At 34.7% G+C, this 116,948-nt stretch overlaps 4 protein-coding genes across 12 annotated transcripts; 3 read left to right on the plus strand and 1 right to left on the minus strand.

Moving 5' to 3' along the window:
• Positions 1–24,162: 24,162 nt before the first annotated feature.
• On the plus strand, positions 24,163–47,085 carry Apt1 (Acyl-protein thioesterase 1). 4 transcript variants are annotated; one of them, XM_073981391.1, is made up of 7 exons: positions 37,994–38,126; positions 38,428–38,703; positions 38,792–38,823; positions 41,354–41,741; positions 41,809–41,964; positions 42,030–42,047; positions 46,905–47,085. In XM_073981391.1, exons 2-7 carry the CDS (start codon positions 38,653–38,655, stop codon positions 46,977–46,979), a joined length of 720 nt encoding a protein of 239 aa, XP_073837492.1. In that variant the 5' UTR covers positions 37,994–38,126; positions 38,428–38,652; the 3' UTR covers positions 46,980–47,085. The 4 variants fall into 4 exon arrangements, with proteins under 4 accessions (XP_073837494.1, XP_073837495.1, XP_073837492.1 ...); XM_073981392.1 differs by lacking the exon at positions 46,905–47,085 and adding an exon at positions 46,466–46,504; XM_073981393.1 differs by lacking the exons at positions 37,994–38,126; positions 46,905–47,085 and adding an exon at positions 24,163–24,260 and having other exon boundaries at positions 42,030–42,874.
• Positions 47,086–55,280: 8,195 nt separating this feature from the next.
• On the plus strand, positions 55,281–100,536 carry LOC141401290 (ATP-binding cassette sub-family G member 1). Of its 3 annotated transcripts, XM_073981395.1 has the most exons (9): positions 55,319–55,808; positions 74,662–74,771; positions 75,100–75,246; positions 96,284–96,413; positions 96,493–97,037; positions 97,100–97,558; positions 97,626–97,742; positions 99,644–99,900; positions 99,961–100,536. In XM_073981395.1, exons 3-9 carry the CDS (start codon positions 75,165–75,167, stop codon positions 100,300–100,302), a joined length of 1,932 nt encoding a protein of 643 aa, XP_073837496.1. In that variant the 5' UTR covers positions 55,319–55,808; positions 74,662–74,771; positions 75,100–75,164; the 3' UTR covers positions 100,303–100,536. The 3 variants fall into 3 exon arrangements, with proteins under 3 accessions (XP_073837498.1, XP_073837496.1, XP_073837497.1); XM_073981396.1 differs by lacking the exon at positions 74,662–74,771 and having other exon boundaries at positions 55,319–55,695; XM_073981397.1 differs by lacking the exons at positions 74,662–74,771; positions 75,100–75,246 and having other exon boundaries at positions 55,281–55,808.
• An 891-nt stretch (positions 100,537–101,427) lies between these two features.
• Positions 101,428–103,593, minus strand: RIOK1 (RIO kinase 1). The gene is made up of 2 exons (XM_073980933.1): positions 103,363–103,593; positions 101,428–103,294 (listed from the first exon to the last, which is right to left on the minus strand). The coding sequence occupies exons 1-2, from the start codon at positions 103,417–103,419 to the stop codon at positions 101,570–101,572; spliced, it is 1,782 nt and encodes a 593-aa protein (XP_073837034.1). The 5' UTR covers positions 103,420–103,593; the 3' UTR covers positions 101,428–101,569.
• A 567-nt stretch (positions 103,594–104,160) lies between these two features.
• GlyRS (glycine--tRNA ligase) lies at positions 104,161–108,582 on the plus strand. Of its 4 annotated transcripts, XM_073987278.1 has the most exons (7): positions 104,263–104,369; positions 104,474–104,509; positions 104,565–104,744; positions 104,820–104,929; positions 105,024–105,356; positions 105,906–105,963; positions 106,059–108,582. In XM_073987278.1, exon 7 carries the CDS (start codon positions 106,365–106,367, stop codon positions 108,405–108,407), a length of 2,043 nt encoding a protein of 680 aa, XP_073843379.1. In that variant the 5' UTR covers positions 104,263–104,369; positions 104,474–104,509; positions 104,565–104,744; positions 104,820–104,929; positions 105,024–105,356; positions 105,906–105,963; positions 106,059–106,364; the 3' UTR covers positions 108,408–108,582. The 4 variants fall into 4 exon arrangements, with proteins under 4 accessions (XP_073843378.1, XP_073843379.1, XP_073843377.1 ...); XM_073987277.1 differs by having other exon boundaries at positions 104,161–104,369; positions 104,820–105,356; XM_073987276.1 differs by lacking the exon at positions 105,906–105,963.
• The last annotated feature ends 8,366 nt before the right edge of the window (positions 108,583–116,948 follow it).

Raw genomic sequence — 116,948 nt, forward strand, 5'->3', positions numbered from 1 at the left:
GTAAATTTTTAAAAATTTGAGAATGTGTGTGTGAATTTTATGGATTGAAGAAAATCAAAATAGTTTTGATTTTCAAAATGAAACCCAATCAATCCGATGAATATGGTTTATTTTGAAAATTTCCAAAAAGCAATTTTGGAAAACAAAACATTGTGTTTGTGAAGAAATAAAAAAAAATTAAGTTCATTCATTTTTTGGGGAAAATTTGAAGTTTTCCGTTGCAGATTGAATACTGATTGAATGCTTTGCCATACACTTATCAAACACACACGTACAGAAGGAGTTCATCGGCTTGGCAATCAAATTTGATAGTGTATGCTATGCTTAAAGGTTGGTTTAGGAAAGGATTTGAAATTGAGAAACTCTGCCGGCCAACTAAGTTCAAACTGAAATGATTCCGCAAATTACTGTGGAGTGTACTAAACAAATTCAAAGAACAGTGTGGCCACATTGACAATGTATACATAGCAGGGTGACTAAGAAAAAATATTAATAAAACATACAACATTTACACATTGGTTTCTTTTTCGAAGACGAATAATAGTGGAATTCTATAAGGCTGACTTCCGTATCGTCATTTGCTTTTTGTTGTTTAAACTTCGTCAAACTATTTCATACATTGTTCCTCGAAAATTCAACTAATTGTATCAGAAATAAAAATGATACATGTTTGCTTTTTACCTGCGTTGAAAAGGCGTATTTTTGATGTTTTGAAATACGTAGCTTCGAACGAATTGTTGTTAATTGCAACGGCGTTAAAGGCCAGCGTACATAAGCTGCCTTGCCTGATTGCCTTGCTTTCCTGCTTCATTTCTGACATAATAAAAATAAAAGACTAAAGGCCAGGTACTACCTAATTCAAATGAATTAGGTAGTACTTGGCCTTTAATCTTTTACATGAAACTGAGCGTAAAAAAAGCGGCGTATTTCATTCTGTTCACACCTTAAAGGTGAGAACACAACGAGGAATTCATGCTTATCCAAGCCTAAATTTCTGTAAAAGATTAAAGAAATCGAAGATCGCATTTGCATTAGGTAGTACATGGCCTTTATTCATTTACATGAAATTAAGCGTGAAGCAAGCAACAAAAGTCATTGTGTTTCTACCTTAAGGGGTAGTTTACACTATATGTAAATGTCATATGACATGAAATTTTCCATCATTATATAGTCGCTAATATGTGCAATATTGGTGATTTTCCTTACGCCATTTACTTTGTGCGTCCACACCAGCAAAATTGTAATTAAATTACGTCTCCACATTGCCTGCGTGGGTAGATATGGAATGTTTTTATTTCGTGTCATATGACGCGTACCCGACGATTGGAACCTGAGCATCCTATGTCCCGACCACAAGAAAGGAGATAAGACTGTATGCTCCAACTATAGGGGCATAAGTCTTCTCCCTATTGCCTATAAAATAGTGTCAGGGATATTGTGCGAACGACTAAAGCCAATGGTCAACGAAATAATTGGACCATACCAATGTGGCTTTAGACCTGGCAAGTCCACCATTGACCAGATATTTACCCTACGGCAAATCCTAGAGAAGATCCAAGAGATGCAGATCGACACATATCACCTTTTTGTCGATTATAAAGCAGCATTCGACAGTCCCCTCCGATCAAAGGTATTCCATGCAATGTCTGAATTTGGTATCCCCGCAAAGCTCATCCGGCTTTGTAAGATGACTTTAACTGATACTAGATCCTCAGTTAAAATTGGAAAGAACCTCTCCGAAGAATTTTGTACCAAAAGAGGTTTCAGACAAGGAGACAGCCTTTCGTGTGACCTATTCAACATTTTGCTGGAAAAGGTAATACGAGATGCTAATGTCAAAAGAAATGCCAGAATTTGCCACATGTTACTTGCTTATGCTGATGACATAGACATCATGGGACGATCAGTAAAGGAAGTATCTGATACCTTTAGGAAGGTCGAAGCAGAATCTGCGAAAGTGGGTCTGGCGGTAAACGGCGAAAAGACCAAATTGATGGTGTCGACGCACAAAGCGTTCATAGAACTCGGACCAACTGTGGAAGTTGGTACCTACAATTTTGAGGTAGTTAAAGACTTCGTCTACCTCGGCACTGCCATAAACACAACAAACAACATCAGTTGTGAAATAAGAAGAAGAATTGTATTGGCCAGCAGATGCTATTATGGTTTAAGTAAGCAATTTAAAAACAAAGCCACATCTCGTCAAACAAAAATAACACTATGCAAAACGCTGATACTATCCGTGCTAATGTATGGTTCCGAAGCATGCGTACATGCGCAAGCAGAGAAGGCAGTGCTTGGTGTGTTTGAGAGGAAAATACTTCGAAAGATCTACGGGCCGATTTGCGTTGACGGTGAATATCGACGTCGTATGAACCACGAGCTATATCAGCTACACAAAGACATGAATATAGTTAAACGTATCGAGATGCAACGATTGCGTTGGCTAGGCCATATCATCAGAATGAGCGATGATGAACCCGCTAAAAAGGCGTATGAATACATGCCACATGGCGGTGCACGTAGAATTGGCAGGCCAAAGAATAGATGGAGCAAACAAGTGGATGATGAGATGACAAGGCGCGGTATTCCAAAAAGCGAAGCGAAAAACAGAGAGGAATGGAGATCTTTTCTTAGTTCGGTCTATGGAACAAATGTTCTGTAATGGGCCAGCTAAGTAAGTAAGTAAGAAAGATATGTTCTGAAGAGTTGTGTATTACATTTCAGCGAATACTTCTTTGCTTTGGACATATGCTGCCAAATATATACAAATTACAGAATTTTTAGATACACAGTCTTACATAAGTATACGTACGCCCCATAAATCTCGGGTTTTAGAAAAAGTAATGATATTTATGAAATTCCAAGTACACAGGTTTATTTCGTCTCACTAATAAACAATATTTAATACATCAAAAGTATATTCCATAATATAAATAACGGTAAATTTTACAAAAACCAAAAAATGATACTTACAAAAGTATACATACGCCCCAAGGATATATGAGTATTATCGTACATTTTATGGAATTAGCAGAAAAATTTATACATTTTATTGCTTTGGCGAATGTGTCTGGATGTCCGAGATATATTTTAGAGAAATAAAAATAATTTTTGGGTGTTAAGTGCCGTTATTTAATGTCAAACTTCTTGTATAGCTCGTTAAAGCGGACCCTTGCTTATTTCTTTCCGTTTTAGGTATTTGAGTATACAAAAGCCACAATATTAGTGTCAGATTATAGATTTTGAGATCCTAGAAAGCTTTTTATTTGACCTAGTGCATAACACACCTTCCTGGGTGTCGATAAATTCTCATTTTTCCTGGGATATCTCAGGAAGTTAATAGATTCCTCAGAATTCTTGGCTCAAATTACATACAAAAGACCTTGAATTGTGTTTTAATATGGCGTTATATAATCCTTGGACACCAATTGAATCAGAAATGTACAATTATCCGATACTTTCCGACCCTATATTGACGGTAATGGTTATAATACGAAAATTACGTTGTTCACAGTGTAAATTTCATGCTTTTTGGTAGTGATTATATTTTGATGCTTTGGGAGCAGGTTTTTAACAGAATATTTCACATTTCTGATTCAATTGGTGTCCAAGGATTATGTAACACCATATTAAAACACAATTCAAGGTCTTCTGTATGTAATTTGAGCCAAGAATTCCGAGGAAACTATTAATTTCCTGAGATATCCTAGGAAAAATGTGAATTTATCGACACCCAGGAAGGTGTGTTATGCACAAGTTCAACTAAAAAGCTTTCTAGGATGTCAAAATCTATTATCTGACACTAATATTGTGGCTTTTGTATACTCAAATACCTAAAACGGAAAGAAATCAGCAAGGGTCCGCTTTAACGAGATATACAAGAAGTTTGGCATTAAATAACGGTACTTAACACCCAAAAATTATTTTTTTTTTTCTAAAATATATCTCGGACACCCAGACACATTCGCCAAAACAATAAAATGTATAAATTTTGCTGCTAATTCCATAAATTGTACGATAATACTCATATTTCCTTGGGGCGTATGTATACTTTTGTAAGTATCATTTTTTGGTTTTTGTAAAATTTACCGTTATTTATATTATGGAATATACTTTTGTTGTATTAAATATTGTTTATTAGTGAGACGAAATAAACCTGTGCACTTGGAATTTCATAAATATCATTACTTTTTCTAAAACCCGAGATTTATGGGGCGTACGTATACTTATGTAAGACTGTGTAGATTGTAAAATTTGAGGCAATAAATGAGGTTATTCGTGTTCTTTATTTTTCCAAATACTTTTTTCTTATTCCTATCTACATGTTTGCTGCGGGTGCCATGGAAAGATTCGCATTGCTTTCAAAGATATTGCCCCCAATTTGTGAATATTTAATATTTCACAACATCCTTCAATGCCGTCCACACGGAATTATGAAAAATGCACTCGGTTGGATACAATTTATAAGCAGTTGCTTTAGAGATCCCTACAAACAAAAACAGTTGGTTGATTCCTATCCAAACTAAAGTTGCGAACATTTTTGCGGTAATTCACGAGACGGAAATTTTAAATGGAGTAGAGTCCAGTTGGAGTCCATGTCGAAAGCTGAACTAGTGATTGGAAGGCAATATAAACAACCTTTAGGATGATGAAGCAAAATCAGATGCGCCTGGATTAAAGGGAAAACGGAGGTAGTTAACTCAAATGTGATTTGAGTTAATGGAAACTTTTTAATTGGTGTTTATATAATAAAGTCCTTCGTATTATTGTTCTACACAAATAATAAATCCATTTTATTTATTCTGGTATATTTCGCAGTGGCTTGCATATTTATTGAATCTTTTAGTACGTTTATATATAACCGGATTTAACAAACCCACTGGGTTTTAAATGTCAATTCCATTACATATACGTCAAACAAATCCTCATAAAGAAGGTTAACCCTGCAACAGGCTATAATATAAACATGGTTTTTGAACTGACTAAAAATCAATGATGCACAAAATAATATGTGTGACTGTAGTATTTGTGCCATGAATCGACGCTAGAGTACTGATTTGTTCATAGCTGCTAAAAATGCAATACGAAGAGGGCAATTAAATTCAATTCAAAACACTACATCAAAAGCTGTTGCTTTAGAGATCGAAAATGTAGTGCATCTTAGTTGTGTACTAAGGAAGCAAAATGGAGTGCATCTTAGCTGCGCGTTGCCTTGTAAAATTCATAAGTGAATTCATAGAAAATGATGTACTCCAAAAGCACTAGTACTGTACACTTGTAGTGATACAATTGTACACGTGTAGTGATTCAAACTTTTGCTGGGAATGTTTAGACAGGGCCATAAAATCCGAACCCTATCCAACAAAACAAAACCCAAAGACGGGTCTGTGTTTTCATAAAAACCGCTTTAGAAGTACCGGTCCACACTAGCGTGAATTCCATTAAAAAATTTCATGATATTAGGTGTTCTTAAATCGAATTCCCCACTAAAGCAATTTTATGATTTTACTCTACTATGGACGTCGATCTAGAGACGCATAATTATACCCTCAGCCTTTAGGCTAAAGAGGGTATTTACACTTTGATACGACCACAAATGTGCCTCATCGAAATAATGGTTTTAGACCCCAAGTATGTTTGAGTAGTATGAGTAGATCTAGCAATGTCCGTCCGTCTGTCTGGCAGGCTGGTGCGCACGATAACTCTCGAACGGATCAATCGATTCGGTTTAAATTTTGGGTATCGAAATATTTTGTCCAGATTCGATTTAAGTTCGAAGATGGGCCATATAGGTCCACTCCTTCAGGTACCTTCCCCACAAATATTCAAAAATTGTTGCAAAACTTGGGCGCACGATAACTCTTGTAGTGAATAACCGATTTGGTCCATACTTCGCACATCGTCTAATTTCTACCAAACTTAGATGAGGTTCCAGTATGGACCCAATAGGTCCACTCCTTCGGGTACCTCCCACACAAAATTTCGGAAAAGTTCAGTTTAGGACCTGGTCTCGAATCGCTTTGATTTTTTTCACGCAAGTTGTATTCTCTGTCCTCTATACGACGCTGTAAGTTTCATTAGGGGCAAGTCCATACTTCCTGAGAAAATAGCCTGAAAGTTACAAAAAACCCTATGACACCGTGCGTAGTGGTTGGAGCGCCAGATAACTCTCGAACGGATCTGCCGATTCGGTCCAAAATTTGGCTTTCGTAATACTTTGTCCAAACTTAGTTCAAGTTCAAAGATGGATTTTATTGGTCCACTCCTTCCGGTACCTCCCCCACAAAAGTTCGAAAATGTTCGGAAAATTTGTGCGTACGATAACTCTTGAATGGAGTAACCGATTTGGTCCATATTTTGCACATTATAAAATTTCTACCAGACTTAGATGAGGTTCCAATATGGACTCAATCGGTAAACTCCTTCGAGTACCTCCCACACAAAATTTCGGAAAAGTTCAGTTTAGGACCTGCTCTCGAATCGCCCTGGATTTTGTTGTTACATCTTGTATTCACTGTCCCCTATACGAAGGTACAAGTTTCGTCAGTGGCAACCATACTTCCTGAAAAAATAGCCTGAAAGTTGAAAAACAAACCCTATGACACCATGTTTATGGGTGGAAGAGCAAGATAATTCTCGAATGGAAATGCCGATTCCGGCCAAAATGTGGCTTTCGTAATATTGTTTCCAAACTTACTTTAAGTTCGTAGATAAGCCATATCGGTCGCTCCTTCAGGTACCAACCCCACAAATGTTCAAAAATACTCGGAAAAATTGTGCGCACGATAACTCTTGATGGGAGTGACCGATTTGGTCCATGCTTTACACATTAGCATAATATCTACTAGATATAGATCAGGTTCGAATATGGACTATATTTGTCCACTCCATACCGTACATCCTACACAAAATTTTGGATAAGTTCACTTTAAGACCAGCTATTGAATCACTTTGATTTTTGCTGAAGCAACTTACATTCGCTGCCTCAATTACGATGGTAAATGTTGTTTCAGGGGTAAGTCCATACTTCTTGAGAAAACAGCCCGAAGGGTGTAAAAACCCCCTATGTCGGTCCATTCCTTTAAGTATCTTTTCCGCAAAATTTTTGAACTATACGACCAACATTTTGAAACCCCCTAAATACATAAGTTTTTTTGTGAAAAAAGGGTTTTAATTTGCACAGGCTGAGGGTATATCTCTGTCGGCAAAGTCGACTGATACTTTTTTTACTTGTTTCATATCAAAATTTCAGTGAAATTACTGTAGTGTGGTCCGGGACGAAGTTGTTTGTCGATGGTCAGACTATCAAGGCTTCTTGAGACCGATTTCGTTAAAGTTTTTTTTTTCAAGTTTCGTTAGTGTCCACACACGTTAACATGAAATTTAAGATTTTTGCGTGTCCTCTTTATTTTACCATTCGTGTTTGTTGTGTTTCCCATACCAATAAAAACAAAACAAACATAAATAAACCAAAAAACAACACAAAATAATTAACATTAATAATTAAATTAATATTAATAGTTAAATTTTCACTATTTCATTAATTAAATGTTTTTATTAAATCTTCTTGAGAAAATAAAAATGAAACACAATGGAAGAAAAAATCTTGCAACGAATAACAAGAGGCAGCACAACAAACACAGAAAACCATGTACATGGGTTTCACTACTTCATACCCCTCGCCTATAAGCTTGTCGTCGCCATGTTGAAATCGTGCTAGTCTGACCATCGACTTTGCAAAAAATTACCTTGAAAATGTTTCACAGTGATAGTGATTATTGACCAAAAGACTTTGATTGCATTCAAGAATTCGATATAAATAAATATACATATGTCGTTGAAATTAAAATGCTTATATTTAGCTAAAATTTTAGGTAAGTTAACAACCAAAATAAGGTTGTTACAAAGTCCTACCTATAGTAAAAGTGTTTTTAACTTTTATTGATACTTTTCAATCAGAACTTTGCATTTTAATTTTTTCCAATTTTTATCGTTAACTCATTTTATAAAATATTAGAAAATCATCAGATCCAATAAGAATCTGATGTGTAAATGTTGTATGCTTTATTAATATTTTTCTTTGTCACCCTGTTTCGTGTGATTGGTTTATGTGGCGACTCTGTCATTTGAAAAGTTTTTTTTAGTACACCCCACAGTAATTTGTTTTTCTGGATTCATTCAGTTTAAACTTTTCAGTTGACATGCAGAGTTTCGATTTCTTTAGTATCCCTTCCTACCCATCGGTCCTGATCATGCCATCCGGAATTGATCATAAATATATAATTAAAGCTCTCATGGAAAAAAGAGAAAAAGATTTTTTACATTCTATTAAGGTATCATTGAGAAAGAAATCTGGATCGTATGTGATTTTAGCAGCTATACATATAACCGAGACAATGGAGGCGACAAACATCACCCTTGGAGACTTAAGATACGCACAAGTTAAAATGAATGTCGATATTAAGAAATTCCAAGCTTCACCAAAAAAGTCTGGTGCGCAAGAAGAATATAGACCAAATTTGGCAAATGTTGTTGTTGAGATTGTGAAGAATAAGAATAATAGCAAAGTCGATGGAGATGGTGGTGTGGGAGGTGTTTGTAGTACATATTTGGCTGTAGTTAAATGCAATAAAATAATTTTTGAGTTATACGAGCATACGCAATTGTCAGAGATTTTGTCCAATCAATGGTCTAAACAAGTCTTGGGGATGATGGAAAAAGCCCAATCCATAGATGACTTAAACCTGCAAAAACAGGCCTATATTTTGCGTTTTCTAGAACAAGCTCGTGATATTATGGACGAAATGGATTAGAGTGATGTTCAAATGCAGTTAACGTTACAAATTAAAGTATTGGAGATTACTTTTTTATGTTTAATACTATTTATTGGTTCTTATGTTTTGTTTGTTCGATATCCTTGAATTGTTCTTAGTATCTAAAAGAAAATAGCAAAAAATAATAAATAAATACAATTAAAATTAGAAAAGTGTTGATCATTCGAATTATTTGTCTCTTAGACTTCTTAGAGAAGAATCATTAGCCTTTTTTCATAGTTTTTCAGTAGGTCTTATTACAAAAGGGTAGGGTGCCACCGTGGTGCAATGGTATGCACGCCCGCCTTGCACTACCCCTCAGTAATGTTGGCGACATTTCCTGAGTATTTCAGCCTTGAAAAACTTATCTATAAGTGGTGTCTTAGGACACGCCGTTCGGACTCGGCGATAAACAGTAGGTCCCATATCATTGAGCTAAATATGAATCGGGGTGCACTCATTGATATGAGAGAAGTCTCCCTTGTCCCGTATGGGATGTTGTGGAAAACTGTTTGTTTTGTTTCTTACAAAAGATTGTGAGGTCTCCCTATAGACGATCATGATGTTTTCTTATAGAATAATTTGATGTCTTCTTGTTGAAGTCTCATTTTGAAAGATCATGAGGTCTTATAGAAGACCGTGATCACGGAACACTCTTAAAGTAAACCGATTCCGTGTCTACTTATAGAGAAGACCATGACCATGAAGTTTTCCAAAACCAGACCATGATGAAAACCATAACATCTTATATGTGAGGTAATCTGATGGAGAAAAGGGAGCATGTAATAGAAGGACAGGATATCTTCTTATAGGAGACCAATAGACGTTCATATAGAAGACCATAAGATGTTCTTGTAGAGGAATATGAGAGATTTTTTTGTAGTTCTTGGTATTGTCTTGTTGTAGAAAGCATGGTGCCTTCTTCTGCAAGGCAAAAAGGACTTTCTATAAAACACCATTAGGAGGTCTTATAGAAAACAACGGCGGCTTCTTTTAGGAGACTATGCAATTAAGTGAAGTCCTCTGCTAAAAGACCATAAGTTGAGCAAGAGATTTCTATGAGAAGACCATCTGATTTCTGTAAGAAAACCTCATGGTAATCTTTAGGAAGCTGACCTCATGGCCTTTTATAAAAAGAGCTCTTGGTGTCCAATGGTCTTCGTCATCAAGAAGAAGACCCTATGGTCTTCTATGTGAATACCTCATGGTATTTTATAAGAAGACCTCATGGTCATGACCTTCAATAAGACCTCACGGAGTTCCATAAAAATACTTCAAAGCCTACTTTAAGAAAATCTCGTGGTCCTCACGAAGAAGAAGAATTCATTGCCTTCTATGAGAAGATTTCATGATCTTCTCTAAACAGACTTTACGACCTTTCTTTTATAATACGAAGTCATGCACATCAATATGAAAACCTGATAGTCATCCAAAAGAAGAGCTCACAATCATCTGATTCAATTATCTTCATTGAAAAGAAATTTATCAGTACCAAAAGTCTCCGAATGAAGCAATCACTCTAATATTATAGTACGTTTACATTTACGAAATCGAGTGGATTTCATCTGTCAATTCCATTGCGTTCATTTGACATATATGGATTGGATTTCATTTGACATATATGCAATGGAATTTACATTTGAAATCGAGTGGATTTTGTAAATTTAAACATACTATTAGATGGATCCTTGCTTGAACCCATGATACAATAAGAAGGTAGCATTATCAGCCCAGCTGGTGGTAACATAATGTGTCAATTGCATTGAATTTATGTCAAATTTTGACATCTTATGTTACCAAAAACGGCAGTTGCTGCTACCTTCTTATTGTATCATGCTTGAACCTAACCCTGCGTTTACAAATGACAGGACAGTTGACTTCATGTATTGATTGTCAAAACCCCACAACTTGTCTGTGTGACGTAGGCGTCCAGACAACTGCAAAAACAGTTATAAAATTATGAATGAAAATCTTCGATTTCTTTTCGTTTTCCGTTCACATATTTTGTTTTTGTAGATATTCTTTTGTTTTCAGCACATTAGAATTATCGTCTTACTTCTTTTTCACAAAAATGTCAAAACTTTGTTAACCCGGCTGTCTGTGAAAAACTGATGGACAGATGGGAGACAACCGACAAATGTATGTATGTGTTAGTAAATCAGAGTTGTATTGGAAGACAAAATGTCTGGTGTAAACGCCTAGTAACCAAACTATCAAAAATCAACAAATCGAAGAAAAAATTAACGTGCAAAAGTTTACTTTATAAAATTCTTCTTTGTCACCCTGTTTCTTTTTACAATTCGCTAATGTGGCCACGCTATAATTTGAAAAAATATTTTTTAGTATTTTTAGTACACTCCACAATAATTTGCGTCTTTGCAAAATCATTTTCAATTACACCTTCGTGACTAGCAGATAGATATGGCAAGGGATCGGAGAGGATTCATAGAGATGGCAAGGAATCGGAGAGGAAATTCAGAGAGATGGCATGGAATCGGAGAGGATTCATAGAGATGGCAAGGAATCGGAGAGGAAATTCCAGCGTTCGAAATCTTACATTAAGGTACCGTCAATAACGTTTTGTAGCGTACCTAGCATGAAAAGTTACACTACGATAAGGTACCGTACATGTACACAAACTTTAAAAAAAATTTTAGCGTTTGTGTACATGTACCCAACGATAATCGTAGCGTACATGTTTGGTACGCAACCACCATTGTAAAGTAACAACCACGTACTCAACCGAAATGGTTGGGTACGTACATTATAAATGTTGCGTGTACATTAAAAAACCACGTAGCGTACATCATTTGGTCTGTTCCTTTACTTTTGAAAGTGGTAAAACCGGCAAAAGTAGCAAAAGTTGTAAACTGCCCCCATATGAATTGTATGGTGTCTGAAGTAAAGGAACGCTTTTCGTGTAAAAAGTGGTAAAACTTGAAGATTCTTGCACGTAAAGGAACAGAGCTATTATGTACCCTAAAAAAACAAATAGAGGTTGCGTACACCTGGGTGATGTTTATAAAGAGGTTGCGTACACCTAAGTGATGTTTATAAAGAAATATTAAATATGAATGGCATGAGGAAAAATACAACCATAAAAATAAGAGTGAATATCGTATAAATAAAATACAAAAGTATCTATATTTATATTTAACCAGTAAATATAAAAACATTTAATTATTTTATAAAAAATTAACGAATATATAAAAGATTAACATGTGAAAACATATGTAACAGATTATATAAAATGATAAAGAAAATAGAATTTAACAGGAGAAAGCTCAACTTTCATAATTGAAATCCCCATTGACTTTTACCATTAATTAATATATGTTCAATATTTGTTGCTGACATGCGGTTGCGCTGATCAGATAATATGTATTTCATAGGAGAAAATAAGCGTTCCACGCTTACTTGGGTTGACGGTATTGCCTGTACAATATTAGCAATCTCACTGATAATGGTTTTCTGAGAGTACCAAAATGCTATTATATTTTCGTTTAGTGGCAATCTTGATTGCCGATCATAAGTGTCAAAATCAGCTTCCAAATTGTGTAATTTAGATGAACTCGGAATTTCTGTGGTAGGATCTATCATTTGCAGATAATCGGAAAAAGATTTGGCTGCATGTGGTCTGCTCGGTGATGGAGTTTCCTCTAATATTGGGTGGCTTGTATTGTGTTCTGAAACATAAAATATGATTAATATACAGTTTGTCAAGTAATTGTTTTCGAAACAAGAAAACTAATATTTTTCTGTATCAATTTATGAAAAATGACTGATAATTGGGATTAAAATGTCGGGTTTTTTGCAAAAAATAGTTGGTAGACTTATTAAAGACAAGATAGGATGTATAAATAAAAAATTGACCCGCTTAGTCCAACAACAAATAACGAAAACCCATAACTACATATAATTCAAGCTGTCAAATAAATGTTTTCAAAATTTAATGGAGGCTCCAAAATAACCCATATTTTTGGTAAATTCTTGAAAATCATGACATTTTATGAATGTTATTCTTAAAAGGGGTTAGCTACTAACAAGTCTCAACAACATTAGGCATAAAATAAGCCCACTAGGAGGGCTACTATATGGACCAAGGGAGTACCAGGTCATATTACATGAAAATAGGGTCCTATAGGTCTTACACCGGGAATATCTGAAAACTAGAGCGTTTTATGAGTTTTTTTTTAATTCACCAGGATGGACTGCCATCAATTACAATAAATATTACCTTCAGAATAATTAGATCAGTGGTGTTGCCAGATCTACTAAAAGGTGACAGGTTATATAAACGGTAAACGGGGCTACATGGATCCAAAACCAGGGCCTAAAATTTGTTTATTTAAGTCAAATTGAATAAAGGGATAAGGGAATTCTCCAACATAAACCAAAATGCGACATAAAAGTACAAAAATCGCTTAGAAATGCATATATAAGATATTGTCAGTCTCTGCTGATTTTTAATAGACCTCCGATTTTAATTGTTTATAGCGAGTTCAGAGGAATTCTCCAAGTTTTTTTTGCTTCCATGCTAACACTGAAGCATTATTTACCCATCAACATAATTTTTCCCTTAAAAATGTATTACAGTAGTACTGCAGAGTACGCGAAATGTGTCCAATATGTCGAAGTATGCATTTCTGAAAATTGTCGAAACCTTTACCCCATACATTTCTAGCAATATTGGTCTCCTACTGCGATATTTCTGATTGTTTAGTGAAATGTCATTATCTTTTAATTAATTTTAAGTAAAAAAAATAAACTTCGGTGGCCTGTTCCGGGGCCCAGGTGGCCTCGTTCACTGTTTATATAAACTGGTACCTTTTTAGTCGATCTGTCAACCCTTCTGATCTAATTATCCTGTAGGTAATATTTATTGTATTTGATGGCAGTCCATCCTCTTGAACTAAAAAACTCATAAAACGTCTTAGTTTTCAGATATTCCCGGTTTAAGACCCATAGGACCCCGTTTACATGTAATATGACCTGGTACTCCCTTGGTCCATATGGTAACCCTCCTACTAGGCATATTTTATGCCTAATATTGTTGAGACTTGTTAGTAGTTAACCCCTTTTAAGAATAACATTCATAAAATGTCATGATTTTCAAGAATTTAACAAAAATATGGGTTATTTTGGAACCTCCATTAAATTTTGAAAACATTTATTTGACAGCTTGAATTATATGTAGTTATGGGTTTTCGTTATTTTTTGTTGGACTACGCGGGTCAATTTTTTATTTATACATCCTATCTTGTCTTTAATAAGTCTACCCACTATTTTTTGCAAAAAATCCGACATTTTTATCCCAATTATCTGTCATTTTTCATAAATTAATACAGAAAAATGTTAGTTTTCTTGGTTCGAAAACAATTACTTGACAAACTGTAAATAAATATGCATTGTTTTGGTTTACTTAAGCAAACTTACCTTCTGTTGAGATCATGCGTTTATATAACGATAGTATGTAGTTCTTCGCCTTTTGTTTTTGTTCGCACGTTAAGCATACTTCGATTCGTGGATCCAAGAACACAGCTGCGTTAAACAGTTCATTTGCTAAAAGTTTATCCTTTCTTATCTTCAAGGACTCCTTGAGAAGGTTTTCAATGTTGCTATCCGATAAAGCGTCAGTTTGAAATGTTATATCCATAACAATAATGTATAGTTCACTATAGCACAACTGTTCGCTTTGTAACTTAATGGTAGCATTGTAAATAGGTTTAAATAGTGCCAAGAATTCATTTACGAAAGACCATTTTTCAGATTCAAGAAATAAATCAGGATAATCCTTGCTTAATGTTTTTATAATATCCTTCATTTCCAGGATTCTTTCAATCATTTTATATGTTGAATTCCAACGTATTGCACAATCAATGATAGGTTTTTTGTAGAGTTCACTTCTTAGAAAATTTAAAATCATTTTACCACGAATCGTATCTTATCGACATTGTCTTTTATTGCCGACTGTTTCAGAACATCGTTTACACACAGTTGAAGAGTGTGAGCACCACAAAGAATGCTAGTAATTGTGTTAGATGAGATGTTAAAATCAATTGATTCAATAGCTATTCGGCAATCGATATAATCTTCACCCTCTTCGAAATCCACGGCATCATTATCTATCGACAATTGCATCAGGATTCGTACAGTTTTGGGCATATTTGATCCGTTGTCGGTTGTAATCGTTAAAATATTACGTAAATCAACATCATATTCCTTTAGAACATCCAATATAACTTTTTTTAAATATTGAAAAGTGTGACTTGATCTAAGTTCCTTTATAGCCAACGTTTTAACAACGATTTTACCATGTTTAATGTATTGAACAGCATACTTAAGTCCAGCCTTGTTGCGACATCCATCTTAAGGGAAAATAATATCCCTTTAAGATCGTTTGAGATTTCCGTTTTAATATTTTTTGAGAAACATATAAATCGTTCCAATACGTTATGTTCATTTACCGTTATCCCGAGTACACTTAAAACAGGTTCTATAAGAACTTTGAAGGCTTTATCTTCGTCCATATGTAAAGGACGTCCATTTTTTGTAAACAGTTCCACCAATGCTGTTTCAATGTTTTTTGGATTCACACTTTTTTAATAATACTTTAATGTCACTTTAGTTCGCATACAAATCGGGATGCACATTTTTTAAATGTCGCTATAAATTTGCGGAATGCCAATTTAAAACATTGTTGACGAAATTTTGTAAATTACACACTGTTTTATTTGATTCGTTTGTACTGAATATATCACGAAGAACAATATTTTTTGGTCTTGGCATTTTTATAATTATTTTCACTTAACATTTAAAAATGAATTACTCGTAAATAGCATTTGCGGGGTTCTTTTGCATATATAGTTTGTGGTTTATAATTTTTTAACTCATAATTTTTATGATGTCAAAAAGAAGGGACAGGTACTTTATGGTTTTGGTGTGCGAGAAATAATATTCTACCTAATTCTGACTTTCTAACTTATCAAAACCAAAATTCCGATAATTCTACCTGTAAACAAACTTTAAAAATATAGCAGACCCAAAGAACTGATGTTGCCTTCACAGCTAGGTACCAGTCCTTGGCTACCTCAACGGCAATTCATAATTAGGAAAAACACAAAAAAACAAAAAGTAATTCTTATTGTGGTGTTGTAGCATTTCTTTTTGTAAGATGATGTTGATACTGAAAACAATTTACTTGAAACTGTTCTTCGATGCTTTCTTGACATTGCTAAAATTTGAAAATGAACCACATGTTTTCACAATACAAATGATACGATTTTTAATAATAAAAAAACTCCATAAACTACAGCCCTATAGCAACCCTTTTGAAAAATGTCAAGATTTAAAATATTCGATGAGAGAGTTTTGTTTAGGCATTCCTAACTTCTTGCATACGTATTTATGACATTTAAATAATGACATTTTTAGTCCTAACTAATTGAAGATACATATTCATTTATATTTACTTGTATTTCATTTGTGTATATTCCACAAAAATTAAAGTTAATATTTTTAATACCTTATTAACCAAACAATTGTAAGTGTACCCTACCAACACTTTCTTTCTAAAGGTACATTATGATGTACTCTACGTGGTTTTTTAATGTACGCGCTGATGTACGCAACCTTTTCGGTTGGGTACGTGGTTGTTACATTACGATGGAGGTTGCGTACCAAACATGTGTGTTTGACGAACTTTTCGAATCTCGTTGGGTACACGTACACAAACACCAAAGTGGATTTTTAATGTTTGTGTAAGTGTACATAAACTTTATAATTTTTTTTTTAGTGTTTGTGTACATGTACGGTACCTTATGATAAGGTACTGTTTGTTTCCGAACACTGGGAAATTCAGAGAGATGGCATTGGAATCGGAGAGGAAATTCAGAGAGATGGCATGGAATCGGAGAGGCAATCAGCTCAATCAGCTGATATGTAGATATGTATGTAGATATGTTTATTTACATTCTTTTGCATTTACTGATTTACTGTTGTTGTTGTTTTAATAAATTTGTGTTTTCTTTTTAGGTTTTTAAAGCCATTTCTTTCTGTCGTTAGTTGGTCTTACAACAGAAGAATTGTATTGGATGTTCAAGAAAATGGATGATTGGAGAAGATGGACAGATGAATAATAATAATAATAATAATAATAATAATAATAATAATAATAATAATAATGACAATGATAATAATAATGACTGCGACGTTTAGCCCTTTTTTGCTTTCCAACATCAACATGTCTTCGCATGAAAATTTCCAAAAAATTCAAACACGATTGGAGGAAAATGGTAAAGAATTTGTAGAGTCTATGAAACAATCGATCGCTGCAAAAGGAGAAACATCCAACATCAATTTGTCTTCGCGACTCGGATATATTAAAAGTATGCAAAATGATATTAAAACAGATATAAAGGAATGTGGCAAAGATTTTGAAAAGTTTATAAAGCTGTTGAAAAGGAAACATTCCGGACCGCATGTATCTATGCTAGAAGAACAAATAAGTATGACGATGTTGTACATTCATACGAGTTTTAATCGGTTGAAATACACACAAATGCAAATGAATTTCAATATTGAGAAAATGGCATCCGAAAAGGACAATGATCAGCAGGAAAATGATTCAAAATCAGCAAATAAAGCCAACGACGACATGAAAGTAAGTAAAAATCAGGAGGAGAGTTCTAAGAAATCGGCTAACAATCCGAAAACAGAAGAAGCTGGCTACGTCAATAGTGACATTGAACGATATAAAAAGATGTTGGAGCTATCTGAGTCTATGACGAAAACTTTGTCAATTCAATGGTCGAAACAAGTCTTCGATATAGTACAAAAGGGACATAATATGGTTGGAGAATTGCACCATAAACAGCAAGTCCATATGCAGGATTTTTTACGAGGAGCAACTTATGTTTTGGAGACTGTCAGGATATTCTAATGTATTGATCGCCAAAGTTATTTATAACAAACTATTAATTGGATCAGTATTAATTGCGATTTTTTCTTTTGTTTTTATTCCTATTCTATAGAATTTATCTTTTGTTTAAAATAACTTTGAATTGTTATTCTTTATTTTATCTTTAAATGAAATTCTTGTTTAAATAAATGCTCTGTTCCAGGACCTGCAAGAAGCTACTATTTTTTACTACGATAACATTTTTCTCTTTATGTTATCGGAAAAAATAGTAAAAATTAGTAGATTCTTGCAGTTCTGGAACAAACCATATCATTGCTGGAAATCATAAAACTGTTGTTAAAGATGTCTTTCTATTTCTGAAACATTCATAGAAATCATTTTTCAAGAATTATCACACTTACATCTATAAAAAGAATTGCGTTTTATAAGAACGCACAATTCTTTCATATGATAAGATCATCTGGTTTCTGTAAGTACACCTCATGGTCTTCTATAAGAAGAGTACTTGGTGTTCTGTGACAAGAGAAGAAAACCTAATGGTATTTGATAGAAAGTTCTCATGGCCTTCTATGAGAAGATTTTATGATCTTCTATAAGAACATTTCACGACTTTTTATAATACGACCTCATGCATAGACCTCTAAAATAAGAGCTCATAATCATCTGAAAGAAGACGCCATGGCACTCAATGAAAATACAGACCTCATTATCTTCAACAAGAATGCCGCATTGTCTTCCATAAGAGGACATAATTATCTTCATTGTCTTAAACACGAAGGACTGGACTGACTTTAACAAGAGAACTTCCTAGTCTTTTATAATAATAATTCTTAAGGCCTGGGTACATAAGCTGCCTTGCCTGATTGCCTTGCTTTCCTGCTTCATTTCTTACATAACATAATATAAAAGAATAAAGAAGAGAAGGACAATCTAGTTCGAAATTGGCTCGGCCTTCTTTATTCTTTTATTTTATGTTATGTCAGAAATGAAGCAGGAAATCAAAGCAACCAGGCGAAGCTGCTTATGTACCCAGGCCTTTAGAAACTTATCGGATAAACCCATCCGGCATGAACACAATGGAATGAAGGTCTCCGAATGAAGCAGTTACTACATTATGTGGCTGTACATCCTTAAATCTGGGGGCCACCGTGGTGCAATCGTATGCACACCCGCCTTGCGCGCTGAAGCTCGTGGGTTCGATTACCCGGCAGGCAACATCAACAATTTTCAACGGTGGCGAAATTCCCCTCAGTAATGTTGGCGACATTTTCTGAGTATTTCAGCCATGTAAAACTTCTCTACAAGTTGTGTCGCAAAACACGCCGTTCGAACTCGGCGATAAACAGTAGGTCCCATATCATGGAGCTAATATGATTCGGGGTACACTCATTTATATGAGAGAAGTCTCCTTGTCCCTTCTGGGATGTATGTGGAACATTTATTATTATCCTTAAACCTAACATATGAATATGATGTGTGGTGTATTATTTATTAGTATTTATTTTTTTATGGCACCCTGTTTTCACAATTGTTTAATGTGGCCACGCTATCATTTGAAACAGATTTTTTGGTACACTCCAATAAATTGCAGCGTATTTGAAGAATCATTTTCATTTTTCGTGACTGGCAGGGATTCAACTTATCCAACTTGTTTTGGTTTCCAACATGACTTCCCAATATGAAAATTTTCAAAAAATTCAAACACGAATGGAGACAAATGGAAGATATTGTGAGGAGTTTATGAAGGATCTGACCGCTGTTCTGGGAGTTCAAACATCCAACATTAGCCTGTCTTCGAAACTTGAATATTTCCAAGATGAAATTCAAACACAAATGGTGAAATGTGAAAATGATTTTGAAGAATTTATAAAGCTGTTGAAAAAGAAAAATTCCGGACCGCAAGTATCTATGGTAGAAAAACGAATAATTAAAACGATGATGGCCATCAATATTATGTTTTGTCAGTTGAAATACACACAAATCGAAATTAATTTCAATATTGAGAAGATATCATCATCGTCATCAAATGACAAGCATCAGCAGAAGGAAAATGATGCGAAAGCTGCAAATAGGGCCGCCGACGACATGAAAGGAAAGAAAAATCATGAGGGAAATTCTAACAAATCGGCCAACAATCCTCCGAAACCAAAAGCGAAAATTGACAATAAACGCAATAAAAAGATTTTGGAGCTATCTGAAAATATGACGAAGACTTTGTCCATTCAATGGTCGAAACAAGTCTTTGATATAACACAAAAGGGACAAAGTGTTGTTGGAGGATTGGAAGGCCAACAACAACATGACTATATGCACCATTTTTTACAACAATCAGCTTATGTTTTGGAGGATGTCAGGATATTCTGATGTATTGTTAACCAAACTTTTATTTATTTTCTTTTGTTTTTACTTTTATTCTATTGAATTTACCTTTTGTTTAAAATACCTTGAATTGTTCTTGTTGTTTTTATCATTAAAAGAAATTCTCGTTTAAATAAACTTTGCTCGAAATCATAAAACTGCAGTATATGCCTACAGATATCTTTTCATTTCTAAAAAATAATATTTGGGCTTCCGTAAAGAAGTTATTTTTTGAGAATTAGCTATAAGAATGTCGTCTTATTAGAACACACAGTTATTTCCTATGATAAGATTTCTGTAAGAAAACCTTGTTCATTGTGTTCGACGAGAAGAGCTTATAGTGTTCTATAAGAAGACATCATAGTCTTCAATAAGAAGACCTCATTGTTTTCTATATGAGGACCTTATTGTCTTCTGTAAGGGGACTTACAAAAGTCTTACAAAAAGTTTACATTTATATACATATCTACTTTTACGAAATCCACTGTATTTCAACTGTCAATTCCATTGATTAAACGTCAAATGAAATCCAATGGTTTTCAGATGAGTTTTCATTTAACATATACGCAAAGGAATTGACAGTTGAAATCGAATGGATTTCGAAATGTAAACCAAGCATTAAACACGAGGTAAGAGAATTTAGAACTTCCTAGTCGTTTATAATACCTAGCAAAATTAATTAGAAGTAGTGCAATATAGATTAGTTCTTTCACGGCATGATTTGATGCAGTTCTAACGGAGTCGTAAAAAATGCACTCCATTCCCCACATTTTATGCGCATTCAGATGCGATCCAACGAATGACATCCATTTCTCACATTTTAACAGCATCGGGATGCAGTCCAAATTAAGTCATGAAAAAGGCACTGCGTTCGTTAAATGTTTGGTCTGTTCCAGAACTGCAAGAATCCAGAATAAATAAAAATACCCAGCAAAAAGTTTGCATCCGTGGATGCAGTTTAATCAGTACAAATGTACAGTGCATTTGCCGTTGGAGTACATCTTTTCCTATGAATTCACTAAGTCTGTGTTTAGACACACAAATTTCTCGGGAAAGTAAATTGAGTTTTTGGGAGAGAGCGGAGAGGAAAGAGCTCCTCAATGCTCTTTCCTACCCCCTATTGCCTAAAAACTGAATTTACTTTCCCGTGTGTGTAAACACGGACTTATGAATTTTACACACAATGAGCAGCTTACAACTTTTACCGGTCTTACCATTTTCAAAAGTAAAGGACAGACCAAAAATATCAAAAGGTCATCAAATTGGAAGAAAAAATATGTCACCCTGTCTTTACAAGTTGTCAATGTGGCCACTCTGTTCTTTGCATTTTTTAGTACACTCCACAATAATTTTCTGCGGAATCATTTCAGTTTGAACTTTTAAGTTGGTAGGAGTTTTCAATTTTGAATTTCAGTATCCTTTCCAAACCATTCATCATGGCTTCGGAACTTGAAAACTATAAAAAGAAAATTCAATCGCTTATAGATAAAAGCGAAAAAGATTTTCAAGATTTTATTAAAACCCTATTGAGGAAGAAATCTGGACCGTATGTTGTCATTGCTGGTATACATGTAACCGAGACGATGGTGTCCGCGAATCTTATCCTTGGAGACTTGAAATACGCACAAGCTAAAATAGATTTCGACATTAAGAAATTCGAGGCTTCTGCAGAAGAAGAAAACTCAGACCAGCAGCAAGAAGAAAATAATCCAAATGTGGCAAATGTTGTAAAGAAAGTCGTTGGCAAAAAAGGAAAGGCAAAGAATAAGAGAAATATCAAACCCGATGAAGATGGTGCTGTGGGAGGTGTTATTGATGTATCTTCGGCCGTAGTTAAACGCAACAGAATGATTTTAGAATTATATGAATATAGGAAATTATACGAGACTTTGTGCAATCAATGGTCGAAACAAGTCTTGGCCATGATGCAAAAGGCCCGTTGCATTGATGGCTTAAACCTGCACCAGCATCACTGTATCGTGCGTTTTCTAGAATATGCCCGTGACATTTTAGATGAAATGGATTAAAGAAGTGTTAAAAATGCAGTCAACGTTACAAATCAATGTGGGTTATCATGAATGAAATTTCCCCGTGAGTTTCGCCTTTACGCCGTTGCAACTTAAGGGAGAAAGTGAAAAAATTCACGGGGAATTGCCGTTCATGATAACCCCCTACGTATTGGAAAGCTGGTTGGACTTACTTGAATTACCATGTACTTGTTTTTAATACTATTTATTGTTTTTTAAGTTTCTTTACTTCGATATCCTTGAATTGTTCTTAATATTTAAAACAAAACTTGAATAATAAAAATACATTTGAAATGAGGAAACTGTTGATCATTAGAAAGTACTTTTAGGTTACGTCTTCTTAGAGAAGTTCAGAGTCGTTACACCTTCATAGTTGTCCAGTGGGGGACTTATTATTATAAAAGATCATAAGACCCTGATTTCTTCTTATAGTAGACCATGAGTTCTCGTTATAGAAGACCATGATGTCTTGTTATAGAAGAACATGAGGTCTTCTTAAAGAAGATGAGGTCCTCTTAAAGAAGACCATGAGGTCTTATAGAAGGCCATGGGTTCTTATAGAATCCTATGGGTATGTGGTCTTCTTATAGAATACCTACATCCTTTCTATCAGAACTTATAATTTCTAATTTAAAAGAACAACAATACTTGTTTAGAAAATCCAATCCCATGCGAACTATTTAAACAACAAACAAATGTTTAATTAATTTATTTTTCCATTTTCTTTGTTATTACACAACACAAAAGAACACATACAATAATAAACCTGCAAAGATTTCAAAGTATATTAGCCACTTTCTTTGGAGAAGAAACAAAACATCAAATTTCTCATGTTGCCTATATCGACAAATCTTCTAAAATAGACATACACAATTTTGAAAATTGATCCAAATTTTCTCTTTGTCTTAGATCAAAGGCGACAATGCTTTGACCACGTTTCATAAGTTCCACGACTTTCTTTTTCCATTGAACCAACAATAAGTTGAGTAATTCCGTCATATCGTACAACTCCACTATCATTTGTGATCGTTTAGTAGATGAGTCATCAGTATCTGCTGAGGATCCTCTTTTGGGATCATTGGAATTTTTCTTTTTAGCACCTTTCTCGTCTCCTTCACCCACTTTTTGATCATTTCCTGCTGCTGATTTCTTCTTATCGTTTTCTTTCCCCTCACCAGTTCCATTTGAAGACATTTGATCGATTTTAAATTTCAACTCCAGCTGAGTGTGCATTAAGTTTATTAGGAAAATATTTGTTGCCATCATTGTCTCAGCAAGTTGGATAATGGCGAGATTTATATACGCACCATCTTTATTAGTGAATAAAATTTTAAAAAACTCTTCAACTGCTTTATCAGTTTTCTCAATTTGAGTTTTGATTGTCTTTTTGTAATTTGCAAATTCAGACATTTTTTACGGAAACTTTTCTTGTCGATGTATTAATAGAATTAATAGAACGAAGTGACTGCTTCCAAAGAATTCGAGTTTAGTTAAAAAAATGGTGGGAAGCCCCCTGTAATATACGCCATTTGATGTCAATGAAAACAGGGTGACATTGTTATTGCAATGTATGCGTCACAATGTTTTACGCTATGCGTTGGTGTTTTTTTTTACTTCAGAGAAAGGTGCACACAATCAGTTTTGAATGACAGTTTTTATCGATGCCCGAGAACCAAAATGTTCGTGTGTATATTCCCATACCACTTTCCGGGCTCTTTTCTCTTTCCCAAAAAAGAAAGGTTTTGCTTACAAATTCTACTAATTTTTCGGTAAAATTCCCATTGTCACTAGTCATACGTTATCATCCAAAATGCCATCCTATTATTAATATAGAAAATTATTCTAAATGCTCCTTGACTGATAGTGAGGTTCCCCATTTTTATTAATTGATTTTTTTTGTGATTTTCCCCCCCAGAAGTAAACAAATTTTGCCAACAAACTCCTTTTTGACACTCGTCCTACGTTATCATGCAAGTTGCCGCCATACTACGTTATACGTCTTCCATTTAGAACGACGTCACGGTGTACACGATGTCAACACATACTAAAAAAAACTTTTTTCTCTCACAACACACAGCTGACAGCTGATGAGAATTGTAAAAAAAATCGGAAAATTTACAATTTTCAGCGAAAAAATAGGTAAAATAAAAGAAAACAATTAAGAAGTCATTCGAAACAAATAAAATATATTAAAATCCATTAATTCCCTGTGATAAATGTTATAAACTGTGTGAAAAGAAACCTAATTTCAACGGCACATGAATTAACATGCAAAAACACGGAACTCGAACTTTTTCAAGCATTAATAAAATACTCTCTCACCTGGCGGAAATCTGGAAAAATTACCACAGGTAGATCTTGTTGTCCTGATCACAAATATATAAACTTTTCCGGGGGGAAGTCCATACTTCCCGAGATATGGGCCCCTGAAGTTCCGAAAATTCCCTTGTTAAAGTAAGAAAAAAAATTTAAATTAAAAAAATGTTGTTTTCGTGCCCTAAATTGGCTCCTGTCTATAGGAGAAAGTCTTAAATCCCCCGCCGAAGGCCGGCTAATTAGAAAAAACTTACAATTTAAAAAAAATTTCAAATATCTTCCGTCAGCTGGCTGGTAGAGTCTTCAATTTGTTCCCTCTTTCATAAGCCAGTACAATAATAAGTACAAATAGATTCATATTTTTTTGCAAATTTCAAAATTTCATTGATGGTCTCTTTGACTGATGAATTATTCAAAATGAATAATTATTAAAATCACAGGTATTAACCATAATATTTATTCTATTTTAATTTTAGTTGTAACGTGTTGTGATTTGCAAACGCATCCCCCAAAATTAATTTTGTTCAGAGCAAACACGGAATAAGTAAATCGGAAAGTTAGTGCACCGTACCTGCATTCCTCGTTTTAAGATAACACAATCAACCAAGAAGAACAAAAAGCAATACTATCGCCAGTCCCCCCAAGCAACCTTTGTAATCTATTCCCATTTAAAAAACCAAGAAAAGATGTCTCTCGCACCCGTTATTATAGAGGCTACGGCCAAACACACGGCTACAGTAAGTTGTCACAGAATATTGAATTTTCCCATCAACCACGTTAACGTTAAATATTTTCCCCCTTTTTCTCATCTCATTCTAATTACAGTTGATATTTATGCATGGTCTAGGCGATACTGGGTATGTAGAGTGTTAATAATAGTTTTGTATTAAGGCCTGCGTACATAAGCTGCCTTGCCTGACTGCCTTGCTTTCCTGCTTCATTTTTGACATAATAAAAATAAAAGAATAAAGAAGGCCGAGAAAATTTCGAACTGGGTTGCCCTTTTCTTTTTTATTCTTTTATCAGAAGTAAGCAAGGTAAGCAGGCAAGGCAGCTTATGTACGCAGGCCTTTAATTCTTGGACATTTGTATATACATATATAGGTATATATATGTAAACTAATCTAATCAATTTATTTGTATGTCAAGTTATTAAGCGTGCGGATGTATGTCAGTTCATTGACTTTTGTTGTAAGCTACACTTTATGGGCAATCTAAAGGTGATGGTTTGTGGCTGTACGGGACTTCTATCATTTAAACACCCTCCTCTATAGAAGTAACCTAAAAATTGTCATATATTTACAGAAATCCACCTAAAGAGTTCTTCTATCTATAGCAGACCCCTCTAAAGGTTCTTCTAACAATAGAAGACCCCTCATAAGGGGTCCGATTTTTGTCGGTAACTTTAAAAATGAGAAAAATGTGTTAGAGGATCGCACTACAGAATACAATTAGAATTAGATGTGTAAGTCCCGGTCTACACTAGCGTGAATTACATTAAAAAATTTCATGAAATTCTGGAACAAATTTGGGTTATCTTTCCTTTACCGACCCACCTCAGAAAATTATGAAAAAATTACCACAGATAGTGCTTTTTATCCCTATTCCAACCATGTATTGCTTTTGTTGCGGAAATGTATACTTCCCAAGATATGGGTCTCCAAAGTTCCACAAAGGCCCTAGTCTAAAATTGTGGCAAACCACCGCAGAAAATTATTAAAAAATTACCACAAATAGTGATGTTGATACTGATTTCAACGATGTATTATTTTGTTGAAGGGTATGTATATAGGCCTTCAAAAATATTAAATTTAAAAGAAAATTTTGTTCTCGTTCCCGAGATTTGCACATGTCCGTAGGAGAAAGTCTTTAATCCCGGCCGAAGGTCGGCTATTTAGCGAAAAATATTTAATTTAAAAGAGAATTTTGTTCCCTTTCCCCCATATCTTGGGAAGTATACATTTCCCCAACAGCGTTGGAATCAGCAAAAAAGGCACTATCTGTGGTAATTATTTCATATTTTTCCGAATACTTTCGGTAAAGGAAAGATATGCCGCAAGTTTATGATTTTACTCTACTACTCTCTAGAGAAGCATAATTTCATGCAATTTTTTTCAATGAAATCACTCTAGTGTCGACCGGGACTAAATGATGTAAGATTTATTAAATTTTTTCTTTTTCACCCTGTTTTTAAAGTTTGTAAATGTGGCCACTCTGCAATTTGAAACATTTTTAGTACACTCCACAATAATTTGCGGCGGATTTGCAGATTCATTTTCAATTACACATTCGTGACTAGCAGGATTTCAATTACACTTTCGTGACTAGCTGAAGATCCAATTTAACCCTTTTTGAATTGCACCATCAACATGTCTTCACAACTTGAAAATTTCCAAGAAATTCAAAAACGAATGGAGGAAAATGGTAAAGAATATGAAGAGAGTGTGAAGCAATGGCTCACTGCTAGAGATGAGCCAGGATCCCACGCCTGGTCCGCATGGTCTTACCGACTTCAATTTTTAAGAGCACAGATTCCAACGGAAATGGAGAAATGTGAAACAGATTTTGAGGAGTTTATAAAGCTTTTACAAATGAAGAATTCCGGACCTGATGTATCTATGCTAATAAAAAGAATAATTGGAACGATGGATAGCATCCAATATTCGGTTCGTCTGTTGAAATTCTCACGAATCGAAATGAGTCTCAATATTGAGAAAATGGCTAACAATCAAGCAGCTGGAGCCGGCGTAGCCAATATTGATAATAAACACAATAATATTTTGGAGCAATATGATTATATGGCGAAAACTGTATCCATTCAATGTTCGCAACAAGTCTTTGATATAATACAAAAAGGACAAAGTGTTGTTGGAGGATTGGACCACCAACAGAAAGTCTATATGCAGGATTTTTTACAAGAAGCAACTGTTGAAGTTTTGGAGAAAGTCAGCATATTCTGATGTATTAACTACGATTTTGTCTTTTGTTTTTATTCCTATTCTATTAAATTTATCTTTTGTTTTTATTCCTATTCTATTGAATTTATCTTTTGTTTGAAACACCTTGAATTGCTCTTCTTTCTATTTTCTTTGAATGAAATTCTCTTTTAAATAAACATTGCTGGAAATAATAAAACTGTTGTTAAAGATGTATTTTCTTTTCTGAAACATTCATATTTAGGCTTCCATAAGATTTTTTTTTTTTTGAATAATTATTAGACTAAAATCTATAAGAAGAATGTCGTCTTATAAGAACAAAATTGTTTCCTATGATAAGATCATCTAGTTTTCTGTAAGAAAGCCTCATGATTTGCTATAAGAAGAGCACTTGTCGTTCTGTGACAAGATCTCATTTTCTTTGATATGAAACCCTAATGGATTTTGATAAGAAACCTTCTCCTTCTATGAGAAGATTTCATGAGCTTCTCAAAGAAAAATTCAACACCTTATATAAGTTGGTCTCATGCACATTAATATAAATACACAATTATCTGAAAGAAGACTCCATGGTCCTTAATGAAAATACATACCTCATTGTGTTCTATGAGAAGATATCATTATGTTCTATAAGAAAATTTCAAAATCTTCAATAAGAAGACCTCATTGTCTTCTATAAGAGGACCTGATTATCTTCTGTAAGGAGACTTCATTGTCTTGTTCCCCGTTTAGACTATGCTTGATTTAGCAAATCCAGTCGATTTAAGTTGTCATTTTCATACAATATATGTCAAATAAATCGAGATAATACACTTAATCATCGTATAAGTGCATAGCCTAAACCAAGTTTTAAACACCTCATGGTCTTTAATAAGGGAACTTCCTAGTCTTTTGTAATAATATGACCTATAGTGGGTGTCTCTAACGCATTTTTTACCGACAAAAATCGGTAAACTTAAAATGCTTTTAATTTTGGTAACTAACGAAATTTGTCGGTATATTAGCAACCAAACTGAAGTTCTCGCTAATTCTTACCCATGGCAACCAAAAAATGCGTTACAGAATCCCACTACAAGAGAAATTAGAAACTTATCGGATAAACCCATCCAGGATAAACACAATGGACCAAAAGTCTCCGACTGATGCAGTCACTATAATATTAGATGACTATGCATCCTTGAACCCAACTTCTCAGATCATCTCATAAAATATCAAAAGTTATTCAAATGGAAGAAACAATTAATAAAATTAATAAACAAATGTTAATTTGTTTGCTTTATTAATTTTTTTCTTTGTCACCCTGTTTTTATAAATTGCCAATGTGGCCACTCTGTCAGTTGAAAAGATTTTTTAGTACTTTTCAGTTGGTAGGTGTTTCAATTTCGTTGGCATAAGTTGAATATACGGACTGGATTCGGATCGATGATAAAAAAAAATTTCGTTAGCCGAGATTTGTTCCTGTCTATAGGAGAAAGTGGATTCCTATTTTCGATTTCAAACAAGGCAGACGTGTTTTCAGTCATATAAAATAAAATAAATTTTATTTTTTTGGAAATTGAAAAATAGAATTTCCTTTGGATTCTGATTTTTGAAATGGATTTGACCTCATTGGGCAAGCTCGCTTGCAATCCTTCGGAGAATATACCCCCAGATAAATCATGTACAATTACGAACTCTGATTCTAAAATCGGAAATCTCTCGCAAAACTCGAAGCATCTGGGACAAGAGAATTGGCTTCCAGCAGCTTCATCAAAAGTCAAAGAAGGGAATCTTAAAGCCGTGGTGACAAATGTTGAACAGTTGCCCCCATTGAAACCTATTGAAGATGATAATTCTATTGATATGGAAGAATGTGCTCCCTCAGACGATGAAGTTTTTCAACTTGTAGAAAGAAAACGGAAAATTGCTCATGGTTCAAAAAAAGCTAAGGTAGATATGTCTAATTTTCGTACAAACACGCCTATTAGTCTGGCCGCAACACCTGGTCAATCCCTATCGTCTTGCAACAGATTTGCTTTATTAAGGGATCTAGATGTGAAATCAGATAACGAATATCAGAAAAGAGTTCCTGTAAGGGAAGTTCCAGATGAAGATATTGTTCATGTTAAAAGAAAATCCTTTTGTCCTCCTATTTTTCTCTTTGGGGTTGATATGCAAAGCCTCATTAAAGATCTTAAAGCCAGGAATATTAAATTTAAACTTGTAAACAAAAGCAGACACAAGAGCAAGCTTTACTTAGAGGATGCCAAAATACACTCAGAACTTATGAGCTTATTACGCGAAAAAAAATTAGACTCTTATTCTTACACTCCCAAGGAGTTGAAGCGCCAATCTATTGTTCTTCGTGGTCTTTTACATAACACCGACGTTGACGACATCAAAGCATATCTAGATGCCCTAGTGCCCGATACTGTGTTCAATGTCACAAAATTTACTACTTCCTTCTCGAAGAAAAACAATTTTGATACAGGTCTTTTTCTGGTAACGCTACAATATAGTAAATCGACATCTGAATTGAAAGCAGTAAGATATGTATTGGACCAAAGAGCATTTTGGGAGATTCCTAAGAGAAACTCGGGAAATATTCAATGTTATAGATGCCAGCAATGGGGACATATGTCCCGTAACTGCAATAGAGAATCTGCTTGTGTGAAATGTGATAAAAGCCATGAACCAGGTCAATGCTCTTTCGTTCAAAGTGAGGGAAATCTACCTTTCTGTGTAAACTGTAAAATCCGCGGTCACCCATCTAGCTTTAGAGGATGTCCCGAATATTTAAAATATGTAGAGTTGAAAAAGAAAGCACGATCAGCCGCTACTGAGAGGAAAGAAAAAGCTAACAAAAATGTTTTTAACGCCATTTCATCGTTTTGTCTCCCTAATATATCGTACTCAGATGCCTCACGTGGTGAGCGGTCATCTTCCAACAAACCTAAAATTGTTGAAGAATTTTTAAAATTGGCCAAAGAACTTTGTCCACCAAAAGTAATTTCTCTTGAAGAAAAAATTGCCACATTTATGGGAAACTTAAAATCGCTTTCTAAGGAAGAGGCTGTGCAGCAGTGTATAAGCCTCTTACGTGAAGTTAACGACTTCTATGGTCCGTAATATTCTTAATCTAATCACTTTTAATGTTAGGTCATTAATTGATTGTGGCCGTAGGTACGAGCTTCTCAATATTGTAAACACTTACAATATTGACGTTGCTTTTATTCAAGAAACTCACTTGCGTTCAAGAAGTTCTGCTTTTGGTTTCGATAACTATAATTTTATTAGAGATGATAGTTCTCAGGGTGTTGCTATTTTAATTAGACAAAATTTTAAATGTAAAAAAGAAGTTATTGCAGGTTTCAGTTTGCCAAGTTTATTTATTTCTGTCGAGGTCTACATTAATGGTGTTTGTAGGAAAATTTTGTTAGGTTCAATTTACATTCCCTGTAATTCCGCTAATTCACTGGTGTTAAGCTCTCTTGTAAGTTTGGGCAATTTTTCCAGAGGGTATGATTTCACATTTATTGGTGGTGATTTTAATGCGAGGCATATTTCCTGGGGAGATTCAGTAAATAATTTGAACGGTAATAGTTTTTATGATTTTCTCCAACAGCATCCTTATTATTTTTCCAGAATTTCTTCATCTTGTCCCACTTTTCCGAACGGATCATCATTTTTAGATCACTTCCTTGTTTGTTCTTATGCCACGGATTTATCCACTCCCATTTGTTCAACATCGTGTTTACCCACCTTTTCAGACCATTTTCCTTTAAAATTGAATGTCGTACTTCCTAGTTTTGATATAGTTTTGCAACCTCCGTCAAGTTTTGTCAGTTATCGTAACTGCAATTGGGAAAATTTTAAGTATGATGTAACTGAAAATATTCTGAATCACTATCCAAATGCAGATACAAATTTGTCAAACAATGAGATCGATGAATATATTCATAAATTTGTTCGTACCGTTACTTCAGTTTCCGAAATTCATTCAGAAAAAGTCCTGACTGGAAAAAGAAAATTTATTGTTTCTGATAGAATAAAAAATTTGTACAGAATTAAGTATGCTTGGCAGAAACAACTTAAAAGAATTTACCAAACTTCTAGTAACAGACACAGTCCTGAATACAGTTTATTATCTAAACAAATTCAATTATTGGGAATTATTATTAAAAAACAGGTAGAACTTGAACAAATTTCGCATTTTAATGAAAAACTTAAAGGAATTAAACCGGGCCCGAAGGCGCACCGACAAGTTTTCAACATTACTGGTCATCGGAAAACCAAACCCATTGAAAAATTATCTGTCGATGGTACCAATATTTCTAATGATTCTGAGTGTCTTAACCAATTAAATTCGTATTTTTCGAATTTATATAACAATCCTTCTCCTAATTCTTCAGCAAATGAAGAATTAATAGGCAGTTATATTGCTAACGTCCCCCAACACAGTTTTTCATTTTCAAGTGATTCGGATGCAAGGAATCGGGGTAGATGTGAATTCCTTACAACAACAAAAGAAGTTGTAGACATTGTAGGCAATGTAAACAATAAGAAATCATCAGGGATCGATTCGCTTTCCAATTTTATCATTCGCAAACTTCCTATGAAAGCATTCGAATTTTTAGCAATAGTTTTCAATAATTGTATTTCCAATGGATATTTTCCTGATTCTTGGAAAATTTCGAAGATAATTCCTATAAAGAAAAAAACCAATAGTGATGATATTTCAAATTTAAGGCCAATATCTTTATTATCAAATTTAGGCAAACTATTCGAGGTAGTTCTTCGTGTCAAAATGGATATTGGAGTCAACCTGCCGTATGTACCAAATTCTCAGTTCGGTTTCAAAAAGGGACACTCTACTGTCGATGCTATGCTAAAATTTCACAACGACATTGTTTTAAATTTGAGGGAAAAGAAATGTACAGTTGCGGTGCTTCTTGATGTTGAAAAAGCTTTTGATCATGCAAGTCATAATGGAATATTGACCAAAATGATTAGAATCGGAATTAGTCCCTTAATGATTAAATTATTTAAAAGTTTTTTCACAAATAGAAAGTTTTGTGTCCAATTTCAAAATCAGGTATCAAATTTATCAAATGTAAATGTGGTGTCCCTCAAGGTTCAGTATTGGCACCCCATTTATACAACATTTTTATGTACGATTTCCCTCACAATTATGAAAATTCATCAGGCATTTTATATGCGGATGATTCTTTATTGTATTCCCACAGCGAATCTCCCGCTAGAGCATTATTAAATATTTCTCAATACCTTGACAATGTGAAACAATTTTATGACACATGGGGCATAAAAATTAATGCTGCAAAGTGCGAAGCCATTTGCATCAGAAATGCTTCGGGTAAATGTAAAAGATTTGTTGTTCCGGAAAGCAAATCTTTACAGCTGTTTTTAAATGGGGTTGAAATACCATTTAAAGATAAGGTCACATATCTTGGTATCGAATTTAATAAACTTTTTAAATTTAATGGGCATGCCAGAAAAGCACGAAATAAAGCTCAAGGCGTTTTTGTATCATTTTTAAAAATTCTCTATAATAAAAATCTACCTGTCCGCACAAAATTGATGCTATATAAGACTTGTATTCGACCTGTTATTTTGTACGGGGTTCCTATTTGATTCAATATATCTCCGTCGGTTATGAAAGAACTTGAAATCTTAGAGAGGAAAATTTTGAGACTCTGTATCGGTAAAAATTTTAAGTGCGTCAATAAAAGATATTCTAATAACTACATTTATACAAATTGTAAGATTAAGCGGCTTTCTAGGTACGTCTGTGATATGTTGGAAAAGTTCAACCAGAGATTGGCACTTCATGAAAATCAACACATGTCTGAAGTTGTGAATAGTCAAGTAAACATTAGCTGGTCAAATGTTTATTATTTATCCCCTTTGGGACTTTCATTGGAACACAACGATGGTATTTCTGGGTTTTACGAAAAGGCCCTTGCCGGAACCCACCGAGGGTAGTTACATGTTTACCTTCTTTTGTCTGTTTTTGTTTTTGTTTTTTTTTTGTTTGTTTGTTTTTTTTAGTTTTAAGTACACAACCCCTAAAATTAAGAAACCTTTTAATCAGCCCCGGGAGCAAGGGCGTATATACCTTTATAAACACTATCTATGTACATAAGCGACAATCTATGTATAAGCCTGATGCTGTAAACACCATTTAATCATTGCGATAATACATTATAGTCGTAAGTGTTCATTATTATGTAAAAAAAAAAAAATCACCTTACTGTTATCCTTTAGTCTCAATAAATTAAAAAAAAAAAAAAAAAAAAAAAATTATAGGAGAAAGTCCTATAAATGAAAAAATGTCGTTTTAAACTAAACATATCGTCAAAACCATGGGATTTTTTTGAACTTTCGGGGCCTATGGAGGTTATCATGAATGAAATTTCCCCCGTGAGTTTTGTTTTTCCACCGTTGCAACTTAAGGGAGAAAGTAAAAAAAATCACGGGGAAGTGCCGTTCATGATAACCCCCTATATCTCGGGTAGTATGGACTTCCTGCCCATGATATATATATATATATATATATTGGCGTGATCAGCAATGCAAGCCCTATCTGTGGTAAAAATTTCAGGTCGATCAGAATCCAGTCCAAACATTAAAAAGATTTTCAAGATTTTATTGAAGTCCTATTGAGGAAGAAAGCTGGGCCGTATATGGTAGCTGGTATACATGTAACTGAGACAATGGTGTCCGCTATCTTATTCTTGGAGACTTGAAATACAAACAAACGGGTATGTGATGAAAACCGAATCGACTCGATTTGCAGAATCGAAATGGTATATAATCGGAGTGCCGTTGATGATATATATAATTTTGCTTCGCAAAAGCCCCTTATTTGAATAACATTTTTAAAATCCATTTTCAATTTCATTAAAATATTCACCAAAATATATATATCTATATGATTTCGATTTATGGCAAAACGAGTCGAATCGTTTTCCATCACATACTTGAAAATAAAATGGATTTCGATATTAAGAAATTCGTGGCTTCTGCAGAAGAATAAAATTCAGATCAGCAGCGAGAAGAAAATAATCCAAATTTGGCAACTGTTGTTGTTGTAGAGAAAGTCGTTGGCAAAAAAGGAAAGGCAAAGAATAAGAAAAATACCAAACCCGATGAAGATGGCGCTGTGGGAGGTGTTAGTGATGTATCTTCGGCCGTAGTTAAACGCAATAGAATGATTTTAGAATTATATGAATATAGGAAATTATACGAGACTTTGAGCAATCAATGGTCGAAACAAGTCTTGGCGATGATGCAAAAGGCCCGTTGCATTGTTGGCTTAAACCTGCACCAGCATCTCTGTATCGTGCGTTTTCTAGAACATGCCCGTGACATTTTGGGGGAATTGGATTAAAGAGGTGTTAAAAATGCAGTCAACGTTAAAAATTAAGGCTTAAATGTCGTTTAGGGGAACCTCTCAGATCGGGCTGACATTTTTACAGTAGATAGCCCTTGGCATTCTGTATACAACGATATATAATTTTCAGGAAGAAGTCCATCCTTCCCGAGATATGGGTCTTGATATTTTACAATTCTAACGTGGGCATCGTTTTAAAGCTTATGGAGAGTACTTTTATGCACGCGACCTATATTTACACCTGTTTATAGGAGAATGTATTAAATTCCTGTTCATTGCGTAGCCCACTTTTCATTTCATTTATTCATAATCTAACATGTATCCAAAGCCTTCAGGCCGATTAATGAGAATACAATATGCATAACAATTTGATGTAACTACTCTAACAAAGTGGCATGTCAAACATGCACATATTACAACTAAATAAATATTTTACTTTATAAAGTATTATTAAATTATTTTCATATAAAAAGTGCACTTAGGAAATATTGTCATTGTCCATAGGAGAAAGTCTTAAATCACCGGCCGAAGGCCGGCTACTTAAGAACACTTTCAATTTAAAAGAGAGTTTTGATCGCGTAGTCGACTTTTGTCCCTGTTCATAGGAGAAAGTCTTAAATCCCCGGCCGAAGGCCGCCTACATAAGAACATTTTTAATTTCAAAGAGAGTTTTGATTGCGTAGCCCAAAATTAACTTGATAAATTATTATTAGAAAATCTAGTTACTATTATTAATTATTGGCGGCATTGGAAAGTACTCTTCGTGAGCTTTAAAACGAGTCCCATATTGCATAGGTTTTCAAAAAAATGGCGATAAAAATAAAAAAGTCAAGACCCATATCTCGGGAAGTACGGACTTCCCCACGGAAAGCTATATATCGTTATGTTCAGTGTGCCAAGGGCTATCTACTGTAAAAATTTCAGCCCGATACCAGAGGTGCCCATAACCAACATAAAGGTTTTACAAGTACGAAATTTCCGAAATGTCAAGACCCATATCTCGGGAAGTATGGACTTCCCCCCGGAAAATTATATATCGTTGTGTTCAGGGTCCCAAGGGCTACCTATGGTAAAAATTTCAGCCGGATCCGAGAGGTGCCCATAAACAACCTATAGGTGTTAAAGTAGGAAACTTCTGAAATGTCAAGGCCCATATCTCGGGAAGTATGAATTCCCCCCGGAAAATTATATATCGTTGGAATCAGGGTCCCAAGGGCTACCTATGGTAAAAATTTCAGCCCGATCCGAGAGGTGCCCATAAACAACCTATAGGTTTTAAAGTAGGAAACTTCTGAAATGTCAAGGCCCATATCTCGGGAAGTATGAATTCCCCCCGGAAAATTATATATCGTTGGAATCAGGGTCCCAAGGGCTACCTATGGTAAAAATTTCGGACCGATCCGAGAGGTGCCCCTAAACGACACTTGTTCCTAAATTAAGGGGTTGGAAAGATGGTTAGATTTGTTGTACTTGAATTACTTTTTTTTAATACTATTTATTGTTTTTTATGTTTCCTTGGTCTATATCCTTTAATTGGTCTTAATTTCTAAAAAACTTTAATAATAAAAACTTTAATAATAAAATGAAATGAGGAAACTGTTGTTCTTTAGAAGTATTTGTTAAGTTACGTCCTTTTAGAGAAGTTCAAAGAGTCGGTAGCCCTTCTTCATAGTTGTTCAGTGAGACTTCTTATTATAAAAGATCATGAGACCTTATTATAGAAGACCATGACCATGAAGAAGTATAGTTCTATCGATAGCAACAGTGTTGACAACTTTTATTTGAACTTTTCATTCATAATTTTACCGACTTTTATCGTTAACTCAAAAATGAGTTAGAGAATCGCACTATGAGAATTCTTCTTAGTGAAAACCATGAGGTCTTGATGTCATGAGATGTCAATTGGGTCTTCTTATAGGAGAGAATGATGTCTTATTGTCTTATAGAAGACCAAGAGAAGGTTAGCATGAAGGCATGGAGAAAACCTTTTTTTATCTTATAGAAGAGCAACGGGTCTCCCAATCCCTTTATATAAACAACAAACAAATGTTTTTTATTATAAAGTAATCAATTTATTTTCCACATTCTTTGTTATTACAAATTATTATTACAAGACAACCATCAATAAATTCAAATTCTCTTTTAGAAAAAGCTTTAACCTTCCGACAAATTTTCTAAAACAGACATACACATTTTTAAAAATCCTTCCAAATTTACCCTTTGTCTTATATTAAAGACGGCAATATCTTTACCACGTTTCATAATTTCCACAACTTTCTTTTTCCATTGAACCAACAAAGTGTTGAGTAATTCCGTCATATCGAACAACTCGACTATCATTTGAGATCGCTTGGTAGATGAGTCATCAGTATCTGCTGAGGAACCTTTTTTTGGATCATTGGAATTTTTCTTTTTTGCACCTTTCTCATTACCTTCATCCACTTGTTGCTCAGCAACATTTCCTGCTGATTTCTTATCGTTTCCAGACATTTGATCGATTTTAAATTTCAACTCCAGCTGAGTGTGCATTATGTTTCTCAGGAAAATATTTGTTGAAATCATCGACTCTGCTAGGTGGATAATTGCGAGATTTATATACGCACCATCTTTATTAGTGAACAAAATCTTGAAATAATCTTCAACTGCTTTATCAGTTTTCTCAATTTGAGTTTTGATTGTCTTTTTGTAATTTGCAAATTCAGACATTTTGTACGGAAACTTTTCTTGCCGATGTGTTAATAGAAACGAAGTACGAAGTGAAATCTGACCGCTTCCAAAGAAAAAATAAAAATGGTGGGAAGCCCCCTATAATATACGCCATTTGATGCCAATGAAAACAGGGTGACGTTGTTATTGCAATGTATGCGTCACAATGTTTTACGCTATGCGTTGTCTTATTTTTACTTCAGAGAAAGGAGAAAGGTGCACACGATCAGTTTTGAGTGACAGATTTTATCAATGTCCGAGAACCAAAAAAGGTTTTGCTTACAAATTCTATTAATTTATCGGTAAAATACCCATTGTCACTAGTCATACGTTATCATCCAAAATGTCGTCTTATTATTATTAATATAGAAAATTATTCTTAATGCTCCTTATTTTTATTTATTATTTTATATTTTGTAATTTTTTCCCCCCAGAAGTAAAATTTTGCCAACAAACTCCTTTTTTGACACTCGTCCTACGTTATCATGCAAGTTGTCGCCATACTACGTTATACGTCTTCCATTTAGAACGACGTCACGGTGTACACGGTGTCAACACATACTAAAAAAACTTTTTTCTCTCACAACACACAGCTGACAGCTGATGAGAATTGTAAAAAAATCGGAAAATTTACAATTTTCAGCGAAAAAATAGGTAAAATAAAAGAAGACAATTAAGAATTCATTCGAAACAAATAAAATATATTAAAATCCATTAATTCCCAGTGATAAATGTTATAAACTCTGTAAAAAGAAACCTAATCTCAACGGCTCATGAATAAACATGCAAAAACACAAGAACTCGAACTCTTTCATAAGCCAGTACAAGTACATTCATAATTTTTTGCAAATTTCAAAATTTCATTGATGGTCTCTGTGACTGATGAATTATTCAAAATGAATAATTATTAAAATCACAGGTATTAACCAGAATATTTATTCTATTTTACTTTTAGTTGTAACGTGTTGTGATTTGCAAACGCATCGGAAAAATCACCTCTTCCCCCCAAAATTAATTTTGTTCAGAGCAAACACGGAATAAGTAAATCGGAAAGTTAGTGTACCGTACCTGCATTCCTCGTTTTAAGATAACACAATCAACTAAGAAGAACAACAAGCAATACTAGCCAGTCCCCCAAGCAACCTTTGTAATCTTTTCCCATTTAAAAAACCAAGAAAAGATGTCTCTCGCACCCGTTATTATAGAGGCTACGGCCAAACACACGGCTACAGTAAGTTGTCACAGAATATTGAATTTTCCCATAAACCACGTTAACGTTAAATATTTTCCCCCTTTTTCTCATCTCATTCTAATTACAGTTGATATTTATGCATGGTCTAGGCGATACTGGGTATGTAGAGTGTTAATAATAGTTTTTTTTTTTTTAACTTTTGTTTTTGTGGTAGTTCTTGGACATTTGTATATACATATATAGGTATATATATGTAAGCTAATCTAATCAATTTATTTGTATGTCAAGTTATTAAGCGTGCGGATGTATGTCAGTTCATTGACTTTTGTTGTAAGCTACACTTTATGGGCCATTTAAAGGAGAATGTCTGGGGAAGTAAGGTTATTCTTGCTATGTACAGAAGAGACCTCTAAAGGATCTTCTATGTATGGAAGACACCTCTTAAGGGACTTCTATGTACAGAAGAGACTTCTAAAGGGTCTCCTATGTATACAAGACCCCTCTTAAGGGTCTTCTATGTATACAAACCCCTCTAGAGACTCTTATGAGTGTGGACGGCCCCCTCTAAAGGGTCTTCTATGTATAGAAGACTTCTCTAAAGGGGCTTCTACGTATAAAAGACATCTCTAAAGGGTCTTCTATGTATAGAATACCCCTCTAAAGGGCTTTCTATGTATAGAAGAACCCTGTAAAGGGCGTTCTATGTATAGAAGCCCCCTCCAAAGGGCCTTCTATGTATGGAAGACCCCGGAAAAGAGTCTCCTTTATGTAGAATACCCCTATAAAGGGTCTAGAAGAACCTTCTGAAGTGTCTTCTGTCTATATAAGACCTCTCTTAAGGGTCTTCTATGTACAGAAGAGACTCCTAAAGGGTCTTCTATGTATGGAAAACGCCTCTTAAGGGTCTGCTATGTACAGAAGAGGGCTCTAAAGGGTCTCCTATGTATACAAGACCCCTCTTAAGGGTCTTCTATGTATACAAACCCCTCTAAAGACTCTTCTGAGTGTGGACGAACCCCTCTAAAGGGCCTTCTATGTATAGAAGACTTCTCTAAAGGGGCTTCTGCGTATAGAAGACATCTCTAAAGGGTCTTCTATGTATAGAATACCCCTCTAAAGGGCTTTCTATGTATAGAAGAACCCTCTAAAGAGCCTTCTATGTATAGAAGACCCCTCTAAGGGCCTTCTATGTGTAGAAGGCCCCGGAAAAAGTTTCCTTTATGTAGAATACCCCTATAAAGGGTCTAGAAGAACCTTCTGAAGTGTCTTCTGTCTATATAAGACCCCTCCAAAGGTTTTCTATCTATGGAAGAACCCCTCTAAAGGGTATTTTATCTACAAAAGGCTCCATCTATACGGTATTTTCTCTAAAGAAAACTCCTCGAAGGGGGCTTCTTACTATGGAAGAAAGTGCCTTCTACCTATAGAAGACCCTTCGAGAGGGCTTTCTACCTTGGCAGACCCCTAGAAAGGGCCTATCTTTCAGAAAGGCCCTTAGAAGCAGCCTTTCTTAGAAGCACCTTTCAGAAGGGGGTCCTTAGAAACACCCTTTCTTTCAGAAAGAGTCCTTAGAAGCACCCTTTCTTTCAGAAAGAGTCCTTAGAAGCACCCATTCTTTCAGAAAGAGTCCTTGGAGCAACGCTTTCTTTTCGAAAGGGGTTAAGAAGCACCCTTTCTTTCAGAAAGGTCCTTAGAAGCTCGCTTTCTTTCAGAAAGGGTCCTTAGAAGCACCCTTTCTTTCAGAAAGAGTCCTTAGAAGCATCCTTTTTTTCAGAAGGGGTCCTTAGAAGCACCCTTTCCTTCAGAAGGGGGTCTTAGAAGCACCCTTTCTTTCAGAAAGAGACCTTAGAAGCACCCTTTCTTTCAGAAAGAGTCCTTCTTTCAGAAAGAGCCCTTAGAAGCTCCCTTTCTTTCAGAAAGAGTCCTTAGAAGCACGCTTTCTATAGGAAAGTGGTTTAAGAAGCACCAATTCTTTCAGAAACCTCGCTTTATTTCAGAAAGGGCCCTTAGAAGCTCGCTTTCTTTCTGAAAGGGTCCTTAGAAGCTCGTTTTCTTTCATAAAGGGTCCTTAGAAGCTCGCTTTCTTTCAGAAAGAGTCCTTAGATACACCCTTTCTGTCAGAAAGCGTCCTTAGAAGCATCCTTTTTCAGAAGGGGTCCTTAGAAGCAACACTTCTTTCAGAAAGTGAACTTAGAAGCAACATTTCTTTCAAGAAAGGGTCCTTAGAAGCACCCTTTCTCTCAGATAGGGTCCTTAGAAGCACCCTTTCTCTTAGAAAGGGTTCTTAGAAGCACCCTATCTCTCAGAAACGGTCCTTAGAAGCACCCTTTCTCTCAGAAAGGGTCCTTAGAAACACATTTTCAGAAAAGGTCTTTAGAAACACCCTTTCATAGAATTTTTATAAAGCACCCTCTCCTTCAGAAAGGTTCCATAGAAACACTTTTTCTTTCAGAGGGGTGTATATAAGCACCCTTTCTTTTAGATGGGTGTATAGAAGTCTATAAAAGCTGCCTTGTATTCCATGTAGAAGACCGCAGTGAAGAGTACTCTTTTTTAGAGACCTCTGTTAAGGTTCTTTATTTATAGAAGACCTCTGAGAAGGGTCTTCGGTGCATAGAAGAAGTCATTTGACCTACCTATTTTAAATTCTAAATATGCCTAATATAATACTCACATCTCTTCCTTACAGTCATGGTTGGAGCAGTGCTTTGGCTGCCATACGTCCTGCCTGTATGAAAGTTGTTTGTCCTACAGCACCCACACAGCCTGTGTCTCTTAATGCTGGTTTCCGTATGCCATCATGGTTTGATTTGAAAACATTGGATATTTCCGGGCCCGAAGATGAAGAAGGTATTAAGGCAGCTTCGCTCAACATTCACACCATGATTAACACGGAAATTGAAAAGGGTGTACCAGCTGAACGCATTGTGCTGGGAGGTTTCTCACAGGGTGGAGCTTTGGCCTTGTACTCGGCCCTAACATATAACAAACCGCTGGCCGGTGTTGTGGCTCTGTCTTGTTGGCTGCCATTGCATAAACAATTTCCTGGTTTGAAAACAAATTCCGATGAAATTCCGGTAAGTAGTACATGTTGAGGTTATGTTAGGGAATGTGTTTATTAATTTGTTTCTCTTTTTTCTTTAGATATTCCAATGCCATGGTGATTTTGACCCTGTTGTTCCCTATAAATTTGGCCAATTGAGTGCTAGCTATTTGAAAACCTTTATGAAAAATGTCACCTTCAAAACCTATAATGGCTTGTCACATTCCTCATCGGATGAGGAGATGGATGACATGAAGGTGGGAAAGAGGTTACTTGTATATGTTTTAATTTATTAACGAACCTTATTATTTTCTTTTTTCAGGACATTCTTGCTAAATGGGTAAATTAATTAAAACATATTTTAATAAATTTTTGTGTTTAGTTTTCTGCCTCCATCTTTGAAAAGAAAATTCTAATAAAACAAGAGATTTTTTTGCGGCCAGAAAAATAAAAGAAGAATTAGAAGAGAAAGTTTTGTTTTTCTCCCACTTTGTGAAATCATGAAATATAGCAAAAAGAAAACACAACAACATTGGCAATAAGTAAAGCAAGCAAATATAAACGTTAACCTAAATTTTAAAGAAAAACTAAATTTAAAAATATTTAGAAATTTATATTTTGCCCGTTAATTTCCTCACAACAAAAGGCTATTCCAACTAACAATACTAAGAACAAATAGTTTAAAGGCACATTTAAGTTTATTTCTTAAAATTGTGTTTAAAAAACAATACCCAAAAAAAGTAAGCCGACCTTATATCCATCCGTCCCTAATTTCAATTCAAAAGTTCCTTTAGTTTGATTTTTATTTATTTCCCTTACTTTGACGCCTTTGGCTCATCTTTCCTTTTAATTTCCTTCCATTCTAAATCCCTTATAAACTCTCCACACAAATTAGTTTGTATTTAACCAAAAGAAAAACAATAACAACACATAGTATTGTCCCATACTAAACTACTTAAACTCTCACTCTTTATTGAATGCAACTTGTAAAAGATTATTTATTGAAAGAACAAAAAGAAAAATTCAAAAAACAATTATATAGAACTTAAACCATCAACAAACGGCTATTCTATTCGTAAAAAGAATTATATTCAAGAGATAACAAAAAACATAAAACTAATATTACAGAAAAAAATAGTTTAAATAAAATATAACTGGAAAACACAACAACAACAAGTATTACTATAAATTTTAGTAAACGAAATTTTTTTATTTGCATTTGGTTATGACCCTGAAGGAAGAATTTTGACCTACTAAAACAGCACAAATTTGTCGTGTATAAATAGACGTTTATAAGAAGACCTGTGGGTCCCCTGCTCAAAGACTTCTTGGTCTACCATACAGATGTATGATTTTCTATAATAGGACCTTTTGCTTGTAGGTTTATATGAGTGGACATATTTGTCTTATTTAGAAGGGTTTTTTATGTTTTATTACAAAACCAAGAGGTATTTTATACAAGTGTCTTTGGTCTTCTATAAGAAGGCTTTTCGGCCTTCTATATAAAGAACTTTTGGTTTTCCATGTGAAGGTATTATGGTCTTCAACATAAAGGTCTTTTGGTTTTCTGCGAAAAACCTTTCGGTCTTCATTAAAAAAACCCGTTTTTTCTTTTCCATAGTTCGGTAAGGCTGACTTCCGTATTGTTAGTTGCTTTGTATTGGTGCATGAAACTAGGGGTTCTTAAATCGAGTTCCATACTAGAGTAATTTTATGAAATTGCAGTAGTGGAGAAATCGATTTAAGAACCCCTAGTTTTATGCACGAAAACTTGCCATTCAGCAACTTTTGTATACGAAATTTTGCTATTCAGCAAATTTTCTACACGAAATTTTGCTATTCAGCAAATTTTCTATAAGATATTTTGCTATTCAGCAAATTTTCTATACGAAATTTTGCTATTCAGCAAATTTTCTATACGAAATTTTGCTATTCAGCAAATTTTCTATACGAAATTTTGCTATTCAGCAAATTTTCTATGCGAAATTTTGCTATTCAGCAAATTTTCTATACAAAATTTTGCTATTCAGCAAATTTTCTATGCGAAATTTTGCTATTCAGCAAATTTTCTATACAAAATTTTGCTATTCAGCAAATTTTCTATGCGAAATTTTGCTATTCAGCAAATTTTCTATGCGAAATTTTGCTATTCAGCAAATTTTCTATACGAAAACTTGCTATTCAGCAAATTTTCTATACGAAAACTTGCTATTCAGCAAATTTTCTATACGAAAACTTGCTATTCAGCAAATTTTCTATACGAAAACTTGCTATTCAGCAAATTTTCTATACGAAAACTTGCTATTCAGCAAATTTTCTATACGAAAACTTGCTATTCAGCAAATTTTCTATACGAAAACTTGCTATTCAGCAAATTTTCTATACGAAAACTTGCTATTCAGCAAATTTTCTATACGAAAACTTGCTATTCAGCAAATTTTCTATACGAAAACTTGCTATTCAGCAAATTTTCTATACGAAAACTTGCTATTCAGCAAATTTTCTATACGAAAACTTGCTATTCAGCAAATTTTCTATACGAAAACTTGCTATTCAGCAAATTTTCTATACGAAAACTTGCTATTCAGCAAATTTTCTATACGAAAACTTGCTATTCAGCAAATTTTCTATACGAAATTATGCTATTCAGCAAATTTTCTATACGAAAACTTGCTATTCAGCAAATTTTCTATACGAAATTATGCTATTCAGCAAATTTTCTATGCGAAATTTTGCTATTCAGCAAATTTTCTATACGAAATTTTGCTATTCAGCAAATTTTCTATGCGAAATTTTGCTATTCAGCAAATTTTCTATACGAAATTTTGCTATTCAGCAAATTTTCTATGCGAAATTTTGCTATTCAGCAAATTTTCTATACGAAATTTTGCTATTCAGCAAATTTTCTATACGAAATTTTGCTATTTAGCAAATTTTCTATACGAAATTTTGCTATTCAGCAAATTTTCTATACGAAATTTTGCTATTCAGCAAATTTTCTATACGAAATTTTGCTATTCAACAAATTTTCTATACGAAATTTTGCTATTCAACAAATTTTCTATACGAAATTTTGCTATTCAACAAATTTTCTATACGAAATTTTGCTATTCAGCAAATTTTCTATACGAAATTTTGCTATTCAGGAAATTTTCTATACGAAATTTTGCTATTCAGCAAATTTTCTATACGAAATTTTGCTATTCAGCAAATTTTCTATACGAAATTTTGATATTCAGCAAATTTTCTATACGAAATTTTGCTATTCAGCAAATTTTCTATACGAAATTTTGCTATTCAGCAAATTTTCTATACGAAAACTTGCTATTCAGCAAATTTTCTATACGAAATTTTGCTATTCAGCAAATTTTCTATACGAAAACTTGCTATTCAGCAAATTTTCTATACGAAAACTTGCTATTCAGCAAATTTTCTATACGAAAACTTGCTATTCAGCAAATTTTCTATACGAAATTTTGCTATTCAGCAAATTTTCTATACGAAATTATGCTATTCAGCAAATTTTCTATACGAAATTATGCTATTCAGCAAATTTTCTATACGAAATTATGCTATTCAGCAAATTTTCTATACGAAATTTTGCTATTCAACAAATTTTCTATGCGAAATTTTGCTATTCAGCAAATTTTCTATACGAAATTTTGCTATTCAGCAAATTTTCTATACGAAATTTTGCTATTTAGCAAATTTTCTATACGAAATTTTGCTATTTAGCAAATTTTCTGTACGAAATTTTGCTATTTAGCAAATTTTCTATACGTAATTTTGCTATTCAGCAAATTTTCTATACGAAATTTTGCTATTCAGCAAATTTTCTATACGAAATTTTGCTATTCAGCAAATTTCCTATACGAAATTTTGCTATTCAGCAAATTTTCTATACGAAATTTTGCTATTCAGCAAATTTTCTATACGAAATTTTGCTATTCAGCAAATTTTCTATACGAAATTTTGCTATTCAACAAATTTTCTATACGAAATTTTGCTATTCAGCAAATTTTCTATACGAAATTTTGCTATTCAACAAATTTTCTATACGAAATTTTGCTATTCAGCAAATTTTCTATACGAAATTTTGCTATTCAACAAATTTTCTATACGAAATTTTGCTATTCAGCAAATTTTCTATACGAAATTTTGCTATTCAACAAATTTTCTATACGAAATTTTGCTATTCAGCAAATTTTCTATACGAAATTTTGCTATTCAGGAAATTTTCTATACGAAATTTTGCTATTCAGGAAATTTTCTATACGAAATTTTGCTATTCAGCAAATTTTCTATACGAAATTTTGCTATTCAGCAAATTTTCTATACGAAATTTTGCTATTCAGCAAATTTTCTATACGAAATTTTGATATTCAGCAAATTTTCTATACGAAATTTTGCTATTCAGCAAATTTTCTATACGAAATTTTGCTATTCAGCAAATTTTCTATACGAAATTTTGCTATTCAGCAAATTTTCTATACGAAAACTTGCTATTCAGCAATTTTTTTTTTTTAATTTTTGTTGTTTTTAATTTTAATTTAATGGCCCTATGGGCTAGGTTACTGTGTTTGTCAAATAAAAATTAAATTAAATTAAAAAAAATTTAGTTCACATAAGGGTGACCAAGCCTTAAAGGCCATCCATGTTACAGAAAACGGCTTAAGCTAGACTATTTTAGTAAATAGATTAAATCTTTTCTATATGTTGAGTTTTTTTACATTTTATATTTTTTTTATTAATTTTTAGGTTCGAAATTTCCCTCATCTATAAATAGAGGCATGTGCAATTCATTTTTTTGGACATTTGTTTTATACTACATATCTTTTAAGATTCAAATTAAAGTCTAAATTTAATAAAGTACTGCCCATAAAAAAAATCAGCTGAAGTATATGTTTTTCACAGTTCATATTCCCTGGTTCTTTCTCTATGTAGCTAAGAGTTCATAAATTGGATCTAAACCATTTCCCCTAACATAATTTAGAAAACAAATTTAAGAAGTGATTGGTTTGGAAGAGCAGTTACTGGCGTTGACAGTTTTTAGATGATGCACAACTTTCTTTACAAAATCTTTCATTTCAACAATATTTATTTATTTTTTTGTGCGTTTATTTTATTATATATTATGTTCATTTTGTCTATCTACCTTTTTCTCTACTATCACTTTCTATTTCTGTCTTTCTTTCAGACCAATGATTATAGTAATGCAAAACCACGTAGTTCCATGACCTCCAATGTGGAACAATGTTGCGATATATTATAGTTTTATAGACAATGTCTTCACAGAACCTACTAGAATATAGAGAAAAAGAAGAAATATGCAATTTTTAAGGAATGCAAAAACAGCTCATCTCATCATTTGTCAAATGAACTGAATTGTAGTGAAAACTGGAACTGATACATGCCTCATCTCATTGCTGCTCTCGAACTATTGATTTCATGGTCTCTCTTCATTGTATGCCTCCTATCATATGTTATTTAGAAAATATTTAATTTTTCTTTGTTATTTGTTTATTTACAATAGAATTAAATGTTTTTTATTTTATATTTTAAATTAATTGTTAGTAGTTGTATATATTATAATTTTTATATATGAAATATATATATAAAGAAGAAACAAATTATGGGAACAGATATATTATCTGTTCAGTTTTAAATGAATATTATGTACCTATTATTGTCTTATTAAAAGGTAAGGGGCATTTCTCAGGCACATTATTTTCTTCAGGTAATGAGTTCTCATTATTGAATGTGAGCGACTCATTGGCCGGTCTTGGCAAGGTTGATGGCTTCGTGTTCTAAAAAAAATGCATTTTAATATTTTATAATTGTGAAATTCCATGTTCACATATGTATCTCTTGTGCCAGACACTGAACATTTTCATTAAAATGTTTTGAGTTTGTAGGTAGGAGGGAGAAAGGGAGCTCCTTCACCTCTTCCCTCTCCTAAAAGTTAAAACACAAGAGTATGTCTAAGCAAATTTATCTCCCCAGCAAACCAATCGTACCGACATCGGAACAAAATTCGGATGCTACGTCCGTCGTCTGATCCGAAATCGTAACGATATCTTAACGAAAGTTGTATGAAGTTGTTGACATAATTGCGGAACGAAATGTCGGAGCGACATCGGATTGATTTCGGTCCGATTTCCTAACGAAATCTCAAGAAAACAACTGAGAAATTCGGAAAGGAAATTTCTTTCCGACATTCCTTCCGAAATCTGAACGAACTTACTTCCGAAATTGTTCAGACGTGTCAGACATTTGGTTTGCTGGGTTGTTGGGTGCACAGACACCCGAAATTGATATTGTTGAACAGTGGTATCCAAGAAGTGAAATTGTATTCTCAGAATCCACAAGAAGGAAGATGGCAGTGTTGATGGATGGTGTTCTAAAAAACAATTGATTTTAATATTTTATAATTATAATTGCGAAATTCCATGTTCACATATGTATGTCTATGCAAATGTATCTCCATTAACAATTTTCTTTACATTCTCTCGTTGATTGGCGCCCTTTGTTTCATTGGTCTCTGTAATGTTTATGGTTTTTGTATTGTTAACGATGTTTCATTATAATAAAAACTTAAAAAATAACAACACTTACATGCACAAATATGAAAATATTCAGCCATCATTCACCATTATTGATATAGAGAAATCATGTCAACCATGTTTGCAGGGCTGCCAGATTATTTTTATGGAAAATCGTCAAAATGACGATTTTTAAAATTAAAATCGTCAAATCTATTTTACAAAATCGTCAAAAATTAAAATAGGGACATTTAGTTATATTTAAATACATTTTTAATTACAACCATGGTTTAATAAGAAAGGTTAGCCAAAGCTTTATGTCAATTTAATTTTTTTCTTTCGAGTATGCCTAAAACTTCAAAACAGTATAAACAAACTGTGTATATATGTGTGGTGTTTGAATAATATGCCAAACAATTTTAAAAACAATCGAATTCAATGATTTTTAAAATTGTTTTTAGACCATTTGTATGGAAGAAATTGGTGAGATTTGCATTGAAGCAATCAGTTTATCATATTCACAACTCGGTAATGTGGAGAAAACTTAACTCTTCATTCACTTTTCGCGTTTTTTATAAACTGCTCAAAAAATGCATTGTAAACAAACCCACTTGTTGCTTTTATTTTGAAGTTTTAGGAATTCAAGAAAAACAAGGGTTCTATAGATTTTTTTCATTTAAATCTACCTCTTTACTTATACCATGATTACAACAAACGTAAAATGGATATTTCAGTAAGTAACATGCTTCAAATCAGTATTAAATTAAATAATTAATTAAACGATTTTGTAAATAAATATTTTAGTCAACATTCCTAACATGTCGTGTTCAATCAATGTTTCAAACAATTTGTTTTGTTAAATATACTCTACTGTGAATGCTTATGAAGAGAATTTCGTTTCGTTTTTTGAAGATTTACTTGGCTTAAAACACGTTTAACATTTGTTGACGAATGTGTTACTAAAGGGTAGTTTACACTATATGTAAATGTCATATGACATGAAATTTTCCATCATTATCATTAGCTAATAAGTGCAATATTGGGGATTTTCCTTACGCCATTTACTTTGTGCGTCCACACCAGCAAAATTATTATAAAATTACTTCTCCACATTGTCTGCGTGGGTAGATATGGAATGTTTTTATTTCGTGTCATATGGCATTGATAGATAGTGTAAACTACCTCTAAGGAAAACATATGAACCATCAACACGTTTCAAATCAAATTTTACAAATGTGAAATAAATCCGTTTCATTATTTTCAAACATTTCCTAAAAATCCAAAAGCTTCAGTTCACGAAATTCTGTTGCTATTTTTAATTTTTGTTCCTTTATAAATTTACCAAAAAATATAAGATTTTTGCAGGTCCTGGAGCTGTGCAATTATATATTTTGCTTGTTTCCATTGAATTCAGTTTGGTTCTAGTATAAAATTCCTGTGCATATACGCCCAAACATATGTATGTGATTATTGTTTAATAATTAATTTTTGAAATTAATTAGGAATATTTGATCAGTTTTTACAAATTCATATCTTACGACATTTTTTATGACTGTATTTGCAAAATATCCAAAAATCGTCATTTTTGGGGTAAAAATCGTCAAATCGTCATTTGTCAAATTTTGCCCAAAAAATCGTCAAAATGACGATAAATCGTCAAATCTGGCAGCCATGCATGTTTGTCGTAAAAAGGCGGGCTATTTGATTGCCATCATTCTCTCATTGAGTGAGAGATACTCAGTACAGATATTAAAGAGACAACTCTCTATTGTTGTACGTTTTATATTGCAAAAAAATGTGTCTTATTTATCAAAATATTTTTTATTAATGAAGTATATTTACAACAACTACAATAACTTTATAACGGTTTTTGGCATATGTTGGTTTTCATCTTCTATGTTTGATTCACCACAAGATGTCATTTTAATGTGAATGACAGGGTGACACATAAATCAACGGTTAATCTCTACATGATAGCAGGGTGTTTCATATAAAAACGTTTTTTCTTAAAACGTTTCTATAGCTTTGTTCCTTTACTTTTTTAATGGTAAGAGTGGTAAAAGAGAAAAGTGTCAAAATTGCTCTCTCATGAATATTTTTACCAGAAAAGTAAAGGAACGGAAAAATGGTAGATCTGGCAGCAATGTCAAAAAGAAACATAAAAAATCAATTTCCGTCTTTTATTTCACAGTTTTTAATTTACAGCCTGTTTCTGTATGTCGAAAGAAGAATGTGTTTCATTCGCACACATTCTTCGTTCGACATACAGAAACTGGCTGTTAGTTTTGTCAGCGTTCGACTTTTTCTTCTGTTTTTCGTCTATTTTCTTTTTCGTTGTGAAATAATCGTAAAACAAAAGTCGAAAAATCAGTTCTGTAATTTTTACCTGCAGAAATTTTGCTGGTAGCCTGCGGTAGAAGAGAAAGTTATTTCGCCCTCTCTCTCCTCTCACTCTCTTTAAAATTTCTTCCAATTTTGCCACTTTTCGGGGTTAAGGAATAGAGCTGGCAAAAAATCGATGGCCCTATCGATATTATCAATATTATATTAGGCAATTTTCCTTGCAGCTATTGCATGATCCAAATAGAAGATCATCAAAAAGGCAAGCTGATACCTCCATTTCCTATCAAAATATATTGTCGTAGTTCGAAATTGAACGAAAAAACATAGTCACATAGCAAAATGATAAAAAAAAAAAAAATTTGGTTCAACCAAATGTTTAAATTCTTTTGAAATATCACGAATAAAACATTTGTCTACAATTATCGTTGTGTTTTGTGGCGTTTATTGTTGTGTGATATAAAATAGACCAAAAATAAATAAACATTTTTAATAATAGGTGTGTTCGTTTACTCAACAATTTGTACAAATTTGTACAAGTCCAGTAACTTCTTGTAAACGACCAAGGTCTTTTGCATTGTACTGCAGAGTAAACGAACAACATCCAGTAACAATTTGTACAAATTTTAAGTAAACGAACACACATAATATCAAAATCAAAAGCAAATAATTTTTATTCCCAGCAACAAGAGGTGAGGTATTTGGTAACGCTTTGCCTCTCAACACCCTCTCTCACCGAAAAATTGACAATTGCCGAATGTAAATATTGACAAAGGAACGGAAAAATTGTAGTTTTGGTAATAATGTCAAAAAGATTTTCTTTCTTTTCAATTTATTTTTATTTTTTATTTCACTGTTTTTAATTTTATTTTGTCAGCGTTCGCTTTTTTTTTTCTTTTTCTTTTGTTTTTTTTTTTACTTTTTTATCATGTATTATTATTATTATATTATTTATTGATACATTTCCACGAAAAAATTTAGATAATTTATGTGCAAGTAAGGCTTGTGTAAATGTCATACATATAAGAATAGCTCTGTTCCAGAACTAAAAAGTTTTTACAATTTTTACCACTTTTACACATTTTGCGTTCCCGTACACAAAATTTATATGAAAATCGTTTACGACTTTTTCAACTTTTACGACTTTTACCACTTTATAAAGTACGGGAACAGGCCATATTATTTTACTGGGATCTTGGCAAAATAATACAGGTACAACGGGAAAAACAGCTGATTATCACTCTAGTTGTCAAAATGAATTATTGTGAATAAAATCAGTTGCAAAATGTTCACTTCTCTTTGAACAAAAATGCAGCTGAATAGCTTTCTCTTAAGAAACTTTTTACACGACAAATTTGGGCGAGCAAAAATGTGCAACATGTTTGCCTGCTTCTGATTGGTTTATTCGCCGACTTTGACATTTGTTCCAGTTTTTTTGACGTTTCTGTCATTTTTCCATTCCCGTACATTTTAGAAAAATGTGTATGTGGAACTCATTTTCGACAGTTTGCTCTTTTGGTACTTTTATCATTAAAAAAGTACTGGACCGAAGCTTTTATGTAACACCTTCTTATTCCACCATGACTGGGTTCAACAAAATACCCATCGATATTGATATGCCAATGTATTTACAATGCATTGATCTTTATTTTTAAGAAAATTTTCCGTAAAAATACAATTTTCGTTTATTATGCAAACAAAGGCAATCAGAATATGTTGTGGACATTTTTTTTTTTTAATTTTGCTGACGCAGTTAATCAATTAATTCTATACTGGACTTTCATTGGAAGACAATATTTTTGTTGGTGTTATTGTAAAATCTAATTATAATCTGTCAGCAATTCAATTTTGTATTGGAAAATTTCGTTGCAATCGAAGTCACATGTACCCTTATCAGTTTTGTTGTCTGTGAAATAAAGAAAGATGGTCAAGTTCAAGTTCATTCGACAATAAAATTGTAAATACGGGAAAAAATAAGTAACAACTTTTTTTTATAAGAAAACTTGCTATTCAGCAACATTTCCTCTACGAAAACTTGCTATTCAGCAAATTTTCTCTACGAAAAGTCTCTATTCAGCAAGTTTTCTCTGCGAAAAGTCGATATTCAGCAACTTTTATATACGAAAAGTCGCTATTCAGCTAATTTTCTTTACTAGATGTCGGTAATCAGCAAATTTTCTTTGCGAAAAGCAACTTTTCTCTACGAAAAGTCGCTATTCAGCAATTTTTCTCTACGAAAAGTCGCTATTCAGCAACTTTTCTCTACGAAAAGTCACTATTCAGCTACTTTTCTATACGAAAAATTGTTATTCAGCAACTTTTCACTCCGAAAAGTCGCTATTCAGCAACTTTTCTCTGCGAAAAGTCGCTATTCAGCAACTTTTCTCTACGAAAAATTGTTATTCAGCAACTTTTCACTGCGAAAAGTCGCTATTCAGCAACTTTGCTATACGAATAGCCGCTATTCAGCAACTTTTATCTACAAAAAGTCGCTGTTCAGCCATTTTATCTACGAAAAGTCGCTATTCAGCGAAGTCGCTATTCTACGAAAAGTCGCTATTCAATAACTTCTCTCTACGAAAAGTCGCTATTCAGCAACTTTTCTCTACGAAAAGTCACTAGTCAGCAACTTTTCTCTACGAAAAGTCGCTATTCAGCAACATTTCTCTACGAAAAGTCACTAGTCAGCAACTTTTCTCTACGAAAAGTCGCTATTCAGCAACATTTCTCTACGAAAATCGATATTCAGAAACTTTTCTCTACGAAAAATCGCTATTCAGCAACTTTTCTCTGCGACAAGTCGCTATTCAGCAACTTTTCTCTACGAAAAGTCGCTTTTCAGCAACTTTTCTCTACGAAAAGTCGCTATTCAGCAATTTTTCTCTACGAAAAGTCGCTATTCAGCAACTTTTCTCTACGAAAAGTCACTATTCAGCTACTTTTCTCTACGAAAAATTGTTATTCAGCAACTTTTCTCTGCGAAAAGTCGCTATTCAGCAACTTTTCTCTACGAAAAGTCGCTATTCAGCAACTTTTCTCTACGAAAAGACGCTATTCAGCAACTTTTCTCTACGAAAAGTCGCTATTCAGCAACTTTTCTCTATGAAAAGTCGCTATTCAGCAACTTTGCTATACGAAAAGTCGCTATTCAGCAACTTTGCTATACGAAAAGTCGCTATTCAGCAACTTTTCTCTACAAATAGCCGCTATTCAGCAACTTTTATCTACGAAAAGTCGCTGTTCAGCCATTTTCTCTACGAAAAGTCGCTATTCAGCAACTTTTCTCTACGAAAAGTCGCTATTCAACAACTTCTCTCTACGAAAAGTCGCTATTGAGCAACTTTTCTCTACGAAAATCGATATTCAGCAAGTTTTCTCTACGAAAAGTCGCTATTCAGCAACTTTTCTCTGCGACAAGTCGCTATTCAGCAACTTTTCTCTACCAAAAGTCGCTTTTCAGCAATTTTTCTCTACGAAAAATCGCTATTTAGCAACTTTTCTCTACGAATAGTTTCTATTCGGCAACTCTTCCATTCCTCAACACTTTTATGCGAAAAGTCGCCATTCAGCAACTTTCCATTTGTGAAAATCGCAATTGTTTTTGTCGTTGTAAAAGCTGCCTTTTAAACAAATCTTTTGTTTCGTCTACTTAATCAGTCAGTAAATCAAATCAAATTTGTATTGCAAAATTTTTATTACAAACAATCGAACTCGCGTGTAGCCGTATCAGTTTTGTAGCCTGGCGGTGGTGAAGGTCAAATTGCTAAAACAATGCGTGTTAACATTTACCAAATTCAGTGCATTTCAACTGTCAATCTCACTTCGAATACGTCAACTTGCTTTTCAACAACTTTTCTATACGAAATGTTGCTATTCAGCAACTTTTCTATACGAAATGTTGCTATTCAGCAACTTTTCTATACGAAATGTTGCTATTCAGCAACTTTTCTATACGAAAACTTGCTATTCAGCAACTTTTCTATACGAAATGTTGCTATTCAGCAACTTTTCTATACGAAATGTTGCTATTCAGCAACTTTTCTATACGAAATGTTGCTATTCAGCAACTTTTCTATACGAAATGTTGCTATTCAGCAACTTTTCTATACGAAGTGTTGCTATTCAGCAACTTTTCTACACGAAACGTTGCTATTCAGCAACTTTTATATACGAAATATTGCTATTCAGCAACTTTTCTATACGAAATATTGCTATTCAGTAACTTTTCTATACGAAACGTTGCTTTTAAGCAACTTTTCTATACGAAATTTTGCTGCAACTTTTCTACACGAAATGTTGCTATTCAGCAACTTTTCTATACGAAATGTTGCTATTCAGCAACTATTCTATACGAAATGATGCTATTCAGCAACTTTTCTATACGAAATGTTGTTATTCAGCAACTTTTTTATACGAAATGTTGCTATTCAGCAACTTTTATATACGAAATGTTGTTATTCAGTAACTTTTCTATATAAAGAACGACCATTTAATTAATTTATTACACTTCTGTGAGCAAAAATAAATTTCAATAAATTTAAAATTTGGTCGACTTTTTCACCACCGTAAATCGATATTTTCTTCCATTGGCAACCCTATGCCTTTGTAGTAGTTTGGTTTGATGTTTGGTTGCTGTGGTGTTTTGGCAGTTGAGTATTTTGGTTTGAACGTCAAGTGTCGCAAAAAATAACGGTATAAGTTCAACTGTGAGAAGGTAAACAACGTAGAAGAGTTTCATGCGCGGGACGAACAACAACAACGAATGTTTACGCGAGTTATTGATATCTTATTAGAATAAAAGAATAACGGAAAGGAAAAAGTTTGAAAAAAAAGTAAATCAAAATAAAAGAAAATTGTAATAAAAACAAAATTTAATAAAAAAAGAAGAAGAAAAAATATTTCCAACATTTAACTGTTTTACTAATAAAGTTTTTCACCCAACGAATGCAAAAGAAGACGGGAAAATTGATTAAAGAAAACAAAGAAAATACCTAAAAAGCATGAAAGCAACTACCTATGATGTTACAAGTCAGTGAAAAGCAACAACAAGTCGTTGTGTTATGTGATTGAAGTGCCTAAGAAGGAGAAAGGAAGAGACGTTTGTTTGTAGGTTTATATTTCTTCATTGGGCTTTCCCAACAAGTGAATTCAATTTGTGTTGTTGGTGTTGTGCTGAGCTGTGGTGTCTGCACCTTGTTTGGATTCTCCAAGAAAAAAATGTAAGTTTTATTATTACTTTTTTATCTCTTGTCTTTATGGACATTGGCAAATATTCCTGTTTTTTTTTTTTGCAATTAATTAGTCAAGCTGATTTGTCCCCAACAAACCGGGTACTTAATAGGTTAAAGCTTAGAAACTTGTCTTGGCTGAATGTAAGAAAGTAGGCGGGAAATTTTTCGCAGGAATGGTGTTCAGCGTTCATCATGTTTGTGTGTCAATCAAATTTAAGATTAGACAGAAAGATTGTTGTTTGTAGGAATACAAACATGGGCAGAAAAATTGTGGGTCTCATAAAGTTGCTGAATAGCAATTTTTCATATAGAAAAGTTTGTGAATATCGAGTTTTCGTAGAGAAAAGTTGCTGCATAGCATGTTTTCGTATAGAAAAGTTGCTGCATAGCATGTTTTCGTATAGAAAAGTTGCTGCATAGCATGTTTTCGTATAGAAAAGTTGCTGCATAGCATGTTTTCGTATAGAAAATTTGCTGAATAGCAAGTTTTCGTATAGAAAATTTGCTGAATAGCAAGTTTTCGTATAGAAAATTTGCTGAATAGCAAGTTTTCGTATAGAAAATTTGCTGAATAGCAAGTTTTCGTATAGAAAATTTGCTGAATAGCAAGTTTTCGTATAGAAAATTTGCTGAATAGCAAGTTTTCGTATAGAAAATTTGCTGAATAGCAAGTTTTCGTATAGAAAATTTGCTGAATAGCAAGTTTTCGTATAGAAAATTTGCTGAATAGCAAGTTTTCGTATAGAAAATTTGCTGAATAGCAAGTTTTCGTATAGAAAATTTGCTGAATAGCTAGTTTTCGTATAGAAAATTTGCTGAATAGCAACATTTCGTATAGAAAATTTGCTGAATAGCAACATTTCGTATAGAAAATTTGCTGAATAGCAACATTTCGTATAGAAAATTTGCTGAATAGCAACATTTCGTATAGAAAATTTGCTGAATAGCAAGTTTTCGTATAGAAAATTTGCTGAATAGCAAGTTTTCGTATAGAAAATTTGCTGAATAGCAACATTTCGTATAGAAAAGTTGCTGAATAGCAACATTTCGTATAGAAAAGTTGCTGAATAGCAACATTTCGTATAGAAAAGTTGCTGAATAGCAACATTTCGTATAGAAAAGTTGCTGAATAGCAACATTTCGTATAGAAAAGTTGCTGAATAGCAACATTTCGTATAGAAAAGTTGCTGAATAGCAACATTTCGTATAGAAAAGTTGCTGAATAGCAACATTTCGTATAGAAAAGTTGCTGAATAGCAACATTTCGTATAGAAAAGTTGCTGAATAGCAACATTTCGTATAGAAAAGTTGCTGAATAGCAACATTTCGTATAGAAAAGTTGCTGAATAGCAACATTTCGTATAGAAAAGTTGCTGAATAGCAACATTTCGTATAGAAAAGTTGCTGAATAGCAACATTTCGTATAGAAAAGTTGCTGAATAGCAACATTTCGTATAGAAAAGTTGCTGAATAGCAACATTTCGTATAGAAAAGTTGCTGAATAGCAACATTTCGTATAGAAAAGTTGCTGAATAGCAACATTTCGTATAGAAAAGTTGCTGAATAGCAACATTTCGTATAGAAAAGTTGCTGAATAGCAACATTTCGTATAGAAAAGTTGCTGAATAGCAACATTTCGTATAGAAAAGTTGCTGAATAGCAACATTTCGTATAGAAAAGTTGCTGAATAGCAATATTTCGTATAGAAAAGTTGCTGAATAGCAACATTTCGTATAGAAAAGTTGCTGAATAGCAACATTTCGTATAGAAAAGTTGCTGAATAGCAACATTTCGTATAGAAAAGTTGCTGAGTAGCAACATTTCGTATAAAAAAGTTGCTGAGTAGCAACATTTCGTATAAAAAAGTTGCTGAGTAGCAACATTTCGTATAAAAAAGTTGCTGAGTAGCAACATTTCGTATAGAAAAGTTGCTGAGTAGCAACATTTCGTATAAAAAAGTTGCTGAATAGCAACATTTCGTATAGAAAAGTTGCTGAATAGCAACATTTCGTATAGAAAAGTTGCTGAGTAGCAACATTTCGTATAGAAAAGTTGCTGAGTAGCAACATTTCGTATAGAAAAGTTGCTGAGTAGCAACATTTCGTATAGAAAAGTTGCTGAATAGCAAGTTTTCGTCTAGAAAAGTTGCTGAATAGCATGTTTTTGTCTAGAAAAGTTGCTGTATAGCATGTTTTCATCGAGAAAAGTTGCTGAATAGCAAGTTTTCGTCGAGAAAAGTTGCTGAATAGCAAGTTTTCGTCGAGAAAAGTTGCTGAATAGCAAGTTTTCGTCGAGAAAAGTTGCTGAATAGCAAGTTTTCGTCGAGAAAAGTTGCTGAATAGCAAGTTTTCGTCGAGAAAAGTTGCTGAATAGCAAGTTTTCGTATAGAAAAGTTGCTGAATCACGACTTTCTTAAAGAAAGTTAGCTTATGGTGAATTTTCTTAAGAAATTATTTCTAATTCGGATGTTTATATACCGGAAGTGATGTTTGCAAACAAAACAAAAAACCAAAATATGCAGATTTGAAAGAGGGAAGTTTTAAAACTGGTTATTGAAGTGGTTCTTGTTTGCTTATGATAGATCTTCAATCCACTTCGATAGATCTTCTCCAGTCTTTCTAAACTATTCTACATATTTTTAAAATAAAACCAAATTAATTAATTTCGGATGCAATAAACTATTGCAAATTCTTTTCATCTGCATATTGAACAAAAAAAAAACGTTTTGTATGCATCAAGTTCCGAGTTAAGTAGACATGATTTTTTTTTTTTTTTGAATTCGTGACGACAATATGCTGATTAGAATTCACACTTATTGCCGGCTTGTGTGAATTTTGCTGCTGATGATGGTGTTGTTGCTGTCTACCTACCAGCTTCCGCCAGCTCATCTTCAAGTCGAGTGAATAACTTATATTATTTTAATTGCTTACCATTAATTCCAAGTTTGAAACAATTATAATTTATTTTATTGCTTTTTTATAGCGAATATTTAAAAACAATAAAATATACACCATAAATAAATTTTAATAAAATGTTTGATGGGGGAAGCCAAGTGAATTTGTCATAAATGACACTGAATGTGGGTGATTCGCTCTATTCATTCACCAAATTCATGATGTTTGGAGTGAAATAAAATTTTAAGAGATTTGGTCTTAAAAACCAAGACGTTATCATTTTCGGACTGCATCTTAACAAAATATTTTTATTTGAACATTTCCAGCTCGAAATTCCTATTTCCAAATACCCGACAATTATTTTCTCCATGAATATTTCAAAGGTTTTTTTGTTACTAATGGTCTCATGTTCATTGAAAATTAATCATACATATTTATATTGCGAAACCATTGCTTCCAAGTCAAACAAGTGTTTGACATTTGTTTTAATAGAAGGTTTTTGAACAAAAAATCTTTGTTCGTTTCTTTTTTTGTTTCAATTGAATTGTAAAACACTTTTTATTTTAGAAAATTATTTGCATTTGTTGTTAATCAAAACAAATGTGTAGAAGGCGTGCTGCTATTCTGATAATACGTTAAATACAAAGTATTATTTCAATTATCCAACCGCAATCACAGCTTATTTGAAATGTTGATATTCATATCAAAACTATGTCCACACAATAACTCAATCTGAGGTGATAAGAAATTGGTATGTATTTTCAGGTACCGCAAAAGGGTTTGGAATAATATAAATATCAAATTGACCTTGAGAATTTGTTAATGGGTCAATTAACGGTGGGAACCTCTGAAGAAAAGAATTTACTACAAATAAAAAATTATACCCTTATTTTCTATAGCAGCAGTCTTTCTTTCAAAAAGGAAATATAGAAGCAGCTTTTCTTTCAGAAAGGGTCTACAGAAGCACCCTGACTTTCAGAATGTGTCCATAGAAGCATTACATTTCCTTGTCAAAGCTTCCTCCTGCCCCTATCTAAATAAACAACGATAATTTTTTTACAATGTCAAATAACTTAAAGTCTAACTGAACACACCCTTTGAAAACGAATGTAAACAAGTGTCCGGTTCTATTTCTCTAATTAAAATAACGGTTGCTTGTTTTTCCTTGGCAAAGTTTCTTCCTCCCTATCTAAACCAAACAAAGGTAATTAATTTTTATTATAGAATCAAATATATTGATATCTAATTAACATACTCATTAAAAATAAATGTTGAAGTGTGTCAGGTTTATTTCCCAAATTCAAGTAACGGTATCTTTTATTACTTTGTCAAAGCGTCTCTCTCCCTCTATCTAAAGCAAACAACGGTAATTTAGTGTTTATAGAATCAAATATCTTAATATATAATAGCTGGTTTACACTCATGCTCCGATATCCACTTTATTTCACCAAATCCTTAAATACACCCAGGGTACCTATTCTGTAACTTTTTAACAACTTTACTCATTGTTTATTTTACAACAATCTCATTTGTTTGTTTTGTAGTTGTTACAAAAACAAAAGACATTTTAACAACTTTTCAATCGATAAAAGTTACAGAATAGGCCTACAGGTGTTTACATTTATTATTGGTCTGTTCCCGTACTTTATAAAGTGGTAAAAGTCGTAAAAGTTGTAAAAGTCGTAAACGATTTTCATATAAATTTTGTGTACGGGAACGCAAAATGTGTAAAAGTGGTAAAAATTGTAAAAACTTTTTAGTTCTGGAACAGAGCTTAGCTTTGTTCATTTACTTTTTTAATAGGAAAAGTAGCAAAAGAGAGAATTTCCCTCTTCTCTCAGAAAACTGTGAAAATTGATTTCAAGTAACAAGTTGTGCACAAATGTAAAGAAACGGAAAATAGTAGATCTGGCAGCAATGTCAAAAAACAAACAAAAGGAAATAACAAACAAAAGCTCTGTTCCAGAACTAAAAAGTTTTTACAATTTTTACCACTTTTACACATTTTGCGTTCCCGTACACAAAATTTATATAAAAATCGTTTACGACTTTTTCTACTTTATAAAGTACGGGAACAGGCCAAAAATAAATTTCACTGTTTTTTTTTTATTTCACTGATTTAAATTTTTATTATTTTTTTTTTTTTTCTTTTAATTTTGGTTTGACAAAAAAATACGCGTATTTTTCTTTTTTCCGTTTGCCTTAATTGTCAAATAAATGTCAAATCAGCAGTTTGACAGATTTTCCACTTTTTACACAACGAAATTTGTCGAGCAGAAAGCCATTTTGGTTCTCTCTCCTCTCTCACTCTCTTAAAAATTGCTTCCAGTTTACTACTTTTTGGGGTTAAGGAACGCTTTCCGAATTTAAAATGGTAAAACTTGAAGAAACATGAACGTAAAGGAACAAAGCTATTTTTAGTTGATTTCAAAAATGTCACAATAATCAAGGTATATGCATATGCGCAGCTAATCGTACATGCATTTACAAAAGTTGTTGTAATATTACTATGTATTACTAACAAATATACAAAGAAATTACTTTTATCGTTGTTGTGTTCCAGAACCTGCAAAATAGTACTACTTGCACTATTTTCCCCTTCTGTGCTGGGAATGCGTTTCCTGTCATCTGATTGGCTGATACGTTGATCTTGGACATTTCTGCAAATTTCTGTTATTTTACCCCTCACGTCGCTTTTTTTCTAACTTTACCATTAAAAAAGTACGGGAACACAATGAAATCTTTCAAAGTGATGCCCAGTTTACACTTGCGCTCCAAAAACCACTGGATTTCATGAAATCCTGAAATACACCCCGGTGTTTACACTTATTTTTTGGTGATTTCAAACATATTACAATAATCAAGGTAGATGTATATGCGCAGCTGATCGAATATGAATGTTCAAAACTAGTTGTTGTAAATTGAATTAGTCATTTAGAAAATTATTGTAAAATTGTATATATATCGTATTAATTGTGTATAGTACTAACAAATGAAAAAATAAAATAAATGTTATCATTGATAATAATATAATAATAATAATAATAACAAATTTTGATAGATAAAAGTTGTGTTGAAAACATGCGAAATATTACTAGTTGCAGTAGTTTTCCCGTTTAGTGCTAAAAATGCGTTCCCGTAAACAAAAAATAGCGCCGAATAAAGGCCAGAACAGAATCAATCGTCGCTTGCTTCCCAAATGTCAAATTATAAAGGAATGCCAGAGCCTCCTAAAGGGGAACGCAGGCGGATTTGCAAAGAGGCTCTGGCATTCCTTTATAATTTGACATTTGGGGAAGCAAGCGACGATTGATTCAATCCCACGGCAGCGGGTTCTTACGTACCGGATTGACCCGAAACTAAAAGTAGGTGTGTTCGTTTACTCAAAATTTGTACAAATTGTTACTGGATGTTGTTCGTTTACTCTACAGTATAATGCAAAAGACCTTAGCCGATTACAAGAAGTTACTGAACTTGTACAAATTTGTACAAATTGTTGAGTAAACGAACGCACCTAGTGTTTCGGCCAGCGGCTGCCAACCCAGCATTATATGCTGCTACAACAACAACGATTGATTCTGTTCTGGCCTTAACACCCTCTTCTCCTGTTTTCTGCCATACAATTTTGGCATACCAGACACTAGCAGCATGTTCGTTGGCATCTAAATACGATAGCTGATACGTTGATTTTGACATTTCTGCTGGAGTTTTTGCAATTTCCATCATTTTTCCGTTCCGGTATTTTTACGAAATTTGTATTGGGAAGCAATTCGCTTTTTTTCTAAGATTATTAAGCAAGTACGGGAACACAATGAAAAATAGCATTGTAACACAGTAATTTAATATTTTTTTTCACATTGTTTACAAATTTTGATAATAAAATATTTTGTTGCATCGATTGACCATGTACCTTGTTTATTGTGATACGTGAAAAGTGTTACAACTTTTGGTACTTTTTTAGGCAAAAACAGGGTGGTATATCATGTGTACTGTGATTTCGATGTTGATTTCGCTGAAATCACGAAATGAGATGATTTCATTTTTGTATGCGAAATCATGATATATTTTGCTTGATTCCGCGCGAAATCACGAAACGCCTTCGAAATCACGAATTCACCATCATACCTTGTTTATTGTGCTACGCTATTGGTACTTTTTTAGGCAAAAACAGAATTCGATATTGATTTCGCTGAAATCACGAAATGATATGGTTTCATTTTTGTATGCGAAATCATGGTAAATTGTGTCTGATTTCGCACGAAATCACGAAACGATGCCGAATGTAAACCTAGCATAACTGAACATACCCTTTACTAGGCGTTTACACCAGACAATTTGTCTTCAAATACAACTCTGATTTACTAACACATACATTTGTCGGTTGTCTCATAGCTGTCCATCATTTTTTCACAGACAGTAGGGTTAACAATTTTTTGACATTTTTTGTAAAAATGTGTGAAATAATAATTGAAATATGTTGAAAACAAAAGAACATGAACAAAAACAAAATATGTAAACGACAAACAAAAAGAAATCGACGATTTTCATTCATAATTTTACAACTGTTTTTGCAGTTGTCTGGACGCCTACGTCACACAGGCAAGTTTTGAATTTTTGACAATCAATATATGTACTCAACTGTCCTGTCGTGTGTAAACGCAGGGTTAAAACGAAAACAGAAAAAGTGTTCTATGACTTTTATTCAAATAATGCTAAGTTTACATTTACGAAATCCACTCGATTTCAACTGTCAATTCCGTTGCTTAAACGTCAAATGGATTTCAGATAAGATTTCATCTGACGTATACGCAACGGATTGACAGTTGAAATCCACTCGATTTCGTTAATATAAACGTACTATAACGGTGGTTCCTTGTCATAGCTTAAAAGGTAATGAAGGTCTATCCCTCTCTCACAAACCAGCTGTTTTAATCGTATTCTTTAAAGGACTGACACATACGGTCCGTTAAGTGTCGCCTTAAACTGAAAACACATCCAACAGTTGAGTGAAGTTTTGTGTCATTTCTGGTAGATAAAAGTCAAAGTGCTGCCAAGTTTAAAATTTTCTTTATTCTTCTACCAGAAATGACACAAAACTTTACTCAAACGTTGGATGAGTTTTCAGCTTTACAACAACCACATGAAATCTTCTAGAACACACTTGGCATCACTTACACTTTTTTCATGTGGTTATTGTTTTTAAAGCGTGACGCAACTCACAAAGGACCGCGTATGTGCCGAGGCCTTAACATTTTTATTACTTAAGCATAGTTTACATGGTACGATTGTAGCAGAATGCATTAAACACTCTTTTTTCTGATGTTTTATATATTTTTATAATCAGGGTTAATTTAATTAATTTTCATACAAAAACGGTAATATGGAAACACCTGGCTATTTGTGTAGCCTTTTAAAAACATAAACAACGGGCAAAGGTATTAAGTCAGGTTTGCATTAGAGCATTTTACAGAGTAAACATATTTTATGTCGATTTAACTTGACAATGAATTTGACAATTTAAATCCACTGCTGAATTTGTTAAATCCAGTTATATGTAAACGAACTATTAGACGATTGAGAGTGGTAAATGAGATTTATATCGTCCGATTTTCCTTTTGCAAACGCTAGCCAAGGTATTTGAATTTCTACTGCTACCTAACATGACTGAACATCCTCCAGCAGCACATCACCAGTAGGGATTCAAAAAGGCTCACAGCCCCCACAGATGTCGTCAAAAGCATTGCAAACGGCAGCCGAAAGTACGATTATAGTAGCCCTAAACTTGTCAACGGCATTTGACACAGTCAATCATGCAGCTTTATTTGGTGACGTCTTGATGCCTAGGACGACGAAGAAATGATTACATTAATGTTCGGCAGGCACATTGGAGTTCAGAGGTAGGAAGTCTACATAAGATGTACATTAGCGGCTGGCTTTCTGGCTTACGTTATTTCTGGTAGAAAGCTAAAAGGGAAAGGGTAAACTACTTCGAATTTGGCTCAACCGTTCTTTATTCGTTTACTGGAAATGCCTTAAGCAAAAAGACCATGCTTCTTAAACGCCTGAAAGTTTAAAATCTCGAAATACATGATGGTGTAGTCTATCCATTGCTATTCAACTTTTACGTCTCCAATAGTCCTGCCACTCCCCACGGCGTAAAACTGGTGACTTACACAGATGACTGACCATTATGGCCACCGAAGACTGCCTCAACGAACTAAAGGACAAAATCACTGTCTATCTCAACATTTGTTTTAAAAACTGGACAATCGTACGACTTCCTCTACTGGAATACTTGCATTTCGTGATCCCCATATTATTTTGTGAGGGAATCCGGAATTAGCATTATCAATCCTTCATTTAGATTACCCACCAAAATATGTATAACTTTAATGACAACTTTGAGTAAAGTTCGGTTTAGATCATCGTAAAAATGTTCTTTCATTTAGAAATCTTAAGGCCTGGGTTTATAATCTGCCTCGCCTGCTTGCCTTACTTGCTTCTGACAAAAAAAAAAATATAAAAAGGTCAACCCAGTTCGAAATTTGCTCGGCCTTCTTTATTCTTTTATTTTTATTATGTCAGAAATGAATGAGGAAAGTAAGGCAATCGGGCGAGGCAGCTTATGTACCCCGGCTTTTAGACTTCTGTCGGGGCATAACCTTATGTAAATACATATGTTAAAATATTCTAAACTTTTAAATATTTGTGCCTTCACTTTCCATAGGCCCCAATTAGCTGATTGTTTCTTTTAAGTTATTTGTATACATGACATTCGTCATTGTGTTGAAAAAGTAATCAATCATTTTTGTGTCTAGCTTAATATTAACCCACCAACTGTGTTCCCCAGCACAACTACTAACCTTTTCTTTGTGGTCGACTTATAATTGAGGAAAAGAAAACAATAAAGAGAGAATAACAAGATAACATTAAAACCGATTATCTCACCAAAGAATTTCACAGAAAAAAATGAACGAACAAAGAACCAAATGAAAACAAAATCAATAGTTTTTATTACAGTAGGCATGTTCTTTACTTTTCTTGGTGTTTTTAAGATATTTTAAGATAAATTAAAGGTACAAAGGGGCTGTGATATGTCTTGTTAGGACCAGATCCGATTTTGCATTCTGGGAAGGAAGTCTTCATGAAGTACTCAGGTACATGAGAAAATTCGAATGAATTTACTTACCCTCATGAACCTCGACGCGAGCTTCAAGTGGTCAAGATTGTTCCCAGACCCTGTAGCTGCTCAAGCCAAAACCTCTAAAGAAGCTGTGGCGACGGGCAAAAAGGTGAAGAAGATGAAACCTAATGCCTCAAGCAACGTGGTTGAATCTAATTCTATTCTGAAGCCCAAACCAACTAAGGAGAGAAGAACCTACCTCTGAACCAAACGACACTGAAAATCCATCATCTTTTGAAGAGAAGAAGAAGAGGAAAATGTGTGAAACGTATGAAGGCGATGGTTTCTCAGACAGTCAACTCATTGACCTCCTATGTAGCTGTCCTTGACTACAAAACCAAGTAGACAAAGTCCAGCATTAAGAAGGTAGCTACCTTCCCGGAAAGCGACCTCCAATGCGCATGGACATGCACACAAAAAACCTTCGAGTGGTAATCATTGACAAAGCTGATACCGACGGAAGAATCAGCGACAGCCACTGATTGCTAGTCGAAACCGATCATCTGTGTATCATATGATCTGTTCCTTTACTTTTGAAAATGGTAAAACCGGCAAAAGTGGTAAAAGTTGTAAACTACTCCCATATGAATTTTATGGTGTCTGAAGTAAAGGAAACCTTTTCGAGTAAAAAGTGGTAAAACTTGAAGATTCTTGCACGTAAAGGAACAGAGCTATAATTTCTGATATGAAGATAAATCAGGGTGACCGTCAGTTCGTCAGCGCCTAGCTTCAAATTGACGTCAAGGTCAGTAAGTGTTATAACAATCTTGTTATAAAAATCTTGATTTTCGTAATTGTTCCTTGGTACAATCTTTCTGCGGTCGCCATATCTGAACTACCATCCAGAAAGTTGTTTCCAGCATGTATTCCCCCGCTTACAGTGGAAAGGGAGCTCATACTGAAAATGCTAGAGTTTCAGTCCAACTCTGCTTTCACTGAACGTACACCATAAAGACGACAATACATGATGGTCCAGGCAAATGATAGAACGGTGTTCTCCTTAATCTTAACCCTGCGTTTACAAAAGACAGGACAGTTGACTTCATGTATTGATTGTCAAAAACCCAAAACTTGCCTCTGTGACGTAGGCGTCCAGACAACTGCAAAAACAGTTGTAAAATTATGAATGAAAATCATAGATTTCTTTTTGTTTTCCGTTCACATATTTTGTTTTTGTACCTATTCTTTTGTTTTCAACACATTTAAATTATCATCTCACTTCTTTTTTCACATAATGTCAAAAATTTGTTAACCTTACTGTCTATGAAAAAATGATGGACAGCTGGGAGACAAACGACAAATGTATGTATGTGTTAGTAAATCAGAGTTGTATTTGAAGACAAACTGTCTGGTGTAAACGCCTAGTAAGAGAATGCTCTTATGTAAAAATTACATTTGCTAAGACTGAACATACCTTATAAAAACGGAAATGCATGTTACTACAGCCAAATGATAAAATAATAAGTCTGTCTGGTTACTTTTCCAGCAAGAATTATTCAGCAAGAACTTTCTCAGAGACTAAGGGGTTTTTATTCTCTTTTGCAAGAAAATTGTAAAAAGTAAATAGACACCTCTCCAGCAAAAACCAGCAAGCAATCAGCTGACTTGCCAAAACAGAACAATTTGTCCGCCAATGAAGGAAGCAAAAATGTTGTATTTTACTAAAATTAAAAAAAAAATTACCCAAAAATCGATTTTCCACTTTGCAACTTTGTTCTACAAAAAATAATACAATTCGACTTGCTATTTCCGCAATAAAATTGTTTTTAATTTTTACAAAGATAAATCAACGAAAAATTAAAAACAGATGATTTATAGTTTTCAGGAAGAAGAAGAGTTACAAGTTCTTGCTAGAAGGAATTTGTCCAGCAAGAATTTGCAAACTCTCAGTAAAAGAACTGTCAAAATGTCTCTCTCGAATCGCTCTCTTTTGCTGACTTTTTGTGTTAAGTCCCGATTTACATTAAGCAATTTTCCTTGCGTTCGCTTTTAAAATTGCCTCTTGCGTCTACACAAGCAATTCTGTTCCGGCAAGTCTTCTTTTCAAAACAATGAAAACAATGTCAACTTCGCAAAAATAAAAGGAATTGCCTGAAAATTTCCGGTACGAGCAATTTTTTCCATTTCCATTCCCCTTACGTGTCTCTCCTACAAACAGAGACTTGCCGCAAGTAAACTCGCCTAATGTAAATTGGGACTAACAGCGTGTTTTTGTAAAAAGTTTTTGACCATTCGTTCGTCGATTTCATGAACGAAGACACAATTTGGTTTTCATAGCGATTGACGTTTGTATTCGTGTGACAAACAAATGAAAGCTTTTCATTTTCGTAATTTTTTTGTTTTTCCTAACAAAATCAGAGGAACGAAAACGTCAGAAATAAACGAATGGAAAAGACCCATCGTTATGAATGAAAACTGAATTATTTGACTAATAATTGACACAAAACACATGAAAACTGGTGGGGAATCTCATTTTATTTAATTTCACAGAAGCACAAAAGAAGAAGTACCGCCGATTCTTCATATTTGGTCTGTTCCTTTACTTCTAAAAATGGTAAAACCGGCAAAAGTAGTAAAAGTTTTAAACTGCTCCCATAAAGGAACGCTTTTCGAGTAAAAAATAGTAAAACTTGAAGATTCTTGAACGTAAAGGAACAGAGCTATAATGTGAATTATTTTTTTTTGGCAAATTTGTTTACATTTTTGTCTTCCTTTTTGTTTGTCATCTGTTTATGTCTGTGTTTAGACACACAAATTTCTCGGGAAAGTAAATTGAGTTTTTGGGAGAGAGCGGAGAGGAAAGAGCTCCTCAATACTCTTTCCTACCCCCTATTGCCTAAAAACTGAATTTACTTGCCCGTGTGTCTAAACACGGACTATCGAGGTTGCCATCAAGCAACACATATTACGCACTGATGCAGATGCAAAATTCACAAGTCCCTGTTTATACAGGGAAAGTTGATGGGAAAGAAAATTGAGTTTATGGGCGAGGGAGTAGAGAGGAATAAGAGGGGGTACACACACCTCTGTACTGACAAATTCTTGGTCTTACTTTTGAAAGTGGTAAAACCGGCAAAAGTAGCAAAAGTTGTAATCTGCTTCCATATGAGTTGTATTGTGTCTGAAGTAAAGGAACGCTTTTCGAGTAAAAAGTGGTAAAACTTGAAGATTCTTGAACGTAAAGGAACAGAGCTTCTGTTTTGTTTCGTTTTCCTTCGTATACAACCTGAAGTTGGCTGCAGATTTGTTTTTGCATTTTCTTTCATTTTATTTTCTCTGTCGAGAAACAAACAACAGCGGAGACAATTGAAAAAAAAAACATTTGGAGGAAAAACTATTTTTTAATCAAAAACAATTCGAAATAAGTGGAAATGTCAAAATTAAAATGCAATTCAATGGTTCCTTTAATAATTAATTGTTTATCACACACGTCCATTTTTACTTTTTATTACAATTTTGCCTTGGCTTTGTTTTTGAACGGCGCAATGAGAAAATGAGTGTGAAGAAGAATCAGAAAAAATATAAAATTGACTCAAACATGATTTCCGTGTCTAAACAACAAGGAAATTTTAAAAGAAATTGAGAAGAAAAATTTTCTTTCCAGTTTGAGTGTCTAAACACGGTCCAAAATAAGCATTATGGAAACTCTGAAATATAAAAGCTTTTCCGAAATAGACAGCGAAACTGTAACAACGTGTTTTTGTAAAAATTCTTGCCTGTCACACGAACTGTTCGTACTAAAACGTATACGTTCAAAATTTTGTTCTTGTAAAATTTTACGAACCATTCGTTTTTATCTAAAAGCTTTCGTCTATTTCATAAAAGCTTTTATATTTCAGGGTTTCCATGATACTGTTACGAATGTAACTGATAGGTTTAAGTCAATTTAGTTTAATTTCCGTTAATTTAAAAATTTGAATTGTAACGTAACGTTTTATTACGCAGTTATTTTATTTAAGCAACAACAACTACCATGTAGAACTCTCTTCATCATTCTAGTCGTTACATTACCTTTTGTTAATGTTCTTTTGTTTGTTTTGCCATAGTCATGTAATTATCGTTTAGTTTGTTACTTCTTTTCTTGCATTTGTTTGTTGTTGTAATTACGTCATTACTGTGCTGGTCTACTTGTATGTATGTGAGTATGGTTGTTCGCTTAGTGCGAATGTGCGTCTGTGTGTTCGCTGCACAGATTCGAGATGTTGCCATATGTGTTCTAGAGGACTCTCGAACAGGGAGACTTTGGGATATAAATACAGGGGAACTGGCAATGACGAGTTGAGTTGTGTTTTAAGCGTTGAACTGAACAGATCGGTAAAAGAGTAGCTGCGTGCTAACTAGAGACTTGCTGTGTGCTTAGTAATTAAAGTCGGTTCTGAATAAGTGTAATAAAGTAAATAAAGCATTGTAGAAACGTAATCTAAAACGAACCCTGTTTTATTTGGTACAAATCGTATCGGGGAATAAAACAACGTCTACACGGACATTAGTTAAATCTAATTCCGTAACAATACTTACAGCCAGTTTCTGTATGTCTAAAGAAGAATGTGTGCGAATGAAACACGCCCAAACTCGTGTGTGTTTTTCAAATTTGTTTTTTGTTTTGAAGCAAAAGCAAAGGTAAAATTAGTTCGAAAACTAAATTTTGGGCGTGTTTCATTCGCACACATTCTTCTTTCGACATACAGAAACAGGCTGTTATTTTGTGAATTTTGCATAGCCATGTGCACGTAAAATGTGTTACTTGATGGCACCCCCGATAAACAGATGACAAACAAACAATAAGAAAAAAATGTAATCAAATTTGTCCAAAAATAATTGAAGAAACGGATTACATATACGTGTGTGCTTCTATGGAAATAAATAAAATTTCATTCCCTTCCAGTTTTCGTGTGTTTTGTGCCATTTATTGCTCAAATTATTTAATTTTCATTCAAAACGATGGGTCTTTTCCATTCGTTTATTTTTGACGTATTCTTTCGTCTGATTTTGTTACGAAAACCAAAAAAATTACGAAAATAAAAAGCTTTCATTTGTTTGTCACACGAATACAAACGTCAACCGCTATGAAAACCAAATTGTGTCTTCGTCCATGAAATCGACGAACGAATGGACAAGAACTTTTTACAAAAACACGCTGTTACAGACGACTTCCAGCAACAATTGGTAAAAATTTTAGGGTAACCAGACAGATCTAATCTTGATTCATAAAAAATTTTACCATGGCAATACTCTAATGTAAAAAGTCTGGATGCTGAGACTGCACATACCCCATGAAAACGGAAATGCATGCTACTCCAAACAAATGGGAATGCTCTAATGTAAAATTTCTACGTGCTGATAAACCAACATTCTCTTTATTTTTAGCTGTGTCTGGTTACCCTAAAATTTGTAACAATTTGTACCAATTGTTGCTAGAAGTCGTCTGTTAACACAAAAAACCAGCAAAAGAGAGCGATTCGAGAGAGACATTTTGACAGTTCTTTCACTGAGAGCTTGCAAATTCTTGCTGGACAAATTTCTTCTAGCAAGCACTTGCAAGCTCTTCTTCTTCCTGAAAACAATCAATCATCTGTTTTTAATTTGTTGTTGATTTATGTTTGTGAAAATTTAAAAACAATTTTATTGTGGAAATAACATAGTCTAATTGTATTGTTTTATGGAGAACATATTTGTAAAGTGGAAAAATACTTTTTTGTTTCATTTTCTTTTTTATTTTTAATAAAATACAACGTGTTTGCTTCCTTTGTTGGCGGACAAATTGTTCTGTTTTGGCAAGTCAGCTGATTGCTTGCTGGTTTTTGCTGGGAAGGTGTCTGTTTACTTTTTCTAGCAAAAGAGAATAAAAACCCCTTACTCTCTGAGAAAGTTCTTGCTGGACAATTCTTGCTGGGAAAGTAACCAGACAGACTTTTTATAACAGCCTGTTTCACTATGTCGAACGAAAATGAATACGAAAGAAAAACAACTAAACTCGTGCATGGTTTTTAAATTTTGTAATTGTTTTAAAGCAAACACAAAGTCGATATTGCCGTGAAAAGCAAAGTTTATGTGTTTTTCGTTCGCAATCATTATATCATGGGAGAGCTGTAATGTAAAAATTCTACATGCTGAGATTGAACATACCCCACAAAAACGAAAATGCACATACCAAGTTTTAAAACTTTTACCACTTTTACTCATGTTACCCAAAAAACGTTCCCGTATACAAAAAAAAAATGTAAAATTTGCAATTCTCTTTAAACAAAAAATGGCGATGAATTACGCTCTCTTTAAAATTTTACATTTACAATACAAAATAGTAGCTTTGTTCATTTACTTTTTTAATGTTAAAAGAGAAAACTGTCAAAATTGCTCTCTCATGACCAGTTTTGCCAGAAAAGTAAAGGATCGGAGAAATGGTAGATCTGTTAACAATGTTAAAAAAGAATAATTAAAATTAAAATTTCTTTTATTTCGTTGATTTTATTCTGTTTTGCCAGCGTTCGCTTCTTTCTTTTGTTTTTGTTAATTTTTTTCATCATTGTCAAATAATTGTCAAACAAATGTCGAAAAATCAGTTCTACCATGTTTTACCCGAAGAAATTTGTCTGGTGACCTGTGGTAGAAAAGAAAGCCATTTTTGTTTTCCCTCTCTTAAAAATTGCTTCCAGTTTTGCCACTTTTTTGAATTAAGGAGCGCTTTGCAAGTAGTAAGCTTCGTCCCAGTACTTTTTTAATGATAAAAGTGTCAAAAGAGCAAACTGTCAGCGCCAGTTTTGTTCAAAGAGAAGTGAACATTTTACAACGTTTTTGGTGTACGGGAACGCATTTTTGGGGGAAAATGTGCAAAATGTGTAAAAACTGTGTAGTTCTGAAACGAAGCTCTGGTAACATGGTTGCCGCTTTCTGATTAGCTGGTAGGCCGACTTTGACATTTGTTCCAGTTTTTTGACGTTTTGTCCCATTTTTCCGTTCCCGTACTTGTTGAATAAAGTTGTATGTGTATCTCATTTTTCACAGTTTGCTCTTTCACACTTTTACCATTAAAAAAGTACGGGAACACACATAAAATTGCATCATGGGAATGCTAGCTTCGTTCCAGTACTTTTTTAATGGTAAAAGTGTCAAAAAAGAAAACCGTCGAAAATGAGTTCCACACACACATTTTTCCAAAATGTACGAGAACGGAAAAATGGCAGAAACGTCATAAAAACTGGAACATGGAAAACTGGAACGACGTGTCAACCAATCAGAAGCCGGCAAACATGTTACACATTTTTGCTCGCCCAAATTTGTCGTGTAAAATGTTTCTAAAGAGAAAGCTATTCAGCGCCATTTTTGTTCAAAGAGAAGTGAACATTTTGCAACTTTATTGGTGTACGGGAACGCATTTTGGACAAAAATGTGTAAAAACTTTTTAGTTCTGGAACGAAGCTGCTATAAATTGCAACGTCTACTGACTGAACGTACCCCCATAAAAAGGAAACTGTCATGCATGTTACTCCCTTGCAATTTTTGAAATAAAATAATAACATACTATGTATTAATTTGTCTAATTTGTTTGTGGAAATTCACCGAAATAATTACCTAATACAATAACTATTTATTTGTGCAATTTATTGGGTAAACGAACACACCTATTATCTGCGAGAATTTTTGTTATGTTGTCGGTAGGTCTTCACCCATAATTTACGGTTAGATTTTGTTTTTTTTTTCTATGGTTTTTAATTCTATATCATTAACATGTTATGGAATAGTGGGCAATCAAACCAGACACCTAAGAACGTGTTTACATAATGCATACATAGGTATATAATTATTAAAAATCCACAAGTATTCTCCAAATAAGTACTAATTAAATTGAAAAAGTTAATTCGAACGAAATTAATGAAATGAAAATAAAGCTTAAATGTTAGATGTGATTATAGAATAATTTCCATAATAATTGGGGGATTTTTAAATGCAGTTCATGAGGGACTGGCGATGATAATCAGATAAGGTTAGAGAGATCATTTGTACGAACTAACAGCCAGTTTCTGTATGTCGAAAGAAGAATGTGTGCGAATGAAACACGCCCGAACTTTAGTTTTCGAAATAAATTTACCTTTGCTTTTGCTTCAAAACGAAAAAACAAATTTGAAAAACACACAAGAGTTTGGACGTGTTTCTTTCGCATACATTCTTCTTTCGACATACAGAAACAGGCTGTTAATTACCTTGTATTATGAAATCTTATGATTGAGTTATTTGAAAATAAAAAAAATTCTAAACAAAAAAGTTCGTTTGAAAAACTTTAAGTAAAGTAATTAATATAAGTGTTCGTTAAAAAATTATGTAATTTTTTTAAGAAGAAAACGTTAAGTTTAGAGCAATATTTTATTTATTTATTAATCAACTTTACAAAATTTTTTTCTATGCCATCGGGCCAATTAAAATGAATTACATTATATTGCATATATGTATATTTATTTTTCTAACAAAATATTACATTTTCAGGGAACAGTTTTGCTATTTAGAAAAATAGCATTCCAAGAAGAAATTTCGCATGCAAATATTTTTTTGCATTGTGTGCATTTTAATCAATGAAATCTCCATTAAAGGAAATTGTTTTGGACTTTCTCCCATATTACGATGCTGGTGATGATGATGCCCCCGCACATTGCTCAGTCATCAGTATCGAATTAATCATGCTTGTTTGCTTATAAATTGCCTTATTTAAATGCATTAATACAATAAAACTAAATAAAAAAATCATTGTTGTTGTTTTTTTAATTCATTTCAGAGTTGTTGTTGTGTGTTTTAGCTACTTATATGCTGCTGCTGGTGTTGGCGTAATATAAATATTACATTAACAATTAAAAAACAAACAAAAAATTACAATTAATGCCTATGGTAATATTTCTCGCTAAACCGCTGCTGCTGCTTGTTTGCTGTTGAAAATGATGCCGTCTATGTTTTAATGAACCGTTTTAATGTCACCGACACGTTATTGCGTTAACAGCGAAAAGTTCAAAAAAAAAAAAAGTTAAAACAAATTAAACCCAACACTTGCTTGGCTTATCCTCAAATCTTGCCACATTTTCTGGAATACGATTCAATAAAGAAGGAATCGCCAAACAAGAAACAATAGCTGTAGTCAAATAAATAAAATATTTTAAGATCTGCAATACAAAGAACTGTGCCTTTCTTTCCTTCTGCTTGCCGCCAATTGCTTTGCCAGGTATTTAGTATACCCTTTGTCATTGTCTGCTTGAGCGCATCATCTACATCGTCATCATCACCAGCATGGAATTGACATCGTTGAATCAAACAAAAGATGTTGAGTTTCAAGACGTCTACTATACCGTAACACAAAAGAAACACTTTGGTAAGTTTTTCATTTTTTTTATTTTTACGCACAAGAATATTTATCTTTTATGATACACCTTTGGGGTAATAGGGTGGAACGTAAATAAATTTTCAATGCTTTTTTAAGATGCAGTAGCAATAACTTTAACACGTTTTTTTATCTTAAAGTAGTTAAATATGTAAATAAGGTCCTTATTTAATGAAACGCCATTCAAGAAAGCTCTAATGTAAAATTTCTATATGTTGAAACTGAACATACCCTACAAAAACCAAGATTGTCCATATTTATATTAGGCAATTTTCCTTGCGGCAATTGTCAGTTTGATGGAGAAAGAGGTGAGGCATATGGTAACCCTTTTGCTTGGTTTACATTTACGAAATCCACTTGATTTCAACTGTCAAATCCATAGGTTAAACATCAAATGAAATCCAGATGAGAATTAGCATTTGCCTCTCAACAGCCTCTCTCATCGTCAAACTGACAATTGCCGCAAGGAAAATTGCCTAATGTAAATATGGACATTCATGATACTTCAGCCAGATGATACAACAACAGTGTTTGTCCCAATTTACATTGGGCGAGTTTACTTGCGGCATTGTCATTTTGTAGGAGAGAGAGGTGAGGCATATGGTAACCCTTTGCCTCTCAGCACCCTCTCTCACCTACAAACTGACAATTGCCGCAAGTAAACTCGCCTAATGTAAATTGGGACTTTTGTTAGTAAATTCTCCTTGCGGCAGAGGAAAATTGAACAATAGGTCTGTCTGGTTACATTCACAGCAAGAACTTTCTCTGAGAGTAAGGAGTTTTTATTCTCTTTTACAAGAAATTTGTAAAAAGTAAACAGAAACCTTCCCAGCAGAAACCAGCAAGCAATCAGCTGACTTGCCAAAACAGAACAATTTGTCCGCCAAAGCAACCAAAGGAAGCAAAAATGTTGTATTTTATTAAAAATAATAAAGAAATGACCCAAAAAAGGATTTTTCCCACTTTGCAAATTTTTTTCTCCAAAAAAGCAATACAAGTGAAAAGTACTTGCTAGCACTCAGCAAGTTCTCAGTAACCTCTCTCCACCAATTTTACTCCCTCGAAGCAAAAAATTTGCAGATTGTTATCGAACAGCAATTTGCAAGAAGTCAGCTGATTTGATAAACAAGAAGAAGTTGAAGGAAAAGAATAAATAAAATAAATAATAAAATAAAAAATAGGCACACCATAATAATTTATTTCACTTACATTATCGTTTTTCAAAATTTATTTAATATTTTTTCCCTTTTTTATTTCTATTTATTTTAATAACCAAAAATTTGTTTATGTTTTTGCCAAGAAGTCCGCCATAAAGAATTCGAATATAAATCAGCTGATCAAACTTGCAAATTCTTACAAGAAAAATTTTCCATGCAAAAACTTGTAAACAAAACTCTCCAAAACTCTCCAATATTCTCTCACAATTGTCTCCAAATTCTCTCTCTTTTACTTTGCAAGTTTGTTATCGAACAGCACTTTGTAAAAGTTTGTGCAAATTTGCACAAACTTTTGGGTTATCGTATAGACCTACTCAGCAAAATAAATTGGAAGCAGTGCAATGTGGACTAGTTCTGTCACGGCATGTTTTGATGCAGTTCAAACGGAGTCGTGAAAAAGGCACTCCAGTCCTCACATTTTAACTGCATTTGGATGCAATCCAAAGAATCACATCCACTTGTCACATTTTAACAACATCCGGATGCAGTTCAGCGGAGTCGTGAAAAAGGCACTCCAATTCCTCACAATTTAACAGCAACCGGATGCAGTCCAAACGGAGTCGTGAAAAAAGCACTCCGTTCGCTACATATTATTAGCAGTTGTTAGAGATCCCTACATGTACATAAATCAGTTTGTACATCTCTACAGGCAGCGACATAAATTTTCCAATAAGAGATAAGCGTGTTAATATTTTCAAACATTTGTTAATACAAACTGAATAATATTTCATTTGTGAACATTTTTCCGGTAACTCAAGAGAAAAAAATTTCCGAATGGAGTGCTGTTGGAGTACATGTCGAAATCTTAACTGGTGATGGGAAGACAACCCATTTAGCAAATGAAACAAAAACTGTTCAGCTTGGAACAAATGGAGAGCGGAGGAAACACACATGTTTGCGATTGAATTCAATGGAGAATTTTCATAATTTGTGTTAATGCAATAAAGTTCTTAATATTTTTGTTTTACACAAATAATGCATTTTATTTGTTCTGGCATATTTTGTAATGGCTTGCACAATTTCCGCAGAATGCCTGTATCAAAACATGTGCTTTGGACTGCCTCCTATTCTACCCCAAAGGGTTAGTTAGAATGCAATGCCAAAGGGTCAGTTAAAATGCAGTGCCAGAGGGTCAGTTAAAATGCAGTGCCAAAGGGTCAGTTAAAATGCAGTGCAATGGAGTGCCTCTTTCCGTAGTCACGCTCTTGTAAAAATCATGAGTGAAAATGCATAATTTGATGCACTTCCAGATCACTTGTACATATCATTTAACTGCCTCTTTTGAGGCAAACTTTTTGCTGGGTAATTATGCTTGTTATTTCCACAATAAAATTGTTTTTAATTTTCACAAACATACATAAATCAACGAAAAAATAAAAACAGATGTTTGATTGCTTTAAGAAGAAGAAGCGTTGCTAGTGCTTGCTAGAAGAAATTTGTCCAGCAAGAATTTGCAAACTCTCAGTGAAAGAACTGTCAAAATGTCTCTCTAGAATCGCTCTCTTTTGCTGATTTTTTGCGTTAGCAGACGACTTCCAGCAACAATTGGTACAAGTTGTTGGTGTTTTGTGATTACTAGGAACCTCAACTGTCAAATTACAGATAGTTCGGTCAAAAAATGTAGCTAAAATCCTCAAAATACCGAAAATCGGGAGGTACTGTTATATGGGGGCTATACCAAAACATGAACCCATGTTGACGGTTTTTAGTGGAGATATTTTGTGACCACTGGGAACCCCAAACGTGAAATTACAGGCAGTTCGGTCAAAAAATGTAGTTAAAATCCACAAAATACCAAAAATCGGGAGGTACCGTTATATGTATGGGGCTATACCAAAACTACAAATGGACCTATTTTGACAGTTTTCGGTGGAGATATTTTGTGATTACAGGTAGTTTGGTCAAACATTTTAGCTAAAATCCTCAAAATACGGAAAACCGGCAGGTACCGTTATATGGGGGCAATACCAAAACATGGACCTATGTTGACAGTTTTCGGTGGAGATATATTGTGATTACTAGGAACCTCAACTGTCAAATTACAGGCAGTACGGTAAAAAATTTTGGCTAAAAGCTCATTTAGACTATCCATAAATCCTCGACTGGATTTAATAAATCCAGTACAAATCTCATTGCATTTAGATATACATTTTGGAGGATTTAAATGGCAGTCAGCTGATTTTTGTTCATAGCACAATTACCAAGGTAGATGCATCAGACCATCTGATCGAATTTGAAACGTCAAAAGAATTTTTTGTAAATTGAATTCGCCCCAAAAAACATACGTCAAATTACAAATTTATTGTTTAATACTGAAAATGTTAGCACATTATGCTACTAATGCTAACTAAACAGCAAATAAAGAATTATTCTATCGCAGTTTGCCCATCTAAAATAAATAAACGAATTATTTTATCTTTATTTATTATTGTCTTTTTAGGACGAAGGCCATTATTTATGAAAGTTTTTAATTAATTAATTGGATTAATCGAGCTAATATGGCCTAAGGAGTTTTGTATTGAAAAATGAATTCTAGCGAAATACCACACACTCAACCATTACGCTACGATCGTTTCGCCTGGTGGTTTTAAGCCAGGCTCATCAGGCGTATTTGAATGCTAATGGCTAGAAGACAAAGGCTGATTTTGATAACTTCTATTTATACAAACATTTTTACAATTTTGTAATTATGAAGTATTTATGGAAGTCTTTTTCTTTATCAAGTCACCCTAGTGTCTTGTCTAGGAATCATTTTCTCAATACATACACATATACAATCGAAGGGGGGTTTCCTTCATGAATTGTAATGCCTTCAGTTTTTTTGAAGTTTTGGATATCATGTCGACTAGTTTTGTTGATATGATACATTGGCATCATGTCGACTAGTTTGTTGATATGATACATTGGCAGTGGCTTAGAACGCTGAGATCTCGACAACATTGTCTGTTTGTTGGAGAGGACCCAGGTTCAAAGGTTTAATATTTTTATTATTTATATTTATTTTATTTCTTTTTATTTTGCTTTGACAGTGCGCGATGTTTTGTTTTTTTCTTTTGCCTTAATTGGCAAATAAATGAGAGATTTTTCACTTTTTACACCACGAAATTTGTCGAGCAGAAAGTAGTAAAAGAGATAGCCATTTTGGCAGCTCTCTCTTAAATTTTGCTTAAAGTTTACGGAACGCTTTCCGGGTTAAAATGGTAAAACTAGTAAACCTTTAACGTAAAGGAACAAACCCAGCAAAAAGTTTGCCTCCAAAGAGGCATTTAAATCATATGTACAAGTGATTTGGAAGTGCATCAAATTATGCATTTTCATTCATTCCTTTTACAAAAACGTGACATCGGAAAGAGGCACTCCATTGCACTACATTTTAACTAACCCTTTGGCACTGCATTTTAACTATCCCTCTTGCATTGCATTGTAATTAACCCTTTGGGGGTAGAATAACGTGTTTTGATGCAGGCATTCTACGGAATGTGTGCAAGCCATTGCAAAATATCCCAGAACAAAATATCCCGGCAAAAAAAACTCTAATGTAAATGTGCTATCACTCTTTGACCAATCAAAAGAAATGTAAACAAACATTTGTAACCGTTTGATGATAAATAAGAAAAAATTTTTACAATTTCTCTTTAAGTATTAACTGCATATTACCTTTTAATTAAGAAATACATAAATAAAATCTTTTTTTTGTTTGTTACATTTTAATTAATTAAAGCGACAACCGCTATAGTGCGCTCTGCTGCTCTCCCACTCTTTCTGTCATATTGATATGAAACGGCATTAGGCCAGTTCGATAATTTCGCAAGTAAAAAGTATTTGCAAGTTCTTGCAACACCTCCCAGTTCTCTTTCACTGAACAAGTTTGTTATCGAACAGAATTTTGTAAACGTTTGTACAAACTTTTGAGTTATCGTACAGAACTATTTTCATGATGTTTCCTTTCACATGTTTAAGCTTTGTTTACACAAGACAATTTAATTGAAAAGGGCTCACATAAATAATTTTTTATTAAAAAAAACATACCTCGACTGTTTTCCTGCACTTCAATTGAAGTCAAAAGGGGGGAAATTAAAACATAAATAAAATCATCATTCTGTTTTATTTTAATTAAGTAATGCGACAACCGCTATTGTGCGCTCTGTTGCTCCCCACTCTTTCTGTCACATAGAAATGAAACGGGATTCTCAAAATGCTTATGCCTTGTTTACAAAATACAATTTCATTTCAATGAGCTCACATAATTTATTTTTTATTTAAAAAACAAACATAGCTTGTTTTCCTACACTTCAATTGAAGTCAAAAGAGGAAAAAATAAAACATATAACTACATCAACTACCATTAAACAAATGGGGAGTGACAACGATTGACTTAAATCATCAACAACAATTACATGAATGAATAACCCCTTTGAGGGTTGTATCATGTCATGTGAAGTGTTTTGTTGCTGTTGTTGTGTTACGGCTAGTGATTTTCACAATTAATTGCAAGTGTCAGTTTTGATGCCGGGTTAAACTCAGTTCATTCATTCAAACAGACATACTGGAAATCTATCCCACTTCAACAACAGTACCAACAGTAGCTGTGTAATGTGCTCGCTGGCTGCCTACTGTTAGGTTAATTAATCTTCCGGCAATGCACGACGCCGCGTGTAAAGCAAAGCATGAAAGTTAGTTGATAAAGGGTTTTATGTGGCAAAGTTAATTTTCTGTTGATTATGAGATAGATGATGATAGCTGTGTTCCAGAACTAAAAAGTTTTTACAATTTTTACGACATTTACACATTTTACTCGAAAAAGCGTTCCCGTACACAAAAAAGTTGTAAAATTTTCATTTCTCTTTAAACAAAAATGGCGCTGAATGTCGCTCTCTTTAAAAACTTTTTACACGACAAATTTGGGCGAGTAAAAAAATAGTAACATGATTGCCGGCGTCTGATTGGCTGATACGCCGACTTTGACATTTGTTCCAGTTTTTTTGACGTATTTTTCATTTTTCCGTTCCCGAACTATTTCAAGAAACTTGTGTGTGACAACAAATTTTTTGCAGTACTCTCTTTTACGATTTTTACCATTAAAAAGTACGGGAACGAAGCTGATGACGATGATGATGGGTTGCAACCAAGCAAATAAACTCAAATAATTAAAAATTATAAAGATTAACTTAACAATAAACTTAAATTTAAATATCAAAAACAAAATGGGAAAACAAAAATATTTTAATATTTAAAATTATTTTGATGAAGGGGGTTTGCGTTGCTAAATCTATTTACTATAGATTATTATGAGAAGATGGTTTGCAACCAAGCAAATAAACACGGAGGCAATTAAAACAAAACTAAGTAAATAATTAAAAATTAATTATCTTAAAAAATTAAAAAATAAACTTGAAATTAAAAAATATATGTCGGTAGGTATATTCGTATGGAAGGAAAAATATTTTAATATTCCAACAAAATATAGGAGGGAAGGTCACTCAATCACCATTCATAACTCTATTTAAAGTGGTGTTTTCATTTAAAATACAATGTAATTGTTATTATCATAAATGGTGTCTGTCTGTGTGAATGTCTTTAATGGCAACTATTTGCCAATGTTAGCCAAAAAAATAATATCCATTTCAAATGTCAAAATAAAGTAGCTCTAACCAACAACCAACTCTAACTATTGACCAATCTACCTACCAAGCGACCAACATAAAATTAACTACCTCAAAAAAAAAAAACAAAAACAAAGATTTCAACATTCTTCTTGAACTTTGTTGTTGGTTGCTGCTGCGTTGCGTTTCTTTTGCTTTACTTCATTGAGAAAATTGAAAACTTGTTTTTCCACAACATTCGAAAAGTTAATGGTGGCTATTTTGGGCAATAACAAACAACCAAAAACAAACGTGAACGCGCGCCGCAAACCACTTTAACCATGATCAAAACAAACTGCAAAAAATAAAACGCCTTCTAAAGCCGGTGGCAATTTGGCAAAGATTGCTTAATGTAAACTTCTAGAAAACTTCTAATATCAATGACGCATGCTATACCCAAATGGTGAGGCTTAAAATTTGTCCACGTTTTTTTTTTGTCTTTTCAAGTATTGACAGTGCCTTGAAGCATCTTAGGAGTTTTTAAGAGTATTTTGACAAGCAAATTCTTTTTAAGTGTGTAAAAGGTGCGTGGCATGTGTATTTTTGTAATGAATCTTCTGAAAACACAACAAAACTTGGATTGATTGCCGAATATAGATTTCCCCAATATTAAAAAAAGAAATGTTCTTTCAGATCCATTACTTTGCTTTTCCAGTTCTTCATTGACTTTGACATAGTAGCTGTGTTCCTTTACTTAACTGAGGTTACCATTTTTACCACTGGTTACCATTTTTAACCTGCAAAACGTTCCTTAACCCCAAAAAGTGGTAAAATTGGAAGCAATTTTTAAGAGAGTGAGAGAGAAGAGAGACTTAAAATGCCTTAGGTTAGGTTAAAGGATGCGCAGCTGTCGTGTTGGACAGCCACTCCACTTGGAGACCTTATGGTCCATTGTGTTCATCCTATAGTGTGGGTATGAGACAAGAAAAGAAATAATTGCATAGATGGTATCGAGTTAGGAAGAAAGAAATAAGAATAATTAAGTAATTAAGAAAATAATTAAGAATAATTAAGTAAGTGCTATGGATTGAAAGACAATTGAGAAATTAGCTTCGTTCCCGTACTTTTTAATAGTAAAACTCGTAAAAGAGAAAAATAGAGAAAATTTGTTGTCAAACAAAATATTTTTCAAAAAGTTCGGGAACGCAAAAATGGAAAAAAACGTCAAAAAAGCTGGAACAAATGTCAAAGTCGGCGTACCAGCCAATCAGACGCCGGCATCCATGTTACTATTTTTTACACGCTCAAATTTGTCGAGTAAAAAGTTTTTAAAGAGAGCGTCATTCAGCGCCATTTTTGTTTAAAGAGAAGTGAACATTTTACAACTTTTTTGTGTACAGGAACGCTTTTTCGAGTAAAATGTGTAAAAGTCGTAAAAATTGTAAAAACTTTTTAGTTCTGGAACACAGCTATTATTTATGAAAGGAGATCGAGTAAGGAGGTTTTGCCATATTAAGATGCTGTAATTCGTTCATGTTGAAGCCACTTCAGACCCTTGGTGAGAAGAAGCAGTGTTGTCGGCTCGGCTTGGCAGAATGTTGTCAGAGATGATATTGTATGATCACCCATTGTTTGGATTCTCCTGGCCCGGGGCATTGGACAACGGCATAATAAGTGCTCAATCGTCTCTGTTTCTTCTTCATCTTCGCGTAATCTGCAGTAGAGTCATCTCTATCCCATTTGCAGGTCATTGATCTTATTCTGCAGTGTCCCGTGATTACTCCATTAGTTTCAGGTCGGGTTTTCTCATAGAGAGTAGGGAAGTGGTCTTCCGTTTGGAGAGGTTGGGCCAGATTGCCCTTGATACCTTACAGCCAGGTTCGTTGTTCCAAATCTGACCAGGGGCTCAATTCTCTTTCTATGAAAATGTGAAATGAAAACTTTTATAAAGGAAAAAAACTGTCAAATGAAAAAAATTATAAAGAAAATATTTTTCATTTCAAATTTTCATAGAACAAGAATCCAGCCCAAGCCTTCTCACTGTATACTTGTTCTAGGAGCCGCATGAAGCGACACAAAGGTGGCTTGATTGTCGATGTCGTTCGATTCAGATCCGCGACGCGCCAATTCATCCGCTTTTTCATTTCCCTCGATGTCGCAATGCTCCGGGACCCAGCACAAGGTAACGATTGATCGTAGGGCCTCCAAAGCTTTCCTGCAGTGCAAGACCGCAGAAGACTTGATTGAATGGGATCTAAGTGATTTTAGGGCCGCTTGACTATCCACATAGATAGTCACCGGTCCAGCTATGTCCCCTTCCATGTTTTTTTTTATCAACTCTGCTGCTTTCGTGACCGCAAAGATTTCGGCTTGGAAGACGCTACAATTTTCGCTTAGCTTGTACGAGATCCGTAAGTTGAGGGTATTGCTGTAGACGCCCGCTCCTGTTCCCCCTTCCATCTTGGATCCGTATGTATAGACCTCTATACCGGGTAGAGGTGGGGAGTTGTGGCTCCAGGCTTCTCTATCAGGTATCCGAACTTCAATATCGTCGAAGTGTAATTGTGGTGATATATAGTCACTGATTACCTCCAATCCCACTGATAGTCCAGATCGTCGTAAAATAACAGCGTGTCCATAGTCGAAGTTGCGCCCTGAGCTAATCTCCTTAAGTCGGAGAGCACTCTTTGCTGCCAACTCTTGCACCACGAGATTCATCGGATGAAGATCCAGTAATGCATTGAGGGCAGCCTGTGGAGTGCTTTTCATGGCACCGGTAATTAAGAGAGATGCCGCTCTTTGAACGGTATTAATCTTGTGGAGAAGGGATGCCTTACTTAGTGCATTCCACCATACCAATGAACCATAAGTCAGAATAGGGCGAACTATGGCCGTAAAAATCCAGTGGATGACCTGTGGTTTCAAACCCCAACTCTTACCAATAGAGCATGAATAAAGGGCTTAAAGACCTCTCTTGGCACGTTCTTCGACATTCCTTTTCTACGTTAGTTGGTGGTCCAGGATAATGCCAAGGTACTTGTCCTCTAAAGAGAGCTTTAGGGCCACTCCATCCAGCGTTGGTAGGGAGAATGGTTTGACTTTTCTCTTGTTCGTAAATAGACCCATCTCTGTCTTAGATGGGTCCAAGTCCATTGTTGTGTGCCCATCTTGATAAATTGACTAGAGTTTCTTGCATGAGTTCCGATAGCGTTTGTGGGAACTTTCCGGTGATCATTATGACCACGTCATCAGCATAAGCTACTGTTTTTATACGTAGTTGGTCAAATTCCTTAAGTATTTCGTTAATCACCAGGAGCCACAGCAGTGGAGATAATACGCCACCTTGTGGTGTGCCCCTGGTGACAGACTTCCGAATGGAGGTCTCACCGATATTTGAATTGATTATCCTGCCGCTAAGCATTCCATCGATCCAATTGATCAGTGTGGTGGAAACACCTAAGTTCAAGAGTGAATTGTAGATGGATTCGAGTTTGACGTTATTAAAGGCGCCTTCTATATCAAGAAACGCTGCTAACGTATAATTTGAGCCCATCATATTCCTCTCGATTAAACCAACGACTTCATTTAGTGCAGTCTTCACTGATCGGCTTTTGATGTAGGCGAGTTGGGCGAGTTGTGATCCAGGTGTGGGATCAACACCTCCAGTGCATTTTGTAGCATTGCTGGGAAGATACCATCTGAACCAGGTGATTTAAAAGGCTTAAAAGTGTTTATCGCCCAAGCTATCTTTGTGTGACTTATAATCTCCTCGATGACACTCACCTCCCCTGTGGCTTGATTGCACATAGGTGGATCGGCTGAGCGATCTGGTGCATCCATGCAGTTGGGAAAGTGGGTTTTGGCTAGGAGATCCAGAGTTTCTAGACCGGAGTTAGTCCATGTGCCGTCATCCTGCCGATGGATTTGGGGTCCTTCGACAGTATTCTACGAAATCTGGCTACATCCTTTACTCCCTCTATAGACTCGCTAAAGCAGACCCATGATATGCGTTTAGTCTTCTTTATTTCACTGTTGTACTTATTAAAAGATACTTTGTAATTCTCCCAATCTGTGGACAACTTCGTTTTGTTGGCTTTGTTATAGAGCCTTCTGCTAGTTTTTCTGAGATTAGCCAGATCTTTCAACCACCAGACCGGTTGACATCTTCTGCCTGGGTAAGTGAGTGAGCAGGCGGTCTCATAGCTGTCCACCAAAACCTCTGTCACGTGCTTCACTGCACTATTAACCTCTGTGGCTGTTTGGGGGTATCGTGATACTCCCAGCTTGGAGCTTACTAGTTCATTGAATTTGTTCCAGTCGGTTTTCCGTGGATTTCTAAATGGTGACTGTCGAATGCCATTAACAGAGACGTGGAAGAATATCTTCCGATGATCCGAAAAGGAGCATTCTTCCGATACCCTCCAGTCACTGATAAGAGATTCGTCTTTATTAATGAGGGTTATGTCTATAACCTCCCTGATTCTATTTTGAAACGTGTATTCGTTTCCCCTGTTGCATATTCTAAGATTATATTTTAAGATAAACTCGAATACGGACTCACCTCTGGCATTTGTGTTTCTGCTGCCCCAGTGAAAATGGTGAGCATTGGCATCACATCCTAGGATGATAAGACAAGTGCTACCCATCTCTTTGACAAGCTTCTACCACAGGCTACCAGACGAATTTCTTTAGGTAAAAAATGGCAGAACTGCTTTTTCGATATTTTTCACGATTATTTGACAATGAAGAAAAAAACGAATAAAAACAGAAGAAAAAGGCGAACGCTGACAAAACAAAATTAAAAACTGTAAAATAAAAGAAGAAAATTTAATTTGTATGTTTCTTTTTGACATTGCTACCAGATCTACCATTTTTTTGTTCCTTTACTTTTCTGGTAAAGCTGTTCATGAGAGAGCAATTTTGACAGTTTTCTCTTTTAACATTTTTTCCATTAAAAAAGTAAAGGAACAAATCTACTATCATGATTAGAGCTGTTAGCATCTAACATCTTATACTAACCCTGCGTTTACACCTGACAGGACAGTTGAGTACATGTATTGATTGTCAAAAACCCAAAACTTGCCTGTGTGACGTAGGCGTCCAGACAACTGCAAAAACAGTTGTAAAATTATGAATGAAAATCGTCGATTTCTATTTGTTTTCCGTTCACATATTTTGTTTTTGTTCATATTCTTTTATTTTCAACACATTTCAATTATCGTTTCATTTCTTTTTTACAAAAACGTCAAAAATTTGTTAAGCCTACTGTCTCTGAAAAAATGATGGACAGCTGGGAGACAAACGACAAATGTATGCATGTGTTAGTAAATCAGAGTTGTATTTGCAGACAGTCTGGCTTGTGTAAACGCCTAGTAAGTTTACATTTATGAAATCCACTAGGTTGAATGCTTTGTTACACACTTACTTATCAAGCACACACGTACGTAAGGGGTTCATCGGCTTGGCAATCAAATTTGATAGTGTATGCCATGCTTTAGAGAATTCCTCTACAGGTCACACATGTAATTTGTTGGTTTTGTGGGTTCGAATTTCCGATTTGCCTTTTTCATTTGCAAAAACCGTCGATGATCTTAAAATGATCTTCCCCCTAATGCCTGATTTAGATTTAACAAATCCAGCATAGTCTAAACGGAACGACAAACGGAATGACAAACTTAATATACCCCATAAAAATAGAATTTTTAACGTATCGTATTTTCTTGGTTTCGGCCATGAGGCAGGTCAGCTCCTGCTTGGAGATTGTTGGTAATGGCGCGAATACCATTACGCCAGCTCCTGCTTGGCGATTTACATTGCCTCCGGTAATGACGAGCGAGCATCAGCTTGACGATTAATATTATTAGGGCAATTCTTTTTAAACGTTCGCATTTCCTGATTTGTTGTGCAATTTTTTCATTTAATTTTTCCCCAAATTTTGTTTATTTTTAAAAAATTTCCGTAAATAAACCATCGGTTCTCCTGATTTTAACATAATTTATTTACTTATCATCACAATGTTAATTCATTTTTACTCAATAGCGGGTTGGGGTACTGCATATTATGATGACAGAACACCGTTGACAAGTTCAATGATCTCTGCCGCAATCGCATCAAAGAAAAAAATAAACAATTTTTGTATATTTATATCATAGGAAGCAGTGATACAATCACTTATGTGGGATGGGGGCTTGTCATTATGAACGTTGAACATGCCTGCCTACCTTTTGTCGCTTTTTTTTATTGAACATGGAAAAAATACACTTGTTTACAGGAAGTTTACCATTCAGTTAAATGCTGCTTCTTCTATATGAAAAAAAAATAGTGTCAGCCCAATAAAATTTTTACACAAAAAACCCATATTGGTGCAAACAAGTGTGAATTTTATACAGAGTTGATTTTGTGTTCACATTAGAGAGATTTAATTGCAAAACTTCATGAAATTATGTGTTCTTATGCTTGGTTTACATTTACGAAATCCACTTGATTTCAACTGTCAAATTCATAGGTTAAACGTCAAATGAAATCCAGATGAGATTTCATTTGACGTTTGAGCTATGGAATTGACAGTTGAAATCGAGTGGATTTCGTAAATGTAAACTTAGCATTAGATCGAGCTTCATACAAAAGTAATTTTGTGAAATAAAAAATGTTTGCCGGTATAGGTATAATTTTGATGTTCTAAACCCAGTTGCTTCCTTGTTTGCGTCTGAATAATATTTGCCCAATGTGAACGTACCTTTAGTCTTAATTTTCTTAAAAATTTGTTTGATTTTTGATTATGTACATATGTACCTCAAAAGAACTTTAATGCTGGGTCTATATTGTAGTATTTTGCTGGTTTAACCTTCTTTATGAGGATTTTTTGATGTACAGGCAATGGAATTGACGTTTGAAACCCAGTGGGTTTGTTAAATCCGGTTATATGTAAACGTACTATAATTATCTGTAAACAACTGTTTAGTAAAATCAACAAATATCACCACAAACAATTTTTAATATCTGTAAACTACTGTTTAATAACGAAAATCACCCGCTGTTATCTCTCATTGCATGCTCTCACACTCACTCCCATTATCTACCGAACAGAAATATTCTTTTGTTTACCACAATCTCTTATGTATCATCATGTTTTTGCACGTTCATTTAAATTTGCAAATGATCTTGTACCATTAAAAAAACACCACAAAGCACATCTGCCACAAAGCTGTACGTAATTACCGTTAATTCTTTGTTATTATTGTTGTTGCAATGTATTACCAAATAAAGAAGAAAAGTGTTCGTTCACACATATTGTTGATTGTGCATGCAAATCTTTGTTTACATTTGGTTTTCTTTGCTATGAAAGTGAGCCAGAGAGAAAGAGAGGAGCGTCATTTCTTTGTAAATGCGATTGTTTCCCGCCAAAATTTACCGTTGTTTTACAAATGCAGTTTTTTGGGATATTTTTAATGGAAATTAGTTTTATTTTATTGCTAATGTTTATTAATATTTGATTAGTTTGCAATAATTACGTTCACATTACTCGTTTAAAGAACAATTAAACTTCAAATTATAATGAAAAGTCATGGACTAAGGGTAATAGGTATTTAAACGTTTTTGTCATCTTTTGGCCAAATGCAATTTTAGTGGCGTTTTAATCACAACAGATGTTATCCAGGTGACATAGACCATGAACAATTATTTCAAAATTTATGGCTATTTAATGAATGAAAATTTACGTTTGCAATGAAATTACCTTAATTAAATGGACTAAACAGTTGTGGCAGGTATGTATACTGATTATTCCTGGTCATAGAGGAAATTAAACTGATAATTTTATTCATATCACAGAGAAGGTGATGTGTGTTTCCACCAAATATAATGCATAGTGCAAAGTCAGCATTCCTTCAGTGGGAATTGGCCATATTTGATGATTATCGGGGGCATTGGCTTTAAAGATTATTTGAAATTAAAACAATAACAAATGTTTTTAATCAATTTTTATCAAATGCAAAACAATTCAAATTTAAATTATCGATTGACTCTTCCAAAAAGCAATAACAATTGGTTTAAAAATATGTACATACATATGTGGGGCAAGGTCATCTCCGATAAACCCTTCAAGGTCTATGAACTTTTCTATAGAAAAATTGTTCGCCGATGAACTTTTCTATAGGAAAAGTCATCGCCGATGAAGTTTTCTATAGGAAAAGCAATATCCGATGAACTTTTATAAAGGAAAAGTCATCGCCGATGAACTTTTCTATAGAAAAAGTCATCGCCGATGAACTTTTCTATGGGAAAAGTCATCGTCCGATGAAGTTTTCTATAAGAAAAGTCATCGCCGATGAACATTTATAAAGGAGAAGTCATCGCCGTTGAACTTCTCCATAGGAAAAGTCATTTCCAATGAAGTTTTCTATAGGAAAAGCAATATCCGATGAACTTTTATAAAGGAAAAGTCATCGCCGTTGGACTTCTCCATAGGAAAAGTCATCGCCGATGAACTTTTCTATAGGAAAAGTCATCGACGATGAACTTTTCTATAGGAAAAGTCATCGACGATGAACTTTTCTATAGGAAAAGTCATCGACGATGAACTTTTCTATAGGAAAAGTCATCGACGATGAACTTTTCTATAGGAAAAGTCATCGACGATGAACTTTTCTATAGGAAAAGTCATCGACGATGAACTTTTCTATAGGAAAAGTCATCGACGATGAACTTTTCTATAGGAAAAGTCATCGACGATGAACTTTTCTATAGGAAAAGTCATCGACGATGAACTTTTCTATAGGAAAAGTCATCGACGATGAACTTTTCTATAGGAAAAGTCATCGACGATGAACTTTTCTATAGGAAAAGTCATCGACGATGAACTTTTCTATAGGAAAAGTCATCGACGATGAAGTTTTCTGTAGGAAAAGTCATCGCCGATGAACTTTTCTATAGGAAAAGTCATCGCCGATGAACTTTTCTATAGGAAAAGTCATAGGAAAAGTCATCGCCGATGAACTTTTCTATAGGAAAAGTCATAGGAAAAGTCATCGCCGATGAACTTTTCTATAGGAAAAGTCATAGGAAAAGTCATCGCCGATGAACTTTTCTATAGGAAAAGTCATCGCCGATGAACTTTTCTATAGGAAAAGTCATCGCCGATGAACTTTTCTATAGGAAAAGTCATCGCCGATGAACTTTTCTATAGGAAAAGTCATCGCCGATGAACTTTTCTATAGGAAAAGTCATCGCCGATGAACTTTTCTATAGGAAAAGTCATCGCCGATGAACTTTTCTATAGGAAAAGTCATCGCCGATGAACTTTTCTATAGGAAAAGTCATCGCCGATGAACTTTTCTATAGGAAAAGTCATCGTCCGATAAACTTTTCTATATTCTTTCATCGCCGTTGAACTTTTCTATAGAAAAAGTCATCGCCAATGAACTTTTCTAAAGGGAAAGCAATATCCGATGAGCTTCTATAAAGGAAAAGTCATCGCCGATGAACTTTTCTATAGGAAAAGTCATCGTCCGATGAAGTTTTCTGTAGGAAAAGTCATCGTCCGATGAAGCTTTCTGTAGGAAAAGTCATCGCCGTTGAACTTTTCTATAGAAAAAGTCATCGCCAATGAACTTATCTAAAGGGAAAGCAATATCCGATGAACTTCTATAAAGGAAAAGTCTTCGCCGATGAACTTTTCTATAGGAAAAGTCTTCTCCGATGAACTTTTCTATAAGAAAAGTCATTGCCGATGAACTTTTCTATAGGAAAAGTCACGCAGATGAACTTTTCTATAGGAAAAGTCATCGCCGATGAACTTTTCTATAGGAAAAGTAATCGCCGTTGAACTTTTCTATAGGAAAAGTCATCGTCCGATGAACTTTTCTATAGGAAAAGTCATCTCCAATGAACTCTTCTGTAGGAAAAGTCATTGCCGATGAACTTTTCTATAGGAAAAGTCATCGCCGTTGAACTTTTCTATGGAAAAGTCATCGCCAATGAACTTTTCTAAAGGGAAAGCAATATCCGATGAGCTTCTATAAAGGAAAAGTCATCGCCGATGAACTATTCTATAGGAAAAGTCATCGCCGACGAACTTTTCTATAGGAAAAGTCATCTATAGGAAAAGTCATCGCAGATGAACTTTTATATAGGAAAAGTCATCGTCGATCTACAGGAAAAGTCATCGTCTAATGAACTTTTCTATAGGAAAAGTTATCGCCGATGAACTTTTCTATAGGAAAAGTCTTCGCCGATGAACTTTTCTATAGGAAAAGTTTTCGCCGATGAACTTTTCTATAGGAAAAGTCATCGCCGATGAACTTTTCTATAGGAAAAGTCATCGCCGATGAACTTTTCTATAGGAAAAGTCATCGCCGATGAACTTTTCTATAGGAAAAGTCATCGCCGATGAACTTTTCTATAGGAAAAGTCATCGTCCGATGAACTTTTCTATAGGAAAAGTCATCGCCGATGAACTTTTCTATAGGAAAAGTCATCGTCCGATAAACTTTTCTATATTCTTTCATCGCCGTTGAACTTTTCTATAGAAAAAGTCATCGCCAATGAACTTTTCTAAAGGGAAAGCAATATCCGATGAGCTTCTATAAAGGAAAAGTCATCGCCGATGAACTTTTCTATAGGAAAAGTCATCGTCCGATGAAGTTTTCTGTAGGAAAAGTCATCGTCCGATGTAGCTTTCTGTAGGAAAAGTCATCGCCGTTGAACTTTTCTATAGAAAAAGTCATCGCCAATGAACTTATCTAAAGGGAAAGCAATATCCGATGAACTTCTATAAAGGAAAAGTCTCCGCCGATGAACTTTTCTATAGGAAAAGTCTTCTCCGATGAACTTTTCTATAAGAAAAGTCATTGCCGATGAACTTTTCTATAGGAAAAGTCACGCAGATGAACTTTTCTATAGGAAAAGTCATCGCCGATGAACTTTTCTATAGGAAAAGTAATCGCTGTTGAACTTTTCTATAGGAAAAGTCATCGTCCGATGAACTTTTCTATAGGAAAAGTCATCTCCAATGAACTCTTCTGTAGGAAAAGTCATTGCCGATGAACTTTTCTATAGGAAAAGTCATCGCCGTTGAACTTTTCTATAGAAAAAGTCATCGCCAATGAACTTTTCTAAAGGGAAAGCAATATCCGATGAGCTTCTATAAAGGAAAAGTCATCGCCGATGAACTATTCTATAGGAAAAGTCATCGCCGACGAACTTTTCTATAGGAAAAGTCATCTATAGGAAAAGTCATCGCAGATGAACTTTTATATAGGAAAAGTCATCGTCGATCTACAGGAAAAGTCATCGTCTAATGAACTTTTCTATAGGAAAAGTTATCGCCGATGAACTTTTCTATAGGAATAGTTATCTCCGATGAACTTTTCTATAGGAAAAGTCTTCGCCGATGAACTTTTCTATAGGAAAAGTCTTCGCCGATGAACTTTTCTATAGGAAAAGTCATCGCCGATGAACTTTTCTATAGGAAAAGTCATCGCCGATGAACTTTTCTATAGGAAAAGTCATCGCCGATGAACTTTTCTATAGGAAAAGTCATCGCCGATGAACTTTTCTATAGGAAAAGTCATCGCCGATGAACTTTTCTATAGGAAAAGTCATCGTCCGATGAACTTTTCTATAGGAAAAGTCATCGTCCGATGAACTTTTCTATAGGAAAAGTCATCGTCCGATGAACTTTTCTATAGGAAAAGTCATCGTCCGATGAACTTTTCTATAGGAAAAGTCATTTCTATAGGAAAAGTCATCGTCCGATGAACTTTTCTATAGGAAAAGTCATCGTCCGATGAACTTTTCTACAGGAAAAGTCATCTCCAATGAACTTTTCTATAGGAAAAGTCATCGCCGATGAACTTTTCTATAGGAAAAGTCATCGCCGTTGGACTTCTCCATAGGAAAAGTCATCGCCGATGAACTTTTCTATAGGAAAAGTCATCGCCGATGAACTTTTCTATAGGAAAAGTCATCGCCGATGAACTTTTCTATAGGAAAAGTCATCGCCGATGAACTTTTCTATAGGAAAAGTCATCGCCGATGAACTTTTCTATAGGAAAAGTCATCGCCGATGAACTTTTCTATAGGAAAAGTCATCGCCGATGAACTTTTCTATAGGAAAAGTCATCGCCGATGAACTTTTCTATAGGAAAAGTCATCGCCGATGAACTTTTCTATAGGAAAAGTCTTCGTCCGATGAACTTTTCTATGGGAAAAGTCATCGCCGATGAACTTTTCTATAGGAAAAGTCATCGCCGATGAACTTTTCTATAGGAAAAGTCATCGCCGATGAACTTTTCTATAGGAAAAGTCATCGCCGATGAACTTTTCTATAGGAAAAGTCATCGCCGATGAACTTTTCTATAGGAAAAGTCATCGCCGATGAACTTTTCTATAGGAAAAGTCATCGCCGATGAACTTTTCTATAGGAAAAGTCATCGCCGATGAACTTTTCTATAGGAAAAGTCATCGCCGATGAACTTTTCTATAGGAAAAGTCATCGCCGATGAACTTTTCTATAGGACAAGTCATCTCCAATTATTTTTTCTATAGGAAAAGTCATCGCCGATGAAATTTTCTATAGAAGAAGTCATCACCGATGAACTTTCCTATGGGAAAAGTCATCGCCGGTGAACTTTTCTATAGGAAAAGTCATCGCCTATGAACTTTTCTATAGGAAAAGTCATCGCCGATGAACTTTTCTATAGGAAAAGTCATCGCCGATGAACTTTTCTATAGGAAAAGTCATCGCCGATGAACTTTTCTATAGGACAAGTCATCTCCAATTATTTTTTCTATAGGAAAAGTCATCGCCGATGAAATTTTCTATAGAAGAAGTCATCACCGATGAACTTCATCGCCGATGAACTTTCCTATGGGAAAAGTCATCGCCGATGAACTTTTCTATAGGAAAAGTCATCGCCGATGAACTTTTCTATAGGAAAAGTCATCGCCGATGAACTTTTCTATAGGAAAAGTCATCGCCGATGAAAATTTTTATAGGAAAAGTCATCGCCGTTGAACTTTTTTATAGGAAAAGTCATTGCCCATGAGCTTTTCTATAGGAAAATTCATCGGGGATGAACTTTTCTATAGGAAAAGTCATCGGCGATGAACTTTTCTATAGGAAAAGTCATCGGCGATGAACTTTTCTATAGGAAAAGTCATCGGCGATGAACTTTTCTATAGGAAAAGTCATCGGCGATGAACTTTTCTATAGGAAAAGTCATCGGCGATGAACTTTTCTATAGGAAAAGTCATCGGCGATGAACTTTTCTATAGGAAAAGTCATCGGCGATGAACTTTTCTATAGGAAAAGTCATCGGCGATGAACTTTTCTATAGGAAAAGTCATCGGCGATGAACTTTTCTATAGGAAAAGTCATCGGCGATGAACTTTTCTATAGGAAAAGTCATCGGCGATGAACTTTTCTATAGGAAAAGTCGGTGAACTTTTCTATAGGAAAAGTCATCGTCCGACGAACTTTTCTACAGGAAAAGTCATCGTCCGATGAACTTTTCTATAGGAAAAGTCATCGCCGATGACCACTTTTATAGGAAAAGTCATCGCCGATAAACGTTTCTATAGGAAACGTCATCGCCGTTGAACATTTCTATAGGAAAAGTCATTGCCCATGAGCTTTTCTATAGGAATATTCATCGCCTATGAAATTTTCTATAGAAAAAGTAATCGCCGTTGAACTTTTCCATAGGCAATGTATTCGCCGATGAACTTTTCTATAGGAAAAGTATTGGCCGTTGAACTTTTCCATAGGAAAAGTAATCGCCGATAAACTTTTCTATAGGAAAAGTCACAGCCGTTGAATTTTTCTATAGGAAAAGTCATCGCCGATGAGCTTTTCTATAGGAAAGGGCATCTCCAATGAACTTTTCTATAGGAAAAGTCATCGCCGTTGAACTTTTCCATAGGAAAAGTATTCGCCGATGAACTTTTCTATAGGAAAAGTCATTGCCCATGAACTTTTCTATAGGAAAAGCCATCTCCAATGAATGTTTCTATAGGAAAAGTCATCTCCATAAACTTTTCTATAGGAAAAGTCATCGCCGATGAACTTTTCTATACCAGAGTCATCGAACTTTTCTTTAGGAAAAGCCATCTCCGATAAATTTTCCATTGAACTTTTCTATATGGAAAAAGTAATCTCCCAGCTTTTTATAAGAAAACTCATTTCCGTCTGATTTTCTCTTCGAATAATGAAAATTGTTTTATTTCCAGTTAAAGTTATTGGAGAGCGTCAAATCTTGAAAGGTGTCAGTGGAAGTTTTCGCAATGGCCAGCTGTCGGCCATTATGGGTCCATCTGGTGCCGGAAAAAGTAGTCTGTTAAATGCGATTTCAGGATATGTGTAAGTATTTTGCATAAACAAATCAACGCAATCTTTATATGGTGACACTAACACCTCCACTCTTCCTTCTCTCTTACAGCACCTCCGGTGTCGAAGGCCTTATAAGTATTGATCGTAAACATTCGTGTTATATTACCCAAGAAGATCATCATCAAACTTTACTCACTGTTGAGGAATTAATGATTCTTGCCTGTGATCTTAAGCTGAAGAGAAATCATCAACAAAAGAAAAACGAATTGATAACTGATATTTTGGAAAGTCTAAATCTTAATCATCGTCGTAATGTAAACGCCAATGATTTAAGTGGTGGTGAGAGAAAACGTCTATCTGTGGCCTTAGAATTGGTGGCAAATCCAAAAATCTTTTTTCTTGATGAACCAACAAGTGGACTGGATGAAGTTACGGCAGCACAATGTATACGTCTGCTGAGATCTTTGGCCCAAAGGGGTCATACGGTGGTTTGTACAATACACCAGCCATCAGCCACGATATTCAATTATTTCGATAATGTTTATGTTTTGGCCAAGGGGACATGTGTCTATCAGGGTTCCCCCAAGGCCTTGGTCTCATATCTCAGTCATGCTGAAAAGGAATGTCCCAAACATTATAGTCCAGCGGATTATAGTAAGACACTATAGAAATATCTTTACAATAACATTAGAAATTAATTATTTCCTTTTTTCTAGTCATTGAACTGTGCGACTTTGAGGAGCCGCAAATGATATCCACCTTGAGTGCCTTGGTGGATAATGGCAAATTGCGCTACACAGCCAAATGTGATCAGGAATACTCATCATTAGCACTGAAATATGGCAATTGTGATGGTGGTCACAGTTTTATGCCATTTCGTCAGGCATTATTTTCCCTCTTTCCAGAATCTCCTCCAACAAAGTCGTTTTCTACAATCTTCTCGAAGACAAAAACGGATGGTACCTTAATTGATGGTGGTAAAATAGTATTGCTGGATCAAGCTAAAACCCTTATGAAACAATTATCATCAGATCATGACAATCGTGGAGAGGGTCGTATATCAAGCTTCCAACAATTTTCTGTACTATTGCATATTTTGTTTTTAAGAATTTTGAGGGCACGCATCCCCATTGTTATACAAATTTTCCATCATCTAATGGTGGGGTTGTTATTTGGTATGTAGGCAAAGATATAATATTGGAAAAACTCTTTTTACATAATAATTTAAATGCTTTCCAATAGGTGTCCTGTACTATAAAAGAGGCAATCAAGGATCGGAATTTTTCGGGCATTTGAAATATTGCATCAGTGTGGTGGTTATGATTACCTATACTCAGATGATTATACCAGTTATTAGCTGTGAGTATTCCAGATCCTACAGAATCCAGAATGAATTTTTCTATAGAAAAGTTGATCCAGGATGCTTTTTTCTATACAAAAGTTTATCCAGGATGATTTTTTCTATTGAAAAGTTAATCCAGGATGATTTTTTCTATAGAAAAGTTCTTCCGGGATGACTTTTTCTATAGAAAAATTCTTCCGGGATGACTTTTTCTTCTATAGAAAAGTTGATCCAGGAAAAAATTTTCTATTGAAAAGTTCATCCAGGATTGATTTTCTTAAAGAAAAGTTCGTCCAGTAAGAATTTTCTTAGGAAAACCATCATGTCTAATGACTTTTTCTGTAAAAAAGGATTGTTATCCCGGATGAACTTTTCTATAGGAAAAGTTATCCCGGATGAACTTTTCTATAGGAAAAGTTATCCCGGATGAACTTTTCTATAGGAAAAGTTATCCTGGATGAACTTTTCTATAGGAAAAGGAAAAGTCATCCTGGATGAACTTTTCTTTAGGAAAAGTCATCCTGGATGAACTTTTCTTTAGGAAAAGTCATCCTGGATGAACTTTTCTTTAGGAAAAGTCATCCTGGATGATCTTTTCTATAGGAAAATTCATCATGGATGAACATTTCTTTAGGAAAAGTCATCCTGGATGAACATTTCTATGGGAAAAGTCATCCTGGATGAAGTTTTCTATAGGAAAAGTCATCCTGGCTGATCTTTTCTATAGGAAAAGTCATCCTGGATGATCTTTTCAATAGGAATAGTCATCGTGGATGAACATTTCTATAGGAAAAGTCATCCTGGATGATGTTTTCTATAGGGATGAACTTTTCTATAGGAAAAGTCATCCTGGATGAACTTTTCTATAGGAAAAGTCATCCTGGATGAACTTTTCTATAGGAAAAGTCATTCTGGATGAACTTTTCTATAGGAAAAGTCATCCTGGATGAACTTTTCTATAGGAAAAGTCATCCTGGATGAAATTTTCTATAGGAAAAGTCATCCTGGATGAACTTTTCTATAGGAAAATGCATCCTGGATGAACTTTTATATAGGAAGTCATCCTGGATGAAATTTTCTATAGGAAAAGTCACCCTGGATGAACTCTTCCATAGAAAAAACAATCCTTTTTTACAGAAAAAGTCATTAGACATGATGGTTTTCCTAAGAAAATTCTTACTGGACGAACTTTTCTTTAAGAAAAGTCCATCCAGGAAGAATTTTCCTATAGAAAACTTCATCCAGGATGACTTTTCCTATAGAAAACTTCATCCAGGATGACATTTCATAATGAAAAGTTCATCCAGGATGGCTTTTCCTATAGAAAACTTCATCCGGGATGACCTTTCCTATAGAAAAGTTCATCCAGGATGACTTATCCTATAGAAAGGTTCATCCAGGATGACTTTTCCTTTAGAAAAGTTCATCCACGATGACTATAGAAAAGTTCATCCAGGATTACTTTTCCTATAGAAAAGATCATCCAGGATGACTTTTCCTATAGAAAAGATCATCCAGGATGACTTTTCCTATAGAAAAGACCATCCAGGAAGAATTTTCTTATGGAAAGGTTCATCCGTAATGACTTTTTTATAGAAAAGTTCATCCTGGATGACGTTTTTTTATAGAAAATATCATCCATGATGTCATTTCCTAAAACAAGTTCATCCGGGATGATTTTTTCCTGTGGAAAACTTTATCTTGGATGACTATTCCTATGGAAATGTTCATCGGCGATAACTTTCTCTAGAGAAAAATTCATTGGAGATGACTTTTCCTACAGAAAAGTGCATCGGCGACGACTTTTCCTATAGAAAAATGCATCGGTAATGACTTTTCCTATAGAAAAGTTGACGATGACTTTTCCATAAAAAAAAAAACATCGATGATGACTTTTCCTATGTTCGTCTACTTTCAGATCCTATGGAAGTGAAAATCGTCAAGAAACAAACTTTTAACCACTGGTACTCTCTGACCGCCTATTTTATGGCCTTGTGCATGAGCCGCATGCCTCTGCAGGTATTTTACAATGTAATCTTCCTGACACTAAGCTATTGGTTAACTGGTTTTCCATTGCAATGGTGGCGTTTTGCAATATTTCTTTGTGTTGGCATTTTGGTGTCACTGGTGGCTGAAGGTTTGGGTTTAACAATTGGAGCAGCACTAAGTATAACGGTAGGTCATGAGTATTAAACAATTATTTTAAATATATTAATGTGTATATCTTTCTTTTAGAACGGTTCTGTTTTTGGTCCCATGAGTATTGCCGGCTTTATGGGCTTGGCCATTTATGGTTTTGATTTTGCTAATCAAATTCCGCCCATCATGGATTGGTTTATGAAAATTAGCTTTATGCGTGATGGTGTTGTGGCACTGGTCATAACCATATTTGGTTATGGTCGTGATATACTGGATTGTGATGAAGTCTACTGCCACTTCCAACATCCTCGGGTTCTTTTGAAATTTCTAAATTTAGAAAATGTCAGCGTTCTCCATCAGATTATGTACTTATTTGTATTATTTGTTGTCTTTAGAATATCATTGTTTATATCGCTGTGGAGACGTTGTAAGACATAGGAGTTAAGTGTTGAATATTATTTTATCTGGGTATGATGTATGCGGGGGGTAGTATTTTTTACTGTGATAACCATTTATATTTTTTGTATATACTCAAAGCACATTGTAAAACTCTTTTTATCCATTTTATTTTTAATTGTCTACATTCATCCAAAGAATGATTAATTAATTCTAATTTTTAATATAAGAATGGTGAATATTTTAATAAAATTGTTTTTTTATAATACATTTTAACATTTATTTTTTTAAATTATCTACAAAACAGTTCTTCTTTTCTATAGAAAGATGACTTTTCCTATAGAAAAGTCCATCGGCGATGACTTTTCCTATAGAAAAGTCCATCGGCGATGACTTTTCCTATAGAAAAGTCCATCGGCGATGACTTTTCCTATAGAAAAGTCCATCGGCGATGACTTTTCCTATAGAAAAGTTCATCGGCGATGACTTTTCCTATAGAAAAGTTCATCGGCGATGACTTTTCCTATAGAAAAGTTCATCGGCGTTGACTTTTCCTATAGAAAAGTTCATCGGCGATGACTTTTCCTATAGAAAAGTTCATCGGCGATGACTTTTCCTATAGAAAAGTTCATCGGCGATGACTTTTCCTATAGAAAAGTTCATCGGCGATGACTTTTCCTATAGAAAAGTTCATCGGCGATGACTTTTCCTATAGAAAAGTTCATCGGCGATGACTTTTCCTATAGAAAAGTTCATCGGCGATGACTTTTCCTATAGAAAAGTTCATCGGCGATGACTTTTCCTATAGAAAAGTTCATCGGCGATGACTTTTCCTATAGAAAAGTTCATCGGCGATGACTTTTCCTATAGAAAAGTTCATCGGCGATGACTTTTCCTATAGAAAAGTTCATCGGCGATGACTTTTCCTATAGAAAAGTTCATCGGCGATGACTTTTCCTATAGAAAAGTTCATCGGCGATAACTTTTCCTATAGAAAAGTTCATCGGCGATGACTTTTCCTATAGAAAAGTTAATCGGCAATGATTTTTCCTATAGAAAAGTTAATCGGCAATGATTTTTCCTATAGAAAATTTCATCGGCGATAATTTTTTTTATAGAAAAGTTGTCTATAAAAAAAGCGCATCGGAAATGAAAGTAATTGTGATCTTTCCATGTTAAGTAAAAGTTTTATTTCCTTTAAAAATAATATACAGTTAGAAACTTATATTCCTACATGTAAACTCAATATATAGCTTAATATATTTTGAACTAAATACATTACAATCATCCGGGCCTTATCACCCTGCGATTACTTCTTGGCAGTGGCCATTTTCTCTTTGCGTTTCTTGATATGTTTCTTCACTTTTACTTTCCTTTTTTCGGCTTGGGCCTCTTTGACAGCCTTTTTGCGGGCCTTTTTACTTTCCGGTGACTCATCACGGGGTCGGGCGGAATTTTTAAATTTCGTACCATCCTCATCTTCACTGGACTCGCCTTCTTCATCGTCTTCATCACCCTCCTCATCATCTTCACATTCACCACCATCTTTTGATTTATTCAAATTTTTCTCATTTTCCTGCTTTTCCTTTTCTGAGAGTATTTCTGGTTTCTTTTGTACCTCCAGCTTCTCATTGAGGCCGGTGATTTTGCCGTAGATCAAATTTTGCTTTTCTCCCTTCTTGACCTTATCCACATCCCGTTCGAAATAACGTACCTCATCCAAACGTTTGGGTATAAAAGTTTGTTGCCACACAGCCTCATCGATTTTCTCCTGGGCAGTAATGGCCTCAAAATCACGATCTTTAATTTTCTCGGATATCTTTTCCAAGCAAGCTTCCATGTTCTCCTCGGTAATGGTTTGATCGGTGATGAAATCAAACAATTCCTTGACGGTCATGGTGGCCACTGCCTTCTTGCGGAAGAATTCGGAAACATTTGTACAATCTTTACGCAAGAAATCAAAGGCATGGGGATGATCATGCTCCACCGATTGGGAGACATCAATTATTATCAATTGGCCATCCTGCACCAAGATGTTGAATTCCGAAAGATCAGCATGCACCAAACGACATTTATTGTAGATTTTCCACATGAGAACCACACAATCACGATACAGTTCTCGAGCCTTGGAGGTGGTCAGCTCCACATCTTTCAGTTTCGGCGAGGGCCAACCATTTTTACCACAAAAACGCATTACCAAAACATGAGACCTTAGGAGAATGGGTTCTGGCACTGGCACACCGGCGTTAAACATACGCAAATAGTTACGCATTTCCTTTTCAGCCCAGGTGCGTACCATTTTCCTGGGGTTGTGGCGACAATAGCCATGCCTAAAACGGAATTCACCACTAACATACTTATCACGATCCTTAAACACCAATATGGAAGTTTTGTAAATTTTAATGGCAAATTCATCATCGGTATCACGCGACACCGCATGATAAACATTCGCCTCTTTGCCGGTGGAAATACAGCCGTTAATTTCTTGGATCAAACCCCTGTTCAGCAACTTAAACAAAATCATTCTCGTTCTTGGGTCCATCACCTGCTCCGCTGTGGCCCGATCGTGTTTATCACGTATCTTAATCTTATTATCCTGTCTCGAATCAAAGGATACCAAACGATTGGCCGCCTGGGCCGACATATTTGTGGTGGGGTCGTATTTTTCCACATTAATTCTGGCTGAATAACGGGTAAATAGCTTTTCATTGGGCTGATAACTGCTTACACGCTGTGTTGATTGTTGAGTCGCATTGCCGCCACCAACACCACCACCTCCTCCGGTATTGTGTTTTTGGAAACCAGCATAATTTTCCTCATAGTCTATGTAGTCTCCATCGTCAACGTCATCATCATAGTAGTCATAATCATTTCCATCGACGCCCCCATCTTCCTCAGCATCATCGTCAATTTCTTCTTCATTAGTTAATATTTTTTCCTTCAAGTCGTCTGTTGATTTTTCTGCCACGCCCTTTAAGTCCTTGAAGATTTCGTCTTTAACTGTTAGTTTTTTAAAGCCGGCAACAAGGTTTTCCTATAAAAAACACAAATTTAAAGGAAAAGTTATGATAAACATCCCAAAAAAAAATTAGTAAGCCTTACTTTATATGGGATCTCTTCATCTTCTTCTGCGTCACTAAACTGATGTAAATCGGCCATTGTTTACATAAAATTAAACCTTTTTAATTAAATTATAATTTAAATATAAATTATTGTTATAAAATTGCCTTGTTTTGCTTTAAAATTAAATTTTTCTTTGATTTTGTTGAAATTGTTAAAATATACACGTGTTTTTGTTTACAATTCACTTACTGTAACTCACCATGAAATGATATCTCACATTAGTAGTAGTAGTAGTAGTAGTAGTAGTAATATTTTATTTGAGTCTTCTTCTTTTCTTAATACAGGTAATCAAAGCGAAATGATGACATGGATAAATTCTTAGAGCTATTGTTGTCTTAGTGCTGTTTTACATTTAAGCGACTTGTCTTACGATTTTTTGTCTCCTCTTTGCTCATCTTCGTAAATTTCACACACAGGGTTGCATTTTTTTGTAACATGGTACCAAGTGTACATTTTGTTAAAAATACTTAATGTAAAAAGAAGGTATTTTATAAAAATATGTTATGCAAATTTTAAAATGCTTATAACAAATAATCATTTTATGCTTTAACTGATTTTTTATGCACAAAATTCATTGCAAAACTAAATTTTGTTTCAATTTCTCTTACTATGTTTTGCAACTCTGCCTAACAAGAATAACCACCACAAAGAGGAGACAAAAAATCGTAAGACAAGTCGCTTAAATGTAAAACAGCACTTACTCTAATAACAATAAGTGAATGAAATGCTACATGCGAAATTTGACAAAGCATAATGTAAAATGTAAACAAATAGTAGTATGAAATATAAGGCTTGCTCCAGGCCTCGACTATGACGATCAGAGCATTATTGTCTGTATAAATAAATAAATAACAACAAATTAAAACTAAATAACAATAACACAGGCTGTTAAACTGCATAACAAACAGCGATATTGTATATATATAATACAAATTGAATTGAATTAATAATACATACATATGTACATACGGATGTATATAATTATCGTAAGTGTGAAATTAAAAACGAAAGCTCCGCAAAGAGCAGTGGAATACTAATGTTTATAAAAAAAAAAAAAAAAAAAAATTGTGCAATTGATATATTATCACAGATAAAAGGTGGTTATGTTATCCTCTATGGGATCCAGGTACTGATTTGGTAAAAAAGTGTGGTAAAGTATAATCATCTATATCTTCCTCCAGATCCTCGTTTAGGATGCCCACTGACGATAGATAAGATGATTCGGTCCAGGATGTGTGTTTTTCCAATTCGTGAATTATGCTTATTAGGGAGTTTTCATGGGTTGCCAGTTTCTCTACAAAAATTTTTTGATGGTACAGAGCATACTTACAAAATGGAACAACGCCAGCCGCATTGTATATGTAAGTATTGGAAAATCGTTTTTGTTGAGTTTCAAAATTTTTGTTGACACATTTCCGCAAAATCTTTCTTTCTAGGATTTCCAACTCCTTGGCAACTACTGGCGAAATAGAAAACCAGATTGGAAAACCATAAGTTAGTATGGATCTTATGGCAACCTTGTAAAGAAGCAGCTTTGTTTTCTGCGGTAAGTATTTGTTATTAAGGATGTATGAAAACTTCCCTATAACTCCCTTTGTTTTTTTCATGATGTTGCGGGCATGAGTGTTGAATTTCATTAGATTATTGAAGTTTATGCCGAGGTATTTAATGGATGTTTCAAAGGGGATTTCTACGCCATCTAAAGATAACTTAAGTAGCTTACTTTCTGGTACTACGTAACGTGGACATTTCCCCGAGGCATTGCGTATACAGATCGCAACAGACTTAGCAGCATTGATTTTGATGCCCCACCGTTTGTAATAATCGTTGATTGTGTGCAGATGAGAAGTAGCAGAAGCCAGTGCTTGGGATGGTGATAGGCTATGCGTGTAGATTAAACAATCGTCTGCATACAAAATAGCCTTCGAATGTTGGAAGACATGCGGGAAGTCATGCAGGAAGACGTTAAAAAGGTATGGTGCCAAAATACTGCCCTGAGGGACACCACTTTTTACATCCCCCATTGTGGATATCTCACATTAGCAAAACAGCTGTTTGGCTACAAAACGGCGTATATCGTTCGGCGTCAAACACAATCATTTGATGAACTTTTCTATAGGAAAATTCACCTCCGATGAACTTTTCTATAGGAAAAGTCATCTCCGAAGAACTTTTCTATAGTAAAGGTAGTCTCCAATTAACTTTTCTATAGGAAAAGTCACCTTCAAAGAGATTTTTTCTATGGTAAAAGTTATCGCCAAATAATTTTGTCGCTTTACGCTGCCGCCAAGCGCTCTCATTGCATTTTATGTAAACATATGTACATGGTACAAATACACAGGTAGCCGCATCGGCAATTGTTGGTAACATAAGGTGTCAAAATTTGACATCAATTCAATGCAGTTGACACATTATGTTACCATCAGCTGGCATGATAATGCTACCTGTATTATTGTACCATGCATATGTAACATATGTTTAAACCGGTCACTTCATTTGTTTCATTTCCATGTCATTCTCAGAGAGATAATAACCTCATTATCTTCTGTTGCGGCCGGAACACATGCAAATACGAAAAAGGTAAAGATTTTCTTCAGTTAAAGAATTTTGTGGATTTTGTGATGTAAACCGTGTAGAAATTATATAAAAATAACTTAATCTCAATGTCTTTACAGATTTTGAATACGTTTTTGAAAACGCGTATTCAATTTGCAATAAATATCCACAAAATAAGTGGTGGTTTTGCAAGACAAAGAGAATTTGCCAGCACATCATCGTTATTGTCATTACCTCCCTCTTCTTCGGTGTCGTCTTTGGTGAGAAAAGAACCAGTAGTAGTTGCATCAACTAACTTTGATTTGTCATCATCATCTTCAGCAAGAAGACGTTTTAAAAGTACCCAACCCGCAGCCAAGGCACCCACTTCCACTTGGGGTTCAAAGAAAACAAAACGCAACGTTCGGTTAAATCTAAAGGACATTATGAGTAATCCAGAAATTGAAGAGCAATTGGCTCCCTTGAGAGCTGCCGTCCAGGAGCAGGGTAATTTGGTGCGTGAACTCAAGGCAAATGGTGCTGCAGAAATTGATGTGAAAAAGGCTGTGGCCGAGTTGAAGCTGAGAAAGAAAATCTTGGAGGACAAAGAATTGGAATTGACCCCCACTGTCGTAACCTTTGATAGATCCAAAATGGAAGATTTGTTGAAGAGACGTTTCTTCTATGATCAAAGTTTTGCCATTTATGGTGGCATTACGGGCCAGTACGATTTCGGACCCATGGGTTGTGCCTTGAAATCAAACATCCTCAGTCTGTGGCGTCAATTCTTCAGCTTGGAAGAACAAATGTTGGAGGTGGATTGCAGTATTCTAACACCAGAACCTGTTTTGAAGGCTTCCGGTCATGTGGATCGTTTTGCCGATTTGATGGTGAAAGATACAAAGACCGGTGAATGTTTCCGTTTGGATCATTTAATTAAAAATGCCTTGGAAAAATTGTCACGGGAGAAAACTGCCACTGCGGAACTTAAGGCTGAGTGTGAAGATATTTGCATTAAATTAGATGGCATGAATAAGCAAGAAATGGCTGATGTTTTGACCAAATACAACATCAAGTCTCCCCTGACTGGCAATGATTTAACCGAACCCATTGAATTCAATTTGATGTTTGCCACACAAATTGGTCCCACTGGTTTGGTAAAGGGTTTCTTGCGTCCCGAAACTGCCCAAGGTATTTTTGTCAATTTCAAGCGTTTGCTGGAATTCAATCAAGGCAAATTGCCCTTCGCTGTGGCCCAAATTGGCAACTCCTTCCGTAATGAAATTTCACCACGTTCCGGTTTGATTCGTGTGCGCGAATTTACCATGGCTGAAATTGAACATTTCTGTGATCCCAGCCAAAAGGATCATCCCAAGTTTGAGACAGTTGGTGACACAGAAATGACCTTGTATTCTGCCTGCAATCAAATGGATGGTAAATCGGCCCAGAAGATTAAAATTGGTGATGCTGTGAAATCGGGTTTGGTGGCCAATGAAACTTTGGGTTATTATATGGCTCGTATCCACCAGTTCCTGTTGACAATTGGCATCAAACCCGAGTGCTTGCGTTTCCGTCAACACATGAGCAATGAAATGGCCCATTATGCCTGTGACTGTTGGGATGCTGAATGCTTGACCAGTTATGGTTGGGTTGAGTGTGTTGGTTGTGCTGATCGTTCGGCGTATGATTTAAGCCAACACATGGCTGCTACCGGAGTGCGTTTGGTGGCCGAAAAACGCCTGCCTGCTCCCAAAACTGTGGAAGTTTCCGAAATTGTGCCCAACAAACAAACCTTGGGTAAGACTTTCAAAAAAGATGCCAAGGCCATTACAGATGCTCTGGCCAAGTTGTCGTTGGATGATGTCAAGGCTGTGGAACAGCAATTGAATGAAGCGAAGGAGTACAGCTTGAAGACAAGTGAGGGAGCTGAATTCAAATTGACTCCTGAAACCATTTCTGTGAAACACTCCACCAAAACTGTCCACGTGGAGGAAATTATACCCAGTGTGGTGGAGCCTTCCTTTGGCATTGGCCGCATCATGTATGCTTTGCTGGAACAAAACTTTATGTGCCGTGATGGTGATGAACAAAGATGCTACTTTACCTTGCCCTCCGTGGTGGCCCCCTTGAAATGCTCCATCTTGCCTTTGTCCAATAATGCCGAATTCCAACCTTACACAAGGCAGCTGTCTTCGGCTCTAACTAAAGCTGAACTTTCCCACAAGGTCGATGATTCAAGTGGTTCAATTGGTCGCCGTTATGCTCGTACTGATGAAATTGCCATTCCATTTGGTATTACTGTTGATTTTGACACCCTGAAGGAGCCTCACACTGTGACCTTGCGGGATCGCAACAGCATGAAACAGGTTCGTGTGGATATCAATGAGGTGATTGATGTTGTCAAAGATCTTTCAACTGGTAAACTGCAATGGTCGCAAGTTTTGGAGAAATATCCTTTGTTTGAACAGCAAGAGGCTACCACTAAGTAGAGGAGAAGAAAATTATTTGGACGTTTACATACATACGTATATGGCTATTTATTCTATAGTTACTCATACCTTTTGTTTTAAAACCGTTTTTTGTACTCTCTTTAATTCATTTAAACCGCATTTATAAGGCAAAAGTTCGAAATTATTTTTAAATAAAGTGCTTAAAGCAAACGAAGTGATGAAAGTTGGTTTTACGGGGGATTTTATTTGAAGGGAGTAAATAGTTTTCTATAGGAAAACTTCAATTCAGCCTGGCTGAATAGAGTTTTCTATAGGGAAAACTTCAATTCAGCCTGGCTGAATAGAGTTTTCTATAGGGAAAACTTCAATTCAGCCTGGCTGAATAGAGTTTTCTATAGGGAAAACTTCAATTCAGCCTGGCTGAATAGAGTTTTCTATAGGGAAAACTTCAATTCAGCCTGGCTGAATAGAGTTTTCTATAGGGAAAACTTCAGTTCAGCTGGCTGAATAGAGTTTTCTATAGGGAAAACTTCAATTCAGCCTGGCTGAATAGAGTTTTCTATAGGGGAAACTTCAATTCAGCCTGGCTGAATAGAGTTTTCTATAGGGAAAACCTCAATTCAGCCTGGCTGAATAGGGTTTTCTATAGGGAAAACCTCAATTCAGCCTGGCTGAATAGGGTTTTCTATAGGGAAAACCTCAATTCAGCCTGGCTGAATAGGGTTTTCTATAGGGAAAACCTCAATTCAGCCTGGCTGAATAGAGTTTTCTATAGGGAAAACCTCAATTCAGCCTGGCTGAATAGGGTTTTCTATAGGGAAAACCTCAATTCAGCCTGGCTGAATAGGGTTTTCTATAGGGAAAACCTCAATTCAGCCTGGCTGAATAGGGTTTTCTATAGGGAAAACCTCAATTCAGCCTGGCTGAATAGAGTTTTCTATAGGGAAAACTTCAATTCAGCCTGGCTGAATAGAGTTTTCTATAGGGAAAACTTCAATTCAGCCTGGCTGAATAGAGTTTTCTATAGGGAAAACTTCAATTCAGCCTGGCTGAATAGAGTTTTCTATAGGGAAAACTTCAATTCAGCCTGGCTGAATAGAGTTTTCCATAGGGAAAACTTCAATTCAGCCTGGCTGAATAGAGTTTTCCATAGGGAAAACTTCAATTCAGCCTGGCTGAATAGAGTTTTCCATAGGGAAAACTTCAATTCAGCCTGGCTGAATAGAGTTTTCCATAGGGAAAACTTCAATTCAGCCTGGCTGAATAGAGTTTTCCATAGGGAAAACTTCAATTCAGCCTGGCTGAATAGAGTTTTCCATAGGGAAAACTTCAATTCAGCCTGGCTGAATAGAGTTTTCCATAGGGAAAACTTCAATTCAGCCTGGCTGAATAGAGTTTTCCATAGGGAAAACTTCAATTCAGCCTGGCTGAATAGAGTTTTCCATAGGGAAAACTTCAATTCAGCCTGGCTGAATAGAGTTTTCCATAGGGAAAACTTCAATTCAGCCTGGCTGAATAGAGTTTTCCATAGGGAAAACTTCAATTCAGCCTGGCTGAATAGAGTTTTCCATAGGGAAAACTTCAATTCAGCCTGGCTGAATAGAGTTTTCCATAGGGAAAACTTCAATTCAGCCTGGCTGAATAGAGTTTTCCATAGGGAAAACTTCAATTCAGCCTGGCTGAATAGAGTTTTCCATAGGGAAAACTTCAATTGAGCCTGGCTGAATAGAGTTTTCTATAGGAAAACTTTAATTCAGCCTGGCTGAATAGAGTTTTCTATAGGAAAACTTTAATTCAGCCTGGCTGAATAGAGTTTTCTATAGGAAAACTTTAATTCAGCCTGGCTGAATAGAGTTTTCTATAGGAAAACTTTAATTCAGCCTGGCTGAATAGAGTTTTCTATAGGAAAACTTTAATTCAGCCTGGCTGAATAGAGTTTTCTATAGGAAAACTTTAATTCAGCCTGGCTGAATAGAGTTTTCTATAGGAAAACTTTAATTCAGCCTGGCTGAATAGAGTTTTCTATAGGAAAACTTTAATTCAGCCTGGCTGAATAGAGTTTTCTGTAGGAAAACTTTAATTCAGCCTGGCTGAATAGAGTTTTCTATAGGGAAAACTTCAATTCAGCCTGGCTGAATAGAGTTTTCCATAGGGAAAACTTCAATTCAGCCTGGCTGAATAGAGTTTTCCATAGGGAAAACTTCAATTCAGCCTGGCTGAATAGAGTTTTCCATAGGGAAAACTTCAATTCAGCCTGGCTGAATAGAGTTTTCCATAGGGAAAACTTCAATTCAGCCTGGCTGAATAGAGTTTTCCATAGGGTTTTCTATAGGAAAACTTTAATTCAGCCTGGCTGAATAGAGTTTTCTATAGGAAAACTTTAATTCAGCCTGGCTGAATAGAGTTTTCTATAGGAAAACTTTAATTCAGCCTGGCTGAATAGAGTTTTCTATAGGAAAACTTTAATTCAGCCTGGCTGAATAGAGTTTTCTATAGGAAAACCTCAATTAAGCCTGGCTGAATAGAGTTTTCTATAGGAAAACTTCAATTCAGCCTGGCTGAATAGAGTTTTCTATAGGAAAACCTCAATTAAGCCTGGCTGAATAGAGTTTTCTATAGGAAAACCTCAATTCAGCCTGGCTGAATAGAGTTTTCTATAGGAAAACCTCAATTCAGCCTGGCTGAATAGAGTTTTCTATAGGAAAACCTCAATTCAGCCTGGCTGAATAGAGTTTTCTATAGGAAAACTTTAATTCAGCCTGGCTGAATAGAGTTTTCTATAGGAAAACTTTAATTCAGCCTGGCTGAATAGAGTTTTCTATAGGAAAACTTTAATTCAGCCTGGCTGAATAGAGTTTTCTATAGGAAAACTTTAATTCAGCCTGGCTGAATAGAGTTTTCTATAGGAAAACTTTAATTCAGCCTGGCTGAATAGAGTTTTCTATAGGAAAACTTTAATTCAGCCTGGCTGAATAGAGTTTTCTATAGGAAAACTTTAATTCAGCCTGGCTGAATAGAGTTTTCTATAGGAAAACTTTAATTCAGCCTGGCTGAATAGAGTTTTCTATAGGAAAACTTTAATTCAGCCTGGCTGAATAGAGTTTTCTATAGGAAAACTTTAATTCAGCCTGGCTGAATAGAGTTTTCTATAGGAAAACTTTAATTCAGCCTGGCTGAATAGAGTTTTCTATAGGAAAACTTTAATTCAGCCTGGCTGAATAGAGTTTTCTATAGGAAAACTTTAATTCAGCCTGGCTGAATAGAGTTTTCTATAGGAAAACTTTAATTCAGCCTGGCTGAATAGAGTTTTCTATAGGAAAACTTTAATTCAGCCTGGCTGAATAGAGTTTTCTATAGGAAAACTTTAATTCAGCCTGGCTGAATAGAGTTTTCTATAGGAAAACTTTAATTCAGCCTGGCTGAATAGAGTTTTCTATAGGAAAACCTCAATTCAGCCTGGCTGAATAGAGTTTTCTATAGGAAAACCTCAATTCAGCCTGGCTGAATAGAGTTTTCTATAGGAAAACCTCAATTCAGCCTGGCTGAATAGAGTTTTCTATAGGAAAACCTCAATTCAGCCTGGCTGAATAGAGTTTTCTATAGGAAAACTTTAATTCAGCCTGGCTGAATAGAGTTTTCTATAGGAAAACTTTAATTCAGCCCGGCTGAATAGAGTTTTCTATAGGAAAACTTTAATTCAGCCTGGCTGAATAGAGTTTTCTATAGGAAAACTTTAATTCAGCCTGGCTGAATAGAGTTTTCTATAGGAAAACTTTAATTCAGCCTGGCTGAATAGAGTTTTCTATAGGAAAACTTTAATTCAGTCCTGGCTGAATAGAGTTTTCTATAGGAAAACTTTAATTCAGCCTGGCTGAATAGAGTTTTCTATAGGAAAACTTTAATTCAGCCTGGCTGAATAGAGTTTTCTATAGGAAAACTTTAATTCAGCCTGGCTGAATAGAGTTTTCTATAGGAAAACTTTAATTCAGCCTGGCTGAATAGAGTTTTCTATAGGAAAACTTTAATTCAGCCTGGCTGAATAGAGTTTTCTATAGGAAAACTTTAATTCAGCCTGGCTGAATAGAGTTTTCTATAGGAAAACTTTAATTCAGCCTGGCTGAATAGAGTTTTCTATAGGAAAACTTTAATTCAGCCTGGCTGAATAGAGTTTTCTATAGGAAAACTTTAATTCAGCCTGGCTGAATAGAGTTTTCTATAGGAAAACTTTAATTCAGCCTGGCTGAATAGAGTTTTCTATAGGAAAACTTTAATTCAGCCTGGCTGAATAGAGTTTTCTATAGGAAAACTTTAATTCAGCCTGGCTGAATAGAGTTTTCTATAGGAAAACTTTAATTCAGCCTGGCTGAATAGAGTTTTCTATAGGAAAACTTTAATTCAGCCTGGCTGAATAGAGTTTTCTATAGGAAAACTTTAATTCAGCCTGGCTGAATAGAGTTTTCTATAGGAAAACTTTAATTCAGCCTGGCTGAATAGAGTTTTCTATAGGAAAACCTCAATTCAGCCTGGCTGAATAGAGTTTTCTATAGGAAAACCTCAATTCAGCCTGGCTGAATAGAGTTTTCTATAGGAAAACCTCAATTCAGCCTGGCTGAATAGAGTTTTCTATAGGAAAACCTCAATTCAGCCTGGCTGAATAGAGTTTTCTATAGGAAAACCTCAATTCAGCCTGGCTGAATAGAGTTTTCTATAGGAAAACTTTAATTCAGCCTGGCTGAATAGAGTTTTCTATAGGAAAACTTTAATTCAGCCCGGCTGAATAGAGTTTTCTATAGGAAAACTTTAATTCAGCCTGGCTGAATAGAGTTTTCTATAGGAAAACTTTAATTCAGCCTGGCTGAATAGAGTTTTCTATAGGAAAACTTTAATTCAGCCTGGCTGAATAGAGTTTTCTATAGGAAAACTTTAATTCAGTCTGGCTGAATAGAGTTTTCTATAGGAAAACTTTAATTCAGCCTGGCTGAATAGAGTTTTCTATAGGAAAACTTTAATTCAGCCTGGCTGAATAGAGTTTTCTATAGGAAAACTTTAATTCAGCCTGGCTGAATAGAGTTTTCTATAGGAAAACTTTAATTCAGCCTGGCTGAATAGAGTTTTCTATAGGAAAACTTTAATTCAGCCTGGCTGAATAGAGTTTTCTATAGGAAAACTTTAATTCAGCCTGGCTGAATAGAGTTTTCTATAGGAAAACTTTAATTCAGCCTGGCTGAATAGAGTTTTCTATAGGAAAACTTTAATTCAGCCTGGCTGAATAGAGTTTTCTATAGGAAAACTTTAATTCAGCCTGGCTGAATAGAGTTTTCTATAGGAAAACTTTAATTCAGCCTGGCTGAATAGAGTTTTCTATAGGAAAACTTTAATTCAGCCTGGCTGAATAGAGTTTTCTATAGGAAAACTTTAATTCAGCCTGGCTGAATAGAGTTTTCTATAGGAAAACTTTAATTCAGCCTGGCTGAATAGAGTTTTCTATAGGAAAACTTTAATTCAGCCTGGCTGAATAGAGTTTTCTATAGGGAAAACTTCAATTCAGCCTGGCTGAATAGAGTTTTCCATAGGGAAAACTTCAATTCAGCCTGGCTGAATAGAGTTTTCCATAGGGAAAACTTCAATTCAGCCTGGCTGAATAGAGTTTTCCATAGGGAAAACTTCAATTCAGCCTGGCTGAATAGAGTTTTCCATAGGGTTTTCTATAGGAAAACTTTAATTCAGCCTGGCTGAATAGAGTTTTCTATAGGAAAACTTTAATTCAGCCTGGCTGAATAGAGTTTTCTATAGGAAAACTTTAATTCAGCCTGGCTGAATAGAGTTTTCTATAGGAAAACTTTAATTCAGCCTGGCTGAATAGAGTTTTCTATAGGAAAACTTTAATTCAGCCTGGCTGAATAGAGTTTTCTATAGGAAAACTTTAATTCAGCCTGGCTGAATAGAGTTTTCTATAGGAAAACCTCAATTAAGCCTGGCTGAATAGAGTTTTCTATAGGAAAACTTTAATTCAGCCTGGCTGAATAGAGTTTTCTATAGGAAAACTTTAATTCAGCCTGGCTGAATAGAGTTTTCTATAGGAAAACTTTAATTCAGCCTGGCTGAATAGAGTTTTCTATAGGAAAACTTTAATTCAGCCTGGCTGAATAGAGTTTTCTATAGGAAAACTTTAATTCAGCCTGGCTGAATAGAGTTTTCTATAGGAAAACTTTAATTCAGCCTGGCTGAATAGAGTTTTCTATAGGAAAACTTTAATTCAGCCTGGCTGAATAGAGTTTTCTATAGGAAAACTTTAATTCAGCCTGGCTGAATAGAGTTTTCTATAGGAAAACTTTAATTCAGCCTGGCTGAATAGAGTTTTCTATAGGAAAACTTTAATTCAGCCTGGCTGAATAGAGTTTTCTATAGGAAAACTTTAATTCAGCCTGGCTGAATAGAGTTTTCTATAGGAAAACTTTAATTCAGCCTGGCTGAATAGAGTTTTCTATAGGAAAACTTTAATTCAGCCTGGCTGAATAGAGTTTTCTATAGGAAAACTTTAATTCAGCCTGGCTGAATAGAGTTTTCTATAGGAAAACTTTAATTCAGCCTGGCTGAATAGAGTTTTCTATAGGAAAACTTTAATTCAGCCTGGCTGAATAGAGTTTTCCATAGGAAAACTTTAATTCAGCCTGGCTGAATAGAGTTTTCTATAGGAAAACTTTAATTCAGCCTGGCTGAATAGAGTTTTCTATAGGAAAACTTTAATTCAGCCTGGCTGAATAGAGTTTTCTATAGGAAAACCTCAATTCAGCCTGGCTGAATAGAGTTTTCTATAGGAAAACTTTAATTCAGCCTGGCTGAATAGAGTTTTCTATAGGAAAACTTTAATTCAGCCTGGCTGAATAGAGTTTTCTATAGGAAAACTTTAATTCAGCCTGGCTGAATAGAGTTTTCTATAGGAAAACTTTAATTCAGCCTGGCTGAATAGAGTTTTCTATAGGAAAACTTTAAGGCTGAATAGAGTTTTCTATAGGAAAACTTTAATTCAGCCTGGCTGAATAGAGTTTTCTATAGGAAAACTTTAATTCAGCCTGGCTGAATAGAGTTTTCTATAGGAAAACTTTAATTCAGCCTGGCTGAATAGAGTTTTCTATAGGAAAACTTTAATTCAGCCTGGCTGAATAGAGTTTTCTATAGGAAAACTTTAATTCAGCCTGGCTGAATAGAGTTTTCTATAGGAAAACTTTAATTCAGCCTGGCTGAATAGAGTTTTCTATAGGAAAACTTTAATTCAGCCTGGCTGAATAGAGTTTTCTATAGGAAAACTTTAATTCAGCCTGGCTGAATAGAGTTTTCTATAGGAAAACTTTAATTCAGCCTGGCTGAATAGAGTTTTCTATAGGAAAACTTTAATTCAGCCTGGCTGAATAGAGTTTTCTATAGGAAAACTTTAATTCAGCCTGGCTGAATAGAGTTTTCTATAGGAAAACTTTAATTCAGCCTGGCTGAATAGAGTTTTCTATAGGAAAACTTTAATTCAGCCTGGCTGAATAGAGTTTTCTATAGGAAAACTTTAATTCAGCCTGGCTGAATAGAGTTTTCTATAGGAAAACTTTAATTCAGCCTGGCTGAATAGAGTTTTCTATAGGAAAACTTTAATTCAGCCTGGCTGAATAGAGTTTTCTATAGGAAAACTTTAATTCAGCCTGGCTGAATAGAGTTTTCTATAGGAAAACTTTAATTCAGCCTGGCTGAATAGAGTTTTCTATAGGAAAACTTTAATTCAGCCTGGCTGAATAGAGTTTTCTATAGGAAAACTTTAATTCAGCCTGGCTGAATAGAGTTTTCTATAGGAAAACTTTAATTCAGCCTGGCTGAATAGAGTTTTCTATAGGAAAACTTTAATTCAGCCTGGCTGAATAGAGTTTTCTATAGGAAAACTTTAATTCAGCCTGGCTGAATAGAGTTTTCTATAGGAAAACTTTAATTCAGCCTGGCTGAATAGAGTTTTCTATAGGAAAACTTTAATTCAGCCTGGCTGAATAGAGTTTTCTATAGGAAAACTTTAATTCAGCCTGGCTGAATAGAGTTTTCTATAGGAAAACTTTAATTCAGCCTGGCTGAATAGAGTTTTCTATAGGAAAACTTTAATTCAGCCTGGCTGAATAGAGTTTTCTATAGGAAAACTTTAATTCAGCCTGGCTGAATAGAGTTTTCTATAGGAAAACTTTAATTCAGCCTGGCTGAATAGAGTTTTCTATAGGAAAACTTTAATTCAGCCTGGCTGAATAGAGTTTTCTATAGGAAAACTTTAATTCAGCCTGGCTGAATAGAGTTTTCTATAGGAAAACTTTAATTCAGCCTGGCTGAATAGAGTTTTCTATAGGAAAACTTTAATTCAGCCTGGCTGAATAGAGTTTTCTATAGGAAAACTTTAATTCAGCCTGGCTGAATAGAGTTTTCTATAGGAAAACTTTAATTCAGCCTGGCTGAATAGAGTTTTCTATAGGAAAACTTTAATTCAGCCTGGCTGAATAGAGTTTTCTATAGGAAAACTTTAATTCAGCCTGGCTGAATAGAGTTTTCTATAGGAAAACT

Source organism: Musca autumnalis, unplaced genomic scaffold (assembly GCF_047663935.1).
Source record: "Musca autumnalis isolate F117 unplaced genomic scaffold, ASM4766393v1 scaffold_4, whole genome shotgun sequence".
Lineage (NCBI taxonomy): Eukaryota > Metazoa > Arthropoda > Insecta > Diptera > Muscidae > Musca > Musca autumnalis.

What these genes read in the sequence shown, in the direction of transcription:
- Apt1 (XM_073981391.1), top strand. Translation starts at nt 38,653, where the DNA reads ATGTCTCTCGCACCCGTTATTATAGAGGCTACGGCCAAACACACGGCT. An exon ending in CGGCCAAACACACGGCTACA is followed by an intron (nt 38,704 to 38,791) that starts GTAAGTTGTCAC and finishes TTCTAATTACAG; the next exon opens with TTGATATTTATGCATGGTCT. An exon ending in CATGGTCTAGGCGATACTGG is followed by an intron (nt 38,824 to 41,353) that starts GTATGTAGAGTG and finishes TCTTCCTTACAG; the next exon opens with TCATGGTTGGAGCAGTGCTT.
- LOC141401290 (XM_073981395.1), top strand. Translation starts at nt 75,165, where the DNA reads ATGGAATTGACATCGTTGAATCAAACAAAAGATGTTGAGTTTCAAGAC. An exon ending in AATGGTGGGGTTGTTATTTG is followed by an intron (nt 97,559 to 97,625) that starts GTATGTAGGCAA and finishes GCTTTCCAATAG; the next exon opens with GTGTCCTGTACTATAAAAGA. An exon ending in GATTATACCAGTTATTAGCT is followed by an intron (nt 97,743 to 99,643) that starts GTGAGTATTCCA and finishes GTCTACTTTCAG; the next exon opens with ATCCTATGGAAGTGAAAATC.
- RIOK1 (XM_073980933.1), bottom strand. Translation starts at nt 103,419, where the DNA reads ATGGCCGATTTACATCAGTTTAGTGACGCAGAAGAAGATGAAGAGATC. An exon ending in ATGAAGAGATCCCATATAAA is followed by an intron (nt 103,295 to 103,362) that starts GTAAGGCTTACT and finishes TGTTTTTTATAG; the next exon opens with GAAAACCTTGTTGCCGGCTT.
- GlyRS (XM_073987275.1), top strand. Translation starts at nt 105,312, where the DNA reads ATGTTGGAAGACATGCGGGAAGTCATGCAGGAAGACGTTAAAAAG. An exon ending in TGCAGGAAGACGTTAAAAAG is followed by an intron (nt 105,357 to 106,058) that starts GTATGGTGCCAA and finishes ATGTCTTTACAG; the next exon opens with ATTTTGAATACGTTTTTGAA.